This window comes from Sus scrofa, chromosome 1 (assembly GCF_000003025.6).
Source record: "Sus scrofa isolate TJ Tabasco breed Duroc chromosome 1, Sscrofa11.1, whole genome shotgun sequence".
Taxonomy (NCBI): Eukaryota; Metazoa; Chordata; class Mammalia; order Artiodactyla; family Suidae; genus Sus; species Sus scrofa.
This window is the reverse complement of record NC_010443.5, coordinates 164,631,522-164,743,554: the sequence shown is the minus strand read 5'-3', so window position 1 is coordinate 164,743,554 and position 112,033 is coordinate 164,631,522. Positions and strand designations below refer to the sequence as shown.

At 51.8% G+C, this 112,033-nt stretch overlaps 1 protein-coding gene across 1 annotated transcript; it reads right to left on the bottom strand.

Moving 5' to 3' along the window:
* On the bottom strand, positions 8,471-90,953 carry SMAD6 (SMAD family member 6). Its single transcript, XM_003480446.4, has 4 exons — positions 85,656-90,953; positions 77,976-78,032; positions 73,423-73,500; positions 8,471-9,393 (listed from the first exon to the last, which is right to left on the bottom strand). Exons 1-4 carry the CDS (start codon positions 86,467-86,469, stop codon positions 8,852-8,854), a joined length of 1,491 nt encoding a protein of 496 aa, XP_003480494.2. The 5' UTR covers positions 86,470-90,953; the 3' UTR covers positions 8,471-8,851.

The window sequence follows — 112,033 nt, the reverse complement described above, 5'->3', positions numbered from 1 at the left end:
GTTATCATATATCCTTAAAGAGAGGATGTAGAAGACAGGCAGTCAGTACCTTCGCTTGCAAGATTCTCAGGGAGACCCATAGAGAATTGTCCCCCAACACTACAAGCTTTCTCATCTGGTCCCCACACGGTAGAGGAGATCATCCCCATTTTACGTATGAGAAAACCAAGGCCCAGAGGAAACATGTAGAAAATCCAGGCCCACAGAGACGGAAAATGGTGGAGCCAGGATTCCAATCTATATCCACAGCCTTTCACTTTTTTCCCAAGCTGGTCCTCCACCTTCAGCAGCAGCTCAGACAGGAGGCTTGATGGAGAAGGTGGTAAAATCGCTCTGTTCAAACATGGTTTTCAGTAGCTCAGTGTCCCCTCTCTCCTCAGCAAAGGCAAATTCAAGAACAGACTCATCTCAAAGGCCTTTGGCTTCTCCTGGTCATTTGGGAGCCCACCCTCGAGGACTAGAAACTGTCACAGGACATGTCTGAGGACATCACCTGCTTGGGCTGGGGGCTGGCCCAGCCAGAGCCCTCCCCTAACCGGATAACCCCGAGAATCTCCAGCCTCAGACTCAGAACGGGATCCCAAGGAGGCAGACGGACAAGTCCTCAATTTAAAACATCGTGTTGCTCAAGCTGGTTCTTCTTCCCTGTGAGTCACAGCAGGGACATCCCTCAGCACAGTCAGGGCCTGGCAGAGATCCTGGCTGTGGGCCTGCAGGGGACCAAGTGGCCCCAAGGGTCAGACCTCAGTCCCCTGGAGCTCCGGGGTGAGGAGAGCCCAGGATCCAGCCAAGGTCTGTCACCAAGGCGCCACTCGGCTTTCTGAGGATCGGATGTGGTTTTTGACGTGTACTGACATTTTATTTTGGGCAGGACAAAACAGGGGATTCTTGGGAGTCAAAATAGTTGTCCTCAGGACGAAGATAGGCAACCATGCTCATTCCATGGATGGACAAGGAGAGACAAGAGGGAGCAGGGGTGGGGATGGGGTTTCCATTTCCAAAGGATCTGCTTCCAATACACATACTTACAAAACAACAAAACACTGCCCGCTTTAGACAATTTAAGGAACTTGGCCAACATGCTATGGCTTACGGATGAGATTCCACCCCCCCTTTTCTACAAAAACTCATGAATAGATATATTTCCGTTAGAATGTTAAGGAAAATGCATCTTGGACTGCTCATGTGTATGCAAGTGTCATTTATGCGTGTTTTTCTAGGCATTCCTAAAGCTCCATTTTGTTCATTGCTCAATGATGAGGAATAGAAAGTGAAACTATTACAAATAAATATTACATTTTTAATTAATTTGTTGATTCAAACAGAACTCACCCCCCCCAAAGCCCACAATAAACATAGTACTTTACAAATTCAACAAATGCTAAATATTACTACAAGCAGGCCCTGTTCTAACTGCTTCACAAATATAAGGCCATCTAATTTCACTTTCCTAGCCATCCTAGGAGATGTCTCTTCTGACAAATGAGGAAACTGAGGCTCAGGGACCTTAAGTAACTTGCCCAAGGTCACTCAACTGGAGGCATAGCTGGGCCTGGAACCCTGGGAATTGCCTCCAAAGTTTGTGTGCTTGGCAGCCGTGGAAAGTCAAGTTCAGAAGTGCTGTCATTCACTAGCAGAGTGGGTGGGTAGGAAGGCCAGCTCCAGAACCAGAGAGATCTGGGTGGGTATCTTCCATCTGATACTTACTAGCTGTGTGACTGTGGGCAACCTGCTTAATTTCCCTGAGCCTCATCCAAAAAACAGGGATAAGGATTAAATGAGATGATACAAAGGGCCTGGTATCTAACAAGTCCCTGGGTAAATAACTCTTACTCTTATTGCTAAACGAAGTAAGGGTTCTTGTTCCTAACCATTACTCAGCTCTCAGAAGATCCAACAAAGTTCCCCCCAGCTGCCTTTCCTGGGACATACAATTTTGGGGTGAGCAGCAGAGGCTCTTTAGAGCTCCTGGGGTTCCCCAAAAGGTACCACAAAACATCTGGTTTGGACTTTTCATTCCTGAACGGAAATTACAACCTGATAAGGGAGGGGATCTCTCCCAGTATCACTCAGCCAGGTCGCCCACGGGCCCCCGCCCCCCCGGGAGTCCAAGGAGCTCACGTTAAAAACCATCTGTGTCCTCTGCTCGGCCCACGAGTTCCCAGTCTCACACTCAGAAATTCTAGGCATTTCATCTGCACAGCGAGGCTGTGAGGCTGCTCCAGTTGATCTCCCTGGTGACTAGGCATCCTATCAGCCTTGACTGGATACCCCATTCTGCAGTATCCTCTACCAAGCCCCGACCAGGCCAAGGTGACACACAGCTTCCTCTGGGTTATTCAGGCTGCTACAAGTCAGCAGAGGCCTCACAATCCCAGGGTGAAGAATTTTAGAACTTTGTCTTCATTTGCCTTTTATTTAAAAGCATAGGGGAGTTCCAGTTGTGGCACAGCGGAAACAAATCTGACTAGGAGCCATGGGGTTGCGGGTTCGATTCCTGGCCTTGCTCAGTGGGTTAAGGATCTGGCATTGCTGTGAGCTGTGGTGTAGGCCAGCAGCTATAGCCCCGATTTGACCCCTAGCCTGGGAACCTCCATATGCCATGGGTGCGGCCCTAAAAAGCAAAAAGCAAAAAAAAAAAAAAAGCATAGGGAATGCAACAATGAGAATGTACTTAATGCTACTGAGTTGTACACTGAGAAATGGTTAAAAAGGCCAATTTTATGTTATGCATGTTTTACCACAATGACAACACCAACAACAAAAGCCTAGGGAAGATGAAAAAATTCTTAGGGATGGGTGGTGGTGATGATAGTTGTACCTCAATGCAAATGTCCTTCATGGCCTTGAGCTGTACAATTAAAGATGGTTAAACTGGTCAATTTGATACTATGTATGTTTTTCTTTTTTTTTAACCACAGTTAAAAACAAAACCAAACAATGATCTGCACCCGCACCCCCCCCCCTTCTTGCCTCCCTCTCCACTGCTTTGCTCAAGCTGATGCTGGCTTCCTAGAAGCCTTTGCTGCATCTCTGAGAGGTCATGAGAGGACAGCTCTGGAAGGAGACCCAAGTCATGGGTTTGGCCTTGCTGTGTGACACTTGTTAGCACCCTGACCTCTCTGAGCCTCAGTTTGGTGACAGTGATGGAAGTAGATGCCTTCTAATGGCCCATTGAGCTGAGATGTTCTCTGAGTCTGTGTTCTAAATCATCAAAGGAACACCACCCGCCACCTCCAACACCTGGAGTTCTGGCAACCATGACCCTAAGAGGGTAGATTAAGACTGTAGGGTCTGCAGAAGCTGGGGCCTGAGGATGGGGAAGGGGGGAGGGTTCTTAGGGCCTGTAAGGAGAAGCCAGCTGGGGTTGTCATGGAGACACATGATACTAATAAACACAGCCCCTTTGGATGCCTGCTTGTTCCTTTAAAGTTTATAAAACACACCCACATCCATTACCTCCATGACCCCTTCATTCCATAAACGTCCAGGGAGCCCATCCTCTGTGCTCCACACTGGGCTGGCCCAGGTCAGGGGGACCAGTGGGACATGAGACATCTCTGGCTTCTAGGAGGTGCCCAGGGAGGAGAGAGGGGACAGCAGCCTGTCAGCTCTTGGATTGGGCAGGCTGGGGCATGGTTGGGAACAGGGGATAGTTTGGGCAAAGGACTACGGAAGAAAGAGAGAGAAGCCTGGAATGTCATTTGAAGGGGCTTGGCCAGGTAGAGCTGGAGCAGGGCCAGATCCTCTCAAAGGGAGTTCTTTTTCCTGAGAGCACCGGCAATCATCAGAAAGGTCACTGTCACTTGGGAGTGGGGCACTGTCAGATTTGGGTGCAGACCGTGACTCTGGGTGAAGAGTGGATTGGAGGGGGCAGGAGAGGGAAGGAGGCCCAGTTAAGAGGCCATAGCAGCTGTTGGGGGTGGGGGGGGCCCTGGCCTCCCCGACTACAGATGTCCCAGTGGATCACTGACTCCGTTCCTGCTGGGGAAACTGAGGTTCATACAGGTCAGGTGACGGCCCCAAGCCTACAGCCTGTTTAGGAGATCTGGATTTGAAGCCTCATACTTGCTGAGACCCCAGCCCAGGCTTTACTCACCAACCTGAGCCACCTTCTAGGCTGCAAGATAACACTAGGGAGCCCCTGCTTAATACACACCAGTCGTGAGTGCCTAACAGGCATTCATTCATTAATTCATTTAATCCTCCTGAAACCTGAGGACATAAATACACTTACTGTTATCCTGATGACGAAACTCAGGCACCGAGAGGTTAAGGAACTTGCCTCAGATGACAGACCTGGTAAGTGGCAGAGTCTGGATTAGAACGACGCAGCTGCAGCCAGGAGCAGCCGGAACAATTAAGTCCCCTGAAATGTGAGTGCGGGATGGGAGCTTCCGGGATGGGGGAGGGGGCACAGGGGAATTTCCCAGAGGTGAACAGAGGTGTGCGCATGCCCTCGGAGCACCGAGAGCATCTGCGCCCAGACACAGAGGAAGCAGCCAGACCAGGAGTCTTGAGACGTGAGCTTTAAATTCAGCTCTGTCCTGAACTTGCTGTGTGACCTTGAGCTCCTCATAGCCCTCTCTGGGCTTTGGGTTTTCTCACTGAAAACATGAACACAAGATCTCAGGCCCCCCAGCCCTGCTTCTCTCACTCTGAGATCAATCCCTCCAGCCCCCGGCCCAGGACACTCTCAGAGTCAGAGGCAGGAAAGGGACTGGACATGGGGGTGACGATGGAGGGATTAACCCCTCTCTCACATCTACGTCCACTGCAGAAAAGTCATTCCCCTTCCGCCCCCACCCTGGGCCCGGGCTTGGGTTTGGGGGCAGTGAGCCCCACCCACCTCGCTTCCCAGGGCCTGCAGGGACCAGGCTCCCACCACACTCTCCAGAGACAGGGCCTTGTTTAGAAAGTGTCTTCTTTGGAGCCTGAGTCACCAGATCCCTGGGTGGTCTAGGGGAAACCACAGAGTTACCGCAGGCACCGTGATGGGGAGTGGGGGGTGGGGGGGAACAGCAGGTCCTGTCGCCGCTTGTGACCTCAGCAGCTCGGCCTCTTCTGCCTGGGACCCAGTTTTCCCACATGAATTGAGGGGCTAGAACTGGAGTCCCCATGAACACCCTCGAGGCCACCTGAGGACTTAGGGAAGTCCTCGGCCTCCAGATTGGGCAGGCCTGGGAGCAAGATCACTGCGAAGTTGAGGCCCCTGGGCCCTCAGAGTTCAGCCCTCCCAGCCTGCAGACTGTCCCCAAGGGGCAGGCCAGGCCACTTCGGCAAAGCTGATCACGGCCAGCACATGAGAGGGCTCCCAGCTGACATCTGAAACCAAGCCTTGGTCTTACCCCCAGGGAGTTCGGGCAAATGACAGCATTCGTGTGAGCATCCATTTCTCCATCTGGAGAAGGGAGCTGGCTGAGGACAACCCCACAGGGGTTCTTGTGGCGATTTGCTGCATGAAAGTCGCATTGTGTGGAGTAAGGACTCACCAACAGTGAGTTAGTGTCAGTAGTCATTGACTTGAAAAGCAGACAGATGCGGTGACTCCTAGCCCATCCTCACACAGCTCAGCCCGGGGAGGACTGCTCCCCAGGAGGACAAAGGCCTGGAGCATGGGGAGAGTGGAGGGAGTGGGGCATCCGAGGAAGCTCCGGCCTGAGGGTGGTGGACTGGGCTGGCTGGCCTGAGGCTTAGCTCTAGAGAGAATATCATCTAGAGAATGTCACTGGCCAGAGTGGGCACCCTCTGAGAATCTGGGAGATGGGGAGAGGATGCCACGGTTTGGGGTGCACGCAGTAGGTCTGATGGGAGGCAGGAAACCAGGTCCTATCTGAGCATCCGTGATGAGGTAAGCAGGTCCTTGCTCTGGGCCTGTTTCCTCATCTTTAAAATGGGAGTGTCACCCCCTGTCCTCTGGCTCCTTGATGAAGGAGCATTATGATCATCCTTCCACACCCAGGGATTGAGGGGTGACTGTCTGCTTCCTTTAAGGGTGAGGAGTCCCTCTCAGGAGACCGACACTGGTGGTCTATGCTCTGGGGAGCCAGGAAGGGCTCAGGGCCCAGTCGACCCGCTCCTGCCTGCAGCCTAGCCCTTCCGGGAAGCCCCTACAAGGAGTTTCTTAAAACCCAGTTCTGCTCACCTCCCTGACCCACCCCACTGCCTCCTGAATGTCACCCCAGCTCCTCATCTTAACATGAAGGGTCCCTCAGCCTCCCTTTCCAGCCCTGGCTTGTATAATAACAGCTGATATGCACTGATTGGTGGACTGGGTAGGGTGTGATGTGCTTAAGTCTCCCAATTTGTACCCACTTCTGAGGCAGGAAGTTTTATTCCCATCTTACAGATGGTAACACTGAGGCACACTGAGACGTCTCTGAAGTCACTCTATAAGTGGCAGAGCCAGGATTCCAACTCAGGCAACCTGGCTCCAGAGCTCAAGAATTTAAAGACTCCCCCTCCCGCTTCTTAGGTGTTCCAAGCAACGGATGCCACCTAGTTTCTGCTCCTCCCATGACATCAGCCCTTGGCTCCTGCTCTCTCAGCCACCCCAGCCTGTCAGCTGGCCACTTATTTGTCATGTGAGGACCAGAGCACTGAGCCCTCCTGGGAAGCCTGCCAGGTCCCCTCCTTGGAACCCCCATGGAACCTCCTCCTTGTGCTCCTCTAAGGCCTCCCATGCTGGCCCCACACCAGGAACACACCGTTGAAGAAAGCAACCCCAATGGGCATCTTCAAGGCCCAACAATCAGCAGTGGCCAGCCCTGTGCACCGCTGTGTCTTGGTATGAGAACAGGATTACCAGGGGTGGGGAAAGAGTCCACTGGCATATAACTTCGGGAAACAAAGTGAAATAGTATAGTCCTTGGAGGTCGCGGTGGCCATGACTCCCACCTCTAGGCATTCACACTCTTACATAGCCCCTCCACACTGTAGCAAGAATGGTTTGTATGATCGACAGAATATAGTCGAAGTTGCGGCCTGACACTTCTGAGACAAGGTTATGAAAGACGGCAACCCCACGCTTGGTCTCTCTCTTTTGAATCAGTTGCTCTAGGGGGAGCCACATCACGAGTAGCCCAATGGAGAGGCCTACGTGGCGAGGAACTGAGGCCTCCAGCCAACAGCCACGTGAGTGCGCTTGGAAGTGGGTTCTCCAGCCCCAGTGAAGCCTCAGATGACTGCAGCCCTGGCGGACAGCTTGACTGCATGCAGCCTCATGAGACCCTGAACTAGAACCACCCAGCTAAGCTGCTCCTGCATTCCTAAACACAGAAACTGTGTGATAATAAATGTGAGTTGTTTCAAGCTGCCAAAGTATTAGGATAATTTATTATGCAGCAATAGATAATACACAGGACTTCTCAGAGCATTTAATAAGCTAATGTAAATCTCCAAGAAAGAAGATACACAGTGTAACATTCCCCTTAGTTATCTGGCCAGGAAGGCTTCTTTTTTGGGTTTTCTCAGGAGAGAAAACAGATTTAATATGGCTCGGGTCCTACAATTAGATGTAATTTCTAACCTTGATCTGTCTCATGAACTAATCACTTACCCTTCCAGAACCTCAACTTTTCCCTTTTATAGAGTAGAGAGAAACCACCTGCCTTTGCATAAATCATGACTAAGTCCCCAGATAAGCAGGTTCTGAGCTACTTGGTGGCAGTGGGAGAGGAGGAGGGCAGCTCAGTTAGGTCCTAAAGGGAGTTTCGCCCTGGGGCTCAGGTGGGTTCTACAGGGTGGTAGGTGGGCCCAAAACCCACCACCTCAGTCTTTCTTCCTCAGGCCATTTCCCCAAAGTGGTGAGAATCAGTGTCTTCTTCTAGACTGTGGACAACTCAGAGATGGTAAGCATGGACTTGAGGCTTCTGCTTCAGCCTGAGAGTTCCTCTAGGCCAGAGCATGAGCTTTGGCCATCAGACTGGAAGCGCTTACCCAGGATGGATGGCCCATGTACTCTCCCTCCTCCCCTCTAAGTCCTGTGGACACATCACAGCCATGAGCAGGAAGGAACATCAGAACCTTCTCTGGTCTTAAGAGCAAGTCCTTCCTCCCTTTCCCTTTTTTTTTGGTTTGTTTTTTAGGGCCGTACCCGTAGCATATGGAGGTTCCCAGGCTAGGGGTTGAATAGGAGCTATAGCTACTGGCCTATACCACAGCCACAGCAATGTGGGATCCGAGCTGCGTCTGTGACCTACACCACAGTTCACAGCAACACCGGATCCTTAACCCACTGAATGAGGCCAGAGATGGAACGCACCATCTCATGGTTCCTAGTCAGATTCTTTTCTGCTGCACCACGACGGGAACTCCCTTCCTCCCTTTTCAATGTATATGCTCAACTCTTTATCTGGTAAAAGACTGATATCCAGTTTTAGGATGCCTGATGGTTTAGAAACCCGCACAAGCCTTGCACGTCCCTCTTTGTTAAAAAGAAGACAGTTAAAAAAAAAAAAAAAAAAAAAACTATAATGCGAATACTTTATTATCAACGAGTGACTGGTATTAGCTTTTTGTCTGGGCATTAATATTTCAAAAACCATACACCAAACCCAGGCTTTTCCACCTAGCTCTGCTGTATCATTCTCTTAAAAAAAAAGAGGAAGGAGGAAAAGAAAGAAAATATATCTGTATTATAAGCCAAAGTGCGTCTTTCTTGTTTTGTCCATATACACACATTGCACCATACATAAATAATTACATTGTAAAAATGACTCCATAATTACAAGTATAATATATATTTCCATATAATATATAAAACTTTATATTAAATCTAGGTAGATGATATCTGGGGGGGGGTTCTTCCGGTGGGGCTGTGTCTCTGGGCACCGGCCCGGCGGCGGGGCCGCTATCTGTGGTTGTTGAGAAGGATCTCGAGCCAGCAGGGGCAGGAGGTGATGAACTGCCGGGAGTAGCAGGGCCCCCAGCCCTTGGCGAAGCTGATGCGGACGCTGTTGGGGTCGTAGGGGCCGTCGGCGGCATCGGGCTCGGGCCCGTGCTGGAGGAGGCCGGAGCGCTCGAAGTCGAACACCTTGATGGAGTAGCCGGGGGGCACCTTGCGGACCACCAGGGCGCGGCCGCCGGGCGCATCCAGCGTGGGGGAGTTGACGAAGATGGGGTGCTCGCCGCGGTTATAGGCCCACACGCCGTCGGGCTCCTTGCTGAGCAGGATGCCAAAGCCGATCTTGCTGCGCGTGCGCCGCACCGACTCGCTGCGCTGCTCCAGGTTGAGCTGGCCCAGGCAGAAGCCGCTGCCCTGAGGTAGGTCGTAGAAGATGCTGACGGCCTGGTCGTACACCGCGTAGAGGCGGCCCACACGTGTCCGGTGCTCCCAGTAGGCCACGCTGCACCAATGGCTCGGCTTGGTGGCATCCGGAGACATGCTGGCGTCTGCAGGGCAAGCACAGGGCACGGGGATGTTATTCCGGGTGCGGAGCCCAGGTGGCACTGCTGCCTGGCTGCTGGGGCTGGGGGTGTGTGTCTGGCACTCCACACACACCGGAACACCTAATTCCTGCCAGGCTGTCCTCAAATTTGATCCACACACAGGCTACAAAGCTACAGAGAGCACAGCACCTACTGTGTGCCAGGTGCTGTGGGTACACAACCACAACCTATATCCGGCCTCCGCCCATGGAGTTTGACAAGCCAGCAGGAGACAGCCCAGCGCCCACACACCCAAAGGAGGGACTATGTGCAGCGGGCACCTACATCCTTCTAGGTGCTGTGCTCTGTGTGGCTCACTCTACACGTGACTCACTGGGTCCTCCCATCATTTTACAGATGAGGATCCATGACTTTGTAGCCACCGGCAGCCTGCCCAAGGCCACCCAGCCAGTGAGTGGCACCTCCGGGATTTGAACCTGGTCTAAGCATCAACCTGAACAGCAAAGTTAAGCTATCAGGAGGCATAAATCACCCCTCCAAGGAGACTCAGGCATAGGAAGGTGGGGTGGGTGGGGGACAGAGCCCCCCAGGAGCCCTTCCAGCCTGGAGCTTTATGCCGAGTCTCCCAGCAACCCCCACGCCTCACCCCTCGAGTTGGCTCTCTTGGCAGGAAGTACAGGTTTTCACCAGAACTGCAGCCGCTTCTGAGACAGAGAAGCTGAGGATCTCAAAGTGCTAACGGAAATCGCTCCTCAAGGCCTCCAGTTTGCCAGCTCTCTCGGGTGTGTGCTGCTGCTCCTCCTCCAGCCTCAGTTTCCCCACAGACAGCAAAGGGGTGGCCAGGAATGATGACTTCAATCCCTTTTCACTCCAGCTTGGAGCATCTCTGCTTGTCTGGTTGAATTTAGCAATGCTCTGAGCCCAGACCTAAGACCACATGGAGGCTGGAGCCTGTCCCTCACTGCTCTCGTGTGTGGCCAGCTTCTCAGATTCTGAAGTGTTTTGACGCCCGGTCTCTCCTTTGAGCTCCTGGCTCTGAGAAGCAGGTGGGCACCCATGACTGCCCAGTGAGCTGATGTGTTCCCACACGGGCCCCTGGCTGGGCTTTCTGCAGAGGGAGAAAGCCTGCTGGGGGCCTGATGGGGACATGGCGAGGCCCTTTCTGGGTCAGCGCCTTCAAAAGAAACTGATCAAAGTCCAGTCAAAGCCAAGGGAGAAAGCACTGCTGACAGTTTCGTTCAGGAGCCTGGATGAGGTCGGCTCTGCCTGCCTTCAGCCCAGCCCTGCCTAGAAGCCCAGAGCAGCAGGGTGACAGGGCCCCTGACACCCTCTTATGTACTGGGAGGTCCGCCTGAGGGGCCTCCTGTAGGCTGCCCGCTCTGCTGTGGCCTCGGGCTGGGTATAGCCCCAAAGGGTGTCTGCCTTGTCCTCTGCCTGGCTTTAAGGTCCCAGTCACAGGTCCTCAGGCCAGCCTCTGGGGATGTATCATTTTGTCTCACAGCCCCCACCCAGGAGGCTCATGGTTCTAGTTAATGGTCAGGGTGGGGGAGAGGCCCTGCTCCCTGCCCTCAGCTGACTTACCCCTCAGCCAGCGGGCAGAGAGACAGCTCTAGCCTGTGGTGGGTGATGTGGCTGTGGGCACTAGGCCAGTCCCAGCAGGTGGGCAGCCAGGAACACCCCAGCCACTGCCCCTTTCTCCGTCCATCCATCTGGCACTGGTCTAAGTGTTCCCAAGAGCCGGGAAAGCAGCACCATCCCGGCCTGGCTGTGAAACTCCAGCACCAACCTTCTCACCCAGCAACAAGAATTCCATTAGGCACCGAGAGGTGGGGAAGCAAAGAAGCTGTGCCCGGAGAATGCTGGGTGAGAAGACAGGCAACAGGCAGCCCTGAGTGCCTTCCACGAGCCTGGTGCCGTCTTCACCACAGCCTTGGTGAACTTCTGTCATCACTTCAGTTCACAGGTGTGGAAACTGAGGCCCAGGGAGGGGCCGTAACTGATAAAGGACACACACTAGTGAGTGCTGGAGCCAGCATCAATGCCAGGCCATGCTTGGAGCCCTTCTCCATACTCTGGCAAGGCTCCCCCCAGAACCCATGCACCAAGTGAGTCCCTCCTGCTTCCTGAAGCCTGTTTCCCTACCTGTAACCATGAGGCTCTCGTGGTCTGTGAGTCCTAGATGTGCTAAGCTACAAGCCGGCGAGTCACCTCCTGCCACACAAACGAAAGGCCTCCCCTCCCTCAAGACCCACCCAGTCTCATGAGGCGAGGGATTACTGCTGTTCCCCTCTGCAGATGAGACCCAGAGAGGTCACCCTAGTCATAAAGTGGCCGCTCTGTCCCAGGGTGTGGCCACTCTGCTGTCAAAGGCAAAGAAGCAGTTTCACAGTCAGAGTGTGCGAGAGGGTGTGCAGCGCTAATGGGACTGAGGGGGTGGGGAACTTCCTACCTCCCAGCTCCTAAAAGGCTTTCAATTCGAGGCCAAGCGGGTCTTCCTGTCCCCCTCCCCTCGATATTTCCCAGCCCAGCCACGCCCAATGCGCCTTCATCATCCTTCCCCACCGCATCAAGACCTGTGTCCCTGACCTTCCCGGTCTGGCTCAGGGGCCAGGCGTCACCTCCTGCGGCCTACTGGGTTGAGTGGACTGGGTAACACCTCACTGGGCCTGGGCTCCCGGCCAAGCCTTCCAAATTCCAGGAGATGGACTGCCACCTCTGAGGAGCCCTCTCTGACCTCTCCCTCTTGTGCGCCTAGGGCCTGACATGCAGCCCCTCCCTTGGCCTGAGCAGGTGTCTGCGCTGTTGGTCAGTGCCCACCGCTGACCTCGACTCTCAAGCAGGAAGAGGTGGGTTTCGGTTCTTTCTGCGTCTGTCCCGAGTCTACATGTATCCCCAGGGTGCTCTTGGAACACCCTGCAAGGGAAGGAGGAAGGAAATAAAATATATCCCAAGTGTCGGCACACTGCCCTCACCCCTACCCTGCCTTGGAATCCTGCCCAGCACGTGCGGCTGATAGCTGCAGGCCCAAGGGCGAGCTGGGCAAAGACTAGGGTCTCAGGTCTGATCCCGAGAGAAGAGGCCAGTAGGTGAGCCTGTCACCATGCTTGGGCCTCCCCATCCTCAGGAAGGTCTTGGGGTCTCCAGGCTCAAGATGGCATCATCTTGTCCAGGGGGCCCCAATGCTTTGGGCTTTCACAAGCCAATACACTGTTGAAGAGAGGACTTGAGAATGTCACAGGGTTACCATGATCTTATTTTGTCACATGCAGACTTATTAAAAACCCCAACACCATCTACGATCTCTAGCACAAAAGAATGTGTCATTTGATACTCACAAAATAGGTAGGACTTAAATCAGAAAATCTCAAGTTAATACATTTAGGTTATATGAAATTTTCTTCTTTCACCATGGGCCAATGAAAACTTAGTCCTGAGACTGGCCAACTGTGCCCTCAAGATGGCACCCTGGGGGGACTAGGGGACTTGCCCAAGAACACACAGCAGTGGGTGGCAGAACTGAGACCAGAACTGGAGACCCTGGCATTCTAATCGTATGCTTGTCACATGATCCAAAAGGTTTCCGAGTGAGACAGACCTAAGCTCTCACCACTGACTGGACGTGTGGCCATGAACCAGCCACTGACTGTCCCCAAATCTCAGTCTCCACATTGGTGAAATGGACTTATGCAAAATTGTGTCTCACTTATACAGCCCATCTTTGGATTTTCTGGCAACTCCAGCAGCAGATCAACTGGGAGCAGAAAGAAGCAGCTGTCGGTTTATCCATCCCAGCCTTGGCCTAACCCTTCCAAGGCTAGGGCTCCTTAGGGGTGTTGGGGGTCATGACCCAGGGTCACTACCATGGCAGGTTACCACAGGACAGTAGATGGCAATGCCCTTTGCAAACTGTGAAGCACTTGGCAAGTGTTAAGATTTAGCTCCCAGCCCAGTACCTGAGGTGTAGAGAGGGGCGCTCAGTAAGCAAAGGAAAGAAGGATGAAACAACGAAAAACTGAAGGTGGGAGACAGAGATGAGTGCTCCTGGGGCTCTATTTACACACACACACACACACACACACACACACACACACACGTATTCAGGTACCATGCCGAGTGTTCAACACAAGATGACACGTTCTTTGCAAGAAGGCAGGCACCCCCAAACCCAGGATCCCTCTCCACATCCCAGATACAGAGCCCCACCCCACCCACCACACCCCTTGTCTGCAGCCTGGGGTGCCATGCAGGTTGGGAGGGGACCGTCTCTTGCAGGAGATCTTTTTCTTCTCGTGGCTCCAAGGCTGTGGTCCTGCCATCAGTCTAATTAGGAACCAGCTCCTTAATTGCAAATAAATACCGGGGAGTCAGACCCGAGTGAACAACATCAAAGATGACCGTGCTCTGACCGAAACTCCTGCTCGCTACCCCCTGCTCAGGGCCTGGCCTAGTTCCCAGCCAGACTCTGGGTCCCGGCTGGGAGGGTTCTGGGGGGAGCAGGGGAGGAGAGGTGCGGTCTGGCATGATGTCTGGGGTAGATGTGGCAGGGCAGCACCAGGCCGGGAGTCAGGAGTCCTGCAGCCAGGTGTCCTGCCTCCTGGCCCTGATCAGGCAGGCTGGCTCCTTCTCCCAGCCTTGGTCTTTCCATCTCAACAATGAACTCTACATTTCTGTGACGTCCTGAATGTTCACAGCAGATCTACTGGTAATCACCCACACTTGGAAAGCAGCTCAGATGTCCATAAATAGGAGGAGGGATGTTATGGATCGAATATTTGTGTTTCTCTGCCCCAGATTCATGTTGCAAATCCTAATTCTGATATGACAGTATCAGAAGGTAGGGTCTTGGAGTTCCCTGGTGGCCAAGTGGTTAAGGATCTGGTATTGTCACTGGGGCAGCTTGGATCACTGCTGTGCAGGTTCGATCCCTGGCCCAGGTACTTTCACATGTTATGGGCCTGGCCCCCCCCAAAAAAAGTTAGTACTTTGGGAGGTAATTAAGTCATGAGGGTAGAACCTTCATAGATGGAATGAGTGCCCTTTAAGAGACCCCAGAGAGGAGTTCCTATCATGGCTCAGTGGTTAACGAATCCAACTAGGAACCATGAGGTTGGAGGTTCGATCCCTGGCCTGGCTCAGTGGATTGGGGCCCCGGCGTTGCTGTGAGCTGTGGTGTAGGTCACAGACATGGCTTGGATCCTGTATTGCTGTGGCGTAGGCCATCGGCTATAGCTCCGACTTGACCCCTAGCCTGGGAACCTCCATATGCCGCAGGAGTGGCCCAAGAAATGGCAAAAAGACAAAAAAAAAAAAAAAAAAAAAAAAAGTTAGAGAGAGAGAGAGCTCCCTCACCCATGCTGCTATGTGACGGGATGGCAAGAATACAGCTATCTAGGAACCAGGAAATGGCTCTCATCAGACACCAAATCGACTGACACCTGGACTTCTTAGTCTCCAGAACTGTGAGAAATAAACAGTATTATTTAAGCCACCCAAATTATGACATCGCTGTTTTAGCAGCTCAAACCAACTAAAATAATGGATAAGCAAAAGGAAGGCACGTCCTTACAGTGGAACACGACTCACCAATAAAAAGGAACAAACTACTGACACACATCACATCTCAGATGCATCAGGCTGAGTGTGAGAAGCCAGACACAGAAGCACATGTGCTCTTTCCACTGATATGAAATTCTTCTTCTTTTTTTTTTTAGAGCCACACCTGCGGCATATGGAGGTTCCTAGGCTAGGGGCTGAATCAGAGCTGTAGCTGCTGGCCTACAGACACAGCCACTCAGAATCCAAGCTGCATCTTTGACCTACACCATGGCTCACTGCAACACTGGATCCTTAACCCCCTGAGCAAGGTCAGAGATCGAACCTGTGTCCTCACAGATGCTAGTCAGATTCGTTAACTGCTGAGCCACAGGGGGAACTCCTGACATGAAATTCTTGAGTAGACAAAACTAACTGACGGTGACGTTAACCTCCAAGGAGTGGGGATGAGGGAAGTTTCTGAAGTGCTGGAAACGTGTGATAGCTTGACTGGTACAATGGGGTCGCAGGTGTCCACCTTGTCAAAAATCACCACGGAGGCGCTAAAGAGCTGTGCATTTCATTGCAGGTATGATGCCTTGAAAGAATTACAGTGAAGAAACTGGAAATGTGCTGCTAGGCCAGCCCTCTGTGGCAGAGCTGGAATGGTCCCGGCAGGGTTCTGAGGTGGCCCAGGGGACAGCCCCTGTGTTTCCAGGCCCGGCCTCCCGGTGGTGCCCGCATTCCTGCCACCAGAGGGTGGTGGATGCCTGTGATGGGCAGGAGGAGACTGGCCGCAGGTCCTCTCCCCTGCGCGCGAGCCGGCCCCTCCAAAGGCCGGCAGTCCTTCCTCTTGGCCTCTATGCCCTGTGAGGGTGCCTCGAGCCCAACGTGTAATTTTGTGGGGGGTGCTGGGGCACCCAGGGGGCCGGCTGCAGTCTGGGGGAGGCGGAGAGAGCTGAAATCCTAAGAAAAGCCTTTAGCTTCGTCGCATCAGCAGTTTTCTGTCAAAACAAAGGGCAGGAACGTTCCTGTGTGGCTCCCTCGTGGGCCACACGCTCCAAAAGCCTGAGCACACGCAATGCAGCTTGTTTTCCTCACGATTCCCCCCTTTCCATTGGGCCAGACGGCCTTGGACTCGCCCATTTTGGGAGGCCAACCGGAGATGTGCCCAGATTCCAGTCTGTGGTCCATTAGACTCTAAGGAAGCCAGACCCGAAGGCTCAGAACATTCGAAGGAAGCTGGGCCCTGAGTCCCCCTGGTCTCCAGGACCTGGCTGGGCTGTGTATCCTCCTTCCCTGTTCAAAGCTTCTGTGGATGCCTCATACCCTTCTTGGGCCACAGCAGCCTCTCCTGGGGATGGATGGAAAGGGCTGGCCCAGCCACACCCCAGTGAGCAAGGAAGCAAGGGCAGACCCCACTGAGAGCTGGGGAAAGACTTGGAGACTCGGAGAACTTGAGCAATTTGCCCAGGGTCACCCGGCAAGTGGGTAGCAGAGCCAGAGAGGAGCCCAGGGCTGGCTTTTCCAATCCTCTTTGCACAGGGCCCCCGCTGGGGCCTCCTGCACCCCTGGAAAACTCCTTTCTTCTGTCCCAGGTCATGCTTATGGCTTTATGTTCCCGTCCGACCAGCAGCTTTTTCATCTGAGGCTCCCAGGCCTGGGAGTAATTACGTGGCCCTGCATCTGGTTAACCTAACACCCCTTTAAAAGCCTTGTTTGCCCATTAGATAAGTAGTTTTTGTTATCAAACTTAAGGGGGAAAGAGAAGTTTCCACTTAACCTTCCTTTGTCATTTTAAGCTGTAGAAATGGCTTCAGCTTTTGCAGCAAGTCCAGAGATGCAGCATTAATTAGAAGCTCTTTTTTTTTTTGTCCCCCTTTGTGAAGGGAGGGAGAGACCAGCCCTTTATCCACTGGGATCCGGCAGTAAAAGCAGAGAAGGAATGTGCACAGGGCCATGTTAATGGTCAACAGCTTAGAACGAGTGTCTCGCTGAACACTTTCCAAAAGCAGGGCCCAGCTGACACGAGTTTCCTCTTATTCCCTCCCACCCACCCCTCCCCACCCCCACCTCAGCTCCAGCACCTTTGGCCCCCAGAGGAAGCCAGGCTTCCAAAAGGAAGTTCCTAATCGGTCATTACATCACGGGCGGTCTGGCCACCGCTGCCGCCCACACAGGGTCCACCTCAGGGGCTCTTTCGGCCACGGGTCTCTGGGACCAAGGACTGGGCTTTACCATCATCCTCCAGATGGTCAACCAGCTGCTCTGCTGGGGGTGGTGGTAGTGTTACCCCCAAGACAGGGAGTGAATCAGGGGTGCAAAGGGAGAATGACAGCAAGGAGAGAAGGGACGCCAGGAAATGCGCAGTCCATGTGGCCAAAATTCATGATTCTGCAGAGGCAAAGACTAAGACCCAAAGCAGGAAAGTGAACTTGCCAGGGTTACAAGGGAAATTAGCAATACAGTGGCTAGGACCAGTTGGGAGTCCCCAGCAGAAGGCTGGATTAAGAAAGAGCATGGGCCGGTGGGCAAAGCTGTTTGTACCTGAATCTCAGCTCTGCCACTCACCAGCTGTGAAACCTTGAGTAAGGGACTTCACCCCCTGGGCTTCAGTTTCCTAATCTGTAAAATGGAGATACAACTGCCTCTGGCTGTTATGATTAATTTCAAGTGTATCAAATATACCTGGTTCAAAATAAGCACTCCATAAGTAACAGCTATCTTTTCTTTTTCTTTTTTTTTTTTCGGTCTTTTTAGGGCCACACCCACGGCATAAGGAGGTTCCCAGGCTAGGCGTCGATCGGAGCTGTAGCTGCCAGCCTATGCCACAGCCACAGCAACGCGGGCTCCGAACCGCATCTGTGACCCGCACCACAACTCATGGCAACACTGGATCATTAACCCACTGAGAGAGGCCAGGGATCGAACCTATATCCTCATGGATACTAGTCAGATTCATTTCCGCTGAGCCACGACAGGAACTCCAGTAAGAGCTATCATTTTTTAACTAATAGTATCTCTGGTGCACAGTCTTATCTCTCTCTGTTATTGGTATAAATTCTTTAATAGATTGACTCAGTCTGTATCATTCATAAGGGTATTCATTTTAGGTAATAATACCTGCAATGTGCCAATGGAATTGAGAATCAAGGGGAAATCATAAAAGCAAGAAAGGACCAGTAGTAATAGTAGTGGTAGTAGTAGTAATAGTAATAAACCAGCCAGTAGTAGTAGTAATATACCAGTCTACATTTAATGAGCCTTTAACAAATGCCAGAGTATGAAGTACTGTAAATGCACAGTCTCAACATACTGCTAATCCTCTCAGTAATTCCCATTTTAAGCTGCAGCTGAGTGCTGAAAGTCAGGTAGTGTGTCCATAGTCCTTGGCCAGGAAGTTGCAAAGCCGGGATTCCAGCTCACATCTAGCTAGAGACGGGGGACTTTGCATTACTCTCTCACGGTTGCAACCTACAGGCTGCAAAAGCCCAGAGGCCTGCAGGGTGATGGCACAGGGACTGTGCTATACTAACCCATCCAGGTCCATGCAAGCCAGCAGCTGGAGGCTGTATAAAGACCAGATGTTAAGTGGTCCTTGGATGTGGAAATGAGCGGACCCCACTACAAGCTACCCAACTTCTGGGAAGGCCTTGGGTTTTCAAAAACCATGCAGCTATCTATGGCTCCCCATGCAGCCCTGCAGACACATCTACTTTTTGTGTTTTAAGTACAGTTTCTCCTGAGCCCCACCCCACCCCCTGCAACACAAAGAGCACCTTCTCCATGTGCTACAATAACGCAAGGTGATCTGAGGAAAGGGCTGCTGATCCTGGCCGAGTCCCTGGAGGGTGGGAGGTGCCGGGTGCTCTGTGCTCCTCACCAAGTCCAGGAGGCAGAAGCGCCCCCATTCTCAGAGCACAGACTGGAAGTCACAGAGGCCACACAGCCATGAAGCATGAGGATCCTGACCAGATGGCCTAACTCTGAGCCCCCCTCCTCTCTGACGGGCCCTCCGTGCTGCCTCATCTGCTCCCTCTGCTCTTTTGGGGAGTCCTTGGAGCCCCTGCCGCAGAGGGGTTAAGAGGTATAGTCAGCAGCTGCCCAGCTGGGTCCGAACCAGTCCTCTCTAGGGAGAAGCCCGGCAGGAAGGCCCGGCAGGAAGGCCCTTCTTTTAGCCTTGGCACCCTGAACCTGCTCGGCCCCATATCTCTGGTGGAACTAAGTGGTGGCCTGGGCTGAGGTGGGTAAGGTTTCCATTTTCATCTCAGGCAGTATTCAAACAAATCCTGAAAAGATGAGCCTCTCTTGCAACCCTGACATAAAACAAGCTTTCGCCCAGGCCCTGACGCAGGTCTGCTCAGAGTCTCCTCCACAGGCAATTTCCCCAGCACCTACCAAAACCTACCACCTCCATCAGCATTCTTCTCATCCTACCAAGACTGTCCCAGGTTCTCTGGGCCCAGGGGGCTGTGGCTTTTCTCCCCAGGCCTTGGTGCTCTGTGGACCAAGCTCCCTTCTTCTTCTTCTTCTTTTTTTTTTTTTTTTTTTGCTTTTTAGGGCCGCATTGGCGGTATATAGAGGTTCCCAGGCTAGGGGTCGATTCAGAACTGCAGTTGCCAGCCTACACCAGTCTCAGCAACACCAGATCTGAGCCTCGTCTGCGACCTACACCACAGCTCACGGCAACACTGGATCTTAACCCACTGAGTGAGGTCAGGGAATCGAACCTGCATCCTCATGGATACCAGTCGGGCCCGAAACCTACTGAGTGACAATGGGAACTCCCAGGCCAAGCCCTCTTCTTAAAGACACTGAAGGCAGCTTCTGAGAGCCACAGAGGCTGCCATCAGATCCATCTCCATCGGAGGTGATCTTTCAGACTCTCCCCCTGAAACACTGGTGTGCCTGCCTGGCCCAGCCTGATCCTCCTCAATGAAGCCTGATGGCCTAGGCCAGCAAAGCAAAGACCTCAAAGAGGCAGGGCTGGGGAACCACTTAGACCTCTGGCAGGGAACTGAGTGAGGGTGGGAGAATTCTGGTTCCCTGTGCCCTGGAAGGAAGGACGGTGAAAAGCATCTGTCTGTGCAGGGGAGGGGAGAGCCGAAGATAAGCAGCTTATAAAATCAGCCTGCATTTTCTGAGAAGGAACCAGTTTCTGCAACAAAAGGTTTTGAACTTTGCTCCCCTTCTGAGTGCTCTTTTGTTTTATCACCACACCAAGTCAGACTCCGAGTGGGATGGGAAAGCTTGGCTTTTCATCTTGCCCCTGGAAAGATGCTAAAATAACACTGTTTGTGCAAGATAATGAAGCTGGGCTACCTTAATCCCCAGAAAAGAGGTGGCAGGTGGAAAGAGAGGGAACCCCCAAATCCTCCTGCCTGCGGGGCTGCACTGCTGATGGCCAAACTCCTGAATTCACATGAGCTGGGCCCCTGGCCTGTCTTCAGGGCTCCTGCCTTAGCGGAGGGCGGGTTTTCACCTCGGCCTTTAAGTGCCAGAGTTCGCTGACTCAACCCAACCTTGACTTCCCTGCTGAATATGAGACCACAAAGAACAAAATCGGCCCTTTGGGGGCTCAGATAGGGACAGCCTGGGCACACATCAGAGGTGCAGGGAGGCCAGTGTGTGGCAGTTGGCGCTGTGCTTCAAGGAAGCCCATCGAGGGGCACGTTCCTGCCCTGCAGGCTCCTGGGGCTGGGAGAATTCGGGGCACCTCCGTTTCTCTTTTATTTCCCAAGTACAATCTAAGTTTTATTGGTAAAGCTCCCACCTCAGACTTCTACTTGGACCCAATGTAAAGCCATAAAAGCAAAGTACCTTAAAATTGCCCTCAATCAGCCTGTTTCGGCAGCTCTCAGGGACAGGAACCCACAGAAACAGTGGTGCAGAAGCATTCCAGGAGGTAACCAGGGGAGGTTACCCACAGCCTGGGCCCCTCAAATCCCCGGCCCCACCCTCCCCTGCTACTGGGATCCCTTAGCTCTGTACCTTGAACACCTCACTCTGTGTGTATTTTGTCTATCCTACTCCCTTGATCTGGACGAGTCCCTGAGCCCACAGGCAGCAGGGAGGCGAACAGGTGCAGAGCCCAACAGCTGTGTTCCTGTGGGCAGGTGACTACATATCTGAGTGCAGGGCGGGACCAGCTACACACCTTCGAGGGCCCAGTGCAAAGTGAAAATACAGGGCTCCCTCTGCAAAAAGTATTCAGAATTTCAGTTGTGAAAGCAGAGCCTTAAACGGAGTGGAGGCCACTTCTGAGCACAGGCCCTGAGCGGGGCACACCTTGGCCACCCAGGAAGCCGGCGTAGGAACTCACCCAAAGGGTGGGGGTGGGGTTCATCATGGGCCTAACAACAGTAACTGGCACTTGATGAATAGGAGTTTCCTCCCCATTCCCCAAAAGTTTGTCAGATTCTTACTCAACCATCAAGACCCCAATGGTCACCTCCTTTGAAAAGCCTTCCTCAGTCCCTGCGTCTGAACCACCCGGTCCCTCCTCTGTGACACTCTTTGATGCTGTCATCAGGAGGGCATGAGAGAAGTGTCATGCACCTCCGCCCCTCCTCCCCTGGGACCTGGCACCCTGCCGCCTGACCAGGGTGCTCTCAACAATAGGAGCTGAATGGAATTTCACATCCGAGAAATGGGAGGGTACTTGGAAAATCACTGGGTTTTCCCCAGGTGTGAAAAAGACAAAAGCATTGCCGTTCCCATTGAACAGATGACACCACTGAGGCTCAAAGGCCAGCATATCGAGGTTGGGAGGGAGAAACAGCATCCTTACTTGCTGATCCTCATGATGCAGCCTGGATGATGGAATGACAGGTGAGCTCTATGTGTCAGGCTTGTTCAGTGACTCAAAAAGAAAACAAACAAACAAATCTCAAAACAAAACAAACAAACAAAAAAACTGCCTAAAGCCCACGGTCATTTCATCTGGCAATGGGGGTAGATTTAATTTCTCAGGCTTGCTAAGTCTGTGAGGGCGAACGGAACAGAGAGCATGGCTCTCAAAGGAAGAGCCAAAGAACAGGGTGGGGAGCTGGTTTTCTTATGTGCAAAAGCTCTCAAACACAAGCCTCTTCTAACACCAGCCTGTTGTTATTTACCACAGGGCCAGTACCAGAGACCTCTGCAAGTCAAATACGCCTGCCTTATTTACGTTAAAGACACACTTTGGGATAACCCCCCCCAAATTAAAGTCCCAGAGGTAGGGGTTTTCAATTTAAAAATAATCCCTGTATTAAATCCTTCCCTTTAAAATATTCTTTTGTAACTCAGAGGTCCAAAATCCACGCCTCTTTAGTGAATGTAAAGTCCTACATACTGGATTTTCTTAAAGTGAGGGCTGCCTACATGATTCTTATACATTTCTAGAACAAGCAGGATTGCTTTTACAAGAAGCTAAAAGCTAATATTGACTGGAGAGATCATTAAGCCACAATTAAATACTAATATTTGCTGTTAAGAACACAGTAACATGAGATTTAAGCTTTTCCTGCAAAAATGTTGCAGAATGACCCAGGGCTTAGCAGAAGATCACCCCTGCAAACCCTCCCTGTTTGTGGCTGTGCTACTGTGTGCGGCTGACTCTGAGCTGTCCATACCCAAGCTCCAAGAGGTCTGGAAAGGGCTGGCTTATTTGATATGGGGCTGCAGTCCATCCAACCCTTGAGGCTAGCAGGTGAACAAGCCCCACAGACCTGTGCCCCATGCCTCAACCCCAAGTCCAAGACTGGTTTCCAGAGCAGAAAGAAGCCAAGCTTGGGTCCAGATACACAGGGGCACACAGCGCACGACTCAAAGTTAACACAGCAATAATGTGAGAGCGATCATCACAACAGCCAACTGTGCTTCTGTTTGGTCTTCTAGTCTCAAGGCTAATGTTTCAGTCAAGAGGGGCACACGGCTTGTGTGCCATGATCCAGCTGGTAATCCTTCATGTCTTCTAGGAAAGACAAGGGGTCCAGGGAGACACCTGGGTTGAACCCAACTGGTGGCAGTGCCCAGATGCCTTGAGGGACTGCCTTCCCCTCTGGAGGGCTCTTTGCAGCCACAGGGACCTGTATGACATGGAGAGGAAGGAGCGCCTTTCCTGAATCATGGGGGAGCCTGAAGGGGCTCTTGGGGAGGGGGGCTAAATACGCATGTGTGTCTACCTGAGCAAGCAGCACACACCTGGCATGTGAGGGTCCAGCAAACCTTAGCAGAGCTTTGCTAAGTGATGATCCTGCGGTCACTGTCACCCTATGGGAATCTAGCTGCTATTGGGCACTGTCTAGCCACACACCCCATCTCATTTAACCCCAAGAACAATCCTAGGAGGTGGGTAGAATCTTAACAGAGGAGAAAATTCAGGGAGGTTAAGCCCCCTGCTCGAGGTCATACAGCCAATTAGCAGACTCCACTCCCACTCTTCTTTCCATCCCTCCCACAGAAAGTGACACGCTAGGCACCCAACTCCTAGCCTATACTAGTTCCACCAGGCGGTCGGTGCCGTCTCCCTGCCATCTCCTACCAGTGCGACTCGCACCGCACCTCCTCCACCAAGCTGGCGCCGGCCACACTGCCCCTCACCCCTGCCTCCTCCCTTCCCCATGGGCACAAATGGCCCTGCAGGCCGCCAGCGTCTGCATTCCTGGAGCACATGCCCAAGTTGGGCCCACTAAGGAGGATCCAAAGTAATGCAGCCCATAAATCATAGCCATTGTGAATTTCCCTTTTAGCCACAGGCAAAGTCAAACTTTTCCTTCCCCCACTGTAGTTAACCGCTCTTGGTTCACTGTATCTCTCGCGGCTCTGCCTGGCCGGGGGCCAGCGCTCAATTATTAATTAATCTGGGAGGTGCAGGTTGCATTCTTGGCCACCTAACCACTTCCTCCTCGGTCAGGAACTCACAGGCCAGGCCCTTTTCGTTACATCAAGCGTCTCACAACATCCCAGCCCGATCTTGTGGCCGTAGCTGCCAGAAAGGACGCTTAAAACCAGAGTTAAAAATAACAGCAGAAAACCCAAACCCCCAGAAGTGTCCTTTCCCAATTCCATCCTGCAGGGCCAACCCAACCTGCGTGCAACTGTCACGGTCAAAGCACCGCATGCCTCGGTTTCTCATCTATGAAATGGGGCTATATTCTCCTGAAACACAAGCTGCTCTGAGTGTATAGGAAGGGATGGCCGTGAGCCCTCCTCTCTCAGAATTCTCACTAGCCAGAAAAAGAGACACCAAGACTTAAAAGAGGCAATCCAGAGGCTGGGCCGGGAAAGGTGCTGCCTCTGATTTCATTTGCTCGCTTTGTCCTCACTGGCTGAAGAAGGATGACAGGCAGCTGGGTGAATGGACGACTGGCGAGGCTACAGTCAAGTTCAGGTTTATTCATGCGGTTTGGGCGACTCTGGGGGTGAGGAAGAGGATGGAAGGGTGAGCCCCTCTTTGTCTGGGTCACATCTTTGGGAGGGCTTTGCAGGGACAGACACGCCGAGAAATGTGGGGATCCAGAGAACAAGGTGACCAACCTTGGTGTGAAACACAGCCCCCGTGACAGTGAGGTCCAGTTGTGAAACCAGAGTACAGTTGTCCTGAGACCAGTGCCAAACCCTTGGGCCAAGCAGGACCATTCATTCCTGATTAGAAATAATGCTGAAGGGTTGATGCCAATGCTAGCGGCATGAATGTCAAAGGTCAGCTGTAAGATGGGTGAAGGACAAAAACAATAGAGGGAACCTATCAAGTCATAAAAAGGATAAACATCTGTTGTGGTCGGAATGCTATCAAGTAAGTATCCTTCGGACACCTTCTCTCCTCCATGCTCCACTGGCCCTGTACCTACCCCATGGTAGGCCAAGCTCCCTTGCAGTGGCCCTGTCAAGCTCTGGGGACTCAGCTCCTGAGGGTATAGTCTAGGAAAGCTCTTTGAAACCTCATGCTTTATCTACTCCATAACCTGTCTGCTTTTGATCAGATACAATCTGTCCCCCAAGTCCTCCTGTAACATCGACACTCTGTGGAGCAAGGGACACTTTTGGCTTCCCTTATCCTAAGTGCTGAGGCTCTTGGCTAAAACATGCGTACCGCCAAGATAAATGGTCGTGCATATACATAAAGTCCTATTCATTAGGACCCATAAATCCAGAGTTTGTAATAATTCCGAAAGCAGCTGGGTTGAAGTTAAGAAAAAAAGTTTTGATAAACAAATGCAAAATATAAATAAGGTTCAGGAGAACTGTTTATCCTACTAGCACTGTATAAACAACTGGCATACCAATTACAAATCGCTCTTATCTGTTCACTAAAGCAGAGCTCCGAATGACCTCTAACAGGAAACATTATCCATTAGCATCACAGTCCATGGAATTCGAAGATCACACAACTTGGTTTCTAGTAACCTTTCCCGACCGCCTGAATTGTTTGAGGCATCCCAGAGTTGTCCGTGTCCCCTTTCTGTGAATCTAGAAAGGAAGCCATTGGGCAGCTGTGCCCCCAGCACCCCCCTGCCCCCAGGTCCTTCGGTGGGCGCCCGGGGAAGGAGTGGTAGCCCTTGGTTCCATAACATGCCACCCAGTTATTTCTGTGCCCATGTGAAAGAAGCAGCGTTTCCTAGGGCGTTTGGCCAAGGGACCCAGCCAACTGGGGCATTTGCACATGGGAGCAGCTGAGGAGAGGCCCCACCCCGAGTGGAAACCCCTCAGGCATCAACTGCAGCAGGGGACCCCAGGATGTTTATGGCCTCCTTGGTGTATTTCTAAATGAGCCAGGCCCCATGTTTTCTCTCTCGGCGGAAGCGCATGTCACCTGGGGGGGCCCAGGGCACTGATGTTTTCTGAGAAGCAGGCAAGGTGAGGAGACCGCAGTCAGCGCGGGGACTATGGGGTGGCAGGAAGAGGCCCGGGCAAGGCTGGGAAGCCGTCAAGCTGAGAGGGTGTGTTGGTCCTGGCCCGAGAGGACAGACTGCGAGGCCCCAGAGAGGCGGGCAGAGGGCCAAGCTGGAAATACCGAGGGCTGCTCCAGCTCCAGGAGGTGGCCCTGCCAAATCGGGGAGGCGGCACTGACGGGGGAATGGCAGGTCCCGGCCGGGCGGGTCCCCAAGGCCACCGAGTCAGGAGCAACCGCCTGTGTCTCTGGGCACGTGGGGGCTGGAGCCCCGCCAGGGAGACCCAGAGCCGCCAGCTTCCCCGGGGTGCCCCTATCCTGGCGCTACCCTGTAGCCCACCTGCCTACGAACAGAGGAAGGCCGAGCCCCTCCAAGTGGCACTGACCTTGAGCAGGGAGTCAGGCTCAGCCTCCAGGCCGGAAGACCGTCCTCTTCCCTCCTCCTCCTGTCTCATGGTTCTGGAGTTGCCTGGCAGAGCCCTCTGAGACCACCGCCCTGTGGCTACCGCCCTCGGCGCATTCCAGGCATCTTCTGGCTCTCCAAGACACTGACAGCACCCACTGGGTGACAGAACCGGCCTCAGGGGGGCCTCCAAGGCTGGTAGGGGCTTCTCCGCTGTTTCCCCTGAGAAAGACTTAAGGGGCAGGGAAGCCAGGCGTGCTGGCGGATGCATCTGTTCCCTCTCCCTACCGATTTCTTCGTACCCCCCACCATGGGCTTCAAACACTGCGGTCAGGTATGACCAACAAAAACACAGAGGCTGGGGCTTGCCACGCTCTTGCATCCCGACCACAGATGGACGTCCTGGCACAGATACCATGGGTCCTGTCATTGACCCACAGTTTGACCAGAAGGATCTTCACCCCTTTGTTTGGAATCTGAGCATCCACTTGGTTTAACCCTCTCCTTCCTGACAGCCTTTACCATAAAACAGGCAGACCGACCCACATATAAAGAGCCACCAGGTCTAGGAAACCATAAGGTTGTGGGTTTCATCCCTGGCCTCATTCAGTGGGTTAAGGATCCGGCATCGCCGTGAAGCTTGGATCCTGTGTTGTTGGTGCCTGTGGCGTAGGCCAGCAGCTACAGCTCTGATTGGACCCCTAGCTTGGGAACCTCCATATGCCACAGGTGCGGCCCTAAAAAAGACAGAAAAAACAAACAAACAAACAAACAAAAAGAGCCACCAGGAACCACATCCTGGCAGGTCGCTCACGGCAGTCTGGCTATCTCTACCTTCCCAGAGCGCTACCTCCTGACTGTTCCCACCCAGCCACGAGAGCGGCTCTGCCTGGGCCTGGAACATGTAGGGCCCCACCCTGAAACCCTGAAAGCAAATTCCCTGAGGGGAAAGAGTGGGTAGGATGTTTTCAAGAACCACTCATTGTGGGTTTGGGGTCCAGCCAACAGAAGTGCCGCTGAGAAGCAAGAACAGTGTTTGCTTACGAGGTGAGGCTCCTCTCCCATGCTCACTAAATGCCTACTGTGTGCAAGGGTACACCAACCCAGGCTCCCCGGAAGAAGAAAGAATCCCATGGCGAGGGCCTCGCTGGAGGCTGAAGGGTGGGAGAGGGAACGGTGATGTCAAAGGAAATCAGAGGCTCTTGTTTCTGTAAACATCTTCCCTTCTGGTCAGTTCCAAGGTATTTCGTGGGCTACACACACATATTTTTTTCCTCCAAACTGAAAGAGCCCTCCCTAAGACTTCCAGTCTGAGGGGAGTAAAAGAAATAGCATAAACATTCTTTGCAGCTGGCCTATAGGAGGTGAGCACTAGCCTGGGCCTGTAACTAACTGCAAGCCTGTAAAAAAGCCCTAATGCCCACCAGTTCCGAGGGCATTTCCCTGCTCCCAATTCAAAATGCAGCCTGGCACCTGGGAGATCCGCCCATCACCCCAGTGGGTCATGCGAATGTCTCAGAGTTGAGGGTGAGGGGGGCTACGCCAATCTGGATTGGTGGAAAGTCAGAAAATTACAGGATGCTGGAGAACATTCTAAGAGCAAGAGCAAGCTTATTTCAAAGACAGACTTGGGAGCTCCCTGGTGGCCTAGCAGTTAAGGATCTGGCACAGTTACTGCTGTGGCACCAGTTCAATCCCTGGCCAGGGAACTTTTGCATGCCAAAAAACCAAACCAAGCCAAACCGAACCAAAAAAGTTAGGGGAATCTAAGGGATTCTTGGGGAAGTGCTCAACATCAGACTCAGAGCTCATTTAGCCCAACCTCCTCCCTTTACAAAAGAGGAAACTGAGGCTCGGAGAGCAGAAATCACTTGCTGGAGGTCCAGCAGCCAGGCCCAGCCTCACAGTTAGGGCTCTGTCTCTCAGGAATGACTTGGTCTTCAAAACCACTGGGCTCAAGGAACAAATAATCCTGATGAGTCTGGCCCACATGAATTATTTTTGCAAAAGGGTCTGTTTGTTTGTTCTTGCGGGTAGCAGGGAGAGAGTCCTTCCTCGAATGGCTGTCAGAACGACTCCCCGCCTCTGCCTGAGAAGTGACCCGCCCCGGCTGGCCGGCACCACCACAGACTCTCAGGCAAAGGATGTGCGTTGCAAAAATGGGGCAAAGTTTCCTATTCTGAAGATAACATTGTAAGACACAGGAAGTCTCCGAGCAGAGCCTGCGTTTCCAGAAGGTCTCTGCACACCCATTCGCAACCACTTCCATTGTACCGGGTTCCTAGAGATTCAAGGCTGGGGGATGAGGATGGCGGTGGGGGGCGGGGTGGGGGGGTGGGGGAACAGTGCTGGGAAGGGACAGCAGCTGTGGCCCAGGAGGTAAGGGTCCAGAGAGGGCTTTCGAGGCCCCCAGGCTCACTGGGCCTCCCTGCAACACAGACCTCTCTCTGAAGCCTGCTTCCTCCACCAAAAAATAAAAGGGTTAAAAGAACTAGTGTTTCCCCTGCTTTGGGCCCTGGTGTCCTGATTCCCAGGCCCCGCCCCTGGAGATTCTGATTCATGGGTCCTGGGTGGAGCCCTGGAATCTATGTTTTTCACAAGATTTTAAGAGGCCCCTTTTCTGGCTGATATGTCACAATCCCACGAGTAGAGGGTTCAACAGCCTGGCACAGCAGTGAGTGAGCTGGCTTCCTCGAGGGAGAAATGACAGGGGCAGGAAGGAGACCAAACAAAATCGACTTCCTAGCATTAGACGGACGTGGCGGTCCCAGCCGGGAGACCGGCAGGGAAGGCGACACTCTGGAGCCACCGCGGATGGCCCTGACTCAGTGCGTCTGGGTGTGTTTGAGGACAGGCCCTTGGGACAGTGCGCACCTCCTCATGGGATCCAGTAACAAGGCCCTCAGCTCAAATTCCAGCTCTGCCACTTCCTAGCTGGGCATCGGGGACGAATGGCCTTAGCCTCCCTGGGCCTCAGGCTCCCCATCTGTGAAATGGGATCAAGAGCACCCAGGACAAAGGATCATGGGACAGGGAACTTACCGTACTAATAGCTGACATGTCCTGCAAGCTCACCATGTGCCAGGCACCTAGTGCCCACAACAGCTCTGGGGGGTAAACATTACTAACTGCCCGTTTGATGGACAAGGAGGAAACTGCGGCCTCCTAACACATCCAAGGTCACCCACTGGTGAAGGGGTGGTGCCAGGATTCACTAATACACAATCTGACCCCTCCACTCCTGGTGGGCGTGCAGCAGGCAGGGAGGCCCTCTCTCCCTGGATGCCGCCTTCCACGCAAGGTGCTACCCAGCACCTCCAGAGTGCACAACGCTGACCTTCTGCAGGGGCTAGGGGACTGGCCACAGGGTCTGCCCTCAGAGCTCCAAACCAGGGGAAGAGAGGCCACGACCACAAAGAATGTTATAAATGAGGGGCACCTAGGGGAGAAGGATGCTCAGTGCAACATCAGTGGAGGGATGGGATGAGGGGGAGGGAAAGTGGGGCTCCAAGGCTGAGGGATGGCCCAGGCAAAGGTGCATAGGCAGAAGTCAAAGTGGAAACAGTTCCCTGAGGCCAGATCACAGGTCATGGAAGAACTCATGGAGAAAAGATGGTCTCAGCGGGCAGCTAGGGTTGAGCCCTCAGGTGGGCTGTGGGCACAGGGAGCCACGGAAAGGTGGTAGGCAAGGAGGGTGAGGTCCAGACCAGTCCTCCCCTGTTTCATGGGGATATATATATATATATATGTATATATATATATATATATATATATATATATATATATATATATATATATCCCACACCTGACCTTGAGCTCGTTCGAGGAGGGGACCCTGCCTATACCTGGGTGTGATTAATACTGGGCCACAGGTGGACCTTCTAAGTGGGGACCCTAGAATTACAGCAGCACGCAATGCGGAAGAGGCAGAGCTTTTTTTTTAACCTCTTCATTTGTCAAGCCCATTTAGAGATAAGACAGACTAGTCTACTTAAATAAAAATCCAAGAGGTGAACAGGACCTGGCACACAGTGCAGCGGTTCAAGCATCTGTAAATAAATATACACATCTCGACATGTTTGCAGTGCTGTTCCTAATTGTCTGTCTATCGGATCTGCCAACTTCTGAAAACACTGCACCATAAACTCCCACTCTTTGGGGGGGCAGCTTGTCAAATTCCCTTTTTATTTCTATTCATCTTTGATTTAGAGATTTCAAAGCTATGCTGTGAGGATATAGCAAGGGTCTTTTTTTTTTTTTTTTTCTTTTTTTCTTTTTCAGGCCTCACATGCAACATATAGAAGTTCCCAGGCTAGGGGTTGAATCAGAGCTGCAGCTGTCAGCTACAGCCACAGCCACGCAGGATCGGAGCCACGTCCGCTGCCTATGCCACAGCTCCCGGCAACAGCAGATCCTTAACCCACCGAGTGAGGCCAGGAATCAAACTCAGATTCTCACGGATACTAGTCAGGTTTGTTACTGCTGCGCCACAACGGGAACTCCTCTATCAAGACTCTTGACTATTACATCCTCCTGACTACTTGAGCGTTGATCCATGTCAGGGGTCAGCCAGAGCCAAATTCAGCCTGCCACTTGTTCCGGTACCTAAAGTTTTACTGTGACTCAGTCACGCTGCCCTGTGTGACACGTTGTCTGTGGAGCAGTGGGACAGGGACTGAACAGCCTGCAAAGTGGAAAATGTTTATCTGGCTCTTTGCAGAAAAGTCTGCCAACCCTTGAGCTTTGTAAAATTTGCCTCTTTGTTCCTTGTAATGCTCTTTTGCCTGGAATTCTATTACCTCATGTTAATACTGTTGCACTTGCCTCGCTTTGTTGAGGATTGACTCAGTCTGTTCCCCCACCCCATGCTCTTTAGTTTCAACCTTCCTATATGGTTTTGTTTAGGTGTATCTCTCCTGGAAATCCAGCATATAACTAGATGTATTAAAACCGTCTGAGACATTGTGTGACATTTACTGTCACCAGCGTTCGGACCTGCTGTGTTATTTTTTAAATCTACCCTGTTTGTTTTCTTTCTCTTTAAATTATAGTTGATTTCATCAACCATGCTTTGTTGCTGTTTTCATCTTGCCCAGTTGAACAGTAGTTAATTCAGGAGGAAAGGGGGATGGGGTAGAAAGGGAGACTCCTGCTTTACCAGTATATTTGGAGTGTTATATGGAGCGGCTGTAACGATATTGCTTGTGTGACAACATACTACTTTATATGTAGCACTAAAAAGGAGAGTGTTAAAGAACCAAGGGTCATGAACATACAAGGATCCAGGCAATGAATTCCAGTTACGCTTTCCTTCCCATTACCTCCACCCGCAGACAGACACACAGACAACTTCACCTAAAGGGGGTTTATACAATGCGGCTTCAAGGAGGGTCCCCAGCCCTCTCAGGCAGCCTAACCAGAAGCCAGCCCCTCTGGGCCTTGGGACACTGCTCCCTGAGGTGAGCCAGCATGCAAGGTGGCCCCCCTCCCTCCCTGGCCATCTCTCTGTCTGCAGAGGGCCCGAGCCCCAGTGCCCCGGCCCATTGCGTTCCGCCCGCGGCTCTGTTGTCCTGCCAGCACTTCCTTCGCAGCTCAGTGGACATTCCGGCAGCCAGGGCGTGTGTGCGGAATGCGGTGATCAGGCCGGCCCAGTGCCCTCCAGCACTGAACCGCTGCCCCCGCACTCCCTGCTGGCCCCACCTCCAGAATTTCCTTTAGCCCGCTCCAGAGCTCAGAACTTTGGAGCCAGGCAAACCCTCCAAGAGACTGGGGGCGAGGCCCTGAAAGGGGCCAGGATCAAGATGCACCAGCCCCAACATGGGCAGTCAGGGACAGACTCACACTCGGGGGGGGCTGGACCCCCCCTGAGGAGCCACCTGGAGCCATGTCCCGGATTCAGGCTCTGCCCCTGGCAAGTGCCTGCCATCTCTGGGCCTCTGCCCTGCTCAGCAAAATAATCTGCCTGCTCTCTCCTGACTCCACCTGAGTCCCTGTCATTCTGGGTGACTCCTGGTTAAGGAAAGGGGGGCTGGAGAAGGTCCCCAGTGGAAGGGAAGGGGCGTGTCCTGCCCTGTCTGACACGGATCCTGGCACCCACAGACACCAGGTTCACTAGCATGTCACATCTCTCCTCCCGTGTCCTCCCGTGGGGACCGGAGTTGGCAGTGTGTGAGGATGTTATAAAAGCATTCCCTGGACACCTGCTGGGCTTCAGGCCAGACCTTCTCACACCAGCCTCCACCATTAGATCCTCACAGCAATTAGGAGACACGGACTCTCTGCGACGGTGTAACAGATGGGGAAACTGAGGCTCGGGGTGAAAAAGCAATTGCACCAGGTCACAGAAGCTAGTCAAGCAGCAGAAGCCCTTCCCCAGAACTTCAAGTCTCAGGACTCTCGGTGGGGTTTTCCTCTACTAGCCATGGCTGTCTCAGGTCGACAAGAAGTAGAACTTCCCTCCTTGTACATGAGAGTCAAACCCAAAGCTCGGGGGCGGGGTGGGGGGGGGGGAGGAGGAGAAAAGTCTCTTCCTGGGGTAAGCATCAGCTGAAACGGCCACAAGGCAAGACGCCCCCTGTCATTCCCTCTCACCTCTGTCCAGAGGACCCAGCTTATGCCTCAAGCCACTATGCTCCTAATCTGCTATGTGACTTTAGGCAAGTCACTTCCCCACTCCGAGCCTCTGTTCCCTCAAAACAAGGGGGCTGGACTCTTAAGAAATTCGGGTGTCCCTTCAGTCCAATTCTACCCATTACTAAACCTGACTGAGTCTCCTCTGGAAGAATCTGCTGTGTACAGGACCCCTCCCCTCTGTGGGTATGTGGGATGGAGGAGAGGGCAGACGGAGCAATGGAAAACAAATATTTTCAAGGGAAGGGAGTAAACACCACTGTTGGCATGGCAGGGCCAGTGGAGCTGCTGAACTAAAATCCTGAAACCGTTAAAAATAGGAAAAGAAACGGTACAGTTCACATATTTTGCAAAGCTAAGTTAAATCAACATCTGCAAAAAATATCCCTGTTAAACGGAATAGCAGGATTTCATTAAGTAAATTGCAAGTTGGCAAAAATTCTGAAAGAAAGGGGAAAAGCCACGGGCTGGCCTGTAATTTAAACCTTATTTTAACTGTGACAGCATGACTGCAAAGGGCTCCATTTCCAAACGAAAGGAAAAAATAAAATAAAACCTAAAAAAAAAAATTTTTTTTTTTTTTTTTAAAAAGGGCCTCCTGCACTCTCAGGCACAGCCCTCCCCCTAGCTTCCATGGACCCACAATATTTTCAGTAATTATAACGTTACCTAGTTTTCCCATGGATATAACAAATGAGGGACAGAGAGAGGGGGAGGTGTGGGGAAGAGGGAGGAAAAAGTGAGCACACAGACAAAGTCACCATTGTCACCTCTAATTAGGTTTTTTTTACCAAAATGGCTTGAAGCACAGAACTCTGGGAATCTTTTCCTTCCTCCAGGAGGCCTTTCTGTTTAACCCCACTGTGGGTTTCCCTGGCTGGAAGCCCCTTGCAGAGGTGGGGGCCAAGCCCAGCCCTGCACAGGGAGGGGGAGATTACTGCCAGGCCCCTGCTGCGAGGGCGCTGCTGCTCACCCAGCCCCTCACTGTGGGCAGGATCCTCCCACCACCCCGAGCCTCGAGCCTCAGTTCCTCATCCCGCAAAGGGGGTGATAACAGCAGCTGCCCTGCCCAGGCTAGTGCTGGGAGATTGGTGGTGAGCACCTTGCAAACCACAGAGCACCCCAAAGCACTGTGGGTTCTTCCACCTGGAGCCCAGGTAGAGCCATTTCTGCAGGTAAGCAGATGGCTGCAGTGGTGATTTCATGGACTGGTAGGCCATCGTGGGCACAGTCTTGAACACTCCGGACACTGCCCTGCATCCTCCATGTAGCACCCCATCCTCCCGCTTTGGGGTTCCCTGGGGCATCATCCAAGGATGACCTCAGCATAATAATATTCTCATCATAAGAGACTTGAACAGGAAGGAATCATCTGCTTGGTTCTTAACATTTGTTTTCCTATTTAGCAGGGGAACACTCACCGCCTCCTCCCACCCCCCGCCATATAGCATCTTACTGTTAATCCCAGGACCTGAAACAGGTAAAAGTACAGCTACTCCAGCCTCCGTGTTTTGGAGCAGCACCTGAAGGGTTTGAAAAGCAGAGATCCAAGCTGTCTCCTTTCCTCTCCTGATACAAAAGGGGGAAACTGAGGCCCGGCAATGGTGGTTTGTTGATTTTGGGGTGGGTGGGGACTCCGGGAAGTATGGCCTTGCATACTTGACACATTGACAGGGCCTGTGAATCCGCAAGGGCCTATCTGGCACCTTCCTCTGTGCAAACAAGAATTTCTGTTAAGCCTCCCAGGCTGGTGATGACTCCTCACTGTGAAGATCACCCTCAGAGCTGGGTCATGACCTCCACAGTCCTAGGGAGCTCTTGAAGAGTAAGGACATTGCTGGAACCAATAAAGAGAGCATCTTTCTGTACATGTTTGATCAGCTGCCAGAGTTTCAGGAAAATCCAAAGATAGACACAGTGTGCAGTCCTTATAGACCCAGAGAGGGAAAGGAGCTTGCCTAAGGTCACACAGCAAGCAAACAGCAGAGGGGGAATAAAGCAGCCCACCCCTAGCTCCAACTGAAGTTTTACTTCTTTGGTGAGACACACAGCACCCCTAAGCCACAGAACTGTCTCTGTCCCCCAGCTCCCCACTGTTGCCTCTGGGAGCCATAAGGAGTCTCATCTTGTCCTTTGTGCACTGCTGTCTTAAGTGGACTTTTTTTAAAACAATGAGATCTTTTTCTTTTCTTTCTTTCTTTTTTTGTCTTTTATCGTTTTAGGGCCTCACCTGTGGCATATGGAGGTTCTCAGGCTAGGGGTCTCATCAGAGCTGTTGCTGCTGGCCTACGCCACAACCATAGCAACGCAAGAACCAAGCCACGTCTGTGACCTACACCACAGCTCACGACAACACTAGATCCTTAACCCATTGAGCAAGGCCAGGGATCGAACCCCCAACCTCATGGTCCCTGGCTGGATTCGTTCCCTGCTGCACCACGATGGGAACTCTGAGACCTTTTCCTTTTTTAACGTAGGTTTTGTTTTGTTTTTTAAATTAAAGTATAGTTGATTTACAATGCTTCAGGTATACAGCAAAGTGATTCAGCTATCTATCTATCTATCCAGATATATTTTTTTTCAGGTTCTTTTCCATTATAGGTTAATACAAGATATTGAATATAGTTCCCTGTGCTATATAGTAGGTCTTTGTTAATTACATATTTTATATATAGTAGTGTGTATTTGCTAATCACAAATTCCCAATTTATCCCTTCCTCTGTGGTAACCATAAGTTTGTTTACTATGTCTGTGAGTCCATTTCCATTTTGTAAATAAGTTCATTCATATCCTTAAATGGACTTTTAACCTCTGCACCATTAAACCGACATGTGACTTTTCTCTGAGCTTCAGTGATCCCACTTGCAAAATGGGGATTATAATCAACTATACCCCCCCACCCACAGTAGTTATAAGTATTATAGGAGACACTTTATATAAAATGCCCAATGCTGTGCTGAACAGCTAGTAGGCACTTACTCTGAGCAACCAACTCTCTAATGCCTACCACAGAAGGTACACATCTGGTAACGTCATTGCTGTGGGACTAAAAATAAAGTGAGCACATGCACTTATTGAGCTCCTACCGAGTACTACTGGTTGAACTTCACATGAGGGATGTCAGTGAACCGCATGTGTGTGTTCGTGTGCCGGGGAAGCAGAGTGAACCCCTGCACATTGCAAACTGCAGCCAAGTCCTTTCAGCAGCGCAAGGCCTTTTTGCAAGTATGAGTTTGAGCGCCACCCCTGCCTTGATTAAGGAGAGTGTAAGCAAGAGGCCACTGAGGCCTCTCAGGAGGAGTGACTGAGTGAGTCCAGAGAACACGAGAGTCGGACGGGAAAGAGGAGGGATGAGAAATGTCCCCCATAACAATATTGCCCATTCATGAAGCACTTCCTACATGCATTTTTTTTTTTTTTTTTTTTTTTTTTGGCGTTTTAAGGGCTGCACCTGCAGCATATGGAGGTTCCCAGGCTAGGGATCAAATCAGAGCTACTAGCTGCCAGCCTATGCCACAGTCACAGCAACGTGGGATCTGAGCCACATCTGCAACCTATACCACAACTCACAGCAACTCTGGATCCTTCACTGAGCGAGGCCAGGGATCAAATCTGTGTCCTCATAGATACTAGTCAGGCTTGTTACTGCTGAGCCACAATGGGAACTTCCTACATGCATGTTATTAACTCAGGCCCCTGAGGTAGGACTCCTGTTATCCCCTCTTTTTACGGAGGGGGACAAATAAGCCTGTGACCACCCACAGTGTAGGTGACAGGGCTGACTTTGACCCCAGAGCTTGAACTCCCAGGAAGTTCCCCGACAGGTATCACCAGGCTCTCTGGCCCAGACCTGAAAGCGGTGTGACTGTGAGCAAGTGGCTTCCCTTCTCAGAGCCTTGGGCTTCCCATTGGTGCAACAAAATCTTGAGCTGAGTGACCCCGGGATGTTTTAGGCCCATGAGGCAGGACCCTTTAAAAAGGGCACCCAGAGAGCTGGGAGGGGAGCAGGCATGCAGAGGCCACTTTGGGCATACCTGCTTGGCCTGGGTGCATGTCGGAGGATCTCCGAAGGAGCCAAGGCAGGGGGAGAGCAGAGGTGGAGAGATGGTGCCCGAGGCTCTGGCAGCAGGGAAGAGCCCCTGGGACTCCTTGGAGAGGGTGGACCCCGCAGCTGGGGTGATACACGGGCAGGCTGCAGCTGGGGCTGCTGGCACCCAGGGGGGCAACTGAGATCACCAAGCCCTCCCCCCCATGGAAACATCATCTCACAGGATCACTCAGCTTCAACACCTTTTGCAGATCTCTCTCGGATCCTGAAAGTGCTGGGAAGGTCTGATCAGGCCTCCAAACCTTTGTGGCAGCAGCGTGGGAGGCTTCGGAGAGGCGGAAGGAAGACAAGGGTCTTTAAGACCTGCTTCAAGTGACCCCAAACACGTTATCTCCCCTCTGGGGCCCAGGGACCTCATCTGGAAAATGGCACTAAGTCAGTAACCTTCCCAGGGCTGCTGCTGTGAGAATTCAACAGGACGATACACACAAAGCAGGACTCACGTGGCACACGTTTCACATGCCACTGTCATTCCCCTGCACCTTTTCCCTGGAGTGTCCCTCACTGCCCCCTGCAGGGCGAAATGTCACCCCCTCCATGAAACTTTCCCATACTCACCTAGGCAACCCCTGCTGGAATCCCAGAACCACCCATTCAGATCTTTATAGTAAAGATTTCTGTAGGCAATTCTTTTTTTTTTTTTTTTTTTTTTTGTCTTTTGTCTTTTTGTTGTTGTTGTTGCTATTTCTTGGGCCGCTCCTGCGGCATATGGAGGTTCCCAGGCTAGGGGTCCAATCGGAGCTGTAGCCACCAGCCTACGCCAGAGCCACAGCAACACGGGATCCGAGCCGTGTCTGCAACCTACACCACAGCTCACGGCAACGCCGGATCGTTAACCCACTGAGCAAGGGCAGGGACCGAACCCGCAACCTCATGGTTCCTAGTCGGATTCGTTAACCACTGCGCCACGATGGGAACTCCTTTTTTTTTTTTTTTTTTTTTTTTTAGGCAATTCTTTAAATAGATGTCTGCTTAATACCTAACTGTGAGCACTGAGGGAGGAAGCTAGGGCTGGAGGGGTGACAAACTCAAAGCACAGAGGTGATAGGACTCCTCGCAGTGACACAGCAAGCCGAAGCCAGAGGCAGTCTTGAAGCCCAGCCTCTGAGCACAAGTCTAGGACTCGCTCCCCAGAAGCCTTCCCCCTAGCAAGCAAGTCTGTAGCCTATCAAAAAGCAGGGAGGGGAGTTCCCATTGTGCCTCAAATCTGACTAGTATCCATGAGGATACAGGTTTGATCCCTGGCCTCCCTCAATGGGTTAAGGATCTGGCGTTGCCGTGACCTGTGGTATAGGTCGCAGACATGGCTCAGATCTGGAGTTGCTGTGGCTGTGGCATAGGCTGGCAGCTGCAGCTCTGATTTGACCCCCAGCCTGGAACCTAAAAGACAAAAAAAAAAAAGAAAGAAAGTGGGGAGGGTACCTCACAGCCAAGGCTTCCAACACTGCCTCTGGCCATCCTGGCCCACTCAAGTCCATGTACAGCAGAAAGATCACTGCCCTGGGCGTCTCAAGACCCCAGCAAGATTCCCCAGTCAGTTACTGCAGCTTGAAAATGGGTGATGCCTGTCTGCCCCTCAATGGATTTCCTAAGGAGCAAGTGAAAAGCTAAGTTATAAACCACCTTTTTTTTTAAAAAAAAAAAAAAGGCACCATTAAATGTAAGGGATTTTTACTATGTTTCTAAGCAACTATAATAAAACGTATTTCACATAGCAGCTTCCTACGGAAGGAGGAGGAAGAAAGCACGCTGGCTATCCGGGGCCTGGCTGCAGTTCTGGTTGTCAATAAGTCACTGTGACTTGGGGAAGTCACTGGTGTCTCTGAGACCGTTTCCTCTTCCCACCAAAACAAAGGTCTGGGCTGGCTGACCGCCAAAGCCCCTCCAGCACAACATCCCGCTCCACGCCCGGCATGGGCATGGTACTGAGGACACAGAGTGCTCGATCCTAGGGGACCTCAAGGCCTCGATGCAAGGACCTGCTGGAGACCCGTGAGTGCACAGCCAAAGCACATGGTCAGCCTGTCTCTCAGCCCCCATGCTGGCTCTGCGATTTGCTTTGACTTTGATACACACCTGTCACATCATGAAAGGGGTGTGGCCCAGGGGCTCAGGAGACCTGGGTTGGTGTTAGTTCCCATGCGCCTCAGTTTCCTATTGTGAAAGGGGCTGTGACAGACCCCTGCCACCAACCATCGCACAGCCTGGGGGAAGGGCTGCAGAAGGGCAGGTGCTATTGGCCTGTGCGAGACAGGGGTGGGAGTGAAAGTTTCTTGAGCATCTGTGTGCCAGGCAGCAGGCTGAGCACTGTACTCGGCTACCAATTAAGGCTCATGGTAAGCCAGCAAGGTGGGTTCAGTAGCTTCCTCAAGGCCACAGGCTACCGACTGGCCCCGTCTTCTGATTCTGGAGTAAGGTAGTCTGAACCCTCAGCGTAGAACTACAATTGCCACCTCTGACACACCCCAGAACAGAATTTAATAGTGTGCAAAGCACTTTGAGGCAGAGAACCTCAAATACAGGGCCCGTCTCAGCGTTTGCTCTTCAAAGGGCCGGGGCCCATCAGGCTCCCCTTCAGTGAGAACAAGGTTTGGCTCTAAGAGGCCAGGGGTAGGATCTTGGGGCCACCAGAGGCCTGGCACATGGTGGGTGCGCAATAAACACTGGGTGAGTGAACTGAACGAACACCTCGGTTGTGTGCCCTGCCCACATCCCCAGAGCCCACAGCCATTCGGTGCACGGCCCAGCTTCCGAATCCAGCACCTGCGCTCATCCCAGGACACGCCTGAAAGGTTGCTGGGGACTTGCGCTGCCTGAAAGCTGCGGGTGCTGGGCACGAACACCCCGGGAGGGGTGGAAAGGCACCCCGGCTCGCTCGCCCGCCCCTCAGCGGGGATAATTCTGAGGTGAGCTCCATGTTGTTTTCCAAAGTTCCCAGCAGGATTCCGTTGCAAGTGCCCACAGAAGGCTCCCTGCACCGGCATCCCTGCTTCCCTTCCCCACCCTCCACCGCTGCTTCCTGGGCACCCGCCCCAATCAACCGTGCACTTGAATTTCTGTCTCAGGGTCTGCTTCTAGGAACCCCCAAACCACAAAAACCTTGTGTCGGCACCAAGCAAATCGTAGCTACGAAACTCTTCCCAAGCCCCGGTTTCTAGAAAGATGGGGAGAGCTGTCAGAGCCAGGCCGGGTCTTCTCCCCCTTGTGCCCCTGCACCAGGCACAGGCCGGGCTCCTGGGAGCTGCTCGTAAATGGAGCAGGGTGCAGAGGAGATGGGTCACTCGCTGAGCAGTCACATGGAGGCGGCGCCGGTCTAGCCGGGAGCTAAGAAATAAAACCGTTCCTGAAGATGCTCACACAGGAAGAGGTACATGCTACCAGGGGGTTTCCTAGGCATCTAGATAAAGGTTATGAACCTCACCGAGAGCTGACTCACTCAAGGTCGTGCGGCCCTTCCGTCTTAGCGTGGAAACAGATTACAAGCTCAAGGGCAGGGCTGAGAGGAGCCCCACATGTCACCCACAGCAGCTCAGAGCGGGCCCTAGATGTGGCAGGAGGACCATAAAGGGCCACGGGTTGATCTCTGCGGAAAGACCGGGAGCCCTGGCCACGGTGAACATGCAAGGGACTGCTCTGTGCACCTGCTGCATGTACACATGAACCGCAAAGACAGCACCTGGCCAAGGTCGGAAGATGTGCTACAGGCCCATGATCTGGCCCCACTTTCTCTTGCGGGCCAAACCCAACCTGTCAGCAGGCACTGGCTATCTCTGCTGTCCTGGCATCTCAGAACCCACTCTCCAGGCACACAGACTCCACTGGAGGACACGGCCTGGGGCCAGGCCTCCTTGGGCAGCTATCAGCCTAGCCCACCTCCCACAGTTAAAATCGCAAAGACTCTAGACCCAAGAGGACTCACTGAGGCAGCAGGCACGGGGCACATGGCCAGGTCCCAAGAAGTGCCCAGTGGTCACAGTGTCCCTGCCCTCTGGTTTCCTAGACCCAGAAGCACCCTCTGGAGCGCCTATTTCAGTCATTTTTAACCAGGAAGGCACAATGGGAGCAGCTGGGGACCCCGCCGAGTCATTCTGGGCTCCAGGCACATGCACCGTGACCCGGTCCTCCAGAGGCTCTAATCCAAGCCCCTCTTTACACAGAAGGGAAACTGAGTCTCTGAGGGGAGCAGTGACAGGCCCCGGGTTCCAAAGCTAAGGCCAAGTCCCGGCAAAGAAAGCATTTGGAAAAGCACATCCCGTATGGGCCTCTCCCTATAGCTTTACAAAGAAATCCCCATCCAGTCTCCTTTTCCTGATGATCGTGGGCCAGAGTGAGTTAGGGCACAGCCAGGAAAGGGGAAAACCTGGGAAGGGGTGGGGCCGTGACCCCTCCCCTAAGGAGCCTTGCTCTCGAATGAAGTGAAGAGAAAGATTCAGGTGGCAGTTCAAACGCTCACGTTTTACAGATGAAAGCATGTGATTCAATTAAATGTGTAAGTGGTGTTTTCTCATACTAAATCACGGAATCGTTGGTGCATTCCTTGAATTTCTCAGGGCAATGTTCATTTTTATTTATTGTTGTAACCCAATGCCCTGAGCTGCGTGAATGGTGCTATTCGGAGGAAACTTGTTTTGCAACGGGGAAAGTTGTCCCAGGTCTCTTAAAAGGTTCATTATGTGCCTGGTAACTCCGTTCTATTAATAATCCCGGACTATATAGGCAGGGCTTATTTTCCATTTAGCATTATATTTTCCACAATTCTGTAAACAGCTCTGCTACATAAACCCTTTTGATATTCAATTCCTTTTTTTCCCCCCTAACCACTCTTCTCTCTGGGCCTACTCCTCATTTAAAAAAAAAAAAAAAAGAAAGAAAGAAAAAGAAAAAGAAATCACCAAGCACACATACTTTTTCAATTAAGCTATGCTTGGTGCCAAAATATATGGATCCCACTAATAGCCATAAGTAATCTTAAGGTTTTTTCCCCAAATATTTTGATTATTTTACAAATCCCCCAAGGAATGTGCTCTTAGGGTGATTTATGCAGCCCAGGCAGGACTCATGATTTGGGAAGGGGTCTAGCTGCAGTGGGGCAAGTGAGGATATGGAAGTGGCCATCTGTGCCCCCCGAAACACCCCCTTGGAGGTAGAGGAACCACAGGGCCTCTCAGGAGGAGCTTTAGGCCATCTCTGCAGGGCTGAGAAGAGTGAGTTTGTGGACAGATGGATGCAGTCAGTTCTCTGAGGAAACGGTGGCTGGACCAGAAGGGGCCGCCGCAGATAATCCGTGATGCTTGACGACCCCCAAGTCACCTGTGTTTGCCCTGCATTCTAAGGCGGGGTGTTCTGTTCAAACTCTAGCAAATTTCTGTCTTCCTGGCTGGATACTCTCGCGGAAGATCAACTGGATCAACTGGGTTGTTTTTTGTAGATTGAAAATCAGGCCAGAAGGAATTGAGTGTATTAGCAGTAAGAACAATAACGGACATACTCAAGTCCAAATGCAGAGCATTCCCCCAAAGTCGCTGAAATACACCTTCTCCTTACTTATGCTTAAAAACAAGGTTAACCCCACTGAGCCAAAGTCTGTGCATCCTGAGATCATCCTCCCAGCTCTGGAACATTCAATTCTTCACACTTAACTCTGACTCAATGTCCCATGAAGTCACCCTGGGGAGGACATGCTCGCCTCACTAGGAGGTGAACATGGCCCGTCACATCCGGAAGTGAGCCCCCTCTGCACCAGCTCCATCAGCTACTGTCGCACACAACCTCCTCCCTGACTGGCCCCCTGAGCAGTCTAATTACCACACCCACCAAGGGCACAAAATCAGTCACAGCCAGAAGTGGCCTCAGTTTGACAAAATTCAAGACACAAAAACCAGGCAGTCACTATCTTGGCCTCCCACACAGCAAGAGGGTGTCCCCAAGTGACGTTCTCCCTGAGCAAGCAAATGACTTCTCCTAAGCAGGTATGCACAGATCCCAACCCCCAGCCCCCCCACCGCTGACACCAGGAACCCCCACCCCAGCACAAACCCAGAGAGGAACTCGGAGCTTCTGTGTCAGCAGTGGGAACAATAGGCTGAAGTCAAGGTCCTTGAGGATGTGGAACAAAGAGCTGGCTCGCTGGGAAGGAGACCTTTAACTTCCAGAAACCACACACGTCCCATCCCACACGTTGTCCCACAGACCAGGAGAGCGCCTCAGGGTCACGTGGCCTTTTGAAGATCCCAGGTCTGCTGGGGCCAGAAAACTCCCAGGCTTGCAAACACGAAATAGGACAAGAGTCACCGAAGTTGCACAGCGGCTGGGGTCCCTTTCTCTCTGCATGTGTCCTGAGACCTGTCACCTGTACGAGGCCCCAGAGGGTGCGGGCAGAGGCTGGCGAAACTGGTGCCAGCCTGCCCCATCTCCCCCCACCCCCACCCTCAGCACCTCCAGCTGATTCATGGGGAGACTCGGCCTCTTATCAGGGCCCGCCAGTCAGGCACCAGCACACATCCCCACCGGCCGCACCTTCCGCCTGGAGCAGGCCTTTGTCTCTGGCTCCAAACAGGCTGCGGGAAGTGGGGCGCAAGGGAGGGGTAGGGGTGCCACAAGGCCCCAGAGGTACTGCAAGGGGCCTCCCCACCTGATGTCATATGATCCTCACCTGGAGACAGAGAAGCAGAGGTGGAGAGGAACTCAAGAGATCATCCACTTGCTCTGTGTATGAGCCAGCTGAGGCCCAGAGAGGGAATGAGACTTATCCAAGGTCAAACAGCAAGCTGGAGGCAGAGGCTGGGCTGGATCCCCAGCCTTCCCCTGCCCAACTCTGTCCTGTGCTAGACCGCTGGTGGGCTGTGTGCTCTGGGCAAGGGGCTTTGCTTTTCTGGTGCTTAGTGTCCTACCAGCAAAATGGATTCAACACTCAGAACTTGAAGATGTAAGTCCAAGATGGGAATGTGTTTTGCCACAATAAAAATGCTCTCCTGGAGAAGGAAGCCCTTCTCTCAGCCTGAGCAAAGGGTAGGTTTAGGGAAAGGAGTGGAGGGGAACAGAATAGGAGGAAAGGGGAGGGCCGTGAAGAGCTGGGGGGGGGTTGTTGGTTTTTTTTGGGGGGGTTGCTTTTTAGGGCCACACCCGAGGCATATGGAGGTTCCCAGGCTAGGGGTCCAATCGAAGCTACAGGTGCCTGCCTATGCCACAGCCACAGCAACGCCAGATCTGAGCGACGTCTGTGACCTACGGCAATGCCAGATCCTTAACCCACTGGCGAGGCCAGGGATTGAACCCACAACCTCATGGTTCCTAGTCGGATTTGTTTCCGCTGCACCATGATGGGAACTCCAAAGAGCTGTTTTATTGTGGGGCCCAGAAAGGGAGATGAGATGGGGTAGGGAGAGGATGGGGAAGTCAAGCTGAGCAACAGAGGCACACAGTGGCCAGCCTGGCCAGCCTGGCCAGCCTGGGTGCTGCAGAAGAGGGGCCTTCCAGGGTTGGGGGTGGGGGTGCTGAAGGACCTGGGGCAGCCTTTAAATGCAGGATGTTTGGCTGGGGCCTCTTCTCTCTCAAATAAACAATCCACAACCTTATTCAAAACAGAAGGGCACCTCGGGGGAAGGGCCAGATCATCTTATTTCCATATCCCCTCCCCAGGAGAGTGCCACCAGCTACCTCAAGGGCTGCCCTGTGGAGGTGGGGTGGGAGGCAGTGCAGGGATCAGGGTTAGACCGAAGCTCCCCTCTGCCCAGAGGTCATCTGAGGGACCCCCATCTTGCTGGATGTGTGGGGCCAGAGTCCTGCCAACTGACACCCTCCCTGCCTCTGTCCTGACCATGGGCACCCAGATTCCTGTCCTGGGAGCCAGACAGGGGCCCTGAGAACAAAGTCTCCCTGAAGAAACCAAGGCTTGGAGTTCCCGTCTTGGCTCAGCAGTTAACTAACCTGACTAGTATCCATGAGGACATGGGTTTGATCCCTGGCCTCGCTCAGTGGGCTAAGGATCCAGCATTGCCATGAGCTGTGGTGTAGGTCGCAGATATGGCTGGGATCCTGAGTTATTGTGGCTGTGGTACAGGCCAGCAGCTACAGCTCTGATTCGACCCCTAGCCTGGGAAGCTCCATATGCTGCGGGTACAGCCCTAAAAAGACAAAAGACAAAAAAAAGAAAAAGAAACCGAGGCTCAATCAGTGTGGCAATGGCCCCATCACACAGGAGCGGAGGCATAAAACTGGCACCCAGACTCCCTGCCCAGCTCTTTCCAGCACCTACGAGAGGGGCTGGGGGCTGTACGGGCCGCCTGATGCCTCATCTGCTTTCCGGCAGTGGTCAGGACCACTCCTCCACCTCCGCTGATCCCATGGAGCCTTCATTCACCAGGCCAGTGTTTCTGGAGAAGGGAGGTGGCTGTAGGCTTGGGCTGTAGCCAGCTGTGAACAAGTCTCAAACCCCACTTCAAAGAGCTCACATCAGCTTCCTCTGGTAACAAGCTGCTTTTTTGTTATTCGACAAACATTCACCACAGGTCTAGTCCGCGCGAGCCTGGAACCAGACACCTGGGACAAGCCAAGGCGCCGGGGCCCTGCCCTTGGCCTGAACTTGCCACACGTCCTGGCCCTACGCTCCTGGGGCCTTGCAGGTGCTCGTCGTCTTCCCCAGCCAGGTGGATGGGACGCCGCCTGAGACACGGACCAGGCCTTGGCCCCTCTCTCTCTGCTCCCGAATGGCCTGGCCAGAGGCGGGCTGCAGAGCATCCACTCAAAAACTGGGAGTGGACTATTTACCAAATGCCTCCCTTCCTCTGGCAGGAAGTCGCTCCCAGCACCGTGGTTCTTTTTTTTTTTTTTTTTTTTTCCCAACTCTTTGGGCTCGTGGTTTGGAAATAGCAAAGGATTGTGAGTTACGAGATCCGGGCTCTCTCCTCCACGGCTGCTGGGAGAGAAAACGGATACAGCCTTTCCGGAGAGCACTCTGACCTTAAATGAGCATGGCCTTTGACCTAGCAGTCCCACTTCTAGGAATTTATCCTAAGGAAACAGCCAGTGATGCGTGCAAAGACGTACACACGAGGACACTCACCACACCACGAGGCAACGTTCACGAGAGTTTAAAAAAAAAAAAAAAAAAAAAAAACAGCAACACTGCAACAACCTAAGAGTCCAGGCCTGGAGGATCAGTGAGTAAAAATGGCACATCCGCGGAATGGAATGCTAAGCAGACGTTAAAAAGCACAGAGGATATGTGTTAAATGAAGGAAACGTTCTCAATATTGCTAAGAGCAAAACAGGGCACTACACACAGCCCCATGAATTTTTCATAGCTCCCTTCTTTTTACCTAGCAATATGTCTAAAGCAAATTTCTCTTTCCCATTTTTTTGCTAAGAAAGAGGATGGCAAAAATAATATTCCAATCTAATGAAACAATAACAATGATTTCCTTTAAGGGTGGTAGAATTAGGGGTAATCTGTTTTTCCTTTGTGCTTTTCTTGGTTTCTGAATTTTTTTTTTTTTTTTAAAGGGCCGCGCCCATGGCACATGCAAGTTCCCAGGCTAGGTGTTGAATCAGAGCTGTAGTGGCTGGCCTACACCACAGCCAGAGAAATGCTGGATCTGAGCCACATTCTGCGACCTACACCACAGCTTACAGCAATGCCGGATCCTTAACCTACTTCCAGGGATTGAACCTACACCTCATGGATCCTAGTCGGGTTCATTACCACTGAGCCACGACGGAAACTCCTAAATGTTCTTTATTAACCCTGTATTACTCTGAAAAAGGAGGAAAGAGGATATGCTATTGGGGTGGGGCGGGGGCATGGCTCCTCCACCAATAAGCCATTGAACGCCTGTGGGAGCCTCCTTCCCTCGTCTAAGGAGGACATGGGTGATACTGATAGATATGAAGGTAACACCTGCACAGGTGCTAGTGTACATCATCCCACTCCACACCCACAAAAGCCCTTTTAAGCAGATACCCCTTTTACAGGTGCAGAAACTGACTCTGCAACAGCCCAGAGGCCTGGGCCACCCAAACCCTACCACCAGCCGCCCCTAGAGAACACAGCCCATGCCAACCTTGTAGGACTGGCTGGCAGTGGGGGGCTGGGTGGGAAACTGAAGGAAAGAACTAGAGAGCCACCAACGCTTCTAAGAAAGCAAACTCTCAGTTGCTACAGTTTCCCTGCACATGGCAGGGAACTCTGAGGATCCTGCAGGAACGGGCCCTGCAGGGTCTTTGGCTGTGGGCGCGTCCATCCATTCGCTCAGCCTTCCCTGGGCAGCTGCCACAGCCGGGGCAGGAGTGACTCATGGAAGGGCAGGGCATGGCTCCGTCCCGATGTGGAAACTGAGGCCCACAGAGGGAAAAGCTGCACAGTCAGGGTGTGGCCTACTGCACACTACCGTGGAGGGGCAGCCACTCTGGAATACAAGACCTCTAGGTACGGTGGGGGGACTCCAGGGAAAATAATTTCAGGGCTGAGGATTCAGACAAAAACTCAGTAAATGCACTTACCCAAGGCCAGAAGTAGAGCCAGGTCTTAGGCCAGAGAGCCAGGTGGGCACGTGCACCAACTCACTGGGCACCCTTAAGTTAGGCCGGGGGCTCTGGAAGGAGCACCGACTGTAGACAGGGTGAGAAATGCCAGGGGTGACCTGAGAACCACTAGCTGCATCAGGAGGGGCAGAGCCAACCAGCCACCCCTTCCCAGGTGAAGGGTCAACCAGCAAGAGCATTATGGCCGAGTCCCACTCTTGGGACTACCAATTACTGTCCAGGGGGCTGGCTGGACACCCTGTGGGACCCTAAGACCACAGACATTATGGCTGCAAAGGATGCTGTGTACTGCCTGGGGAGACCGTGCCGGGGTGGGAAGCAGGGGGGGGTGACCTTCCCAAGACCATCAGACATACTCTCAGCCAGGGCAGAACCTCCTGTGTCAGCTGCAGGCAGCTGAGGGCACACAGAGAAAGGAAAGAATTTATCCCTTGCACTGCCACGGTAGGACCTAAAGTAACATGCCCCTCACCCCAGGCTCTGTGACCCTCACAAAGGCCTGTCTGCTAAGGGGCAGGGGGAGTTTCCAGGTGGCCCAAGTTGCTCAGAGGGAAATTCTCAGAGGGTGTGACATCAGCAAGATGACAAAGACCACTGCCTCAGCCCCTCGTGCCTGGAAGAGGGGTGCTTGATCAGGGCAGCGAGAGGATGCTGACACCTGCCAAGAGTGGCCTGAGGAAGAAGATGGGCATGCTTGGGGGTGGCAGGAGCCCATGGACCATCACTGTGCATGTGTCTGGGCCATGAGCCCAAAGCTGCCCAAGCTGCCCCTAGAGTGAGTAAGTGAGTACTCCCCAGCTTGCAGGGTGTGGGTGTACTGGACAGGGATGGGAGAGCTGCTGCTCCCCTGGAAAGAGGTGGGGAAACAAGACCACCTCTTCCCCAAGCTAGTCTCCTCCTCTCAGAGACCCCCTCTTCTTAACCCACAGAGCACCTGTTTTTCTTAGCAAGACACTCGAGCAGAGAGCAGCCTCATCTCCTGGTGCCCAAGGGTTCAAATCAAAGCCTCAGGACCTTGCAGAAGTCCCAAGGGAGGCAGGTGGCCTTGGGCTCTCTCGGGACACTTGTCCAAAATGTACATTCCTTCTACAACTCCTTAGAGGTGATGGGTGCACAACACCAAGAATATACCAAGAACCCCTGAATTGTACACATTAAGATGGTGATGTCATGTCATGTGAATTTAATCTCAATTTTAAAAACTGTCCCCAAAATGTACACTGTGAGGAGTTCCCTGGTGGCTCGGAGGGTTAAGGACCTGGCATTGTCACTGCTATGGCTCGGGTTGCTACTGTGGTCCAGATTCAAGCCCTGGCCCAGGAACCTCCACATGCTGCAGGCACAGCCAAAAAAAAAAAAAAAAAAAAAAAGTACCCTGCTAGACCCTCCTCTTGAGATTCTGATTCAGTAGACCAGGCCTGAGAATCTGCATTTAACAGTGCTGTGGGTGAGGGTGGTTCCCGGTCAGGACTGGAAACCCTCAACCCTGGGAGCCTGGTTCCCAGATAACGCTGGGTCTGAAAGTTACATTCCTTCCATCAATCTCCTCCCTCGTTTCACAGACGGGGAAACTGAGGCCCGGGGCCAGAAAAAAGACCGAGAGCTCTCGCGGTAACTTTTCTGACTGCCCCACACAGAGTCCCCGGGGCAAAGACATCCACCATCTCCTCACCTGGACCCAGAGGAACCAGAAGGCCAGAGGAGATGGAGGGGTTTTTAAAAATTATTATTGTTATTTTTTAAATACGAATTATTTCCAGCCGGAAGGCAGAGGGATGAGGGCCACTGGAGGCCTCCGGCCGCCGGCACCCAGCCAGCCTCGTAAATGTCTGGCAGCTGGAGGGAGACTCAGCTCATTGCTATCGAAATGAGCTCGTTACTGCTAACTTCCCTGGCCCACCAACTGATGTATCCAGTGTGTTCCTCAATCTCTGAAGACGTTTCCTAAGCCACCCTCACAGGATCTGCCAAGAGTCATGGAGTGTAGGCGGAACTTCAGGGTGGCCTCAGTTTCCCCAAGCAAAGTGTGGGCAGAAAAAAGGGAACAATGTTAGTTCATTCAACTGTAGCTGAGTCAACCACAGTCGGGGTCAGCCCTTCCCCTCTGGGCTGCTCACTCCTGGTGAACGGGGAGATGGCAGGACAGTACAACCTCGTGGTGACACTCGGAAGAACCCCCACCGCTTATCAAGTACCCAGCAAGCCTCTAGACAACACCAGGCACCTGGCACATATTATTTTTTCATTTGCACAACAAACAGGCAAACAGGATGTTATTACCACCCTCCTTTACAAAGAAACCAAGACTCGGAGAGGTTAAGAACTTGTCCCAAAGCACACAGCTGGTGAATAGTAAAGCTTTCCACTGAAGCCAGGACTTCACGAAGCAAGCAAGAAAAGAGGCCAGACGTGGCAGGGGCAATGCCCTTCCAGTGTGCAACGCTGGAAGCACACACAGCCCAGGCAGTATGTGCAAAGGCTCCTCTTTCCTGGGAGCTGACAGAGGAGGGCAAATACCCACTGACCGCCCCAGGCCGGGGTGGCCTGAGAGCGCTTCCAAGGAGGTGACCTGGGACAGCCACACCATTCGTGCCCAGGGCTGCAGTAGCTCAAAGAAGGGAGTGGTTCATGCCAGTTGGTGTGTCCACCTCCCCGGGGCCAGGCCCAGGCAGGGAGCAACCCATCCGGGAGGAGTGGTCGGGGCAAGAGCCGCTGCCTGGCCCAGGGGGCAGAGCCTCTGCACGGCTGGGGCTCGACGTCTCACCTGGGAGGCCAGGTGTCCAGCTCAGGAGCAAGTGCGTCAGCCCTGGGACATCCTTAGGCTGGAATAGAACACAGCCATCAAAAACACTGCCAGGAGTGTTAATGATGCGGGAACATTATTTACGTAATGCTGAGGGAGCAAGGCAGGATACAAAGTTGTATTTTTTAACAGAAAAAAACCAAAAAATCCAAAACAGAATAAGCCAAAACATTCACAGTGCTCATCTCCAGAGGGAAGGATCACCTCTTTGCACTTTTCTATGTTTTCCACATTTCCCATAATGACCCGTGTGCTTCTTCGAAAAAAACAAAAGCCAACAGGTGTGCTTTAAAGCGAACCAAACAATGCTACCACCGACCCCTGGCCCCCCGGCCCCCATCCCTTTGTGTGGAGGACGAGGGAGCTCGGCTGGGAGACGGGCAACCTGGGTGAGGCTCTCTTTGCCAAGAAGCCCTGGGAGTGACGTTCTGAGGCACCAGGAAGAAGGACACGTAATGCCACGTGCTCCCTGACAGCCTGGAGTGGCAGGTTGAGCAATCCACGCCCTGGGTTCCACATGCAGCCAGGTCAGGGCCTTAGCACCCCTCCCCAGGTGACACAGGACCCAGAGTGGAGGCCTGCGAAGGCACCGCTCGAGCCTGAGGATGCTGCATAGACAATCCCAGTGGCCACTGTCCACGAGCTTGCTCCAAAAAAGAAGATGCCCCACAAGCTGCCGAACCCCCCACCCCCACCCCGGGCTCCTCCTTCCAGCCCTGCCATCCGAACCTGTTCTCTGGCCCCAAATGGGGCCAAGCATCCCATGCCCACCCCACTCTTGGAAGGGGAGAGTGGTAGCACTGCTCCCTGGATCAAGCAGGGCTGCTTGTCAACATTTGGAAGCCCGGGGACTTCACACTTGGAAAAGTGGTTCTAAGACAAGGTTAGGTGAGGGCAGAAAGCAAAAAGTTATCTTCTCTGCCACTGTACTGCCACAGCGTGCAAATACACCTGTGAGGCAAGATTCTGAAGGACATGGGGGATATGGAGCACAGCAAGTTGTAAGGTTGATTTTAATTTCTATTTCTGAACTTCCTGGATTATTGTGACAATTGTTTGATGCACCACCATCCGCCACCCTGTTTTCCCAGGGATGATGTAAACAGAAGGGAGTGGCCTGTGGGCACATCACCCATGGTCCCATTCAGCCTGAGACCAGCAAGGTCCCCTGCCACATATATTTTGCTCCGCCCTCACCACTCCTCCCACCTAGCCTCCCTGGGCTCCTTGGTCCTAGCTGTCCCACAGGAAAGAGAACATCCTAAGGGGCAGAGGCTGTTTTATTTATCTGTGTCCCCAACCAATGATGTGAAAATAGACTCTCGGTATACATTTTCAACAGAACTTAATACAAAGCCATTCTCCTTTAGCGAGATAAAGAGTCTGTGGATGGACAGTGATGGTTTGCACACCAAGGCAAATGTAGCTGAGGCCAATGAATGGGACACTTAAAAATGGTTAAAATGGCAAATTTTATATTATGTGTATTTTGGATCAATTTTTTTAAAAGCCATGTTTTTAATGCCTAAAGAGCAAGCGCCTTGGGGCTCCCTTTCCTAAGTGGGGTCCTGGCCCCCCCTCCACCCCAGCTCCTCAGCCTCCTTCTGGGATATGGCCCATCTCAAAAGAGGGGAGGCTGCACCCCTCACTTCCGTGTTTATCTGGAGTGGAGTTCTGGGAAGCGGAGGCTCAGCCCAGGCTGGCTGGGGCCTGGCTCCAAGGCTCAGGGTTTGCCACACCGGCCTTTTTCCACCTGCCCAGGTCTAGAGCCGGCACTGTACAACTTCCTGACTCACTTGCATTTTTTTTTTTTTTTCCTCCTTCAAGTCATTTAAACCTGTTTACCTCAGGGCTACACAGGGCCTAGGCTCCAGGCAAACAAACTTAGATGCCAGCCCAGAAAAGGAGCAGCAGGAAAGGGGGACCTTCCCGGGGACAATGGAGTGAGAAGGAAAGATAGGACCCCACTCCCTCAACAAAAATCTTTCCCCTTCTCCCTCCAATTCAATATCCATTTACCAAGTGCCTCCCCATGCCAGGTACTATCCTTGGACATGGAAAAGTACTGAGTTAACAGTGAAAGGGACCAACAGACCACTTGATCATTCCTGCTAAGACGTGAACTGCTCTCACTGAGTCTGTGCCATGAGTCGATGGAGGAGGGGGTGACCAGCCCTGCTGGGGTGGGGGTGAGGGGTCCGAGGTAGGCTCCAGAGAGGAGCTGATCTGAGCTGGACCTTCAGAAGGGTTAGGAGGAGCTGGCCAGGTGGACGAAAACAGCCTGGCAGGGCCTTCCAAGTAGAGTGAGCAGCAAAGGCTTGGAGGCTGTGAAAGAGCCCAGCGTTCTGGCAGTGTCGGGCACGGCCTGTGTGCCAGGCTGAACTTCCGCTGGCTGGTGGCAGGAAGCCATGGGAGGATGCTGAATTGGGGGGCAGTGATGAATGGGGCCCAGACTCCCTGCCTCACCCCAGCACATTCCTGGCCCAAGCCAGGGCAGGGGCCCCGGGTACTTTCCAGGCACCAGAGCCAGGCTCCCTCTTGGTCTTGTGTATTCCTTTCCACATTCATCAACAACGAAAGTGGTGCAGCCCAGGCATCAGTATTTTTCAAACCTGCCCAGATGATGCTAGCTGGGCTCTGCTGTCAGGCAATACCTTTTTGAGGCCCTAGCAAGATATTGCCTCCAGAAACCTTTTGTTAGTGCTGTGCCCATAGGGGCTGAAAAGCAAGCTTTGGGGGCTGCTCCACTTGAGTATGAGTCTTAGCTCCGCCACTTACAAAATACGTGCCCTGGGTAGTAAGGTTGTCAGGTAAATTACCAGATGCCCAGTTAAAAGGTGAATTTCAGGTAAACCACAAGTAACTTTTTAGTCTAAGTCTGTCCTAAATCAACTTTTCCATTTACATCAGGGAACTAAGCCAGGTGAAAGAAGTCAGTGAGATGCTTGGTATAAAGCCAGCACTTGGTGGGTGAAAGCTACCTTTTTCCTCCTTTCGTCTCAGGACCTTGTCTCAGTAGAGACATTTTTTTTCATTATGAAAAATTGCAAGCACACAACAAAAGTAGAAAGAATAGTAACAATAAACTACTTACCCATGGAGTGGATGCTGTTACATGCCCCGCCCAGATCCCCTTTGTCCCCAGCTACTGGGAGGTTTGGGCTGCTAATGGTTCACAGATGCCCCTCGTTGGGAGAACTGTCCTGGGTCAGGGGATTATAGTTCCCCGCTCCTGTGTGCACACCCACAGCCAATGACTAACTGACTTGGGAACAAAAGGCTGACCCCTTGCCTCAAGGTGTGACCAACTCTGAGGTGCAGTTCCTATTCCACAGCTCCCGATGGACCAGACTGAGGCTGGACTCCAGCTAAGCTCACATCCTTGCTGCCCCATCCTGCTTTCCTTACACTCGCTTCTCTGGAAAACCCGCCCCCTCAATAAGCTGCATGCGTCCAAACCCCCATCTTAGGCTCTGCTTCTCAGAACCCAACCGAAGCTAAGTCTCTCTTGGATCCAACAATTATTAAGATTGCTTCATTTAGCTCCTTTTATTTAGTTATCTGCTTGTTTGTTTTGGCTAACGTACCCCCGATCATTCCCCCCCTTCCCTCATTATGCATCTCTGAAAAAATGTGAGCAGTTAAGGTTCTGACTTCCTTCCCCAATTTCCCTCCCAAAGGGAAAGGCTCTTGTGGGGGAAAGAGTCATAACGCCCCACAGTGCCAAGGGACAGAGACCAGAGGCCAACTAGGCAGGCACCAGGCCATCTACTCTGGCTCTAGCCCAGCCCTGGACTATGGTGTGGCATTGGTGGCCAGCAGGCCGTGGTCACCCTTGGTCCTACCTCTTTTGTGTGGACCAAGAGCTCTGGGACAGTGTCCCAGCATCCTCCTGGGGATGCTGCCAGGGTTTAAGTGTCTCTCTATTCTTAAAGAAGGGGATGGCATGGAAAGGCCAACCCAGTCATGGCTATGCACTGGCCAAAGCCCCACCTGCCCTTCTGCCTGGATCCTGGGTGGCCCCCCCCAACCAGAAGGCACAGCAGCAGCAGGGGCCCACACTCCTCCATGCCAAGGAGTCTGCTGTGGCGAGAGGTACCATGGATGGGGGAAAGGGCACGCCAGGTTTTTTTTTTTTTTTTTTTAATTGCAGTAAAATACACGTAATTACAGTTAACCCTTTTATTTATTTATTTATTTTTGTCTTTTTACCTTTTCTAGGGCCACTCCCGCAGCATATGGAGGTTCCCAGGCTAGGGGTCAAATCGAAGTTATAGCCGCCGGCCTACAACCTACACCACAGCTCACAGCAATGCCGGGTCCTTAACCCACTGAGCAAGGCCAGGGATCAAACCTGCAACCTCATGGTTTCTAGTCGGATTAGTTAACCACTGCGCCACGATGGGAACTCCTAAAGTTAACCCTTTTAAACATTTTTAAACACACAGTCCGGTAGCACTGGAAACACTCACAATGCCGTGCAGCCACATCACACCACTGTCCATTCTAGAACTTTTTCATCACCCCAACCTTGTGCCCATGAGCAGCCCCTCCCTGCCCTCAGCTTCGGAGTTCAGAGAAAACGTGGGTTCCAGTCACAGCTCCTTCACTTGCTCCCTGTGCAACCCTGGCAGGTAAGTGAAACCTCTCTGGGCCTCAGTTTCTTCATCTGTGAAATGGGATGAGCACTCACAGAGGAGCCATGAAAATCAAAGCTAACAGGGATAAAATGCTGAGCTGCTCCTAGCACCATTAAATCAAGGCCAGGCTGGGGCCTCTACGGCCAGAGGTGCCTTCCCCTCCCCAGCTCTCTCCTCCCTGCTTGTTCCTTTAGGTTCCTGGGCCGTCTGCCGTGACTAAGGGGAGAGGAGGCTGCCTCCCTCTCCCAGAGGCAGAGCAACTGGAATGAGTACTAATGGGCTCCAGTGTTTTCCCTTCGCCATGCCCAGACCCTGTTCCAAACCAAAGAGTTACAAAGGCCTTTAAACTCCACACTTGGGGTGAGGTCAGCCAAAACCCGCATTTCCAAGCACGGTGCTTTTATACTTTGAAAACAGCCAAACGTGAACTGGCCATTTCTGAGGGTCATAGCTCCCAGCGGCCTCTTGGCTGCTGGCACTGATAGCCGCCTCGCCCGCCTCTCCCTCCCTCTGTCCTGTGGAGTCACCTCTCTCCGTTGCCGTCCCCATGCTGGGCTGTCCTTCCCCACGCAAATCAGGGGTGAGGGCCTGCGTCTGGGAAGAGGAAACCTGTCTTCTCATCAGCTACTGTGCAACCCCAGGCAAGGCCCCTACCCTCTCAGTTCTGTGAAATAGGGGAGGGTTCCCTGAGGGAAGGACTCAGCTTTCTTCTAAGTCACCCACCCTGTGGTTTCTGTGAACATCAGGCTCAGAGCTGGAAGGGATCCCACCGGGTCATCCGATCCAGTTCTCTCCATTGCCTTCCATTTTACAGACAGGAAACGGACCCCCCGAAGCCTGAGGCAACTCACCCGAGTTGGCAGGATAAACTCACACTTGACTATCTCAGGGAATGGCACGGGGCAGAGGCCATGCTCCTGAGAGTCCAGGAGAAAAAAATTCCCCATCGCACCACTCTCATTGAAACACAGCACCCAGCACCAAGCACCAACACCATTAAAATCCTATGCGTGCCAGGTCAACATATAAAATTAACTGCATTTCTAGATACTAGGGATAAATAACTGGGAAATGCTTTACAACTTAAAATAGTACCAAGAAACATGAACTACACTAGTATAAATTTAACAATAATGTGCAAGATCTCATTTTGATCTTGAAAATGACAAAACACCAATGAATCTAAGACCCAAGTATATGGAGAGATACACCCTATTCACTGACTGGAAGACTAAATATTTTCAATATGTCAATTCTGTCCAAACTGATCTCTATATTCGATGCAATCTCAGTCAAAATCCCAGCAGGATTTCATAGAAATCAACAGCTGATTCTAAAAGAAATGCTGAAATGCAAACTTTTGGAATAGCCGAAGCAACTTTAAAAAAGAATGAAGTTATAAGACTCATGGTACCCTCTTTCAAGACTTACTGTGAAGCTACAGTAATCAAGACAGCGCTGGAGTTCTCTTGCAGTACAGAGGGTTATTAAAGATCTGTGTTGATGTGGATTTTTTTCTTTTTTTTCGGGCAGCACCTATGGCACATGGAGATTCCCAGGCTAGGGGTCTAATTGGAGCTGTAGCCACCGGCCTACGCCACAGCCACAGCAACATAGGATCCAAGCCACATCTGTGACCTACGCCACAGCTCACGGCAACGCTGGATCCTTAACCCACTGAGCAAGGCCAGGGATCGAACCCGCCACCTCATGGTTCCTAGTCAGATTTGTTTCTGCTGAGCCAGGACAGGAACTCCTATGATGTGGTTTTGATTCCTGGCCTGGGAACTTCCATGTGCCATGGGCGGTGCCAAAAAAAAAAAAAAAAGAGCACGGTATTGGTAAAAGGATAGATATATAGATAATGAAACAGAATAGGATCCAGAAAGAGAACACACATAAATGATCGATTTAACAAAGGGGCCAACATAATTTGAAAGAGAAAGGGTAGACGACTTTTCAACAAATGGTACTAAAACAGCTACACCTCCATAGGCAAAAAAAAAAAAAAACCCCAAAATTAGACCCTTATCTCACACTTTACAACAATTAACTCAATATGGATTATAAACCTAAATGTAAACCTGAAAACTATAAAACTTCTAGAAGAAAACAGAGCAGAAAATCTTTGTGACCTTAGGTCTGACAGAGTTTTCCATATGGCACAAAAACACGAAAAGAACCAATTGATCAATCGGTCTTCAGCAAATATTAAAAACTTCTGTTCTTCAAAAGACTCCATTATGAAAAGGAAAAGACAAGCCCCAGACTGGGAGAAAACATTTACAAGGCACATATCTTTGAAAGGACTGATAACCAAAACATATAAAGAAATTTCAAAACTCAGTTAAAAAGCACTCAACCCAACATAAAAAAAAGGTGCAAAGATCTGAACAGACACTTCACCAGAGATACACAGACAGCAAATAGATGTTCAGCATAACAATCATTAGGAAAATGTGAATTAAATCACAGTGAGATACCTACTACACACCTGTCAGAATAACTCAAATATGAACTGACCATACCAACAGCCGGTGAGGATTCGGAGCAACCGGAACTCTCATACGCTGCTGGGGAGAGGGCCAAATGGTACAAACTTTGGAAAAACACTCTGGCAGTTTTTAGTAAAGTTAAACACACCTTTAACCATGCACCCAATATTCTTACTTCGAGGCATTTACCCAAGCGAAATAAAAACTTATATTCACACAAAAATCTGAGCATGACTGTTTACAGCCCCAAACACTGGAAATAACCCAAAATGTCCATCTATGCAACATCATGGATGAATGTGAAATCATTACTCTGAGTTAAAGAAAAAGGTACAAAAGCCTATTTGTGATACAATTACATTTGTAGGATGTTCTAGAAAAGGCAGAACTAGAGAGAGAGAAATCACTGGATGGCTGCCAGCAGCTGGGGAGTGGGGTGAGGGACATCAGGGAACTTTTGGGGGGTGATGGAAATGTTCTGAATCTTGATTATGTAATAATGTTTTGTAACAGTTGAAATTCATAGGACAGTACATTTTCAAAAAGTTGTCCTCTATATAGATTGTATCTTAATAAAACAAACCAAACAAATCCTATGCAGCCTCAGGAGAGCTTGTCTTGTTTCTGCAACCAGTCTAATAGAACATGGGGGTTATTCTGACCCAAAGACGTACAGTAGCTTGTCCAAGGAGACAGTCCCTGGAGTCAGATGGATCTGTGTTCAAACCCCAGCTCTGCTATTTATTAGCTTGTTGCCCCTGGGCAAAGTGAGTCTCCCCTCTGAGCCTCAATTTTCTCATCTGAAAAATGGGGACAAGTAATAACAGAACCCACCTTACTGGAACTGAATGAGCTTAAGGAATAAGAAACACAATACAGGAGTTCCCACTGTGGCTCAGCAGTAAAGAATCCAATTATCCCTGAGGAGGCAGGTTCAATTCCTGGCCTTGCTCAGTGGGTTAAGGATCCGGTGTTGCTGTGAGCTGCAGTGTAGGTTGCAGACGCGGTTCGAATCTGACATTGCTGTAGCTGTGGCATAGGCCAGCGGCTACAGCTCTGATTTGACCCCTGGCCTAGGAACTTTCATATGCCTTGGGTACAACCCTAAAAAGACCAAAAAAAAGAAAGAAAGAAAGAAAACCAGTACATATCTGTCATGTGTTTCACAGTACTCAACTCTTAGCCATTAATTATTAATTTTCCTACTGCTCTTGTCATTATTATTGTCAAAGATCCAGGACTGAGTTGCAGGGAATGACTTCAATCCATGACTTCCTGCACAAGATGGGCAATGCCAAGCACCAGGACCACCAGTTTCCCTAAGGGGCAGAGGCAGGCCCAGGCCCTGCCCAGAAGGAATTCACAGTCTGAGCAGGGACAGCAGTTCAGCTCAGTGCAACATCAACCCACAGCAGGAGAGTCGTGTAGAGATGAAAGCTAATGAAAGTCCAGAAAACAGAGAAGCCCCCCTGGACTACGAAATCCCTGAAGGCTTCCTGGAAAAGGCAGGCTTTTACTGAGCCTCAAGGGACAAATCAGATATAATTAAATTAAAGGAGAGCTGCTATCGGGAAGGGGGAGAACCTGAAAAATCCCTCTACCCCTAACTACTCCCTCACCCATCCCTGGCATAAGGCAGCAGGCAGCCCACAGCCTCAGCACTTCCTCCCAAGGAGCAGCCCTGGGCCAGGGGGAGGTGTGGGCACGACAGCAGAAAAGTCCGGGCCCCCACACGTGCCCCACATCTGGGCAGGAGGGTCCAACTGAGAGCTGCCCCGGGATGCTGGGCTTTCACTTACCCTCTCTTTTTTTCCCAGGGGGCTGAATCTGGGCTTGTCTGGGGAGTGTGTTCTTAAGCCCAAGTGTTTTTCCTGCAGCCCAGGCCTGCCCCTCCCTGCCCCTCCAGGCCTCGTCTGGAGCTCTGGGCCAGTGAAGGCTGCCTGGCGGGGCTGCGGCCGCCTTTGATGCGCGCCCCTCTCCAGACTTCAATGTCGCTGTGTGCACGGCCCCTTTAATAAGTTATTTCCGTGGAAAACCCTGGTAACTCGGTCGTGAATCAAGCCTATAAACACCTCAAACCCATCAAAGCACCCAAGAAAGGGAGGGGGTAGGCAGGCGAGGAAAATCTCTTACGGTAAGTCACACACTGCTCCCTCAGAAGGGCCCGGCTGCCCCGCCGTCAGGGCCAGCCCACTGGCAAAGGGACATGGCACCCAGAGAGCAAGGCTCCAAAGCCCCCAAGGACACTGCCTGTCTGTGTGTCCCCGGACGAGGCGAGAGTCCCGATCCAACGCCCGCAAGATTTACAACCCGGAGAGGCGGACCCGACCGGCTGCTCCCGCGGTCCAGGAATGTAATGTTTTGGCTACCGGTGAAAGGCCCAGTTTATTGGAAACACACTTCTTTTCCAGTGTTTGGTTTCCTTTCACTCTTTTCTCCTCTTTGTTTTTCCCAGAGTGCACTGCCCAGGGCCTTCAGAAAGGATGTGGAGCTCAAACGCTGCCTGGGGGGGGACATGGAGACATGGGGAATGGGACCTGAGGTCAGATATTTGAGCGGTGGGCTGAGCACCACCTCTGAGTGGGCATAGGCCTGGACACAGAGTGGGGAGACCCTAGCCTGGACCAGGCTCTGCCACTGGGAGCTGCGGGACCAAGGAAGGCACTGCCCCTCTCTGGCCCCATCTGTAAAATGGATGGGATGAACCAAGAGCCCCCTAAAGTGTTTCTGACTGAATGCTGTGGTCTTGGGCAACAATCTGGTAGAGCAGGGTGTAAAGCTGACCACATGTTTGATGGCGAGCACGGTGATGCCACTCCCAGGTGTTGACCCAAGAGAAGTGTGTCCTTATGTCCCCAGGAAGGCTTGTCCAAGAATATCTATTAGTAACATCATGATAGGAGCTAGAAACTGGGAACTGCCCAAGGGCCCATCAGGAGTAAAATGGATACATTAGACTGGGAGAACCATGGCTGTGCCCAAAGAGTACCAGCCAGCACTAAAGGAGCCATCACAGGTGTTCACAATAATATGCATGTGCCATCCAAACGTTCTCCTGTGTTAAAGAGCCCACAGGATGAGCGGTGGCCAGAGGCTGGCAGTGAGGCTAGGCGATGAATGAAGGGGGTCAAACTTCCAGCTATAATAAGATAAATAAGTCCTGGAGATGTAGCGTACAGCCTGGTGACTATAGCTAACAATATTGTATTGTGTAATTTTGTGTGTGTGTGCTTTGTTTTTAAGGCCGCACCAGCGGCATGTGGAGGTTCCCAGGCTAGGGGTCGAATCGGAGCTACAGCTGCCGGCCTATACCAGAGCCACAGAAACTCAGGATCTGAGCCACGTCTGTGACCTATATCACAGCTCGCAGCAATGCCAGATCCTTAACCCACTGAGCGAGGCCAGGGATTGAACCCAGATCCTCATGGGTCCTAGCTGGGTTCATTAACTGATGAGCCATGAAGGGAACTCATGTATTGTGTATTTGAAGGTTCCTAAGAGGAGATCTTAAGAGTACTCATCAGAAGACAAAAAAACATTTGTCACCGTGTAAGGTGATAGTGTTAGTTAAATTTATGTGGTAATCATGTCATAAGATTATACATATATCAATCATTATACCGTACACCTAAAACTAACACAATGTTAGACGCCAATTATATCTCAATGAAAAAAAAGAAAAAAGAAAAGAGCCCACAGTGTATGCTTCTACTTGAAACCAACTTCGGTAACAGGAAAACTAGTCAATGGTGTTCCAAGTCACAGAGCCACACAAACCTATTCTCTAAAGCAATGGTCAACCCATTATGAAAAGTATTCTGGGATATGGAGCTCCCATCGTGGCTCAGTGGTTAATGAAGGTTCAATTCTTGGCCTTGCTCAGTGGGTTAAGGTTCCAGCATTGCCATGAGCTGTGGTGTAGGTCACAGACACAGCTCAGATTCTGCGTTGCTGTGGCTGTGGCACAGGACGGCGGCCACAGCTCCAATTCAACCCCTAGCCTGGGAGCCTCCATGTGCCGCAGGTACAACCCTAAAAGACAAAAAGACAAAAAAAAAAAGGATTCTGGGATGTGCAGCCATGGCCCACCAAGAGGAAATCGTGGCTCTCCCTGAAGCAGTGTTGAAGGTCCTCCCAGTGCCTCACTTCTTACTGCCCTGCCAGGACTTCTCCCTTCCTGAAATAAGCATCTTCACATCACCCTGCCTTTACCCAGCATTTCCCTGGGCCTGGGGGTCCCCTTTCCCCTCAGCCTGGTGAGCCCCCACTCCCAGCATGCCCTGCAGCCGCCCTGGGCAGCAGCTGTCTCCCAGCCCACACTGTTCACCTAGGAAACAGCATTTACCCTGCCTCTCTAGGAAGTGATGTCCCCCTAGTCTTTGCAATTAGATTCTAAGTTTCCTAAGACGACCCTACCTTGGGTATCTGCTTCACACAATCCTACCCCTCATGCTCATACATGGTTACCCATTCACTTAATCACCATTTAAGGAAACTTAAAAGTGCCCCTGCTACCGTGCTGCCGACAGCATGAAGGGGACCTCCATGGCGTCCGTGAGGCGCTGCCAAGCCCACTGGTCCGAAGCAGAGTGAAGTGGTGCTGCAAAAGGGAGGCTAAGCGAGTCAAAGCACAGGGCCGTCTAACCAAGCCTGGGCTTCTCACCCCTGCCCTCTTGGGTCCCCAAGCACCCCCATCATCCACACCTCTCACACCACATTCCACTCCCAGGTACTGGAGCAGGGCCGAACAGCTCATTTTACTTGTCAGTAGCGTTGTTCCAACCCAAAGGAGGCATCAGGGCAGCAAGGAGAGACCTAAGGCTCAGGTGGGGCTGCCCTGCTTTCTTGAGCAACCATACAGAGCCCATTTTCCTGCAGAAGATGAAAACAGCGACCTCCATCCTCTGAGAGGTGCTGATCAGACACCCGGCTTTAACTGAGTGTCTCTGAGCATTGCTTTCACCACCTCCCAGACTTGGTTTTCTCCTCTGAAAACTGGAGGTCACAACACCCACTTCACCAGGTTGTGTCGAGAATCAAATGTGGACCTTCAGAGGGAGGGTCAGAGGTGACCTCACTGGTGCTCTCTCACTGCTAACCCCGGGAACACACTGATGTCACTAGAGCCAGCAGCCTACAAACAGAACAGGCTGCTTTAAGATGCCACGCATTGCGCCCCCCCCCCCCAACAGAGGTGATCAAGTACAGGCTGGGGGCCCAGATACAGAGAAGGCTCTGGCCTTGAGGGGAAGATGGCCCAGATGCCCTGGGTCCCTTCTAGGACCATCTAGATCTAGGTTCATAGCCCTGGTTGCCTACTAGCATCACCTGGGGAATTTCTGAAACCCTGATGCTCAGGCTCTCCTCAACCATTTCTAGAATGAGATCTGAGCTCTTGAAAAGCTCTTCAGAGGACTCTAAGGTGCAAAGAGGGTTAAGAACCAAAGAGCGAGACCAACTGACCCATTGTACGCATAGAGAAGCTGAGTGGAAGCAGCCGGAGGCCACCAAGAGATGGGGGAGAGAGCCAGGACTGGGACCTGGGTCTGCTGGCCCCCAGGCCAGGTGTGGCACTAAATGTGGACTCAAAGGAAGCCGCCGGGGCTCTGTCTGGTCTTTGCCCTATGAGAAGGAGGGCAGGCAGCTAAGACACAGCTTCTGGGTGCAAGTTCCAGAAGCAAGGCTTCCCCCAACCCAAATAGGGTCTCCTAGGACCTGAGATAGACAACACGAGCTGGGAGTCCAGGGATGTGGAAAAGCCACATCTTCTTTGTGAAATCTGTTCCATTTTGTTTTAAACCCTTTGGGGGGCCTTTCTGTGAATCACAAAACAATCCCAACATCTTCCGCATGCCAAGCCCTGAGAGGGGTAGCTAGGTGGGAATGACCCAGGCCCTGCCCTCCCAGATCCCATTCCCAGCGTCTGCCCTCAGAGAGCAGCCTGGAGTCCTTGCTTTGGAAACACTATCCCCTCTCTTCCTGAGACCCTGTGTGCAGCCCTGGAGCAACCCTGCACGTCCCTCGGCTCAGAAGGGCACAACCAAGGCCCAGAGTGGACGTACGCTTGGAGAAGGCCACATCGCTGCTGAGGGGAAGGCTGGGACCTAACGCCGGGCCGGGGGGCTTGTCCCCTAAGTGCTGGACATAAGGTGGTGGACAGGAGGGCTGGGGGAAGAGGGAGAGATGGGAGACAGGCTGGGACTTGCTGGGCACGCACACTCTGACAAGAGCAGCCTGTGACAGAGGGGCTGCGCCCTGCCCTGGTCCCACTCCCAACACGCCCCACTCACCGCATCTGTCCAGCAAACCTTCCTTCCCCTCAGCTGCCTTCCAGGGCTGCTCAGGAGCCTTGCAGCTCCCTGCTCTGCCCCACTGGGCTTTCCCCTCCTGATTTCAAGCTGAGTGACTGGGTGAATGGAGCCCACCTCTCCACCTTCCCCCCAACCTGGTACGCAAGGCCTGGCAGCCCAGCTCCCCCCCTGCTCTGTCCAGAGCCAGCACTACTCCGGACAACTCAGCGATCCAAACAGCTTCCAGGCCCCTGTCTCTAAGTGTCCTCTTCTCCTTTCAAATATCAGTTAAAGCCTCTGCAATGATTCACCTTGCAGTCTGGGACAGTGCCTTTGATGTCTGCACCAGGCAGGAGACCTCTGGTTTTCCAAACCCCGAGACTTCTACCATGGGAGGAGGGCAATGTCTCTCCCTGGGGCCGGAGCGGCCCCTGCTTTGCAGAGGGGCCATCCCCCTAGGTCTCGAGCTGGGGATGCCAGGCCCTGACTGTGGGAAGTGGGAGGGGGGGATGCAAAAGCCGGTGAACACCAGCAATTCTCTCCACAAGGGGCAACTGGAAAAGCCATGCATCTCCCCTTCCCTTGGCGGCCAAGGGCTATGGAGGGAGAATGTTTAATATAAAAACATCTGACAAAGTACCTTCGGGATGTATTTTCTGCATCAAAGAAGGAGCTCTTGGCAACAGGCGCTCTACCCTGACAAGGAAACTTTCGAGCACGGCTCCCGATTGTTACAGACACCCAGGGAAAGCATGCCAGCGGGGACAGGAGGAGGGTGAGCCATGGGGCCCGGCAGACAGATGGTTGTGATTAGGCTGGAGGCAACCAAGTGCATTTTCTGGAATTTCAGGTCTCCTCAGAAAACCTACCGGTTCCCCCGGGGATGGAGGCCACCAGATGCGGAGTGATGATGGGTAGGGTCTGCCTACATCCAGCTCAGGGCACACAGCCCTGGAAGGGCACAGGACACCCCCTCAGCCCAGAAGCCCACCCACCCATCATCTCACTGGTCACCCAGCAGCCATCCAATGAGCAGAATCTCTCTGGGACCCGATGACAACAGTTCGTGCCAAATTCCGGGTACCCAGGAACACAGAAGCCCCAGAAGAACAGGAACAAAGGGGGCCCTGTACCTTCCAGGGGGCAGAGATGGCACTACACCAGACCCTGGGGAACCCAATAGGGGCCAGACTGCCTGGGTTCTGATCCCATTTTCACTGTTCTAGCTGAGTGACCTTAGGAAGTTCTTTAGCCTCTCTGAGCCACAGTTTCTTTAATTTGGCTAATAAAAGGGGCTTCTTCACCTGGTTGCTGGGAGGATTCATAAATGAAAACGTGCATGGCACTGAGAGAGTGCCTAACACAGGGCTCTATCCTTGCTGTGATTATTAAATGTCTTATGATCTCTCTGTCCTTGTTTGTGTGTGTTCTCTCTCTTTTGGAGATCGTTGTTCCAGGCAAAAATTCGTTCCTTCATTCATTTACTCCACAATGACCTCCTGCTATTGGCTAGGTCCAGTGCTGGATGCCAGACAAGGGCCAGAACTCCTTTGGTACCAAGTATACCCCAGAGTTTCTCTGGCCCAGGGACTCTCTCTCCATTCCCGCCCATGCCTCCAGATTCAGGAAAACATCTCTGGATTCATCTTACCTTACTCCCCCATCTCTCACATGTTAACCTTCTAGCCACAAACAAACGCAGAACACACAGTGCTATTTGCATAGCTCTCCACTTCTGCACAAGTTCTTCCTTCTATGGGATATATCCTGCTGTTCTCCTGAGGAAATCCTAGTTACCCTACAAAACCCAACTCAGAATTACTTTCTCCTTGAAATTTTCCCTGAACACCTCATTCCCAGTCCCCTGCTCTTTCTCGTTTTTGTGCTAGTGCTAAGGCTTGCCCCCATCTCCACAGCACTTAGCACAATCAGTCACCATTCCCTACTTGCTGTCTACCTCTCCTCTGGACCATCAGCTCCTAAAGGGGAAGGTCCTGACCTTCTCCACTATGTATCACCTGCAGGGCACGCTGTATGCTCTCCCCCTCTCGCTTTTAGGGCTGCACTCGCGGCATAGGGAGGTTCCCAGGCTAAGGGTCGAATCAGAGCTAGAGCTACCAGCCTACAGCACAGCCACAGCAACGTGGGATCCAAGCCACATCTGCGACCTACACCACGGCCTACAGCAATGCCAGATCCTTAACCCAGTGAGTGACCTCATGGTTCCTAGTCGGATTCATTTCTGCTGTGCCACGATGGGAACTCCAGCATGCAGAAAGCTCTTAAAAAGGGTTCAACACATTGACTCATCACCCCAAAGACTACAGTCAGAAGGAGTTTCCGTCGTGGCTCAGTGGTTAATGAGTCTGACTAGGAAACCAGAGGTTGCGGGTTCGATCCCTGCCCTTGCTCAGTGGGTTAAGGATCCAGCCTTGCCATGAGTTGTGGTGTAGGTCACAGACGCGGCTCAGATCACACGTTGCTATGGCTCTGGCGTAGGCCATCAGCTACAGCTCCGATTAGACCCCTAGACTGGGAACCTCCACATGCTGCGGGTGCAGCCCTAGAAAAGGCAAAAAGACCAAAAAAAAAAAAAAAAAAGAAGACTACAGTCAGGAAACACACCAGCCCTGGGGTCCTTTGTCAGGGACACTGGAGGGTATAAAAGCTGTGTGATCTCTGGTGAATCAGTCACCCTCTCTGAACCTTGGATTCTCCATGGTTTATGTGTACCCCTACTCTAGCCTCAAAGTTTCCACACTCTGGGACTGGAACTGCGGAGAGCAGGGGGGGGGGTCCCAGACACCAACCCTCTCCCTCTGCATGGCCTTGTTACAGGCCATGGTTTTGTTTAGGACAATGATGAGACGCTAAGATGCTGCAGGCCAGAAGCTCCAGCCCTCGGCACAACCCCTGAAGGCTCAGGACCTGATACTCTCTGCCTGGAACACATTGGCATCAAGGGACCTCTAAGATCAGTAGCCCAGTGGCCCCAGGCTTCAGTGTACAGCTGAACAAAGTGAGACTAGGGAGGGGAGGAGCTCGCCTGAGGTCACACTTGAAACCCACATAATTGCGCTCCTCACCACCCCACCTGTTTCTTGGCAAGTCAGGTACGCCAGGCCTCGGCCACAACTGCCTGGTCCTCCCAGACCTGCTGGAGTCACCTCTGTCACTCCTGCCCTTGACCCCCTCTCCACCTCTACTCCTGCCGCAACAAGCAGCCCAGGAAGAACGGGTCCCTCTGGGAGACCCTGGGAGGCTTTAAGGAGAGAAGAAGGCTTTTTTTTTTCCCCCTTCTGTTGGTCAGAGCTAAAGCAAAAACAAGAACACATGCACATGGCAGAGACATAAGGGAAGATCCAAACGCTGCCATTCTGGAACCAGAGGGGAGTGCACCCTCTCCCTCACCTCAGCCCCAGGAGGAGACAAGAGCCTGGAGCCATTCTGAAATCGGACATGGCAAGCTGGTCCTGGCTCTGGTGCTCAGTGTCAGCCCCACAAGCCAACTACAAATGTCCAAGCCGGGGCCTGACCTGAAGGGTAGACAGAGCAGGAATGGGCCACATTCAAGGCCTCCTCCAACTCAGGGGGACCGATCCAGGTTCAAAGCGAACTATGTCAGGGATCATCTACCCTGGTCTCCCTTCCTGCTCTCTAAAGCCAAATGAAACCCTCTTTTTTTTTTTCTTTTTTTTTTTATTACTCAAATGAATTTATCACATCTGTAGTTGTATAATGATCATAACAATCTGATTTCACAGGATTTCCATCCCACAGCCCAAGCACATCCCCCCACCCCCCAAACTGTCTCCTCCAGAGACCGTTAAGTTCTTCAATGTCTGTGAGTCAGCATCTGTTCTGCAAAGAAGTTCCGTCTGTCCTTTTTTCTGAAACCCTCTTTATAGCTAAAACGGAACCCCCTACCCTCCCGCTGTCTCTTCTAAACCACTCACTGAATACGTAACACTCCTAGACCCCCAGGAAGTGAGCCCTACCATGTCAGGGGAGCACTGTCACAGGACAGCAATGTTCTCCAGGCCCTGTGTTCCACTCAGGTGTGATCGACTGGTAAAAAGTTCACCAAGCCGAACATGTGCCTGTGCCCTCTGTACATTATAGAGAAAAAGACTTTCAAAAATATTACCCAGGTCCTGGCCTCCTCAGGCCTCGTCTCCCACCAATTCTGGGTGCTTGCTTCCCAACCCCTCTAACCTTCTTTGGGTTATCAGCATCAGGCTGTTTTCAGACCTCCAGGCCTTTGCACCCAATTTTCCTTCCACCTGGAAGACATCTCCCACCCCCAGAACTTGTCTCTTTGGTAGACACCTATTTGTCTTGTAAAAGCCAACTTGTAATTTTTGTCTCTGTGCCTCAGCCCAGGCACAGTGCCTGGGCTACTATAATGGCTACATCTACCACGTGTGAGACAAGCCTTGGCTGATGCACTTGGCACCATCTCATTTCACCCTGTTACCATCCTCATTTTACAGGGGAGAAAACTGAGGGTCAGAGTGCCCCAAAGCCCCACAACCTAGGAGATGGCAGAGCCAGGACTTGAACTCAGGACTCAGTGGTGCACAGCCCATGCCCCTCAGCCCACCTTGCCCTAGAGGTTCGGCACACACTGACTGAGCTGAACTGAGAACCTCGGAGAAGGAGGAGCTCGAGTATGTGTTGGAACAGAGCCTCCGAGGTGAGCAAGTTTGGGCCCTGGGATCAGGAAGCATCACGAAATGATTCTGCACTAACTCGTTCCTCTCCTGGCCTCCAGGGCCACTGACAATGCCTATCAGACAGCACTGACCCAAAGGGCTCCTCCTCAGGGACTGCTGAGAGGAAAGGTGATCTGGCTCCACCTGCTAGGCTTGCTATGTGGCCCTCAGCCACTTTCCTAACCTCTCTGAGCATCTGTTCCCAAACTCGGCCAATCTACAGAACTCACGAATCTTGGAGAATGAGCTGTGCCCTCAAGGAGCTTACAGTCTGGCTGGTGGAGGAAAGACACCCACATCCAGCTGAGCCCCCAACTTTCTATGTGGTCCTGCATAGCAACCTTCTTTCCCTGGGCCTTCTCTTCAAAACGAGGGGCTCGCCCTCACTGATGCAACTCTAAAGAAACCAGCATGCTCCAAGGACTGAGATACTGGTACACATGGCCAAGGTCAGACAAAGGGACTGCCTGGTCCCCGGGACAGGCAGCTTACACCATGCTTTACATACAGTGGGTGTTTAATAAAGCACTTGAACAGTTAGCCAACGGGCTGGAAGCCCACCCAGTGCTCCACTCCCTAACCCCACAGCACTGGGGTCAGGCAGGCCTGGCTTCTACAACAGCCAGTCACCTTAGGCCCTGGTCAGTGGCCCTGGCCCAAGAGCTCACTTAGCGCCCAGCACTGAGCCTGGCCTGGCCACTCCTTCTCTTATCCAGAGCAAAAAGCTCCTTATGTCATGTTCATCCTGGTCTTCTAGCTGAGAACCACGAGAACCCTGCCCTCCTCAGAATGGTCATTCCCACGTGGCCCTTCATCCTGCAATTTCTTTGAACTGTCACATATCCTGCCTTTAAACTACCAAGAAGAGCTACCTACCAGCCACTCACACCTTAGTATGAATTTAACTAGCTAATCTTGCTTTCCTCCCCAAACTAAACTGAAACCAAGGGAATGGGAAGGGGTGGAGATGATGCAGAACGGAAAGGGATGAGCTGAAGGAGCTTTAGATAGTCGGGAGGCAGCAGTTAGACGTGGAAACCAAAGTGTCAAGGACCTGAGGGCACCCTGGAGGGACTGCTGGGTTTTCCATTTTTTCCCAAATCCAACTGAAGCCTCCAGGTGTAAAGGTTTTTACTAGCAGAAGCTCTGAGTTTCACCCCCACCCCCACCCCAGGTGATCTTGGCGAGGTCACCTGCGCCCCTGAGCTTCGGAGGATCATGTGTGGCCACCTGGAGCTCTTACGGAGATCAGCAGAGGCCTAAAACAAGGTGGTCTCCTGTCCCACTGCCCCCACCCCTGCCCACTGATGCATCCTCGACGTCCTGGGCTGCGACTGGGCCACAAAATTCCTCCCCAGGCCCCCTAAAGCAGCCTCAACAACCGGACAGGAAAGTGAAGCAGAGACCTTGGAGCTGGATAAAAATAGCAAGCCTCAGGCCCGGTGCTGGGATTGTCATTGTGCGAGACAAACAAGGGCGGTCTCAGTCCCGGGGCTGCAGACACTCTGCTCTAGTGACACCCATCCCAAGACGCTGAGAGAGGGCAGGCTTTTCAGGGATGGTGGCGCCCCCCCCCCAGGAGGCAGGGAGGCAGAGGGGGCTGTGGCAGCTGCCGGAGCGGTCTCTGGGTGGTCGGCGGGGTTCACCTGGAGGGGGGCAGATGAGCATGGAGCTCTGTGCCTCTTGCCAGACCGTGCCCCGACCCCTGGTACTTTAATCAGGACAGGGTGCCCCTAGCCTCCTTCTGATCACTCTACCTTGTCCCCTGTTCCCCGTCAGGTGTGGCTCGGGGAGAGGGATGGGGAGCCTTCCTATGGAAGGCTGGCCAGCTGAGCAGTTGCACTGATCAGTCTCCCCTCCCAAGCCTGCCACTTACAGTCTGGAAATTTGGGCAGCGGGCCCAGCAACGAGCCTCGGTTTCCTCATCTATAATACAGGGGAAAAGCATACCTGTCTCACTCGGCTGTGGTAAGAAGTCACTGCACTGGAGAATGACCAGTGGTTAGCAAAGTGCTAAATAGTCAGGGTCTCAATAAATGGTAAATAAATAAATAAACATCCAAAGAAATGTTTTGGAGAAAAATTAAAAGCAGAAAGCAAAACTGAAAAAAAATTAAAAATTAAAAATAAATAAATAAATAAACGTCAGCATCAGCACCAGCATCCTTATCATCTGTCCTTGCACATCGAACACCTGGCCTGGCCCAACACATCCCACCTGCCTGTGCCTGTCACCTTTCTCACCTCACCTCTTGCCCTGCCCTTGGGCATCACCCTGCCTCCCATCTTTGCAGGTTGAGTCTGGCGTCACCGTCCACTGAGACCCCTGTGAGCCTTCTTCTCCCCCTGCAGGGCCTCCCTCCCTGAGCCTGTCTTCTAGGATGACAGCCACCATAGCCCCAACTCTGTGTGCTCCCAGGAGGCAGGGCAGTGTCAGCCCATCAGCCCTGAGACCCCCACAGCATGAGGAAGCTGGAAAAGATGAATGGTGAGCCCCCCAGGGTGGGAGAAGACATGTACCACCGGGAGGTTGGGGGGCTGGATTACTTTAATGGGGAGCCCTCTACTTGCCTACCACCTGCAACCCAGAGCAATCAACCCCCAAAAGGAAATTCCAAACTTCCTCCTCAGTTCCTTCCCAGCCCCTTTGAATTCCAAGGCACTGGATACCAGCTTTTCTCATGAGAAGCACACACTCCTTGTCCACAGTAAGGAGCAGCGGGGCCTTCTCACTGTCAGCACCAGAGACCACACTGGGATAACTAGTGGGGGTAGGATAGGGGTCCCAAACCCAGGCCCAGTGGGCCCCAAAGGCAGCCCAACCTAATGGCCTCAGGGTCTCTGGAGACCTCCCAGCCTCCAGGGGGTGCTCTCTCCTGGGAACCAGATGAAGGCAGGGTCCTCCTGCAGGTGTTCTGGGGTCTGCTCCTTCCAGCTTGGGCCACACACCAGGCCAGCTCTGGGATAAGAGAGATCAAACGAGATCGCACCTGCCATGAAACATGCCAAGAACCTGGAAGGTACCTCCATACATGGCAGTTTCCACTATTAACAATGAGGAGAAGGGGACGCTGAAAAATTACCCATCCGAACACACACCCAATGCCAGTGCAAGCCTTCGAAACATTCTGAGGGTTGGCGGGGACATGGAATCCTGCATTCAGAAATGTGAAGTTTTGAAAGCCTCTTGCTTCAAAACTGTATGTGGCTCCCATTCACATAGGCATACAGGCAAAAGAAGGGATTAAAACACTTCACCTGGTTAGGTCTTTCACAGGGACATTTTCACAAGTAGGATTAAAAGGCAGAGAAGAGAACAAGGGGCTCAATTAGAGGGGCCACCAGAGACCAGAAGGCAAGAGGGACCAGAGGACCTGGACCCCAAGACCGGCTGTGCCGTGAGCTCCGCTGAGCCCCTGGGCAAGTCACTCCCTGCTCCAGCTCCTGTTTCTCTCTCTTGGAAACAGATGTACCCTTGTGATCTCCCATGGTTGTGACGGGATATGGAATGGATGGGAAAGGCCCTGCACATGGGAACTGGCCAGGCAGCTGTGAGGAGCCAACATCGTGACACCCTCAGAGTCACGGAGAGAGCACAGCAGGAATGACAGCCAGAACTCTGTGCGAAATGAGTTCATCGGAGGTACATCCAGCCTTGTGGAGAAGGGGTTGGGAGCAACGTGGCATAGTGGCGAATAGCTTTGCTCCTATGTGAACCTGGGCAAGTTATTTTACTGCTGTTCTGAAGTGATGTGTGTCAAGAGACCTGCATACTGGATGTGGCCCCAAGTAGACACTCAAGAAATGGTTCCAGGGAGTTCCCATCGTGGCTCAGAGGACACGAATGTGACTTGCATCCATGAGCATGCGAGTTCAAAGCCTGGCCTCGCTCAGTGGGTTTGGGACCCAGCATTACCATGAGCTGTGATATAGGTCGCAGACGTGGCTCAGATCTGGCGTTGCTATGGCTGTGGCGTAAGCCAGTGGCTACAGCTCTGATTCAAACTCTAGAACCTCCATATGCTGTGGGTGCAGCCCTAAAATAACAAGAAAAAAAAGAAATGGCTCCAATGACTGTTGTTGCCATTATGACGTGGGGGTGGGGTCGGGGAAGAATCGCTCAGATGGAGACAAAGGCCTCGCAGAGATCCAGCCATGTCTGCTCAGGAAGCATCTCCAGCCAGAGAGGCTGCCACCCCACGCGGCACAGAGCCGGGCCACAAGCCCCAGCCATCCTCACACTGCACCCCACCCACTGTGCTCCCAAAGGGCCCACAAATCTCGGCACCTGAATCCCTCCAGGGGCCTCAAAACCCCTGGGGTCACCACCAATCTCTCATGTCCTAAGGAAAGCCAGATTTAGGTCCCTTATTTAGGGACCCCCCCAGGATGTGAGGGTCCCTGTGGCCAACTCTTAACTGCAGGGCGGGGGTGGGGGAGGGGTGGCGGTGCTCCAAACCAGGGTTCTCTCCCTGCTCCCTAGCCCAGCATCTCCTGCTTAGGGAGAAACAGGAAGCCATCGGCCTCTGGAAAACTCCTCGCTTGCCAGACTCACCCCCACGTTTCCTCCACCCACTCCATTTTCCCCTCTTCTGACCCTTCACATCAGTCCTTCCCCAGAGTGGGGACAGAAGAAACCCACAAAAATAAATGTAAACAAACATCCATTCTGCTGCTTCTCGGCAGCTGGGAGAAGATTGCTGGTAAAACCAGGATAGAGAGTTGGGCTGGGTTTTTATCATTTCCACAAGAGACAACCAGTTAAGATGTGCATCGCCAGGCACTTGAAAGTTCCCATCCTTAGGTGTCATTCATACCAACGGTTCTCAACCCCAAGAACCACCAGTGATGAAGACACTGACAGTCTTCTCCTCCAGGGGTGGGAGGCCAAGGGAAAAGAAAAGGTGGGGGGCATTGAAAAGCCCTCTGTCAAGCCCTGGCCATTGGTTCCCACCTGGAAAGTCCAACACAACGGCAGCGTACAAGACAAAAAGAAATTCCAACCTGAGAATTCACCCGGAGCCGTGATGAGGGAGTTGGTGGCCTCCGTTTCAGTGTAAGACAATGTGGAATCAGATAGATCTATGGAGGGAAAGAAAAAGAGAACTTAGTTGGCTGTGGGGTGTTCCTCTCATCTTTCTCATGCATGTTGTAGGGGGAGGGAGGGTATGTGGGGGGGTGCACACATGCACATATGGGCATGCAAGTGCTTGCAAAGGGCAGCTTGTCCCTCGCAAATTTCTGCTGCCACTCCCTGTCCCCGATCGCACGAGACCAGGCCAGCCAACCCTGGAACTCTTCTGGAAAATGCTGACGGCTGCAGCCCTGGCACCTGAAAAAGTTTCAATTGCTCTGACCACAGAAATAACCCAAGTTCAGGGGACCGAGCAAGTAGCAACTTGGAGCCTCCTAGGGTAAGGTTAAATTAAGCCCCTAAACAATTCATAGCTGCTGTACTTAATTACAACCATTAAAATTCTTGAAGTTGTTCCTTCTTGCTTCCTTCCTTCCTTCCTTCCTCTCGCTGGAGCTGGGGAAACTCTGTTTTAACAAGTTACCAGCCAGCCTCACTCTGTCCTGCTTACACCCCTCTAATTAAGGGCTCAAGCATTTGCTCCCAGATTAACTTCTTTTTCTCTCTCCCCTCCCCCACTCCCTCACATCCAAACCTGCTCCCAGAGCAACTTTCAGTGCCTGGACGGTTTGGGTTGTGTTTTTGTTTTTTTTTTTCCACTGGCATTCATTGTTGTTTAAGTAGTTTTAAGTGCTCCGTATGGCGCGCGCTATTTGTTTTCTCCTGTCTGCAGTTCACTTAGATGGGGAAGGGAAATTCTTTTGCACGTTGTCTCTTGAAAGCTGAGCTGTAGCTGGACAAGCCAGTGCCTCTGGGGGCAGGCCGACTTGGAAAGTGGTTCCTGGGCCTATGCCTCTGCTACCAGCAAGAGGGTGGTGTCCTCGTGAAGGGTCAGGTCCATCCAGGAGTCGGAAGGCATGTCCTTTCTGTGAGGCCTGTAGTACTTGCATCTTCTCACCCAGTGCAACCCAGGGCTGGCTCGGCTGGTCCCACCTGGCTTAGGAGAGCCACTCCAAGCTGGGGATTCCTCGGACAAAAACCGTTAGCCTGGGCCCTAGCTGGCTAGAATTCCATTCGATCCTGTAGGAATTTTTTCTTTTTACCACATGGCTTGGGGGAGGCGGGGCAGCGGGAAGATGAAACATTAACCAATTTGGCCTTTTTCTTTTTCCTCTTTTTTTTTTTTTTCTTTTTCGTTACCCACTTGCCAGATGCTGACTGGGTGTTCTGGATTTTATTTTGGTTTTTGGTCTCATGTGATCACAGCGGCTTAGAAGTGAACTGACTTTTTGTTTATGAAAAAGTAACAATGCAAGGAAAAGAAAATAATACAAAAAATACCTCTTTATTGTTTATCAGGACATAAAAAAAGTTAGCTGCTTGTCGAGTGTGTTAGGAGGAAAATAAGGACAGACGGAAAATCTCTTTAAGAAAAACGAAATAAATAAATAACCACAATGCCTAAGTGGGAACCTTTCAAAAGAATTTTGCTTTTCAGACCTAATCCTCCCAAAGTGTGCAGACCCTGAGCCTTGCTGGCACTTCTCGCTTGAAGTAGTAACATCCCAGCTGAACCCTGTTTCTGAGTGTTCCGCTGTGGGGCCAACACAGATAGCTTTGTGAAGTCCCCAGGAGTGGGGGCGATGGGTGGTCTCCACCCTTCGTAGCTAGTAAGTTCCTGCCATGCACTCTCCAAAGCCTGGCATCTAGTGAGGCCCTCAGGTCCAAAGGGCCATCTCAGCTGTTGCAGAAAAAGAACATTCCCAACCTTGATCCCTGCTCAAAGCCCCAAGGAGGAATCCCATCTGGAAGTGGGAGCCCTAGGTCCCAAGTTCCACCTCTAGTCTTAGCAAAATCAGGGGTCACCAGCACTGACTACAAAGGTCCCCGGAATGGGGATTTTCGGCTCCGCGAGGCATACACTCTCTGTTGCAACTATTCACCCCTTTTGCTGCAGTGGGGAAGTGGCCACAGATGACCCAGCTAGGCTCCAGCAGAACTTTATCACAGACACTGAAGTGTGAATCTCATAATTTTCATATGTTACAAAAGAGTCTTCTGCTTTCTGCTTTTTAGAAAGTGAAAAACCAGAGTTCTTGTGGTGGCTCAGGGGAAACACATCTGACTGGTAGCCATGAGGACGCAGGTTTGATCCCTGGCCTCGATCAGTGGATTAAGGATCCAGCCGTTGCTGTGGATCCAATTTGACTCCTAGTCTGGGAACCTCCATGTGCTTCGGGTGTGGCCCTAAAAAGATGAAAAAAAAAAAAAGTGAAAAACGATTCTTAGCTCTAGAGCCACTCAAAAGCAAATGGTGGGCTGTCGTGGGCAGACTCCTGAGCTATATGACCACCAGCAAGTGTCACTTCCTCTCCCTCCATCCCCGCTGTCCCATTTGTAAAAGAACCAGGACACATGTTGATTTCCAAATGGTCACTCTGCCCATTTGAAAAAGCTGGACGGTGTCCTGATTTTTTGTGGCTTTATCACTGGCTGACCCATGATTCCTCAGGGCAGTGAGCCTCAAAATTCAAACTCAGGTCTTACACTTACTAAGAACATTTGGCGGCGGCGGGGGCAGGGGTCATCCGGCTATTGGAATTGGGGATCTTCTAAGCCATTAGAGCAATAAGGTTAACTTACAAAATGCTGAGCCGGCCTGGGAGGGGAGGATGGGGAACCACTGAGCAGAATAGGGGCTTCTCTGGGTTTCCATCTCAGCCCTACTGCTCATCAGGAGCCGCCTTCCCTGCCCCTCAGCCTGATTCTTCATCTATCAAAAGACCGGGTTCCACCACACGACCTCTCTACTTCCCCAGAGAACTAAACAAAGCTCCGCCATCCATGGGATGACCATCCTTCAGGAAAAGCAATGAGGAAGTTGCCATCATTAAGCCACTGACTCAGACACTGGCATGAGACGGCCTCTGTCCTCCTAGACTGAGGGGGACAAGCTCCTGAAGGGACCCAGTAGACACTTTTGACTCCCCAGGGGGGCCTGGAAGGAGAACTGGACTGGATGCCTGAGAGTCTGTGACACTTAGAAGGGACCTCCCAGATGATGCTGACACATGCTACCGGGAAGAGGCCTTTATGGAAAACAAAACAAAACAAACCCCACTTTTTGTGGTCACTTGGTGGAATGTGTTAGCATCACTGCCACGCCATCTGACTTTTAAAGCTTGAGTCCCACGGGAACTGCCTAGGTCACAGGGCTGCCCTTCTGGTACTATTAAGGCCATACTCACTCGCCCTACCACAGGGTCTCTCCGCTGGAGGAACCAGGAGGACCAGAAAACAAGCCCCTCTACTTTTATTTTTATTTTGTCTTTTTAGGGACACGCCCACAGCATACGGAGGTTCCCAGGCTAGGGGTCCAATCAGAGCTGCAGTCACCGGTCTACGTCACAGCCACAGCAACTTGGGATCTGAGCTGAGTCTGCAACCTACACCACAGCTCACAGCAACGCCAGATCCTCAACCCCCTGAGCAGGGCCAGGGATTGAACCCACATCCTTATGGATGATAGTAAGGTTCCTTAATCCCCGAGCCACGATGGGAACTCCCCCTCTACTTTTTGTTTTTTGTCTTTTGTCCTTTTTAGGGCCACACCTGCGGCATATGGAGGTTCCCAGGCTAGCAGTCTAATGGGAGCTCTTGCTGCTGGCCTACACCACAGCCACAGCAACTCGGGATCCGAGCCTTGTCTGCAACCTACACCACAGCTCACGGCAATGGCGGATCCTTAACCCACTGACTGAGGCCAGGGATTGAACCTGCAACCTCATGGTTCCTAGTCAGATTCATTTCCACTGAGCCATGGCAGGAACTCCCCGCCTCTACTTTTAAAACCACATGCATCTTCCCCAGAATACAAGCTGCGCACTTAGCCCCAAGGCTTTATAGAAAACACATTCTACCCCTGGGAGGGACCTGCCTACCACATTACCAGTGAGGGGTACTGCATGTGCCAAGAGCTTGGGGTACCAAGACACCTGCTTTCTGAAGCTCCCCACCCCCCGTTCTTTCTGCCCAGGTGAACTTCTTGGCTTAAAAGGAAACACACGGCTCCTCTCAACAGTGGCTTCGTGCTCCACCTCTTTGCCACAGTGCTAATTAACACACACGTTAATAATTAATACCAAGGAGAACCACCTAAGGCTGGGAGGGAAGGAAGGGAAAAGAGACAGAAATACCAACCCACCTCCAACGGGATGCTGAAGCCGAAACCCATTCCTCTCCCACAGGCCCATGTTTAAAGGTCACAGAGAGGTTAATGGTGAGTGAGGAATTTCGAGATGTAAATAGCCCGCCTCAGAGGCTGGCTCGGCTCTGGCCCAACTGGGGGTGTGTTTGTAAAACTTCACCCCATTTCAAAGGCAACCAGGCTGGTGATCCCCCCCTCTCCCTCTCCAACCCTTGAGTACCGAGGCGGGGCCCTGGGGGGAGGCCTCCCCAAGGGTCAGAAGGAGGACACACTTACCCAGTGGCTTGTACTCGTCACGAGGAGACAGCCGAGAGTAGGGGGGTGGCGGTGATTCTGGAAGACAGGAGACAACGTGTCACTGCCGGGAAGGGAGAGTTCACACACAGAGGTTTTACGTGCTTTTGATGATTGGTGTCCTCAAATAATAGCCCTAGCTCCCAGGAAATCAGCGCCTCTATTGCCCAAGCTCCCTGGAACAGCACTGTCCGACAGGGGAGGCCACAGGCTTGGGGTACAGACTTGGGCTCAATCCTTGCTCTGTCACTTTTGGCTGTGTGACCTCAGGCAAGTTACCTTACTTCTCTGAGCCTGTTTCCTCAGTTCTAAAATGCAGACAATCACAAAGACCTCCCAAGTTTGCCAGGAGGGCAAAAGAAGATAATGTGTGTAAAACGCTTAGTATAGCTCTTGGTACTGTGGAAAAAGAGCTCCACAAATAGTAACTATTATTATTATTATAACACAAACACAGGTACAGATCAATTCAGAGCTGGGCTGGCCTGCTAAGATACAGGATGCTCAGTTAAATTTGAATTTTGCATATACACGGCATACGTTTTTAGTATAAGTATATCCTTTGCAATATTTGGGACATACTTATACTAAAAAATTATGTGTTGTTTATTTCAAATTCGAATTTAACTGGGCAATCTGTATTTCTCTTTGCTAAGTTTGGCAACTCTAGTCAGAACCAAGGGAGTGCTATTCATTCCTTGTTTTTATGAAAGTATAGTTGATTTACAATGTAGAAACTCATTTCTAAACAAGCTGCATTAGAATGAACCTCCTTTGGGGCGAGGAGGGGACAAGATTGGTTGGAACCCAGGAAGCCAAACCCTGCCTCACAGATGGGAGACCTTAAACCAGTCACTGCTGGCTCTTGGCCTGAGCCTCCCCCTCTGTAAAGAGAAAGAGCAAAACACACCATCTCCTCAGCCTTCCAGCTCAGACCCTCTGTGATTCCTTATTGTCTAGGGTATTTTTCTTTGGGTTTCCTTTCATTTGCCTAAAATACTCCTCCTTAAAAACATATACTTTGTCTTCAGAAGAATTCCTTAGCCTCCTGCTTTATGGGAAGTAACAATTTGCTAAACTAAGTAACAATTTGCATGAATGAAATGACCCTTCATTTTCCGTAAATGAAACTAAACACCATCAAATCGCAAACTAAAACAAACTCTCAGTGGTAGTAAAGTGGTAATAACTATTATTAGGCAGGTATCAGGAATGACACAAGGGGTAATAAGCGTTTTTCGCAATTATAATAAGGCGCAATTAGTCGTAGGCGCAGGCAGCTTCACCTCCTCCCCACCCCGGCCTTTCCAGCTAGAAGTGACTTCAGCAAAGTGAAGGCTCTGAGGTCTAGAAACAGGGAATCTTTTGTGCTCTGGAGTGAGGGAGAAGGAAAATGAATCACAGAGTAGCCACTGGGAGCGAAGCAAACATTTGCTGAATGCCTACCCTGTGTCTCTCTGTGCTGGGACCTTTCATTTCATTCACTGCATTTTATTCTTTTGGACTTTAGGTACAAAATGATGACTCATGTTCATTGGGCACCTATTTGTAGTTCATCCTTTCTTTAAAAAAAAAAAAAAGATAACCCTTATTATCCCCATTTCGCAGATAAGAAAACTGATGTGCCTAATATCCCCCAGCCAATCGTGGGAAAGCTGGGACCTGAGCCCAGGCTTGACTCTGCTCTGTACCCCCACAAGACAAGTACTCAAGAGGCATCCACCCTGTTCACAGCCCTTCCTCCCAGCTAGATTGGGTACATCACATGCACAGAAAGTGTTCGGCAAATGGATGTGGACAAAGACAATGATAGTGAGGATAATGGTCAAGTTGGGGGCAGCAGAGGTCAAAGGTGTGGGGAACCAGGACCTAGGGGGCCAAAGGGGTGACCCAAGGGAGACCTCAAGCAAGGCGAACTATCTGCCTTCAACAGAAGCTCCTTATCCACCGGCCTTGGAGGGGCTAGAGATCAGACTCGAGGGAGGATCAGACTCTCAGGACCAGAGGCAACGTACAAGAAGGGCTAAGGCTCCATGGGGAAAGAGAGTTGAGACCAGTGCTCCCACTGTACAGACAAGAATACTGAGGCCTGACAGTAGGCGTGACTCCCTCAGGGCCAGACAGGGAGCTGGGGCAGAGCCAGAACCAAAAGCTAGGTCTCCTGACCGGCGGCTTCATGCCCTTCCTGCCACTCCCACTAACTTATCAGAAGGCCTGCAGCTCCTGTGTCAGGGTTCCTTTTGCAAACATCTGATTGGCTGAGGCCCAGGCCACACATGGTGGGGTGCTCTGGACATCTGCCCCAAGATCTGCCCCCCAAAAGTGAAACCTGGCAGCAACGGGCTGTGGTGGCTGGAGTCAAGCCACTGTAATCGACCCCAGCATCTCCTCCAGGGGCTGCTTACCTGGGACCCAAAGGGGGTGGCTGGGGGGTGGGGGGAGGCTGCTCATGAAGGTCCCCCCTCAAAGGAGCCACCCGGGCCTTGAATTTGGACACCCATCACCTGTGGCCACACCTGGGATGGGGGCTTCTAGTGTGTGAGTATGACAGAAGGCAAATCTACAGACCTGAGATGTCAGACATACCAGCCAGTGAGGAACCGCAAAGCCTTCAGGAGGGACTTTACCAGGCAACCCCTCCACTCTAGAAAAATGGTTTGCACAGAACGGTTTAACAACTAGAGAGATCAGAGTTTCACCATTAACTTCCAGCCTAGGAGAGTAAAAAAGTATGAAGGCCTAGAGAGCCCACCCCAAGACATGGAGATTTAGAATGTCGGAGGTTCACCCAACTCAATGTCTCCCTTTAACTGATGGGGCAACTGGTATCCAACCAGGTAAAGGGCCCACCCCAGGCCACACAGGAAGGTGGAAGATGTTATTCTGCCTCAACTAAACAAAGGGGAAGAGCAACACCAAGTTACTCTAAGAACAAACAAGTTATCCTGCACATACGCTAAGATCCACTCTATTAAAGTATACAATCCAGTGGTTCTTAGTACATTCAGAGTGGTGAGACCAACACCACCATCTAATTACAGAACATTTTCATGACCCCAAAAGAAACCCTGCCCCCATGAGCAGTCAGTCCCCATTCTCCCAACCCCAAACCCAGGCAACCACAAATCTGCTTTCTCTCCCAGTGGAGATGCCTATCTGGACGTTTCATACAAATGGATTCACATAACACGAGGCCTTTTGCTCCTGGCTTCTTTCACTTAGCACTGGTTTCCAGGCTCCTCCATGCTGTGGCTTCAACCGTACTTCATTCTTGTTTATGGCTGAATGATATTCCCTAGGATGGCAATACCACATTTTTGTCTATCCATCCTTCAGCTAAGGGACAGGCTGTTTCCACTTTTGGGCTCTCAGGAATATAGCTGCTCTGAACAATACTCAGTAACCTTTAACTGGCCCCTCTGCCTCACTCCAACACCTCCAGCCTCTCCCCATGGATCTGGGAGGATGGAGCCACAAGACATTAACTCAGGTGGGACAAAAGGTCCAGACAGAAAGTGTAAGCTGCCTCCAGGCCCTCACTCCACTGTGCTCTCAGAAGCTATCTCAGTACTTGCAAAAGTTATGTTGATTTCTAAACAATAACTTCCATGCTCTAAACTTTCAGGGGAGATCTCTTAGAGCCCTGCAGGCCCCTCAGAAAGAAAGGCTCAAGGGCGGGAGGGAAGGAGGGGGGTGAGAGGAGAGAGAGAGATCTGAAAATCCAGCTCCTCATACGTCCAGCCTCAGGCATCAACCTCAGGAATCTCCTCCAACTTCCTTCAGAAGTAAGAGCAGTCAGCCAGGGGCCGAGTGTACCAGAAGGCTAGCACTCAGCCCAGCTCAGCTCAGTCCAGCCCAGACGTGCCTCTGGTTAGCCCCCAGGGGGTACTTAGCCTTTTGAGATCTAGACCCTAATTCTAAAGCCAGGAGAGTTCACAGCCTCTCCCACGGGCTGGTAAAGTTTCAAGTTGAGATATTACCTTCCACCCCCATCTGTGCAGCCTAGCATCTTGCTTAGGAAAAGGTCCACCCGCCTCCTTGGACCTCCCAGTTTCCCACCCTCCCAAGGGGTGGCCTCCCCGGTGCCGTCCCCTCCACCCCCAGAACCTGAAGGCTCAACCCCAAGCCCCGGGGTGGGAGCCGCAGAAAAGAAGCTCCTGGCACTTTAAGGCCGGCGGAGCCTAATTGCCCAGATTCCCCCGGCAGCCAGATAAACAGCGCGGCCGGCTGGCGCCAGCAAGAGGCAAACTGCACATTATCACCCCTTCCTCACCTCCAAGGAGGAGCTCGGAGGAGCAGGGCGGGCAGGCCGAGGGGCCGCCGGAGGGGCGGGGCGGGGGCTTGGAAGCCCAACTTGAAATTGATCTCATTTCAAAGGGATAATGCCAGGCCAAATAAAAGGAAAACTTTCTAGCCCGTTCTAATTCCTATAGTCCTGGCCTGGGAACCCTGTGTTTTCCTAGGCGGCCTCCTCCAGTCGTTTAGAAATTCTCTCTCTAGCTCTGTCTCTCTTTCCCTGGCGCAATTTGGATAATAGTAATTTACGGAATATAATTACAGAAAAAAAAAAAGTGGTGAAGCAAAGAGCAGGAGATTTATTCCAAAGTTAATGGATACTTTCAGGAGAAAGGAGCTCTATAAACACAGGTTAGAACTGTGATTAAAGTATTTCTCCACATTTCCGTCCACATAGGCACCAAGCTCAGCGAACTGGCTTTTCCCGGGACAGAAAGACACACGAGAGGGAGGGAGTACTAAGGCCTGACCCCCAAGGGAGGGCCGGGGCAGAGCTGGGCACAGAGGACCCCACTTTCTGGGAAAGCATGGGGGAGAGGGGAGGCCTGTGTCACCTGGAATCTACTGGTCAGACCCTCTGGGATTCTGTTCACCCCCCTTGCTTTACAAATGGGAAAAGAGGCCCAAAGACTTGGGGAACTGGCCCCAATGCCCCAAGGCATGTGGAAGGAAGGAGCAGGGTTTGTTCTGAGCATCAGGGGGCCGCAGTGCTCAGAAAGGGGCCTCCTGTCACTAGCGATCCCTGTGGGGTCAGGGGGGCCCTGGGATGCCAAGTGGGTGTCTGTCGGTTGGCTGGCTGGATGTTCCAGCGTACTCTCTAGCTGTATGCCCCCTCTGTGTGTAGATCTGTCCGTCTGCCTGCCTGCCCCAGCCCTCTCCCCCAGAACCCTGGAAGGAGCAGTCTCCTTATCAGGACGCGCACGGCTGAACTCCAGCTATGCACCCGCCCAGCTCTGGGAGCCAGGCTGGCGGCCAGGAGGCGGGGGTGGGGTGGGCCCCAAAGGGCTCCCCCAGTTCTCCGTCCTGGCGGCCCAAGCCATCAGGCAGGGGATGAAGAAAGAGGGTCAACCTGGCGCCTACCGGAAACTTACCAGACCACCAGTCCTCCCAACTGTCCCCCACCACCCCAGGGTGGCTGGAGTTGGGGGTGTGGGGGGTGGGGAATCTTGGGCTGCTCAAGAGGCAGGAGAATCCATGCAGCCCTTGCAATAGCGCCTCCTTCTGGGAGGAGGAGAGGAGTCAAGCACCAATGCTTAGTCTAGAATTAGATGTGGAGAATGTTTCTAGAGCCTCCCCCACTGGCCCATAGGGAGACTGAGAAGGGGGTTACTCCTCCAAGGTCAAGTTGTCAGAGCCTAGGACCAGGTCTGTGGGTAAGAACCATTCCACTGCGGTTTGCCTTTTAACTTAAAACTGCCCAGGTTCACCAAACTCAAACCACGACCCAAGCTGACTTACCCAAGGAGTAGGAACAGGGTGGGTCCTGTCTATTGCCTCGAGTTTTTTTACTCCACCCCACACACCTGAGCTTGCCTGGCACCGTGACCAGCCGTGGACCCTCTCCTCCTCCCCTGATCCATCCACCCTCTAAGACTCTGCTCCTGGTTGGAGCCCTGAGGCTCCTAGAGGTACTCCTGCTACATGCACACCCCACAGTCCTGTGAGATCAAGCCTACAGGCCATCATGCTTCCTCCATCTATGTCCCCACCCCACCTAAGGATTCTGTTTCTTAAGGGCATAGATCCTACTCATATTCCACTCTCCCAACTATAGCACCCAGCACAGTGCCTGGCACAGGGTAAGCACTCAACAAACACTCACTGTCAGACTGACGTGCCTGGCAGGGCCTTCTAAAAGAGCAGAGGAGACTCCCCTAGTTCTCCCCCACTAAAAAAGGGACCAGAGACAGGGCAACCGCACACAGGGCCCTCTTCCCCAGAAGCAGGGAGGAGCCGGGGTGGAAGAGGGGTGAAAGCCACTTCCAGGGGAAGCTGTCAGAAGAGGAACAAGAGGCACAGAAAGCCCACAGTGGGCCACAGGTCAGGGACCATCTGAATGCCCATGAGGGGAGCAGGGCAGCAAGATCAATGCTGCCTCTCCCCACCCGACTCCCATCAGTGCTTTCTCTTCAGGAACCACCACTGAGGCAACTTTTTTCCTCTCCAGCCACCACCCCAGACACAAACAAGACACCTGGGACAAATCCATGCTTCTAGCCCCACCCTCCCCTCCACACTGGGAGTCAGGAGACCTATGATCTGACCCTCTCCTGTGTCCCCAGGCTGGGTGTGACTATCTCCAGAGGGACCAGACTGGAGGAACCCAGAACTGCCCAACAGTCTACAACCCTCTGAACCCCCTCCCCCAAGAACCCCCAGTGCTACCTGAGATGAAAACACCCAGAAGATGCTACAGGCTAAAATGTGTGATCCCTGCAGTGCAAGAGGGGCGGGGAATGCAAGCTTCTGACCTGCCAGGAGTCTCCACCTGCCCTCACCTCTGCTCCAGGACCCAGAGTCTGCCCGGGTAAGCAGGCTGGGTAGGTGAGTGCAGGAAATCCCAGGAAGAGAACAAAGAAGGGGGTCAATTCGCAGAGACACTAAAATATCCAGCTTCCTTGCCTACCTAGACACCTCCAGGAGGTGTCTCAACTCTCTAGAAAAGCTAGAAAGAGAACTGAGAATGATGCTAACAGAGGGCCCTAGCATTTGACACACCCAAGGGAGGCTGGCAGCAACGGGGGTAAGAGGGTGGTCTCCACTCTGAGAGAAGGGTTACCCTGCAAAAGTTTTGCTCCAAAGCAGAGAAAGGAACAAGTGGAACAATTTACAAACACTTTTGACTCTAGCCATGAATTGTCTACACTCCCCAGTTTCATAACTTACAATACCTGGATATTTCATAACTTACATACCTGGATACAACCAAGTATACCGGAGGCAGAGGCATATGCACACAAATGCCACAGGCCCGGGGAAAAGAGGGGGTAAATGGGGGTGGGGTGGGGTGGGGGGTGGCACTCCCGTCTTTGGCCTCTCCCGGACCTGCCCTTCCCTTCCACTGTCTTAAGAAGTTGGAGCCCGAGTTAAGTCTCTGAAGCTGCACGGAGCAAACCCCATCGAGTACCCTTTTGAGTTTGCCAGAGCCCTAAGATGAAGCTGCCCTTTGATGTGTGCGCCCACATACCCACTCCTCGGCTTTCCTGCCAAGGTGAGGTGCCCCCACTGGTAGTTCCCACGCTCCAGAGGAACCTGAGGGAGCACCCGAAGCTCCGCCCGTGCGCCCGAGGTGTCAAGGAGAGAGAGAAGGCTACGGAAGGGGGCGGGAGGGGAACCCCGAGGGCCGGCCGGGCGCGGCGCGCTCACCTGGCCCGCAGAGCCGGCTGAAGTGGTAGGGGTTGCAGCACACGGTGGGGCCGTCGGCTGCGGCGGCGAAGCTGTGGCAGCCGCACAGGGGCTTGAGCTCCACGGCGTGCTGCAGGTCGGGCCAGCGGAAGAGGCGGCCGAGCAGCAGCTGCGGCGGCGCGGGCTGGCCGCCCAGGCGGAGGTCTGCGCGCGGCACCAGCACGCAGCCGCCCGGCACGCCGCCGCGGGACTCCACCGCCTCCAGCAGCGTGTCCAGCGAGCGCTCCTTGAGCCGCTTCAGCAGCGAGTACGTGACCGTCTTGAGTTCCTGCTCGAGAAGCAGCAGCCGCGAGCGGGCTTCACGACTCCGCCCGCTGCCCGCCGCCTCCAGGGCCGCCCCGGCCAGGGGGTCGCCGGCGTCCCGGGGCGCGCCAGCAGCGTCCCGCTCCGTGAAGAGGCAGCAGGTCACCGTCTCGCAGTCACTTTCAGGCAGCCAGCCCCGGCCTCCTGGTTCCGAAACGTCCAGCGGGGAGCCCCCAGCTCCGGCCCCCGGCTCCGACATGGGCCTCGGGGGGCCCCCTGCGCGCCGGCGCCTCCCCGCGCCCTGGGCGCCTCGCTGTCCCACCGCGTCCCGGGGCCGCCGCAGGGCTACCGGGCGGACTTCGGGGCGGCTGCAGCCTCCGCCTTCTCGTGGCCTCGGGGCCGGCTCAGCTCTGCTGCCCTCGCTCCCATCCTCGTCGCCGCCGCCGCCGCTGCCGCCGCCTTCCTCCCGGTCGGGGACCACACGACTTCGCCAAAGTCGCCGCACCAGCCCCGAGCGTTTGGACCTGAACATACGATATCCTTTGGCGCCAGGGGTGGGGGGGAGGCGGTCTCCGGTTACCGGGGTTCAGTTCCCTCAGCGAGGCGCCGGCTGCGCGAGCCGCAGCCCCACATGAAGCTCTGCCGCCGGGCGCCGTGCAGACCGCGCACAGCCTGTCGTCGAAGGGGCGCCGCAGGGCTGCAACATGAGGGAGCTCGCCGGGGCGGGACGGCGGGGAACGCGCGCACGCCGAGCCGCAGTCCGCGCCTGACCCGCGGCTACATGGACCCCGGCGGCGGGGCGGCTCAGCAACTCCAGCCCCGGCGCTTTACAGGGACTGCAGGCGGCGCACCGCCAGAAGGACCCCGCATGGGCCGGCAAGCCTTCAAAAGTTGCGCGGCTGGTCCATGAGCACAAAGCGCTCGCGCCGAACCCCCCAAATGTGTCTGGGAAGCCCTGCTTTTAAAACCCAAGAGCTTCACTACATGGGCTTTTCCTGCAGGATCCGAAAGGCAGGCTTGTTGATACCCTCGGCTTCCTTCTTACTCCCTGCAAAAGGGGGGGGGGAGGGAAAGAAAGAAAAAGAAACCCCAAACAAAACCAAAATCCCTGGAATTGCATGCACGAAAGGCCAACTCCGTCTCAGGTCCCGGGCGCTAGATGCACTTGGAGCGAATTTCTCCTGAACGCGGGTGTCAACACATGAGTGGAAACTGTAAAAATCCCAAAGAGCTGCTGGGAATCCTTAATTAAAAATGCAATCCACCGAGGAAGAGGTCGCAGCCCGCCCCACGCTGCGCTGGGACGCCCGGGACGTTGCGGCTGCAGAGGTCGCCCCCCTCCCCCCTCCACAAAAAGTGCCTCCCGGTGGCCCCGCGGTCCCAGCGAGGTCTGGCGAGGCAGCGCCCGGCGGCTCTTTCTCTCGGCTCGGCTCCCTCGCTCGCTCCCCAGATCGGCTCTCTCTCTTTTTTGTTCTCCTCAAACGCACACTGAGGGCCCCCGGAGGAGCGCCGCGGAGTCATTGGCTGCCTCCCATCATATGCCAGTCTAGACACTTTGGCGGCTCCGCGGCGCTGATTGTTGCGCAAACAAGGTTTCAAGTTTCTTAACTCTTAAAGGAGAACACGTCCCTTTGCAGGGCCGGAGGCTCTGAGGGGCCGGCTCCCAGGGCGGGCCGAGCCCTGGCCCCCGCCCCGAGCTCGCCCCCGCGCCCCCCTCCGGCCCCGGTCCTGACAGCGCCCACGGCCAGCTCTCTGGCTCGCGTGCGCCTCGGGCACGCATGCGAGCGAACAACACACACACACATACACACGGTTACACAAACCACTGCGGGCGGTGCGAGGGCTCGGCGAACCCACAGAGACTTGGATGCAAACGGGGCGCTTTGCCTTTCCTCGGCTTGTGCACAAACTTATACATTGCACTTTAGAGTTGTTACATACCCCCAGCCCAGAGAAGGCTTATAAAAATGGGTGTGCGTGTGTGCGTTCGTGGCTTGCATCTCTTGGGGTGCAAAGGGGGCTGCTGATTTGTGCAATAGCGGGATCTTCCGTGAGAGGACGCGGTTTACACACCCCCTGCGCAGTCAGGGGTTTTCCGCTGGGCCGACCGCGGAGCGTGGGACGCCTCCCGCATGGGGGCTCCAGGCTTGCAGGAACAGGGAGTTAGAGAGGGTGGGGTAGAGGCAGGAGATGTCTTCTCTCGGCTCTTCTTAGTCGCCAAGTCTCTTCCTCAGAGCTAGGCGGGCCTCCAGTGTCCCGGGCCCCCTCGAGGCTGAGTGATTCTTCCACCCCTTTCCCTTCCCCAGTTTATTCTCTGCACAGCGAAGAGGAATATAGGTAGTAGGGCTCGTGATTTCCCCAACAACGTTTCACCATGGGAATGGGGGTGGGTTGGGGGAACCGCTTCCCCCCCCCCCCCCCGATCCAGGATGAGCCGGTGGGGGCGCAGCAGCAGGCCTCCCGGCGCGGGAAGGGTTAAGGCCGCTCTTGCCCCTGGAGCCGGCGCGGCGGGGTACCTCCTCGGGCGCGCTAGCTCGTCCGAGGGTGGCAAAAGTTCAAGCTTGTAAAGTCGGGATTGGCCCCGAGCGGAGGGAAAAAAGACCTGGTTCCCCCTCCCCCCTCGGGCGCGGCGCCGATTGGCCGGGCCACGGGGCGGGCACCGCCCTCTCCCTGGCGCAAGTCGGCCCCGCCCCGGGCCTGGCGCCCCGCCCCTTTCCGGGCAAGAGCCCGGCCCTGCTCTGAATGAAAGAAATTCCGCTACTCTCATTGGCCCGGGGCTGGGCGCCATTCCCCAGCGAGGGCAGAGGGGGCGCCTGCGCGCGCGCCTCCCTCGGGGGTTCCCACGTGTGGGGCTGGCCTTGTGAGCGTGCGGTGGTGTGAGTCCCCGAGTGGGCCCGAGTTGTGTGTGCCCTGGGGGAAGGGCGGTGTTTGTAGGAAGGACTCAGAACCTTTTGCCGAACTTCACCTGGAGCCAGGCACTGTTCGCTCCGCACCCTCTGGGAGAGGCGGTTACTCTGGAGAACTGAGGGCAGGACTTAGAATCTTCCCCACCCTCATCCCCTTCTACTTCGGCCTAATGAAAACAGCTGTCTTGACCTCAGTTTCTTGTTTGATAAATGGGGTTGTTGATGCCTGCCCTGCTTTCTTCACAGAACCATGAAGATTCTACAAGACAGTGCATTTTAAGTTCACAAATCGCAAGTAAACAGGGTGAATTTTCACAAGTGAACAAAACACCTGTGTAAGCAACACCTAAAGGACAACTAAAGAATAAAGGATCTTGTACCCCCTTTTCGATCACTTCTTGCCCCTGGGGAAATTAATGTAAGGAGAAACTCAATGTAATGTAGTTTTTTAATAGCTTGTTTTAATTAGGGTATCTGCTGGTTTGACCATGGATTGCAATAACTTGTGTTTACTATGGGCAAGGCCATGTTTCAAGCATTACAAAGATTTTAGTCATTCTCACAACAACACTGATACTCTTATTTCCATTTTATAAATGAGGAAACTGAGGAATAGGAACTTGCTCACTTAATTTGCCATTGAAAAGAAGATAGTCTTGAAAGTACTGAAATGCTAAAACCAGAGAGGTATAAACCATTGTGCACCCTCCCCCAACAGCTAGAAAGTGGGGTGGGTCTGTGTTGCCAGAGCACACCCTTCAGGACAGTGTTTTTCAAAATGTCCACTGGACGTGCTGAATCTGTTGTGGAGTGAGGCCCCAAACTCCATACAACACTTTGGGAGGTAGGCATGGTTGTTAAGCACTAATTTACAGTTAAGGACACTGAGGCACAAAGACCTTAAGTAACTTGCACAAGCCTGTAGTTAGTGGTAGAGGCTGGATTTAAACCCAGCCACTTTGGCTGGGGGGAGGCATAAATGGGTGTGAAGCAAAGGTAAAGGGAGACCAGCAGGCAGATGGGCTACCCTTCAAGTCTTCCTCAAATGCTCAGCCCCTAACCCTGGAGGCAAATCTGTGAGCTGTGGCTCTTTCCCCCTTACCCCCATACCTCCCTGAGGTACCAGCTCACCCCTTTCTGCAGGATTCCTTCAGGGATGCCAGGTCTGTGCTTGGAGCCTCAGGCCAAGGAGCAACTAAAGTAGTAACCTTCCAAGGGAGGGCTACCTTCTCCCTGGGTGGTAATTCAGACAGAGTTTGCCTTCTGCTCCTGCTCAACCCAGAGATGTGCCAGTGGGGTGGGGCGCCTTTAGGTCCCAGCTGGATGATGCCTGGTAGGCCTGAGTCCAGTACTGACCCTACTTAACTTCCCTCAGCTCTATTAGCCTCAGGGCTCTCATTTGTAAACTGGGAATAGGAATCATGCTATAGGTGGTTACCAAAATTAAACAACATGAGGTCCCAGAGTCATCCCTCATTCTAGAAAGACTGTGTCACGGTGGAGATAGGATCAGAAAGGGATACTAAAAGGATGGTGGCAGTCCCACTGTCCTTGGATTTCTAGGGCCCATCCAGCCTACTGCCTGACTTGTGACCACTAGAGGGTGTGTGTCGCAGTGCCCAGAGGGCATGCTTCGGAGCCTCAGCCTACAGGCATCCTCCTAGATCACCCTTCTGGAGAACAAGCTCCAATTCCCTGGGGTGCAGGAGAGGAGATAAGTGAGGTCCCAGTTGCTGCTCCACAGGTCTCTGCAGCCAGGTTACTCACAAAATAATGAAGAGGTAACCCCTCAGATTCAAATCTGCCCCCTCCCCATCATTCTAGTATTCCCCTCAGAGAACCCTGTGTTTTCTCACAATTCGTAAACCTTGCAATCCTCTGCCTCTGGAATGTAAGCCCCCTGTGGCTAAATAAGCTGAAATGCCAGGCACAGGCCACTCACAGCCCCATTGAGCGAAACAGGACACTTGATGCCACTCTGCACTATCAGAGAAGCTAATGTACACAAGAGAGGGCCTGTCCCATTTCGTCTCCCTAGTCCCTAGCATAACTCCTATCACATAAGGGCACTTAATGTTTGTGATATGCTGGAATTAAAATTGTTTTCTTTGCCAAGTTCCATGCTGTTCATCATCCTGTACCAAACACCTATATGCACTATCTCATCAAATCCTCCCAACAACATGAAGAAGTTCTTATTCTTATAGGATCCATTTTTAAAAAAGAAGGAAACAGAGAGATTAAATAACAAGTGGCAGATATGGGACTTGAACCCAGGGCTGCTTGAGTGTCCATTTTCTTAATATCTGGTCCCAGAAAAACACGATCTTTTGCTTTGGGATGTTTCCACATTAGCTGGGAAGACACAAGGCATGAAATGGCAGAAATCATTCAAGACAGAGCTTGCTTCTCAACGGTTGGAAGAGGCAGGCTCTAGGAGTCACTGCATATGAATGGAGGTATCATAGAGGGTGTCTGGGCCACCTCTTGCTATGTAGAGATGGAAGGGCAGGGAGACTGATTCAACCCAGCCCACTTCACAGAAAACTAATGGATAAAACAATGCTTCACTTATTAACTCTCAGGAGAACACTATAGGCCCAACTGGCTATGTGATGTCTGCATCTCTAGAAGGTCAATCTACTTGGCCAACATGGTCCAGAATGGGGGAGCTGTTGCCCCCTTTGGTGGTAGACAACACTTCTGAGACTTTGATGAGTACCCTGGACCTTCTTTCTTGAAAAATGCACATGTGGGAGTTCCCGTCGTGGCGCAGTGGTTAACGAATCCGACTAGGAACCATGAGGTTGCGGGTTCGGTCCCTGCCCTTGCTCAGTGGGTTAACGATCCGGCGTTGCCGTGAGCTGTGGTGTAGGTTGCAGACGTGGCTCGGATCCTGCGTTGCTGTGGCTCTGGTGTAGGCCGGGGGCTACAGCTCCGATTCGACCCCTAACCTGGGAACCTCCATATGCCGTGGGAGCGGCCCAAGAAATAGCAAAAAAAAAAAAAAAAAAAATGCACATGTGCTTGAATGAAACTTCGTATTCATTTATTGGACACCAACTCATCAAACTCCTATTGGGTCCCAGGCCATGTTCCAGGTGCTAGGGATCCTGCAGTGAGCAAAACAAAAATCCCTGAGCTCAAGGAACCTAGTGGAAGGACAGACAGACCATAAACAAAATAATCAGGTATCCAGCATCTTGGAAGATAAAGTTGCCAAGATCAAAAATAAAACAGAGAAGAGGAGACAGGAATGCTAGGAGAGGGTGAGTGTGGTTCAGAGAAAGTGGTCATGGAATGCTGTTCTGGGAAGGTGACATTTGAGCAAGATCTTGATGATGAAGGGAACCTCTCTGACACTGGGGGAAGAATGTTCCAGGCTCAGAGAACATCAAGTACAAGGGTCCTGAGCATGTTCCAAGACCATCAAAGAGGTGATAAGATGAGAGAAAAACTGGGGTGGGGGTGGGGGTGGGGGGGTCACACAGGCCATAGATGTGTCTTTGGCTTGTCCTCTGAGCTGGGAGACCCTGGAAGCCAGGAGAGGGAGAGACAGATCTGCCTTCTATTTTAACTGGCTCCCTCTAGCGGCCATGTGGAGACTATACTGCAGGGGCAGGGCTGGGAGTAGGGAACTGGTGGGAGACGCAGTGGCTCAGGAGAGGCCATGCAGGCTTGGAGAGAAGAGATCAGGTTCTGGACATATTTGAAGACAGAACCAGCATAACTTGCTGTTACATATTTGAGAGCTTGAGAGAACATCTGAAAAGTGTACACAAGTTATCGACGCTTATTAATTTAAAAAATCAGTTGGCCTTGTAAGCAGTAATAGCCCTGGAGTCACAAATGTGCTAGTTATAGTTATCATTTTAAAATAAATACACAGGGAATTCCCACCGTGGCACAGTGGAAACGAATCCGACTAGGAACCATGAGGTTGTGGGTTTGATCCCTGGCCTCGCTCAGTGGTTTAAGGATTCATCGTTGCAGTGAGCTGTGGTGTAGGTGGCAGATGCGGCTTGGATCTGGCATTGCTGTGGCTTTGGTGTACGCCGGAGGCTACAACTCCGATTCAACCCCTAGCCTGGGAACTTCCATATGCTGCAGGTGTGGCCCTAAAAGGACAAAAGACATGAATAAATAAATAAAATACACAGAATAGGAAATTTATCTGTGCATCATCTCTTATCATTCTAATATCCGCTTGGATACATACAATGTTGGGGATACTGGTTTAACCAGTTCCTAACATCACCTACTTTTAGGTTTTTTTTTGTTTGCCTGTTTGCTTCTTACTACTTTCTCTCAGAAAGGATGGTTTTTCTGGTCCTGTCTGTACTTATGGGACCTATTACCATAGCCCCTGCAATCAAATGCTGGCTCTACTATTGCCACCCCAGGCAGCCTGTATTTTGCACAGAGTAATGCTTCTTAACTGTTACTCTGTTGAACCAAATCGACTTGGGTTCAGCTGCCTCTTAGCTGTGTGACCTTGGGCAATTTCCTTTACCTCCTGCAACAACCCTCAGTAGGTTGTTATTGTTACTCCGAAATTATTGATTATAGATAGGGAGCCTGAGACTTAACTGGCAATAATGACACTGGGAAGTTGTTCTGAAGATCCAAATGCTTTAGCCCAGTGTCAGGTACCCAATAAGTATTCTGTAAATGGGAGCTATTATTAGTGAAATGAGCATGGAGTCAATTGTTACCAGGTTAAACCACTAAACTAGCAACAAACTAACCTCTGGGAGACTCAGTTTCCTCATCTATGAAATGGACCTGCTTGACCGCAGTAGGAATTAAAAAAAGAAGGTCCTGGCACACAGGACTCAGCAGCTCAGGTAGCCAAGTACTCTTGGTCCCACCCCTTGGACTGCACTTAAAGCTGTACTATCTTTTTTTTTTGGCCCCAGGCTAGGGATCCAATCAGAGCTGTAGCTGCCAGCCTACACCACAGGCCATAACAACACAGGATCTGAGCCGAGTCTGCGACCTACACCACAGCTCACGGAAACGCCGGATCCTTAACCCACTGAGTGAGGCCAGGGATCCAACCTGCATCCTCATGGATGCTAGTCAGATTTGTTAACCACTGAGCCATGATGGAAACTCCCGACCCTGTACTATCTAAGTAGCCTAAATAGAGATTTCCCATTGTGGCTCAGCAGTTATGAACCTGACTAGTATCCAGGAGGATGTAGTTTCAATCGCTGACCTTGCTCAGTGGGTTGGGGATCTGGCGTTGCTGTGAGCTATGGTGTAAGTTGCAGACACAGCTGGATCCCAAGCTGCTGTGTCTGTGGTGTAGGCCGGCAGCTGCAGCTCTGACCTGACCCCTCCAGCTTGGGAACCTCCATATGCCACAGGTGTGGCTCTAAAAAGCAAAGAGCACTCATTCCATCGATCAATCAATTAATCACCTAAATAGCTCAGAGCAGAATAGGGCAGGATAGGGGGGCCAGAAAAGGAAAGGAAGGTGATTTGCCCAAGAGCTTAGGGCCACGTGGAGAGAGGCAGAAGTGAAGCCTGGGTATTTTTTTTTTTTTTTTTTTTTTTTTTGGTCTTTTTAGGGCTGCACCCTCGGCATATGGAGGTTCCCTGGCTAGGAGTCAAATTGAAGCTGTAGCCGCAGGCCTACACCATAGCCACACCAATGCAGGATCCAAGCCTCATCTGCAACCTACACCACAGCTCATGGCAACTTTGAATCCTTAACACACGGAGCGAGGCCAGGGATCAAACCCGCAACCTTGTGGTTCCTAGTTGGATTCCACTGCGTCAAAACAAGAACTCCCAAGCCTAGGCATTCTAACTCCCAGAGCTCTTTGCCCCTTTTCCCAATGCTTAAGGCCTCTCTCCACTGTTCAGTGTGCATAGTTCAGGAGGTAAAAGGGCAGTCGGGGCGGGGTGGGGGGGGTCAGACTGCCTGGGTCTCAGTCTTGGCTCTGCTGCTTACAGGGTGGCCTTTGTTATTTTACCTGTGCTCCCAGAGTTTCAGAGATGGGTTTAATCATAGTACTACCTACCTCATAGGGGCATTTTATGGATTGAGATCATATATGCAAAGGCTTTAGAATTGCTACTGTAATCCCGTTCCTTGTGGACGTAGGTAATGCCCTGTCCATTATCAGCTCTCAGAAATACTAGATGAACAAATGAAGAGGGGAGTGAATGAGTGAAGTGCACCAAGTTTCCTGGTTGTTAAGAGGGCTGGAAGCACTTGCACAGAGGCCAGGGTGACAGCTGTGGCTTTGCTGAAACTAGATTGCCTGCACCCATCCTTCTCAAACTGCATGACCAGGGGAACCTCTCAAGTCAAAGGAGTTTTCTGGAGGGCTAACTTGACTCAAAGATATTGAAGAAATTTACTTTTACATCGTATTTATAATATATCCCATGTTAATATTAAAGCTACCCTTGATCTATGAGGGACTAGAATGCTAAGTGGAAGTTTTTTTGAACAGAGACAAGAGACTTCTAAAGACTGTCACTGTGAAGTTCCCGTCGTGGCTCAGTGGTTAACGAATCCGACTAGGAACCATGAGGTTGCAGGTTCGATCCCTGGCCTTGCTCAGTGGGTTAAGGATCCAGCGGTGCCGTGAGCTGTGGTGTAGGTTGCAGACGTGGCTTGGATCCCGCGTTGCTGTGGCTCTGGCGTAGGCCAGTGGCTACAGCTCCGATTCGACCCCTAGCCTGGGAACCTACATATGCCATGGGAGCAGTCCAAGAAATGGCAAAAAGACAAAAAAAAAAAAAAAAAAAAAAAAAAGATTGTCACTGTGAGCAGCATCAGACCACAACCCTAGACCTGACCCCTGGCCTCCTGGAGGAAGTTCACTACCCTCAGCCTTCAGGGGAACACAGGAGCCCTCATTTCAGAGACAATGCCCAGGAATATGGCGTATTTTGGTCCTTGGCTAAAATCAACTGCTTGGTTCTACGGCACTTGCTATGGGCCAAAGGCCTTTAGTGCAGGGAGCCTGCCATTTAAGACTAGGAGTTTACTGGAAGAAATGTCAGCATCAAATCATCCCTCCACACCAAGGCCAGAGAGAGGCTTCTGGTATTTCCCTGCTACCATGGAGCTCCCAGGTTAAGAACCCATGCAATGAGGCCCATGAGCGACAGCCAAAAGAGCTGCTTTCCAGCCCTGTTAGGTGCAGGTTCCATCTCACCTCCCCTCCCACCTCATGGACCCTGAACAAGAGGAGGCCTGCTCCCCAGAACACCCCAAAGTTCCCCTGTGTCCTGCTAGCTGATGCCCAGCCTTTGTGCATGGCGGTTCACCTGCTTGCAATCCCCTTCCTTCTTTCCCGCTGAGCAACTGTTTTCTCCTTCTCTCCCGAGTGACAGGTCCATGGCTTGCACTATTCTGATGTTTGTATAGCCTACCTTCCAGGGGCTATAAGTGAATTTGTCCCAATCTGAGAGCCCCCCAAGTGAAAAGATGGAGTGCTCCTCACCTCTGTACTCCTAGCCCAGCACCCAGGAGGTGCTCCAGAAATTGTTTACAGAGCAGGGATTTAATTTAGATAAATATGGCCAAATTGGCCTCCCCATGGTAGCTGTCCCAACTTCCCCTCCTGGTAGCAAAGCTCACACCTGTTAACACTGTGATTCCACTTTATTTATTTGTGTGTGTGTGTTTGTGTGTCTTTTGGGGGGGGGGTGTACTCTTGGCATATGGAGGTTCCCAGGCTAGAGGTTGAATCGGAGCTGCAGCTGCTGGCCTACGCCAGAGCGACAGCAAAGCCAGATCCGAGCTGCATCTGCGACCTACACCACAACTCAAGGCAATGTCAGATCTCCAAATGAGTGAGGCCAGGGATCGAACTCATGTCCTCACAGGTGCTAGTTGGGTTCGTTAACTGCTGAGCCATGAAAGGAACTCCTGATTCCACTTTATACACATACCATATAGATATACTTGCACATAAGTAAAATAACATACACACACACACACACACACACACACACACACTTAAAGCACAACTAAATGGGTGGGAGTTATGCTCCATAAGATTACTTTATAATAAAAAGAAATAGGAAAACAAGAGAGGAGGATCACCAGAACCAATCCTGGGGCCACCAAACGCCAACTCTGAAGAAGAATGAAAGCTTGCATATACCCTGATCCTTATCTGCGGCCCTATTTTCTACTCCCAAACTTATAAAACCACTTTCTATTCTCTCCCAAAGGAGGACACAGTTTTTAGGGCATTAGCCTGCTGTGGAGTCCTTTGCCTGGCAAAGCAATAAAGCTGTTTTTCTCCTTTGCCAAAAAAAAAAAAAAAAAAAAAGGAAAAAAATAGATTGGAAACATCCTTATCAATAGAGGATCTGGTTAAACCAACTATGGTATATCATCCAGCTGTTAAAAAGAATGAGGCAACTCTCCGTAAGACAAGACCGAGATACTAAGTGACTGAAAACAAACAACCCAATGAAAACATGGGCAGAAGACCTAAGTATGGTGACATTTACTTAGGTATAGTCCTAAGTAAGTATACATTTCTCCAAAGAAGACATATGGATGGCCAAGAAGCACATGAAAAGATGCTCAACTTCACTAATTATCAGAGAAATGTAAACCAAGACCACAATGAGGTATCACCTAACACCAGTCAAAATGGCCATCATCAAAAAGTCTATAAATAATAAATGCTGGAGAGAATGTGGAGAAAAGGGAACTCTCTTACACTACTGATGGGAATGTAAACTGGCACAGCCATTATGGAAAACAGTATGGAGGTTCAATAGAGATACCATATGATCCAGCAATCCCTGGGCATATATTTGGAAAAGATGAAAATTCTAATTTAAAAAGTACATGCACCCCAATGTTCACAGCAGCGCTATTTACAACAGCCAAGACATGGAAACAACCCAAGTGCCCATTACCACTGCACCAAAAAGAATAAAATACTTGGGAATAAACCTAGCTAAGGAAGCAAAAAAACCTGTACTCTTAAAACTGTAAGACACCGTTGAAAGAAATCAAAGATGACACAAACAGATGGGAAGATATACCATGTTCTTAGATTAGAAGAAGCAACATTGTCAAAATGAACATAGCAGCCAAGGCAATTTCCAGATACAATACAATCCCTATCAAAGTACCAAGTGACCTGTATTCAATATCTTATAATAACCTATAAAGGAAAATAATCTGAAATATAGAACATATATAATGAATATAAATATATAGTTATAGTAAGTATATTTAACTGGGAGAAAGATATTAAGTGAATAACAGCAATGCGTACAGTGTGCTACAGTTTGGGTAAATTTTATAGAAAGCATATAAGCTTACATATGCATAAAATGTCTTTGGAAAGATACATGATAAGCTAGTAAAGATGGTCCTCTCTGGGGGCGACAGGGAGGCTGGAAGCCGGGAGAGAAGGAAATTAACTTTTTGGCCCATACTCATTTGGTTTTTGTTTGTTTGTTCTCATCCATTATATTAAGTAGGCAATGCTTGCACGTGGCACAAAATCAAAACAGGACCAAAGGTTCCATACAAAAGAAGCTTCCCTCTCTCCCCCCGCCCTCGGCCTTCCTCAGTACCTTCTGAAGTTCTACACCATGGGCTTTTTACCCATTCAGAGACAACTCAATTCGATATTTTAAAATAACAAGTGCATTATCAAAATAGTATACTTTTGGAGTTCCCTTCATGGCTCAGCGGCTAATGAACCTGACTAGGATCCATGAGGACGTGAATTCGATCCCTGGCCTCACTCAGTGGGTTGAGGATCTGGCATTGCTGTGAGTTGTGGGGTAGGTCCCAGATGCACCTCGGATCCCGCATTGCTGTGGCTGTGGCGTAAGCTGCCAGCTACAGCTGCTCTGATTCAACCCCTAGCCTGGGAACCTCCATATGCCACAGGTTTGGCCCTAAAATACCAAATACTTTTGCTGAAGAAAGGGGAAAAAAATCAACGAAAGAATAGTTTGATTGAAGAATTACATGCATTAAACAGTTCAATAACCCGCAAAAGAGGACATAGCTAGATAATAAAATGACAAGAACGAGAAGAGACAGAGGTAAGGACTGGGTGCAGGGGGAGAGGGCATCCTGGGCCGTCCTGCTCTTGGTTTCCTGGTGCACATCGGCTCCGCAGCCAGTCCAGGACATGCCTAATGCTCTTGTCACTTCCCAGAGCTCGGAGTACAGAAGGTGTGTGATAAACATTTCTTGCCTCAGTCCCCACTAGCACTGGCCATGCTCTGGAACGGGCTGGGCAACTCAGGTGTCAATGCCATCCAGGGCCCAGGACTGTGTGCGGGGTTGCATATGGTTCCCAGACATTTTTGTTTTCATGAGCCTCTTCTTCCATAACAAAATATTAAATAGTATATTGCTCAAGTGTATTGGCATACAAATGTAATCAGGATGGATTCGTTGTACATTCATCATGATTCCTTTTTTTTATTCTGATTTCAAACGAAATTAAAATTAAGACACTTTGCAGGCCCCCTAAAATTATTGTGGGCCCTAGGCCCTGTATCTGCTATGCCTAATGGATAAGAAGGCCCCAGGCCTGTGCCCTGGGCATGGCCAGTGTTCACAGGCAATGCCTCCGGGAAGAGTCTGGCCAGGGAAATGCATGTGGGCTCTGAAGTCCTAAAGGCCTGGGTACCATCCTAGCTGCAGCACTCACGCACGGAGGCTCCGAAGGCCACCAGTAAGGCTTCCCATGTTCAGGTTCCTTCCCGCAGAAATGCAATGGTGCCATGAGGATTAGAAATAACATAAGGTGCTTGATAACTGCCCAATATTATTAGTTGGATTGTCCACAGGATGGAGTGGGTGCTCTGGAGGTGGGCAAGGAACATGACTGGCCCCTTCAGAAGGAGACGCAGACGGTGATGGGACGAGGTGCAGTCACCTGGCCTTCTCCTAGTTTCAGTCTGAAGCAGGTAAAGCAAGATTAAAATTCAGAGCTGGGTCTCTGCTCGGGGATTCTTGGCTTTGATTGTATATTAGAATCACCTAGGAGCGCTAAAAACTGCTAAAGCTCAATCCCCACCGCAGACCAATTAAACCAGAATATCAGATGTGGGGCCTGGGTATGGCTTTTTTAAGCTCCCCCAGGTGATACTAATCTGGGGCAGGGCTAAGCGTCACCATGACCTTGCCTGTGGATAGGAGGAGTGAGCTGGGGAATGATCTGTTTTGTCCAGCAGATGACTTCTCACCCTGACAACATCTAAGACCCTGAACTTTTAGTGGTTGCCAGAGGTGGACTGAAAGTGGGGTAGAAGTCCCTTGCAGGAGGCCCTTCCAAGCCCCCCACACTCAACAACAATGTTCTTTTTCTCTGGGACAGCCTCACAGATCACATAGCTTCAGGCTGTACCCTGCCTGGATCCATCCCTATGGATGCTGCTCTTGGCCCCAGAACTCTGCTGGGCCCTGAAATGAGAGGACCAGCGCATGCCCCCACCTGACAGGGAGACAACAAAGAAGACAGGGGACTTAGCCCCAGCAAGCATGGAGTGGGTTTCTCCAAGGGTGGGCTGCAGACTCAGGCCACCTGAAGACCTAAGTGCTATTCATCTGCCCTCCTGGGCCACCCCAGACCCACTGAATCGGCATCTCTGGCCTAGGCCAGAGGCTGCCTTTTGCAGATGCTCCAGAGGGGAGTCTCACGCACAGGAATGTTTCCGAGTCCAGAGAGGACCCACATTCCATATCTTGACTTGGGAGGGGGGTACGCAGTGTACACATATGTCAAAAATCATCAAGGTTTACTCTTAACATGTATACTTTATGTGCCCAACTCAAAAGCAAAAATGGAACCAACCTACCATGTGCCTGGAGCTTTAGGAAGGAGAATCAAAGGAAGCTGCCTGGAAGAGGGGCTCTTTAAGCTATGTCGACAGGCAGAGGAACGGGGAGCAGGGCAGAGGGAGTTGTGAGGCCCATGGGGAAGGGATTCTTGTAGCCATAGCAGTGGGGGAAGCAGGTAGAAATGGAGAAAGGGTTGGTTCTGGGGTCTGGTCAGGCAGCTGCCTCAGGCTGCTGTGATCAGCATAGGTAGCCCATGGAATCCCCCAACTTGCCTCCAAGTGCATCCAGGTCATTCTCCCCAACAAGACGGCATTGTTTGGGGTTCCAATGCGGCGCAAGAAAAACAGAGAGCCCAATTGTCCCTGTCGTAATGGGTATGTAATTTATAATAATGTCAGCTATTAAAGGATTTTTAGTAATTAACTGACAGTGGTGTGCTATTTCACTGCATTTTTGCCTGCCATAATGATCTTGAACTTTGCAAGACGGTTTTAAACTTGCTCAAAATAAGTCCTGAGTACAAAGAAGGGCGAGATCATTCCAAAGGGGGGGTTAAGAGAGGTTGGACAAAAATGGGGCTGTTCTCCTCCCAGGAAGAGGAGTGAGCTGTGTAGAACCAGGAAGACCAACTACCAGACCCACCGTCTTCCCAGGGCACTGCACAACCAGTAAAATGCCTGCCAGGCCAGAGCAGTGAGTAAAGCAAGTCAGTTGTTTCATAACAGTGTGTTAAGTTGCATTTTTCCAACACACCTTGTTGGCATGATGCACAGCTAAGAATATTTTTCTCTTCTCCAGAGAAATATGCTTCCACTCTCACTTTTTTTTTCCATTTTTAGGTTGTATTGAAGTATAGTCGATTTACCATGGTGTGGTCATTTCTGTTGTACAATACAGTGATTCAGTTATACATATGCACACATTTATTCTCTTTCAGATTATTTTCCCATATAGGTGATCACAGAACATTGGGCAGGTTTTTTGGTTTTCTTTTACCTAATTCAATCCTTAATGCACCCAGTGAGAAAACCGAGGCTCAGAGAGGTGAATTGACTTGCCCAAAGTCACACACTTAGAAAGCAGTCAATCTAGACTTGAAGCCAATTCTGACAACCTGTAAGGTCTATGCCTCCCAACCACCCTATTCCACCTCTTTCCATGAAAGTCTCTCTGCTGCGGTCATTGCTACCATCAGGAGCCATCTGTAGCTATAGGGCAACACAGCAGATATGAGCCTATCCCCCACTTCCAACTCTTTCATTTGCCACAGACTGAAAAGCATTAGAAACTCTTCATTGAATCTGATGCATGCACTTCAAGCCCTTGGTCAGTAGAGAAAAACAAGGGGGTGTCGCCTGCAGTCTGGGAGCCAAGAATGCTTGCACATGAGCTTGGAGATGGTAGACGGCAGCTGTGTCCATTAGGAAAGCCAACTCAAAGTGGTTCAAACAATAAGAACCTTTATTATTTCATGGCCAAAAAAAAAAAAAAAAAAAAAAAGAACCAGAGATGGAACAGGTTCTCAGCGCAGTTCCACAAGGTCATTAAAGATCCAGTTCTTTCCATCTTTTTCTTTTCGATCCTTGGTGGGTCAGTTTTGACCTAGGCTAGCTTCCCTCACAGTTGCAAAATAGCTGCTGCAGTTCCAGGCATCACATCAGACATAATGAGGAACAGCTTTCCTGCTATCTCCTTCCTAAAAGTAAAGAACATTTCTCTAGAAATTCCCTAGCATATTCCCTCACATTTCATCCACCAGTACAGGGTCACCGATTGACCTAGGTAGAGAAATTTCACTTGCTATGCTTCAACACATTTTTTAAAAGAAAAAAATTAATTTGTTAGGTGGCTAGATACCCTCCGTTCATCCCTCCCCTTCTCCACCTGTGTCCTGTGAGGCTGATGTGTCTAGGCTGCATCAATAGGCAACCTTGTTCTCTGGCTTCAGGTTAGAGCCAGCCAATAAAGGACACTGGAAAGTGCTCCCAGAACAGGAAGAGGGAGCAGTCAGCATATTTAATCTCCTGTGTCCTCCTTGCTGGGTTGCCACGGGTCGTCTGCATCTTCTACCAAAGGCCACATCTCCTATAACGTAGCCTTGTCCATACCACACACTCTCCTCATTCTGGTTCCTGCTTCCTCCCTTTGGGGCCTTCTCAGTGCTGGGGGGTGATATCAGCTCCCCACCAATGCTAGCCCCAGGCTACTTCACCACCTTTGTAAATAGTCCTTTATCCATCTCTCTTATCCATCTCTCTTGATTGCCCAGTCTGAACGTGCTATTCTCTACTCTTCCTTAGAGCTACTGATACACCGAGCTGGGGATAAAGCTCCCTTTACAGAACTGAATCACTGTCTCCTGGGCCTCTTACCAGAGGGTCTCTTTAGCACTTGACCCTCTGTCCATCCAAAATAGCATGCATGGAGTTCCCATCGTGGTACAGTGGAAACAAATCTGACTAGGAACCATGAGGTTTTGGGTTCAATCCCTGGCCTCACTCAGTGGGTTATGGACCAGGCATTGCCACTACAGCTCTGATTGGACCCCTACCCTGGGAACCTCCATATGACACGGGTGTGGCCTTAAAAAAAAATAGCATGCATCTGCTTCCTCCTCATGCAGACTCCCCCATCTCTGTTAATAGCACCCATCAAAACCTGGGCACTGACTTCCACACTCCCATAGCCCTGCCCCCAACCCATTCCAGAACTGGTCCCATTGACTCCACCTCTGCTGTCTCTCTCTCATTCCTCATAACTACAAATTTCAAGCCTCCATCACTTCTCATCAGCCTCCGGACAGCAGCTTCCTAAATGATCCCCTGCCTCCGATTCATGCCACTCCCTGCTGCCACAGGAAAGGTCCTTAACCATAGTGCTGGTCATGATCTTAGTCTCCTGCTCAAAACCCTACTCCTGTTGCTGGCCATTTAAAATCTAAATGCCTTAATCTGGCATCAAATCTCTCTACATTCAGGCCCCTATCCAGCTTCCCAGCCTCAGTTCCTACTATACCCATAACCTTCTGGCCATACAGGTTATATTAGTTAGCTATTCCTGGGTAAAAAAAAAATCACCCCCCAAGACTCAGCAGCTTAAAACAACAATGTATATTATTACTAACACGTCTAAGGTCAGCAGAAGTTCTGCTGATCTGGGCCAGGCTCAGCTGATCTTGGCTTGGCTCACTCACATGTCTATAAGCAGCAAACAGGTTGGCTGGGGGCTAGCTGGTCTAGGATGGCCTCACTCACATCTCTGATAGTTGTCTAGCTATTGGCTGAGTGAAAGGAAGAGCCATGTGTCACTCATATCCAGCAGATGAGCCTGGTTAGTTATCGGTTAGTTAGTTATCTGTGTTAGTTGTCTGTTGCTGCAAAACAAATTCCACAGTTAAAACTACCTCTTATTTTCTCAGTTTCTGTGGGTCAGGAAGCCAAGCACCATTTAGCAGGTAACTTTGGCCCATGGCCGCTCACAAGTCTACAAGCAAGGTATCAATGAAGGTTTCAGTCATCTCAAGGCTCAGATGGGGGAGGATCTACTTCAAAGTTCACTTATGTGGCTTTGGCTGGTCTTAGGTCCTCACTGGCTGTTGACCAGAGACATCATTTCCATGCCATATGAGTTATTCTACATGGCACTCACAGCACAGCAGCTGGATTCTCTCAAGGCAAGTCAGGAAGAAAGCAAGAAAGGGAGAGCAAGATGGGAACCACACAGTCTTTTCATAACTGAATATCAGAAGTGCCAACCCATCTCTTTTGCTGTACTCTCTTTGCTAGAAGGGAGGCACAAGATCCAGCCACCAGTGCAGGATTACACAGGGCATTAATCCCAGGAGGCAGGGATTCTTGGGAGCCATTTTAGAAGCTGCCTGTCACACCTGGACTTGCTCATAAGCTGGTGGCAAGGTTCCAAGAACAGCAAGAGTGAGTCCAGAAGTGTGCAAACCTTCTTGAGGCGAAGGCTTGAAACATGGATAGGTTTGGTCAAAGCAAGTCATAAAGCCAAGTGCAGATTCAAGGGATGGGGAAGTAGACTCCACGTCTTGATGGGGAGATCTGCCTAGTTACGTTGCTAAGGGGATAGGAAAAAGGGTGGAGGATTGTGCCTGTTTTTGCAAAGAACCACACAGTGGGTTCCCACCAAACCCCAAAATACCTTGTGCTTTCTAGCCTAAATGCCATTAGGTGTATAGTTTCCTCTACCTGTGTGTCCTTAGCCCCACCTTCACCCATTACCATCCTGCCAGAGTTTAAGGACCAACTCTCCTGTATTAGTTTTCTTTTGCTGCTATAGCAAATTACCACAAGCTTATAGCTTAAAACAACTCATATTTTATTATCTTAGAGTTCAGGATGTCTGGACCAGATTGAGCATGACTGGGCTAAAATCAGAGCACTAGCAGGGCTGAATAACTTTCTAGCAGCTCTAGGGAAGAGTTCATTTCCTTGCCTTTTCCAGCTTCAAGAGGCAGCCCCACATCCCTTGGCTCATGGCCCCTGCATCCATCTTCAAAGCCAGGAATGACTGGAGGAGTCTTTCTCACTCACATCACTAAGACATGGACTCTCCCTCCTTCTTTCCACTTATAGGGACCCTGACAATGACATAGGGCCCACCCTGATAATCCAGGATAATCTCCCCATCTCAAGGTCAGATGATTAGCAAGCTTAATTCCACCAGCAACCTGAATTCCCCTGTGCCACGTAACCTAACAAGTCACAGGTTTTAAGGACCAGGACATGGACATCTTGGGATCGGGGGCATTATTCTGTCTACCACGCCCTCTCCCTCCTCCAGGAACAATGATGGCAGCAGTATTTATTGAGCACTCAGTGTGTACCTGCCAGCATGTCCAAGGCTGCTTTTCTTGAATGATCTCACTCATTCTTCACAACCCTATAAGAAGGTTCTATTAGTGTTCTCATTTTACAGACTCAAAAAGAAGTTCAGCAATCCCCCAAGTTTACCCAGATGGTAAGTTCTGGATATTGGAATCTGAACTCAAGTCTGCCCAACTCTGAAGCCAGAGCCCCAACCACTTGCTCACGCTGCCTCCTCTGAAGCTACTTGATCCCTTCAACTAGATGTCACCCCTCTGTGCAACCACAGCTGAGTGACCGGGCATCTCTTTTTAAACGATACTCCTCTGATGTCTCAATTTTGGGCAGGCCACCTCCCCAACTCAGCTGTCAAAATGATAAGAGTAGTTATTTAATGAAAATCTACCATGTCCCAGGTCCGCTCCATACATCTCTGACACCCACTGCAAAGGCAGGTCCCATTTCCACTTTCCAGAGAAGGAAACTGAGACTCAGAGAGGTAAAGCTCAGCCTTGGGGGTCATCAATGCCAGTGCTGGGGGTTGAACACAGGCCTGATTCCAAAGCCAGTTCCTGTCTCTGCCAGGCTACCTCTGCAGTTGTAAATGGTGTAAGCAGGTTGGAGACACACCTATTGTTAGGTGGCTTTAAGCTGGCAGTGCAGCCCAGGGGTTAAACTGGAGATTCTGGAGGTACACTGCTGGGGTTCAAGTCCCAGCCCTCTCTTTGCCCACCTGTGTGATTTATATCAGTCACTTAACATGTGTCTGCCTCAAGGTCCTCATCTGTTAAATGCATAATGATAGCACCTACCTCATATGGGCTGCTGTGAAGATCAAAAGTGAGTTAATATGGAAGTTCCCATTGTGGCTCAGCAGTAGAGAGCCTGACTAGTGTCCATGAGGACGAGGGTTCGATCCCTGGTCTTGCTCAGTGGGTTAAGGATCTGGCGTTGCCATGAGCTGTGGCATAGGCTGCAGACGCTGCTCAGATCCCACGTTGCTGTGGCTGTGGTATAGGCCAGCAGCTGCAGTTCTGATTAGACCCCTGGCCTGGGAACTTCCATATGCTGAGGATGAATTAATACATCTCAAGCGCTTTTAACAGTCATTGCCACACAGCAAGCACTACACAAGTGGTAGCTTTTACTGTGAGCTGGCCAGGTCAGCTGAGGGTCATACAAGGCCCCTGCCCCAGTGTCTGGCCATGTCATTGCTTCTCTGCTCCAACCTTGTTAGGCATCTTTCACCTGTGAAACTTTATGACCTTAGACTACCTAAATGGAAGGTTATCTGCAGGACCAAAATACTTTACAAACTGTGGAGTGAAATGCCCGTGTGGGTTATCACTGACCTTTATGAAGTGCTTAACAATCGGGCCGGGAAACCATAGACCCACTGGAAGACCCAGTGTCGGCCTTCTCAGCGAGGGCCCCGGGGGAACAGCGAGCCAGCAGCTGTCGTATTTCCTCCTTCCCTCCCATCTCCACGCCCCACCCGGCCCCCATCCATCCTGGGGCTCCAGGAATGCGATGGTATCTCAGCAAACAGACAGTCTGTTCCCAGAGGAGATGGGGCCGCCCCCCGGAGGCCCCACTCTCCCAGCCACTGTAAACACTAGGGTCTGTCCTCTTTATCAGCTTGGCTCAGCAGCAGCGGAGACAGTCTGCCAGCTGGAGAGTCGCTGCCGAGCGATAAGCTGCTGGGCCCCTTGTTGGCTGCCCTCCTGGGTCTGCAGCCGAGCTGCCCCAGAATAGGAATCTTGGGGCTGGCCTGGCTTGGGGCCTAAACACCTCGTCCAGGGGCTGGGGGCTGAGGATGCGGGGCTGGCTGCCTATGTGGTAGGAATGCTGGCCACTCGGATAAAGGAAGCGAAGGCCCAGAGTTGTCCCAAGGGGTCAGGGTGCCCAGTCTGCAAAGTCCCCAGGAGCTCTCAAAGACTTCTGAATGACATTGTTTTGCAAGAATTAGATTGTTAATTACATTGCTTTGCAAGAAATTTTCATTCTCCTCCTCCTCTTCATCTTTACAGACCAAACGTATTAATGATAGTTTTCCAATCTACACCCCAGTCAACGAATTAGTGCACACAAAGCACTCAGCACTGGGCCTGGTAAGCGCTCACAGAAAGTCACCTTGCACAGGCCCAGTGAGGCAGCATTCTTGTCGTCATTCTAGTGGTGCAGGAAACCCCCAGTCCCTCAAAATAGTATCAGGTAACTTTTTGTTAGTCACACCCATTATGCCCTCAGTTTCTCCACTGACTGGAGATAGGGAACCCTAGAGTGAACAGCATTCGAATTTGACAGAGTGAACTGAAGGGACCAGACAGGGGAAGTGAAGCCTCAGCTGCATAGTCAGGACCTGGCCCACCTGGGACCAGCCCCAAGCCCTCAGACTCAGAGGCTGATGAGTCTTTCTCCAACCTGATCACTGCCTGCCCTCCGCCAACCATGGAGGAGCCTGGACTGGGGCACCAGTCCTGGACCCTTTCTGGGGTCAGGCTTTGGCAGATCAAGATCCTGGGGGTTGGGGACCAGCTGACAGCTCCCTCCCAGCATCCACGGCACTGAAAAGCAGCAGTGAAGGGGGCTCTAAAACAGCCAGTAGTGGCTGTGAACCTACAGGGTGAGCACTTGGCTGGGAGCCTAACAGCTCTGGTTTTTAGTCCCAAGTCTGCTGCTTCCAGGCTGCTGACCTGGGGCTGGGCACTTGCGCTTTCTGGGCTTGGCCCCTAGGTCTTTATTTCCTTATCTATAGTATAAGTCACCTCCTTCGCCTTGGCTACCAGCTCCAAGATTTGCCAGGTGAACTAAATAGTAAACATTAAAACCCTGTGGTTTGGAGCTCCTGATTAAAATGTCCTCTCCTCCTGATTAGAGGACTTTCAAACCCCTGATCATCCTGCAGCACCCAGTTCAAAGGCCTTCTCTTCCTGGAGGCTCTCTCTGGTCTCACAGCTGGGCACAACCATAGCCTCCTTGGAGCTCTCACACCTCCCTTGAATGAGGCTGAAGTTTATGACACCTCCAGATGACCCCCTCATGACACCCCCAGATCCCATCATGGAGTCCAGCATACATTAAGTGCTTAATAAAATGAGTGAGTAAAATGAATGGACTACTAGAGTGAAACAGCCACTCCCCCCTTCTCTGTCTTCGAGGCTCAGAGAGCGTGTCTCCTCCTCTCTGTTGGGCAGCTGACATTGGTAATGACCCGAGTAGCAAGTCTTCTCAAACAGAGCTTCCTTCCTTTGCCACCTCCTTACTTTCGGCTCCTCCTACTTTCCTCCTACTTTCGGCTCCCTGGTTTCTTTGTTTTTGTTTTTTCGGGCTACACTTGCAGCATATGGAGGTTCCCAGGCTAGGGGTCAAATGAGAATTACAACTGCCAGCCTACACCACAGCCACAGCAACGCCGGATCCGAGCCGCACCTGCGACCTACTCCACAGGTCACAGCAGTGCTGGCTGGATCTTTAATCCACCAAGTGAGGCATAGGATCAAACCTGCATCCTCAGGTTACTAGCGGTGTTTGTTACCACTGAGCCACAACAGAAACTCCTCTATCCTAATTCCTTGACTTGACCTTCAAAGCCCTTCCTAATCTGGCCTCCGTCTCTGCTCAGGCTCTTCTCCAACCCCTGGTCCCAAGAGTCCCCTCTACCTGGACCTTGCTCTTTGTTCCCCAACACTCACAGAAACATCTCTGCTCTGAGCCTACAATCCAGCCACCACCGTCACCATCACAGGGACTCGTGCTGCCTCCTCCCTTCTATATGCACCGCCACAGGTACCCTCTCCTAGCTAAGGGGCCTCCAGACGGCCTTTGGTTCTCATGAATGGGTCCACCAGCACCTCCCCCAAAAAACCAGCAGGACCCTCAAATCTACACCCTCCCCCCCATATCAATAGGCTCTGATTCTCAAGGTGATGGCAAAGGGAAGGGATGGGCACTGAGCTGGAATTCGGAACATACAGAAGGGCCCCGCAAATGTCTCAGGTTTTCTCTAGGTCATGGCTTCTCCACGTGCCCACTGGAGTGTTCCTGCCTCCACCATCCACGTGTCTACCAGCTCCCACATCACGAGGTGCCCCTTTAGTCCACTGCCGCAGACTTGGCCCTCTGGCTACTGCCCAGGCATGGCCATGGCCTCTCTGCCATCTGCCTCCAAACATGTACTCTATCAGCACCTCATTCATGAATACTTACTGAGTGTCTTCTCTGTGCCATGTGCTATTCTAGGTACTGGGGGGACACAGCAGTGAACAAAACAGAGTCCGTTCCATCATGGAGCTTTCACTCTAATGAACGTAACAGTTAAACAAAACAAGTGAGTAAAATATAGAGCGTTTTAAGTTAGTTTTATTAAAGGTAACTTTACTATCATTGAAAGTAAGGGCTTTGGTGAAAAATAAAGCGGGGATGGGTTTGGGGAGTATGGGTTGGAATTGCTATTTAAATGGGGTGGTCAAGCAGGCCTCCTTGAGAAGGTAACATTTGCTCAAAGAGTTGAAGGAGACAAGGGGGTGGGCCTTGAGGATCCCAGGGAAAAGAATTCCAAGCAGAAGGAACAGCCAGGCCTTGCTTGAATCCATGTTCCTTTCTCCTTTCACCCACATTTTTCATCCCAGTATTTGGCCCTCAACCTCAGCAGAGTTCAAGAGTATCAGAGGAAGTTGTTCCAAGAAGAGCAAGAAGGTCAGGGGTAAACAAAGGGAGCATGGTAAGGGATGGAGTTCAGAAGGCAGGGGTGCGGGCAGACTGAGGCAGCTTCCTGCCACCCCTCCAAGGACAGTCATCCTCCAAGTTCAGGTTTGTCAACCCCTTCTCTGCACAGAAAACTGCCATGGACTGCCACATGAGCCTCCACGGCTATGGCACCCGGCACTCTGTGCAGAAAGGTTCCTTGGGTACCTCTTCCCAGTCCACCTGGCCTAGATCCTTGTGAGCACATAGCCATTTGGGGTTGAAAAACAGGCTCCCATAGTGGGGTCTCTCAGAGGGTGCAAGGACAGCTAGGCCCTGCAGACAGAGCAGGAGGACTGGCTTTCTAGGGGCTATTCTGCCTCTGCTGAGCATCGGCCCCATCCCACCCAGGTCTTGCCCCATCTGGCTCCGCCCCCTCCTGACCCTGCCTCCCTGCCCTCAGGCCCATTGAGCGCAGCTGCCTGTCTGGCTCTGCTGGTCTGGTTGAGTTTGGCTCCGACTGCCACTGGCATAGTGACCCAAGACTGCCAGGGCTTGAGACGGAGAAAAGGAACAGGAGAGAGAAAGGGGTGTGGCCAGGTCAGGGAAGGAGCACTGGATAAGGAGACGGCCAACCCAGCTCCCCAGGGGCCTACTCTTGAAGGACTGGGCTGTGTGGCCTAAGGAAACTTGCTGAACCTCTCTGGTCTGCATTCATTCAACGAAAATTTCCTATAGACCTGGTGTGTCCCAGGTGCTGGAGATGTGGTAGTGAATAGGAGGCACATGGCAGCACAAACCCCAGTTAAGAGTGTGATCCCTGAATCCCTGCTTTCCAACCTACTGACTGAGTGACTCTGGGCAAGATACTCAGCTTCTCTCTTTTTATCTCATCTGTAATTTGGGAGTAAAACACCTTTTCCCATCTCACAGCCTTTACCCTTGCTGTTCCCTTTGCTAGAAAAGGAGAAGGAGAAGCAAACACTTGTAGCCCCTCCTGATGTGCCAGGCGCTGTCTAAGCACTTCACATGTATTAACTTATTTAATCCTCTCCACAACCCTATGAGTAGATACTATTCTTATCCCTATTGTGCAGGAGAACAAACTGAGGCATAGAGAGAAGGGGGCACCTTCAAGACCTCACAGTGAGGAGTTCCCATCATGGCACAGTGGAAATGAATCCAACTAGGAACCATGAGGTTGCGGGTTCAATCCCTGGCCTCGCTCAGTGGGTTAAGGATCCAGCGTTGCTGTGAGCTGTGGTGTAGGTCACAGATGTTGGTCGGATCCCGTGTTGCTGTGGCTCTGGCGTAGGCCGGTGGCTACAGCTCGGATTAGACCCCTAGTCTGGAAACCTCCATATGCCGTGGGTGCGGCCCTAGAAAAGGCAAAAAAGACAAAAAAAAAAAAAGACCTCACAGTGGTGGCAGAGCTAGGACGTGAAACTCTAGGATACACCTCTTTTCCTATCTGAAGGATGTGCCACCCATTATAAAAAGGCTCTCTGTGCAAACTTCTCACCACCGCTTACCCTTTGTGGTTTTCATCATGGCATTTGTGTGTCCCCGACACTTTTCATTTCTTTCTTCGTCTCTGTTATCTGAGCTGTCCATCAGATTGTGAGCTCTGCTCCATGAGGGCGGGACTTTGTCTTGTTCAGAGTTGTAGCCTGCACTCCCAGTACAGTGCCTGGAACACAGAAGGAACTCAATAAATGTTTGCTGAAGGACTGAAGAAACAGGGATGTAGATGTGGGATGGGGAGACTTGGCTCAAGCCTCCCTGGACCTCTAGCCTCTTCCGAACCTTCAGTCCCAAGATAAAGGATCCCTCCCTCCTGCTTTGTGTTCCCCATGCCGTCCCTGCAGC

Coding starts and splice junctions, on each gene's coding strand:
- SMAD6 (XM_003480446.4), bottom strand. CDS start 86,469: ATGTTCAGGTCCAAACGCTCGGGGCTGGTGCGGCGACTTTGGCGAAGT. Junction 78,033..85,655: donor CAGCCGGCTCTGCGGGCCAG/GTGAGCGCGCCG, acceptor CCTGTCTTCCAG/AATCACCGCCACCCCCCTAC. Junction 73,501..77,975: donor TGACGAGTACAAGCCACTGG/GTAAGTGTGTCC, acceptor TTCCCTCCATAG/ATCTATCTGATTCCACATTG.